Here is a 136,902-nt window from a genome sequence, read left to right on the forward strand (position 1 = left end):
CGTGGCCAGCACAGCCCAGGCGTTATGTTTGCTCTGCACTGTATTTTCAGCAATCGAGCAGTTTCGTTTCTGCTCCGAACTCCAGTGACCCCTGAGCGTATTCTGCAGGGACCCCCTTTCTGTCGCGGGGGGGGGAGGTTGGGACGACAGTGGAGGTGGGGGGACCCAGCGGAGGTGAGAAGCCATCGTTATGACACGCGCCAGACTCTGTGACGTCCTCTCAGATTCTGTTGCGTGTCTCACACCATGTTCATGCCACCGAGTTGGGGAAATCATTCTCCCAAGTTGGCATTTTTCCCCCGTTTTTACGTGAGGCCCCACCAGTGCCTCTGCCAGCATCGGCCTTCTTGCCCACGGTCTGCGTTTCGGTCAGTCACAGGCGTGACTTTCCCAGCCCCTCTGCCTGCAGAAGGCGGCCAGGGCCTCGGGGGTTCTCGTAGCCCCAGACTCGGGGACCAGGACAGCCCTGGGGTGGTGGGGGTGGGTCGTGACAGCTCTGCTGGTTGGGGGCCGGGTTAGGACTGGGCCACAGTGCCTCTGTCTGATCTGCTCCAGAAACTTAGTTTCTGACATTTTTTTAAGGACAAGCTTTCTCTCTCCCCTAAGTTTTTTCTCCTCCCTCCCCATTTTGTCTGGGAAAAGACGCCTGTGAGGAGGGTCCACCATGCCACCCTACCTGGGCTCCTCCGTGTGTCCCTGCTGGCACGTGTGTATTGTGCCCACGAAAGTCACGGTGAGGGGCACTGTCACCCGAGGTGACGGGTGGGGGTAGCCCTGGGCACTCCGCCATCTCCTGTCCGGGGACCCTCTGCCTGAAGGACAGGGCTTCCGGTCCTTTGGGTGGTGGTGGCGTTTCGTGAGCGCAGACGGGTCTCCTGATGGCCACTTGTCCGGCCGTCTCCGGACAGCGCCGCCCCGCTGTCCAGGGCCCTGTCCCCCGGCCGAGAAGCCACTCCCGGGTGGGGCCAGCGAGGTGTGGGAGGCGCGGGAAGCCCCGAATCTAAAATTCATTCCCATGTAACGAGGGTAAGATCAAAACTGTTAAAGATTTAAGGGTGACCGTGACACAGGGGAAGAAGAACGTGACACAAAAATGTGGGGAGAAAGATAAGCTGTTTCGGAGGCTCCTGGAAGGTGGCGATTCCTCGCTGGCCAAGGACAGGGGCCCGGCGGGACCGCGGGACCCGCTCTCCTGCGTGGAGACCTTCCTCCCCTGCCGGCCTTCCGCCTTCCGGAGGCGTCAGCGATGGGCTTGCGGGGAGCTCAGCGGTGGGGGCTGCGGGCTCTGCGTTCCCTCCAGCGTCTCCCGAGAAACGTCTCCGTGGGGAGATGCAGAGCTAAAGATTTCGGACGACGTTTTTCCGTTTGGAACTGGAGGCCTGCCCTTGGTTTTACGACCGGACGGGTAACTGGTTGTGATGTTAGGATTGCGACTGTTTCCTTGTGGCCCCCCAAGGTCTTTGAAGTCTCCATCTGGGGGTGGGGGCAGGAAATACCAGGCCGATGAGACACACGAAAGACTGGGAAATGATTGCCAAAGAGACTTGGGCAATCCAAAGGCAAATAAGGAACAGGGGGAAACATTTGCAGTCCAGGAAGAGCTGGGTTCTTTTTTAAAGAAAGAGAAGGACGGGAAATGATGATTGACAACGTAACAGAAAACGGGGCCCAGGGCGGACCAAGGGGCGAACAGACCTGAGTTATTACAGGCTTCACTTACAGAAACGCTTGATCTTCGTAATTAAAGAAATATTATTATTACTCATTTTGCATATCGGTTTGGCAAAACTTTGACAGAGATTCACTTAAAAGCTCACTAATGTCGGGTGTGATCGGGGTGACGATGGCTGGTTTAGCCGTCAGTGCGGGCATTTTTGTTGCATGAACCCAAACTAAAACCCCAAGTTAACAATCACGTCCTGTTTGACGCGGCCGTCCCCATCAGCAAGGCCACCCACAGACCCGCCTGCCCTGCGGCCGTCAGCCGGATGGGACAGTCGGGGTGGCCGCTGGGCGTGGGCAGGAAGCCTCGCAGGCTCCCGTGCCCCGGTGGCCGGTTCGCTGCATCTCCCGTGCGGCAGGTCGGTACTCGGTCCCCAAGAACAGGAGGCACAACTGTAGGTGCTGCCGTGGGAAACCGATCCAGCAACATTAGCTTTGTGAATTCGTGTGCTTTTAGAAAGGGATTCAGAAACCTGTTCAGATAGTTAATTTTGGGGGAAGTGATTGTACTTCTTCTGTTCTTTCTGTGTTTCCTAACCATCCACATATTACTTATTTAGAGTCCCTATTTTCTGTTTTCTGCATACCTCTTCATCTTAAAAGTAGTCATACTTCATTAAAGTCTAAAAAACAAAAGAAATGTATTGTTCTCCTTCACGGTATCAAGGCACAGTCACAATTCCTATTTTGCACGTTTATACTCACCAGAATTAATCCTGGAACCCTACCCTTCCCGCTCCGACTGCCGTGGCCCCCCGCAATGAGTCATTTGCTGCAGAAAATGACCAGAATGACTTAAATGAACTGGGATCTGAGTGAGGGGTCCCGGCCTTCCCTTCTGGTTTAATTACGGCCTTGGGCACCAGAGGGTGGCCTCGCGCAGGCGTCCCCTCGGTCACCAGGACCAACGGTACCCGATTCCAGCGCTCTCTCAGAGAACTGCTCCTAATGGTGCGCTCTGTGCACAAGAAATGACACCCTCACAAACAATTCACTGTGGGTGCTTTCTGCTTCCACGAGAACAGGAGCAAATATTCTTTTCTGTCTGTGTTCTGTCTTCATGGTCCCAGCCACGTGCCCTCCCCTGGCCACATTGGGTGGGTTTGCCAGACTTTTCCGGGAAGCACTGGGACGGGGGGACGCGGCAGGTCAGGAGCGAAGGGGCTGCAGCAGCTGGACCCCACCGGACCCCAGAGTGCTGCAGCAGGGAGCCGGGAGAGCGGGGCTCCCTCCTCCTCGCGGGACGAGCAGGCTTAACACCGCGCTGCGGCCCTCGGGCCTGTTTGTGCCTTGCTCGATGCTCACGTGTTTATAAAGTGACGGGGGCAGGAATCCGCGGGAGCAGGTTGTCTGCTCTAAAAACGTGGGACACAGACTCCGGGAGACAGACATGGGACACAGACTCGGGGGCACAGACGTGGGGCACAGGATGACAGGATCTCCCACAAATGCAGTTTTCGCCGGGCTGTTCCTGACAACAGTATTTCTCTCCCCAGTAGTTACATTTCATGTATCAATGGCAGTTCCCATTCTTTTGACTTTGAAAATTCAGAATTATGCAAACGATGACGATTTTTATGGGCTGCACTTTTGTGGTTTGTGTCAAGAGGTCTGACTCCAACAGTCCGAGTTTTAGGGGCTTGTTTCAATCTCAAGACAGTTCAGTGGGAACACTGTTTGCGTGTGAAATCCTCACCGGCAGAGCAGTGTGAAGTGGAAAGTCCGCCTGGTAGGAATGTCGTGTGGTGGGTAGGACGCCAGCCATGAGCCTACCGTGGCGATGTGAGAAATATCCGTAACACGCCAGTGACCGTCCTCCCCACCAGCTCGGGCAAAATGGCTGTTTGGATGGAAAAGTCAGGAATGTCTAAGAGATTAGAAAAATAAAAATAGTTCATTTGTTGGAATGAAGTCATTTATTTATCGAACGTTCAGTGTCATAAAGTCCACAATAAATAAATAAATAGACGGAGCAAGCGGCCCCGGGGCAGAAGGGCAAGGAGTGACCCGGTCCAGCAGCTGGGTGTGAAGACAGGTGACCTTCTCTGTGGGTGGAGACCCCCGGGAGGGGTGACAGTGGGCTCCCCGAGAGGAGGAGCGCCCCGGCCAGTGCGCCACATCCGGGAAATGGAGATACCCTAATGCTCCCCAATTTACTCAAGCACTGATTTCATTTTCTGGTAATGTCCCCAGGTCCTTTCCCTCGCCGAATTCTTCTGGCCGTGCATCCTGTTCCTGATCCTGATGGTGCTTCGGTTCCAGGAGCCTCCCCGGCACAGAGACAACTGTAAGTCCTGCTCCCGCTGCCGGTCTCCAGAGCAAAGCCGTGCGCCCTTTCCTCCGTCTTTACAGAATCTCTGAGTCCGAGTGGCGTGCATGGGTCGGGCTCCACTGGAGGGTCACCGTAGCTGTGCAGGGCCGGGGTGTGCGTGAGGGGGGAGGGACCCGAGCACTTTACTAAGGGGAGTGTCTCGTTGACCACATTTGACCTGAAAACCTAGGGTCCAGCCCAGTTTTTCTAAACTTCATTTTATATGACCTTTGGCAACTGCCCTTAAACATTGAAGAATCCAAGATATATTAGACTTCAAAATCTGGAGCACACTCAAAACCGCTACATTTTTATATGAGATGAGAAGAAGTACATCTTGTTCTCCTTCCTGCCCCCGGTTTGCGCACAGAGAGGACTGTGTCTGGGGTCACGGCCACTCTGGTCGCACAGCTGTGGCCTCGCAGAGCCTGGGGGAGGTGTCAGATGTAGGGAAAGGTCTTTCTTTCTTCCTTTTTCTTTCTTTCCCTCCCTCCCTCCCTCCTTTCTTTCTCTTTCTTTCTTTTTCTTTCCCTCCCTCCCTTTTCTTTCCTCTTTCTTTTTCTTTCTTTCTTTCTTTCTTTTTTCTTTCTTTCTTCTTTCTCTCTCTTCCTTCCTTCCTTCCTTCCTTCCTTCCTTTTCTTCTTTCCCTCCTTTCCTTTCCTTTCTTTCTTCCGTCCTTCTCTCTCTCTCTCTCTCCCCCCCCCCTTCTTTTCCCGTTCTTTTGTGTTCTTTCCCTGTTTGGTGTGTGTGCAGATCGCCACCATGGGGAGAGCAGGACTGACCACACAACAGCATGACACGAAGCGCTACTGCTCTTGCTCCGACTGGTGGGGATTCCGCCGCTGCCTCGTTAGTCGTCTGGACTCATCTGCCCCCTGTGCCCGCGCCCAGGTTACCTGCAGCCCCGGGATCTGCCCAGCCGGGGCGTCTTCCCCTTCCTGCGAAGCCTCCTCTGCAACACCGGGGCGACCTGCAGGAACCGAAGCTATGCCGAGTCCTCGGAGCACCAGTTCCGGTGAGAAATACAAGCATCCTTTTCAGAGGTCACGGGACGCCGGGGCGAGAAGCTTTTAGCAAAGCCTCAGTAATTTGGAACAGGTCAGAGGTCATGAAAAATGCAGGACGTAGAGTGAGGAGGGAAAAGAAAGCACACGAAACTCTTTCTGAGGAGGTTACAAGGGTTCAAGGCAGATCGGCCTTCCCACTTCAGGCCTCTCTGGTCCCCCTCCTTGTGCTGCTCCGGGGGGGGAAGTGGGGCTTCTCTGGTCCCCCCCCTTGTGCTGCTCCGGGGGGGGAAGTGGGGGCCTTTCTCGTCCCCCTCCTTGTGCTGCTCTGGTGGGGAAAGCGGGGCTTCGCACCCAAACGACACAGTTGTGAGTGCCACAGGCGACACCGACGGCATCCGGCCTGCGGCAGAGCACGCCGCCAATGGGTGCTAACGACAGCAAGTTCTTATTACTCTGGCCGCAGTGAAAATAGCTTTTGCACACCAGGGAGTAGCCGTCCCTTTTCACCCGGTGCCTCCACTTCAACACCCTCGCTTCGGTTTGCTGAAACACGGGGATCGTGACACCAGCCCGGTGACAGTGCTTCACCCCGCCCCCACTGCCGGGGGCCTGCTCTGTTTGACCGGGACGAGGAGGAGACAGCTCCTGCCTGGCCGTGCCCGAGGCCGGGGTGTGGGGAATGCGGGAGGAAGCGCAGAAATCCGGAGGGGCGAGGAGGAAGAGGGACCGTGAGAAAGGGCGCCAGGAAGGAGCCCCACACGGCCAGGCTCGCCTCTGGCTCCAGACCTGGCCACGTGACCGAGCCTGTCTCACTGGGCTCGCATTCAGGGGTCCCCAACGCCACAGGTACACGCCCCCTCTGACTCCTTTGTCTCAGCGTGCCAGTGTCTGAAAGCCAGTTTCCATTTCAAGTCCACTGACGCACTCGCATGGCTAATTGAGCCTGCGGATTTCCACGCCCTTTGTGACTGCCCTGGGAAACTTCACTCCGGGCCGAGATCCCAAACTTCATTGGACCAGGGTTACGGTTCTGGAAATCCAGTTCCCCTTCCTGGTGTGGGTACGGACCTTGCTGTTGCCTCTTACCAGAGGGCTTCCGAGCAAACACGCAGACCGTCACTGACCGCAGGTGAAGAGGGTGGTCTCACGCAGCACCGCGGAGCACGCCTGGTTCGTCCGAGGGGAAGCTGACGCGCACGCGCACACCGGAGACGCCTTACGGTGTGACTGCGCACGTCGGTGACCTGCAGGGGGCCGCAGGACCCCCGCCCGGAACTCCCCTTGTTCTCACGGCCGCTGCGCTCCCTCCAGCCTTGGCCGAGTCGTCTTCGCCCCACCCCCTCCAGATGTTCTCCTTATAACCACTCCCAGTTGTGCCCTACGATCACCACTCCACCGTCAGGAGTGCTTCTGCCCTGTTTTATTCTCGGTGCACTCAGGCCCCGAGTGCGTCCCGGTCTCCACCTCCTTGCCACGTCAACTCCTGCTTCCCCATCTCGTTCGCTCAGGGCCTGCGGCCGCCTCGCCTCTCGGTTTCTTGGTTGGCTTTTAACTTTGGACTCTATTTAGCGTGTCTTCCGAACCCTACAATCTGCGTCGAGCAAGCTCAAGAAGAGTCAGGCTGGAAGGAAACGATAAACACTCACTCAAGGGTCTCAGGGCTTGCACACCGGGAACACAGCGAGGCGGTGCCCAGAGTTTTCCGAACGAGAGAGAGAGTCTGAGGGCATCGTCCGGAAGGAGCTGGTGCTCGAGGTGCATCAGCTCTGCCTTCTTCGCCTCCAGGCTGGTTCCAGAGGGCACCTGGGTGGCCGGAGCTCTGGACACAGAAATGCTCTTTTCCTAGCCCTCCAGGGGCAGCCAGAGGGCTATCTGGAGGTCTGGCGGACATGCAGGCATCGGTCCAGGACTGCAGCGCTCTGATGTTCAAGTTCTGGGAGCAGAATGGTCTCCTCCCGCCCCAGCCCGCTCGATCTCAGTGATCTGGCAGCGTGACGGTGGTGTTGCGTTCTACTTCTCACTCTACTATTTCCCAGTGTCTGTAATTTTCCCTATTCCAGGGCCCTGCTTCTTTATAAGTAGCAGAATCCTCTTTCTCCACCCCAAGCAGCTAAGAAGTCGATCCTTGTGTGCTGCAAGGCTGCTCTGACACCGAGGAGGAGGATGGCACTTGAGGCAGAATGAAGGAGGACCGCAGGTGTGAGTGACGCACCACAGGTCGCCCAGACGTCCCCCCGCCGGCGCTCAGCTCCGCGGGGCTGGCCTCTCCCCGGGGCCCAGTCTGAGCTGCCTCCCTCTTTGTGCGTTATCGGGACGTGGGACATTGGGTGTGTTATTTTTTTTCTGTACATTTCTCCCCAACAAAATTTGTTTCATGTTTATACCAGTTTTGTTCAAAAATATGATTTGTACATTCCCAACCCTCCATTTTTGGGTTGTCTTTCTGCTTTTGGATCGTATCTTTTGATGCAAAATTTTTAATTTTGATGAAGTCTCACTTATTTTTTCTTTTGTTGCTTGTGTTTTAGCTGTCGTATTGAAAAGGCTCTGCCTACCTCATGACGGTGAAGATTTCCTCCTGTGTTTTCTTCCAAGAATTTTATCATTTTAGATCCTACGTTTGGGTCTGGGATCCCTTTGGGCTGACTTTTGTGTGTGGAGTGAGGAAGGGGTCCCTTCTTTTGTGCTTGGGTGTCCAGCTGTCCCAGGGGGTTACAGTTAGCTTGTAGATGAGCTGGGAAAGAACTGATATTTTAACAACATTGAATCTTTTAACGGGCATGATATAGTTCTCCCTTTAACTGTTTTTTAAAAAAATGTCAGGGTTTTTTTGTACTAATCTGTTCCTAAGTTCATGTTTTCTGGTATTGTTTTAAATTTTTAAAAATACGGGCAACCAGTTCTAGCACCTTTCTATCCTGTCCTTTGGGATCTTCTACGTACGCGACTGTGCGTTCCGCAGACACAGCTGCGCTTCCTGCTCTCCTGCCTGGACGCGCCGTCTCTCCGTCGTTCACAGTGCCGGCGCTCTTCTGTGTCTGGGCCCGGCCGTGTGGGAAAGTGGCTTCGTCACTAGTCTGAGGGCTGAGAGGGAAGTTCCGTCACCTGCCAAGTGGCCTTTTCTCGTTCCCGTCCGTCCTAATCTTCTTTGTTCCGCCTCCTCCTTACAAGTCCTCTTGTTACCCACACAAGGCCAAGGGGCGAGCCGGACTGGGGAGGAGGAAAGTGCTCCCCGCCCACACCCCGCTGTGTGCGCGAGCTCCCTGGGGCTCCGCAGGCCTGGCCGCGGTCTCTCTCTCCTCAATGTTTAGTCCAGGGTTTCCCGCGTATTTTTCTGCCGTGAACATCTTCACTTCAGCTCGGCTCTCAATCCTGCCTGGGGAGCACATGAAGGCACTTTGGAAGTACGAGAGAGAAAGGACACAACACCAATGCCTCTCACAGGGGATGTCACTGCGAGTGGCCTCAGACCTGTCACCCGACAATTCTGTGCCCCCGGCCCAGAGTCCCATGGAGACGGAGCCAGGAGAACTTGCATCCTGGTCCACCCCTTCCAGGGGTCCTTTACGAGATGGTCACTGTGGTTGTTCAACATGAGGTCGTGACAGGGCAATGACTGACTTTTTGTCGTGCTTTTGGAACTCTGACCCACTCAAGGTGAAGGCCAGGTGCCTGCAGAGGTGGGCGTTGGGTGCGGCGTGAGACAGGGGACGGGCCCAGTGCTCGGCCGGCTCGGCCTGGACCTGGCTGCGTCGTGCCTGTCTCGTTGGTTTTGGGAAACTCTTGGATTCTCTGGGGTTCATCGCGGCGTCTCTGAGTGGACTGTGCTCCGAGAGCCACTGAGCTGATTTTATTCGTCAGCAGTGTTTGTGGAGCCTGCGCCGGCTTCTTCCTTACAGGTGGCGCAAATTCACGTCCGTGGGAGGGGCGGTGCGGGCTTTGTTATTCCGTCTCATGGTGGAGTCTCCCGCTGACGGCTGGCGCTTCGTTTGCTCAGTGCTCTCTAGCCTGTGAGATAAAGGACTGGGATGTAAAAAACCCAATAGGTTCTATAACTTTCTAATCAAGAAAATTTCCCAATTTTTCCCTTTTTTCTTCCTGGTTATGCTAAATGTAATCGACCACCTACTTACTTTAACAAACTCACAGCGTCTTGCGAAAGGACTTTCTAGTTTACTTTGAATCCGTTGCTTCTTACTGGTTAAGCACAGATTCCCACCGCATTTGAGATTGGACGTAGACAGGGTGGGCAGCTGATTTCAGAGGCTGTGAGAACATTTTCTCTTGTTTACTAGTAAAAAAAGTATTTCCCCTTATCCTAGCAACGGTATCATCATTTTCCAATCAGAGTCACACGGGATACACTCTCCCTGCACCCTGAGGTTGGTTGGTCCACGGGGCCTCTGCCAGAACCACCGTGGGGCCAGGCTCAGGAGGAGACTGGCCCTGGGCCCCTCCCCCTGCAGGCCCAGTGGTCAGCACATCTCAGGGCTGCAGGAAATCAAAGACTGGCTCACACCCCTACGTCCAGGCCATTAAGGTCCTCTCTGTCCCCTTTCAGGGCAGGCCCGACCCCATCACTGGTCCCCCCTCCTACCCTGTTCTTCTGACTCAGCTCCCCCCTGCAGCCAGACCAGGTGGCCCCGTGGGACCCACCCCAGCTCCCCACCTCTGGGCAGGGTCTTCCCCACGACTGGGGCTGTGTCCGGTGGGCACTCCTCACACCCCTCTCCGTCCTCAGCCACCCCCACCTCTGGGCATTGGGACTGTCTCCCCCGACCAGCCCGCCACCCCCTTCTTCCCACTGGCCGCCCGGGTGGTGTTTTCGGGTTCCAGCCCGACGGCACCATCTCTGCAACGGGCTTTTCCACGCACGTCCCGTCCCATCGATCTCACCGATTTTCTTCCTGGCGTCCACTTCGGCCCACACTTGTCAGGCACATCTGCGTCCTCCTCTCCTGCCTCCCAAGCGGGCAGGGACAGAGGTGCCTGCTCTGGCTGCCGGGTGCTTCCTCCGGGCACCTGGCGCCGCAGGGCGGGCCGCGGCCGTGTGGGAGGGGAGCGAGGAAGCAGGGCGTGGCTGGCGAGCCTGTCAAGCGCTTAAACTTCACAGACGGCGATGAGGGCATGGAGAGCGACTCTCTCGTTCAAACAGGTCAAGGGTTGGAAGGGCGGCTTCCGTTCTGGACCATAGTGCAGCAAAACGGGCTCCTGAGGGCGGTCGGTGGGGATGAAATGGGGGCAAGTTTGGTTGGAAACGAATTGCTATTTGGTGTCAAGAATCTTAAAAACGCTGCGGACACCCCTTCCTGTGAAGAGTTACACTGGCAGCTTCTCTTCTCCTTGCTTTCAGTTCGCCTGCGTTCCAAGCCTCGGCCGGCCGTCACGAGGCGATCGATGACCTGGTCTTCCTACAAGACATGCAGGACCTGGCCACTGAAGTTTGCGAAGTGATGGATGAGGCCGCCAACTTAAAGAAGCTTTGGGTAGAAAGATCCGAGACACCAGGCAAGTAACTCTCTCCCGCTGTCAGCCCCGACCTGGACTCAGGCTTAGGCGGGGCCGGTGAGGCTGTGGGCACCCGCAATGCCCTTGAAGTCCAGTTCAGGTAACGGCCCCTCGCCCCACCTGGCTATCGTTGGAGGTCTTAGAAGAGGCACAGCCGCCAGGTGGGAGGCCCAGCGCCCACAGGGGCTTGTGGAGGGCGAAGCTCGGTTTCCACCCCTTCCCCCGGGACGGTGCCTTGGGCACAGCCCTGGGAGAGGCTGCAGCCCAGCCTCGTCTCCGCTCTGCATGCAGGTGCCCTCTCCCCATCCTCCCTTCTCCTCCTTCGGTGGTGAGCTTCCTTTCTCACCCCCTCTTCCGCTGTTCTTAGATCTGACCCCACCACACACACACACACACACACACACACAGACACACCCCTTGATCACTTGGTTCCTCCGTCTGGTAGGTATTTCTGTGTTAGTAACACTTTAATGCTGGTCTTGGATGTTCGGACCTCAAGGGTGTGGGGCCGGTAATTGCCCATCATTACATAGCTCAGTTATTGCCGACATGTTTCATCAATATGTTGGGGTCACAGTGATCCTGCCCCTCCCTTTTTAAACACAACCCCATCCAGAGTCGCCAAATAAAATGCAGGACATTCAATTAAATTTGAATTTCATGTAAACAACGAATAATTTTGTTAGTATTGTTTGTTTTTACTTGCTAAATCTGGCATCCCTAAGTGCTCACTTCCAATTTTTCTTTTTATATATATTTTTCTCTTTACGGAGTAATATGAGGAAGTGGAACAACAAGTTTGACAGCAGAATGAAGAAGGGGATATTATATATTATTCCTAAGACAGGAACCAACACCTCTGTCCAGGATGGAGCAAGGTGGGGCGGATTTCACAATGGATCAAAGGCCTTACCCAGAGACCAGGACAGCTGCAAAGACCAAATGATGGAGCTCTCACATTGGGTGCTGTCATGGGGTCATTCTGTAACAGATGGGGAGAGACAGACCTGAGTCCGGAGAACCCCCTGCCACCTGCCCCGCCCCTCCCAGTTCTTGTCTCGCTCACAAGAGAGCACTGCAAGTGAGAGACAAACACTGACAGTGGCAACGAGATGGCAAGTTTAGTTCTGATACACACATGAGCACAGAGCTGCCAGCAGGCGCCGGGCTAGTCCAAACGCCCCACACATAGAGGAAATAGCATTGCTCGCAAGCTCCTCAGGAAGTTTGTTCCACGGACCTGAGCCGAGGCTACGAGTGGGCACTCAGCTAACCCAAGCACACCGGCTACTGGGGTTCAGGGGTTCCATTCCTCAGTCAGCGTCTAGGTTCCCTCCTTCTCCCCCTTCGAAACCCCGGGGCAATGTGCAGCTGTGAAGGCTTGCTTTCTCAGCCGGCCAAGGCTCCTTGTCTCCGTGAGGTTGCTACAGAAGCCCCTGTCCTCAGCAGGGTCTCAAGGACCCGCCGCTCCTCCTGTGCTGTTTTGCTTGTGATGCCCGGGACACTGGCAACCGTGTGAGGCCGAGCTGGGGACTGCTGACCTGGTGGACGGGACAGGCGTCCCTTCTGCGTCTAGCCTCCTGTGTCACGTTCTTCCTTAGACTGGGACGCTGAGGGCCTGCCTCTGCTTCCCCTCTGGCCGCTCACTGCTGACCGCTGCCCAACAATCCCACTTTTATGACACGTTTTCCAAGTAAGATTTCAACAGGCTATTAAAGGAAAACTAACTGTTTTGGAGGAAATGGACCTTCAGTGGATTTTCAATTTCCTACGGCTGGAGCCACTCCCCACGATATCTGTGCACAAGGGAACCTCCTCCACTCACAACGGAGTGTGGTTTTCTCTGCCCACTGAGTTTCCAATTCTCCGTGGATGCCCACGGGGCCTGAGAGATCAGTTTCACTTTTCCTCTTCGACCTTATTTCTCCCCTTTTCTTCCTTCTCCCTTGGCTATCTCTGTCCCGACCTCAACGCTCCCGACGCCCGTGGAGCCAGACATTGGTAACAGTGTGCGTTTCCCGCAAACCGCTGGAATCCGGTGTGCCAGCCATTTTCCAGGCATTCATTCACTGTCGGTGTGCTCCGGAACGCGGCAGTGGCTGCTGACTCCCGAGTCCGGGGTGTGGGCCCGTTCGGGGCCCGGGGTCAGGGTCGAGCCGTCGGATCGGGGACCTAAAACAGGCGCCCGCCCAGCAGACGCGCCCCGATGGAACTAACGCGTCCGAAATCTTCTTTATCGCAGGTTCCCCTCACGGCTCCGGTTTTTTCACAGTAAGTACCGTGGCGCGAGCGTGACCCCCGGCCTCCAGGACACGACGGTGGGGCTGAAACATGGGTTTCACCTCCTCCGTTCGGGGACGCACTCCCCGAGCACGTGCGCGGAAAGAGGCCCTGGGTCCGGGGACGGGGGTGGGGGGGGGGGGTGGTGGTGCGGGGAGGCCGGGGGCGTGGCCCTGACGTCACGGACGTGAGGCCGACGCTGCATCCTGCGTCTGGCGGTCCCTGTGCCTCGCCCAGGACACTTGCGCAGCCGCAGACGGGTCTCTGCGGCGCCCGGGACGGGCCAGAACCCCAGAAAGGCCGGGAGGGGACCTCAGATGGGCTCAGAGAAGGGTCCCGCACGTTGAAAGGGTGGGGATGATAAGGGGTCGTCCATATCTGTTCATTCCGATGCGGTCCTGACTGGAAAGCGTTGGCTTTGAGTCATTTAAGTGAGGGAATCGGGACAGAAGCGGGAACCGGAAGGAAGTAGGAAACCGGAAGGAAGTGCCGTGGCCTGTCCCGGAGGGATCTGATTGGTTGAAGGCACACACTCCTTGTGCCCTTGGGTTTTCCTTCCGGCCGGCCAACACTTCCAGGCACTGCGACTTCTGGGAATGGGTCCCTGAGGACCAAGAGGACCGCGAGGTCCCCGTGTCAGCCTGGCCGCGCCGCCGCCTTTGGCTCCCTGGTGGGCAGTCCCAGAGCTGTGAGGGGACTGTGACTCCTGAAAGACACGGCAACACTGGAGGGAAGGCCGCCAGGGCCCGGTTCCCGTGAGTGGGCCGGTGGTCAGCAGCGGACATTTTGTCCCTGTGGGACGTGGGACGACGTGGGGACAGTTGGCAGTGTCCCCGCGAACACCCAGCGAGGCATGAACCGGGCCGCAGCGAGGCCGTCGGCGCCTGTCCCTCAGGCGGCTCACGTGGATGGTACACTCACGTGCGCGGCCGCGCGCTCGAGCGTGGCACTCGCGATGCCGGTGCCAAGAGGCTCAAGCACCAGGCGGCGTGACGACCGAGCGGGGTGCGCGGAAGCCTGGCCTCGCGGGGGTCGAGCCGGAGGCAGTGTCTGCGGGCCGGAAGTAGTGCCTGCGGGCCGGAAGTCCGGATCCTGCAGACGAGGCGGCACGTGGCCGCGGGTCGGAGATGCGCACGGGAGGCAGCTTGGGCGCCACGGCCCTGCGGGAACAAACGCAGCTGAAGAGACCCGGGGCCGAGAGCAGGAAGGCAGTGATGCGTGGGGCTGCACAGACACGCGGGGCCCGGGGTCACCCCCACCCAGCCTGGGGCGCGGGGGGCAAGATGCCCGGGCGCACAGGATGTCCTCCTCTTTGTCCCCCGGGCCGCACGCAGAGGGGTCCCCGGCCACGCCGTGCACGTTTCCCGAGAGCTGGGGCCACCGCTGCGCCCTTCGGCCCCGCCTGGCTGCCCCCTCCTGTCCCGTCCGGCGGCTGCCGGTAGAGCGGTGGCCCGCGGCCGCCCCTTCCCCACGCCGTGGCCTGGGACAAAGCGCTCTGCGTCCCACAGAATGACCGTCTTTACCTCCTTCCCCGAGAGTCGCCCCCCGGCCCCCAGGGAAAACATCTGGGCGTGTTGGCACCATGCTCTTTCAGCCGTGATCTTGTGTGTGCCTCTCTGCAGACTGGAATTCTGTTGGTTGGGCCGCCAAAGTCAGCCCTTCCGGGGGCGGGGCCGGGGGTCGGGGACGTCTGTGCGGGGGAGTGACCAGTTACTGACGCGCTGCAGCGAGGGCCGCTGGGTTCCGCTGGGAGCGGGGCAGCTTGTTCCAAAAACAGACCTCTCTGTTTCCCTGTTCACGCTTTCACAGCGTTTAAAAACCCACCCTCACCGAATCAGTTTTAGGTCTTACCTGTTCAAACTACTGACGTATCCAGCCTAGTCTCTGCTGCCTGAGGTTCTGGTTTCTTTTACACCTTTGCGGCCCCCTCCCCCACCCTCGGTCATTTAATTCATCCAAACTAAAGAGGCAAACTCTTGGTGTTTTTTTTTTTTTTTCTTTCTTCTGTTAGATAGATCTCAATAAGACAGAGGAGGTGATATCGAAATTGGAAAGCCTTCACCAGCAGCCCCAAATCTGGGATTTCCTACTTTCACTGCCCAGACTGTTCGCAAACACCGACCATGCTGACGACGGTCTCGGCGGTGGAGTGCCCCTTCTCCAGGCAGTCCTGAAGTAAGAGACAGAGAAATGACCAATTATAAGAGTGGGGGTTTCCTGCGTTTCTGGAGTCTCAGAACCTCTGTCGGTTGGGTCAGACTCACTGCACAGCGGCCTGAGTGTTACTGAGTCTGCGGACCCCACGCCGAGTCCACCCGCAGGTTTCGCCGTGGACCGGCGTGTCGGTGGGTTGAGAAGGGGCTGCCCCAGTGCCCGTGGGTGAGGGGGCACCGGCGCACATCTGAGAGATGCACCACGCTGTCTTCCTCAGGTCTGGACGCAGAGGGCCCAGGGGTGTCTGGGTGGACGTGCGGGCCCCAAGTCTTCCCCCGCTGGGGTCTCCTGTCACCAAGTGTGGGCTTGTCCCCGCCCGGAGTTCCTGCTGTGAGGACTCCTACTTTCAAGGCGTGTATTTTAAAAAACAAACACGCGGAGGGAAAGCGCGCCATCTGCAATAGTGAGTTTCTCACGGTGGGAGGCACAGGATTGTTCAAACGCACAGGAATCGCCTTCTGGCACAGGCACACCCAACAGGTCCCTAAACCATGTGGGCAGGTTCTCACGCACCCTGCTATTCGGGCAACCTCGGCAGCCAGGACGCTCTGAGATTTCATAGGGATCGAATCCTAAGGTGGCTCTGGCAGGAGTAGCAAATTTATTGTCAACAACCATACATATCAACTCGTGGAATAAAATAAAATGCATTGTTTTTGGTGCAGCAATCAAGTCTGAAGCTAACTATGGTAGTCCTAAAACACTCTCAAATGCTCACACTAATTCCTGTTGGGAAAACATGTTGTCCAAAAATATTTCATGTATCTTTTACTGTAAATAAGTCTTGAGTATTATCGTGAAAAAGTTGGTAAGTTGAATTTGTCTTTAACTTATTTTTTTCTGATATTAATATGGTTCTATTAACATTATAGGATCTTAAATTCTACCAAGGAGCTTCTAATGATGGATAAGAAGTTGCATACCCTTGAAGATGAGCAAATGAACTTTCTCTTGTCGTTTGTGGAATTTTTGGAGAAATTGTTATTGCCCAACCCTTTCAACTCACCCAGTGGGCCCACTGAGACTGTTCTGAATACGAGTCATTTTTTGGTGAATCATTTCAAGGGTTTAGAAAGAAAGCCATCTGGTATTGACACTCAGAAGAAACTTTGGGAATTTGGCCAAGAGATGATTGAAAAAACACAAACTGTTGAAAAGAAGGAATCAGGCTATATCTTGAGACTTATAGAAACAATACTTTTTGAGATTAATCCCAAGCTACTGGAATTGTGGATGTATGGCATTCCAGAAGGAGACAGAGCTAAGCTGGAAACCCTGTCTGCACTTTTAAATTTTTCTGTTCTAAGAAATGAGAGGATTCTTAGCAAAAGCTTTAACGTTTCCCAGTTGTTGTGGTTGGATTGGCCTAAGTCGGCAGCTGTGAAAGTGGATTTTGTTCATCTGAGCGAAACTATACTAGACATTCTCTGTGAGTTTGGGTTTCTGGGGCCGGAACAAGTTTCAGAAGCTCTGGGCACAGTGCGTGCTGTCAGGAACGCCTCTGACCTCCTCTCAGCCCTTTCTGAACCCCAGAAACAAGAAGTGGGTAAAATATTGACTCACTTGTATCTAAATGTCTTTAAGGATGAAGATACAGCTTTTCTTCTGCAGGTGTATTCTTCATTTCACCAGTATATTTATAAATTCTCGGGCATTCAGAGTAGAGAGTCTTTGCTATCTTCCCTTACACAAACCTCAAAACACATTTTGGAAATCATAAAACAATTTAATTTTCAAAACATCAGTGCAGCATTTGCATTTTTATATGAGACAACAGAATTTCTTGGAGGGATTTCTGAATTACCCTACTGTCAACAATTACTTTCTGTTTTCAACTTTCTGGAGCATCAAGTGCACTCCCTGGTGTCTACGGAGGGCCCAGCGTGGGAAGCGACCCACGCGACCTTGATGGGCCTCAAGCAGCTCTTCACGGAGGACGAAGATTTTCGTGTTTCTTTATTCCAGTATGTGAACCAGCTCTTCGAGGGTTCAGCAGCAGCCTCGCTGGGCAGCGAGTGCTTTGCGTGGGGTAACAAAAGCGCTCCTCCTGTGAGCCGTTCCGCAGACGGGGGGTCTCCCCAGGGGCAGGTCTTTTCACACCGCTCCACCCGCGATGGCGTGTTCGGCGAGCTGCAGGCTCTGCACTGCTTCGTCCCATGGCTGCGGATGTGGGCTGAGGTCTGGGCAGGCACGGCGGCGCAGGTGCTGCAGTGGGATGCGAGCGTCTTCGCCCCTCTGCATGCTGGCCTCTCTCAGCTTGCGGAGGAACTGGAAAGTGATGTGAAGATTTCCGAAAGCTGCCGGGGGCTGTTTCCTACCCATCGCCCTGCGAGGCTTCTGTTACGTCTACTTAAAAGCCTGCCTCCAGGGGGTGGCTCCTGTGACCGGGAGGGGCTTCTGGCTCTCCGGCATCTCTGGGCGGCGCTCCGTGGTGCGTTAGTCAGAGTCGAGTCGCTGCCCTGGGACCAAGTCGAGCGGTCCCTCTTCGCCGTGGAAACTGCCCTGCGTCGGCTGGGGGCGTTCCCGCTGAACACGAGTGCCGGCAGGGAGTTTTTCCGATCCCTGCTGGGTGTCTTCATGGAGCTAGGCGACGCCTCAGAACCCAGAGACAGACATGCCCGTTTGATAGGTCGCTTGCTTTCCAGTAACCTCACGGATTATGAGGCACAGCTTGAAAGTGTCATCGCTGACCTTAGAGAAACAATATTATTTCTTAGAAACGTGTCACATGACCGAGACTTACTGTCCTGTGCTGATATTTTCCAAAATATTACTGAGTTTATTTTGGAAGACGGCTTGTCACATGTAAACACTTCACGAAGGACATTGCATATCCTGGCCCTGTTAAACTCCTCGTTTGACTCTGAGGGCTCCATCAGCAGACTGAAAGGGTGCATCGAACGGGCGCACGGCATAAACCATCTCTGTGGGAGAGGCAACCCTAGTTCTTCACAAGACCATCTTCAGGGCGTTCTGAGGAGTTTCGGAGACGTGGAAAACAAAATTAACTCTACGTTGACCCTCATTACTTGGCTGTTGAATACAGTAGAACCTGGCTGTCCATTGAATATGTCAAATATAAATTGTGTGAATATTTACTTAAAAAACATAACTGACTTTCTACATGTTATTCTCACTACAGTCTTTGAAAAAGAAAAGGTACCCAAATTCGAGATGTTATTAACTCTTTTAAATGATTCCACAAACCAAGTAAGGATGATTGTCAGCAACCTAACCAGGGACTTTGAGTTTGCATCTCCACCCACCTGGAAACGGTTTACTGAGTTAATTCTACAACCCATAGAAGTGTCCGATGAAATTCCTAGCCAATTTCAAAATATTTGGCTGCATTTAGTAGCTCTGGGGAAAGAAATTCAAGAACTTGTGAGAGATATTTCCCCTACCATTCTGGAAAATAACCTCTCTTCCAAAGCTGAAATGTTTTTAAGTATATTTACTACCAGTCCAAAGGAAAAGTATATAAATCATCTAGGCCATTCACTTTTTCATTTAGCTAGTTACCTTGCATTCAACTTATCACATGAGCTCCGAAATTCACCCAAAATAATTCCACGTGAAGTAGTGAAAGCTGTGGGTCTTGGTATTCAGTTGATTAGGGATCTGTTCAACTCCCTGACGCCCTCTGTCCTTCACAATGTTCCGGAAGGTCCAGGCAATCATAAAGTTATGAAGAAGGTGGCTTCTCTTCTGCGTGCCCTGAGGAACACCGACATAGACCTTCTGGTGGACCAACTTGAACAAGTTGGCGAAAGCCTAATGGAATTTTTTAAGAACATAAGTAGGCCAGGCGCTGATAACGTGGGGGTCGACCTGCTTGTCGGCCTGATGGAAAAGCTGGTAGACAGCTCCCGTGCTTGGAACGCCAACCAGCTGCTGAGGCTGTCCCGCCTGTTCCCCCGACAGGACGTGGATGTCATGTTGGGCCTATACTACGCCCTCCCTCACGCCGCCAGGCTCCTGCAGAGAGCGGCGGGCCGCAACGTCACGGAGGTCCTTCGGGACCTCTACAACTTCACGGTCCTTCACGGCACAAGCATTTCCAGTGTCACCAAGGAAGACTTGGCTGATGCGATAAAAACCCTTCTGGACACCGTTGCGCTGGCATCAGACAAACCGAGCCTCCTTGGGGAGGCCTTAACTTGCCTCCCTGTGGTTTGGTGCCGGAACCGCACAAGTTCCGGATCTCAGCAGAATCCAAAGTTCGCAGCCTGCCACGGCCACATCCACAGCAGAGTGGCCAGTGTTCTGGACAGCCTCCACCTGTCTCCCCCGGGGGAAGCTTCGTGGTGTTCAGACGAGAGTGCACAGCTGGAGGTGACTGGGAGAGCGGTCTGCGCGATTCAGGGACTAGTGGACTGGGCCTCCCTCCTCCCGGTGCTGTCCGAAGTCCTCCACGTGAAGACTTCCACGTTAAAGCACGTGAGGGCGGTGCAGGGAGTTTGGCAGAAGGTGTTGCCGTTTGTCCCCTCTTTTGGAAATCAGAGCGACGGCAGCATCTCCGGACTTTGTCCCAGTGGCCCCATAAAGCAGGCTGCTTTACAGATCATAGAAACACTGAAAAACGTTAATTTTACAGAAGCCACACCGGATGAAGACATTCTGGGTAAGCTAGCTGCTTTAAACAAGGTCCTTAGCAACGAAGGCACGCAGGCGTCTCTTAGGAACATTTCCGTGTTCTTGGGAAGGATGATGAAGTCGCTTTCCGGCGACCAGAGCCTGGGGAATGGCACCCGCTCTCTCGCCTCTCTGTTCATGACGTTTCTGAACGCAAACCTAACGGGAAGGGGTTTCAAAGCGCTATCGAGTTTTCTTAAAAAACGTGAAGCAGCTTACAGTTTTGAGGATCTGTGGCTTAAGTCTGAGCAAATCGTGAAAGACCTAAACCGTGAGTTAAATAGCAGACCCCTGTTCTCTGACAGTAACAAAGAAATTCAAACCATTAACTCAGTGGCTCTTCTAAATGTAACCTTGCAACTTGCCCATTTTTTGGAAAACCTGACTTCATCGCAGGCATTAGAAATTACTGAAGATTTTCCATCGGTCATGAAAAACTGGCTTCATAAATATGCAAATGAGGAATACTCCAGAATGATACAAGCATTATCTCCTCTTACAGCCAATGGGAGTTCACCTGACCACACCGCTTTGCTGACTGCAGGCGTCACTACCTTTCTGGGTTACCTCAAGAGCGTTGCTAGAGAAGGTGATTTTGGTGCTGGCCTTCTCACTCAACCGGTGGACCGGGAGCAGCCATCGAATGTCTCCGTTGTCCGGTTGCTTTTGGAAAGCTTCCTGATTAACTCAGTCAGTAACTTGGCTGCGAGTCCTCCAGAAGCGGCCTGGAGTGTCGGTGGCCGCGACCTTCCCATCACGGATCTCTTGAACCTCACCTTGACCCCAGCACAGTCAGGAGAGGGTGAGAGGATGACTCCGCCTCCAGGAAGCGTAGTGGAGTTCGCGGGACAGCTTCTGGAAGCGTTCTTCCCCCTCCTGGACAAGGAAGGCCCCGAGAAGAGAGCGTCCGTCCTGCCGAGAGGTTTCCGCAGGGCCGCCGCCGCCGCGGAGGGGAGGTGAGTGTCCCGTGTGGGGCTCCCTGGGGTGCACGTGCACCGGCGGCGGCACGCAGCCCGGCACCTCGGGGCGCTCTCGGAGTGGCTGTGTCTCGGGGGCCCCTCTTGTGAAGAGGTCGAGGTGAGTCATGCTGACGATCGTCGTGGAACTAGGGAACTATGGAAACCCAGCCCCTGGCAAAGGTCAGCGCTTACCACACTTTGGAATGTTTTCCGGTGATGAAAGTAACTATGAAATTCTACTTTATAAAAAGTGCAGATTAGGTTTTAAAAATGTATGTGTATAGAATATCACCGCGTAATTCTTGACCGCCTAATCGTAACTAAGGGCTTTAAATATTTTCAATTTACCTACTGTGGTGTTTATTCATATTTGGAATTGATAAAATTCCAAAAACTTAAAGCTAAGAGTCACATTCTGTTTTTTCCCCCCGATACGCTTTTCACGCCCCTGAGCTCGCTGGAGAGAAGGCGGGAGGGGTCCAGGGGCCGTAGGACGCCGTTTCAGTGAGGGCCCGGCCCCGGGGGTGGGGCCGGGACAAGGGGCTGGCTCCACAGTTCGGCCGGCGAGGCAAGCCCCGCGTCAGTGGGGACGGCGGTCAGACGGGGTCCTCGCGGGCAGTTCCCCGTCCCGCTCGGGACAAGGTGTCCTGCGCGAGGGGGAGGCCGCCTGGGCGGCCGTGCGGGGGCTGAGGCGGTGGGCCGACGGCGACGCTGGCCCACCCGGGGTGCACAGTTGGAGCCCACAGCGCGCCAGAACGTGCTCTCCCAGACGGTGACCAAGGGACGGCCCTGCACACGACCCTGTCGTCCTCCCGGCCAGGGAAGGCTGGAGTGCGGGCGTGTGTCTGTCTGTCTGCGCTCTGAACCACGGGGCAGGGGCGACTGGACTCCGCCGGCGTGGTTCCGGGCCCAACGCCGTGTCTCCCCGCCGAGCACGGGCCTGCGCGCTCACCGTCCAGAGCAGTGCGCGGCCCTGCGTCTGGCTCCCGCACCATCCCCCGACCTTCAGAGGCGTCAGGTGACCGCAGAGTCCCCAGCCTGCCGGGAGCTCGTGGGAGCTGGTGGGAGCTCGTGGGACCGTGCGGGAGTGTCCCCTGCAGCTCGAGGACGTCAGCGCCCGTCCGCAGCGCGCGTCCCCGTCCCGCTCACTTCCGTGCGCGCGCGCGTGCGCCGCACCCTCGGGCTGAAGGGGGGCTCGGGTGCGCGGCGGGGGGGGCCCCCCGGCTCTGGAGGTTCGCTCCCTCACGCGTGCAGTGGGTGGTCGCGCAGGAGCCGGGAAGTGTGCCCACCCCCGCGGGGCTCACGGGAGACCTGGCCCTTCTCTCCGCGCAGCACTGCTGGACTGTGTGAGGACCCCCAGCCGCCCGCGCAGCCCCCGGCGGCCGCGGCCGCCCTGCGGAGGGTGAAGATGCTGCTCTTGCGTGCGCTCCTCAGGCTCGCAGGTGGGCTGCGCGTGCGGGTGGGCTGCGCGTGCGGGTGGGCTGCGCGTGGGGGTGGGCTGCTCGTGCAGGGTTGCAGGGTGCGCTCCGCCGCGGTGTTGCTGCTCCCTTCCCAGCTCCCGGAGAGCTGTTCGCGAGTGAAAACGGAGTGTGTGGGGCGGGCTGGCTTCGTCTTCCCCGGGCAGAGGGCCGCCGCCCCGGGACACGTGCTGCGTCAGTCGCCCCAGTGGCGTTTTCCTAAGAGAGGAACTAAGTTTGGCTCAACCAGGAGCTCGGCTTTCGAAGTCCGAGGGGCAGCGAGATTGACGAGAAGACCTGGGGCGTGTTTCAGGCGCTCCACGCCGTGCGGAGTTGTGTCGGCTTTGCAGAGTGCCCTTGAGAAGCGCGGTGTTTCAGATGCTGTGGGAGGCAGGCCCGAGTTTTCCCTCCGGTCGGGAAAATGGAGGGTTTTGTTACTCACAAAACCCAGTGAATCTCCCGTACCGAGCAACGGGAGAGTGTTTGCCAAGCCCCGAGCGGGCGCAGAGCCGTGTCCCGGGCTCTCGCAGTGACCTGGGACGGGGAGCGTGCGCAGCCCTTCCCCGCCCGGCCCAGCACGCGTGTGCTGCAGTGTCCACGTGGCTGGGGACGCAGGCGTCTGAGGCCGGGCCCTGACAGGCAGGTTGGAGGGGGGTGGCTGCAGGGCAGGAGGCGCAGGGGCTGTGGGGAGACAGGAGAACACGGGAGGAGGCGGCGGCCGGGGGCTGTGGTTGGCCCCCTAACGGCCGTCTGCCCTCAGGAGGAGCCAGGCTCAGAGAGGAAGGCTTCGGAGGCCGGGGCGGGGGGCGGGGGGGCGGGGCTGGGGAGAGGGATGGGGCTGTGAGGGGGCGCTGTCCCCCAGACCCAAGAGACAGGCCGGATGGGAGCCCTCCTCTCGCCCTGTGGGTCAGCACCTGCCTCTGCTCACAGGACGGCCCAGGGCAGGCCCAGGTGGGGGGGGCGGTGGTGGTGGGAGGCACCCGAGGTGCAGAAGGGGGGCCGATAGGGAACGTGCCGGAGGGAAACGAGCCCCTGCACACGCAGGGAGGCCCAGGAGAAAGGAGGTGGGGGGCTACAGTCGGGACGCACAGGCGCAGGCGCAGGTGCGGTGTTCCCCTCGCGTCCCGAAGGTTCGTTTGGGTGATTCAGGGAGTGTCTGCGGATCCCTGTCACTGTGCACCTGCACGACCGCCGCTGCGAGCGCAGCTGGCTGAGGAGCGAGTCGTCGCTGACGCTGACCCCCGTCTGCCCACTTCCTCCGGCAGAGCACCCCTCCACGGCCGAGGCCCTGCTGTGCGCCGCCCGGACCCGCGGGCCAGGCTGGGGGCGGCGGCTGGTCGCTGCTGCTCTGCAGGCGGCCGCTGTGCTGTGCGACCTCTACCAGGTAGGCCGCCTCTCGCGTGCTGACGGGGCCGTGCCAGCCCGGCTGGGGGCCGCAGGCGGTCAGGGCTGCAGAACGAGGGGCGCCCTCCCCTCTCGGGTTCTCCCCGGGGTGCGCCGGGGGCTGCCCAGACTCCGGGAGCGGGCTGCGCAGTTTTCAGGAAGTTTGCAAGCTGGCTGTTACACAGCCACTCCGTTACAATCAAGTCCTGTGACCGTGTGGTTGAGTGGTGCTCAAAAGGTGACCCAGACTCCGGACTCGCAGCCCTCGTCACTTCAGCCTGTTGCCCGCCGGGCTCCGCCCCGTGCCGGCTCACGCCCGCTGGGCGTGCACAGTGCCGTGGTGCGTGCTGCCGCACGCCCTTCCCAGGCCTGCGCTCAGGGGCTACCGGCGGGGCAGGAGCGAGGCCACCGGGGCAGCACTCACGCCAGCGACGCCTTGTGCACAGAAGACTCCTGTCCCCGGGGAGCCGCAGGCTCAGGGCCACGCTCAGTCTCCCAGTCTCTGCGTCCGCCGGGCTTTCCCACTGTCGGCACGGACTCCCCTCGGAGGGAGGGTCTCGGCTGATGGGATGGCCGTGAGGCAAGTTCGCTTCGAACCCCCCCCTCCCTGCCCAGGCAGCCGGGAGTCACAGTGCGGAGCTGCACGAGGACCAGACGCCGCTTGCGCAGCCGGCAGACGCCCGGCCAGGCCCCGCACTTCGGGGGGGGGGGGGCTGGTTGGAGCTCCTGGCCGGGCCTCCAGGCGCGCTGCCCGGGGGAGCAGCCGGGGGCCTCCTCCTGACCGCGGCGCTGCGGTGTCTTCCAGGAGCTGGAGGAGGGGTGGTCCTCGCCCCACGAGGTGCTCAGCTGCGAGGGTCTCAGCGGGAACCTCTCCCGCGCCTGGGAGCTCTTCAGGAGCCGCTTGCGGCACGCCAGCGCCCAGGGCTGTGCGCGCGCATCCGCGCCGGACTGGGCCCCGCAGCACCTGCTCAGGTACATCCGGGCCGCCGCTCCCGGGTCTCCCTCGGGGCGGGCTGGCTCGCACCCTTCAGGGACACACCGCAGACGGCTCTGTGCGCCGCCCCTGCAACACGCGTGTCGATGCGCACGGTTTCTGAGCCGCGCCCGCGTGCGGCAGGACCTCACGTTTTGGCTGTGAGGTGTGCGAGCAGCGTCAGCTCTGAGGCTGGCGGGCGTCGGGGCCTCAGATCAGGGCGTCGGACCGAGACGACGCAGCCGCATGCAGTGCGTCTGGGCTCACACAGGGTCTTCCAGTCGCTGCCTCGTGCGGGGCTGGCTCTGTCCCTGTTCCCCAAGCATGAGCCCCCCGGGGGCGGGGACGTCGGCACTCGGTGCTGTGCCGGCGGCCCGCTCACCGGGGTTCTGACTTCCTGGGGTCTGAGGCCCCGGGCGCCCGTGGTCTGCCCGGTCCACTCCGTCCACGCCTGCGGACAGCTGCTCCTGATGCTCCCGCCTTCCCCGGACTCCCCCGCCCGGCGGGCCCCAGGGGGCGGGGCTGGGGGCCGTGGTGTCTGGGGGTGCGCACACACGGCGCCGGGGACACGGTGCGGGGCTGCCCGCAGGCCTTGTGAGACGCCACCGGGTGGCCTCGCGCGCCCCTGGGCGCCAGGCGGTGCCACTCACCCGGCGCGGTGTCTGCCGTTCCGCCCGTGGAGACGCGCCTCCTTTTTGTGCCGTTCTAGGCTGGCCCGAAGACTCGGGGAGACTCTGTTCTCTGGGACGCCGGTCATGGCGCTTCTCGGCAACTTCTCGGTGACCCCGGGTGAGTGTGTGCTTCCTCCTCCACAGTCGCGCGATTCAAGATGAAATTCAGTCCCTCACGCAGAAGCACGACCACGAGTAAACCCGCGAAGGGAAAGCCGTGCCGTCGAGGTCGGTGACGATGTAGAGCGCGGCTCTCCTGACGCACGGGGGCTGAGCAGGCGAGCCCCGAGGCCGGGCACCACAGCCGGGGGAGGGGAGGGGCCTCCGGTGGTGTGGCCGCCCCTGACCCGGTCTCCGGCCTGGCGCCCGGGCCCTCCAGGCCTGGCGGCCTCGACAGGCTGCGTCCGAAGGCTGCTGCAAGTCCTGCCTGGCCCTCCTCTGGGGTGAGAAGGGACTCAAGTAGATGCAGGGGGAGGTGGGGGTCTGGTGGCCCGCGGTTGCTGCTCCCGGGGCAGACCGCTTCCTGGAGCAGATGCTAGATGCACGGGCGTGAGCAGGGGGGCAGCCCCACCCCGGAGAGGGGCGTCTCTGCCCCCGACGGTGCGCGGTGGAGCTCCTGCCTGGGGCAGGTCCCTGAGACCGGAGCTGGGGTCTGCAGGAAGTGGTCCCTGCGGGGTGACCATGGAAGTCTGCTTCCGCAGCAGCAGCCCGGGCACGGGCTGTCTCATTGTGTCTCTTGCTGTCTTCTAGGCGTGACGGTGAGAGAGCTGATGAGGAACGCCACCGAGGCCGCCGAGGCACTTCGAGCTGTCCCCCTCTCGGAGGGGACCGTCAGCAGTGTTCTGGAGGCGCACGTTCCCCACTCACAGGTGCGGGGTGGGGGCGGTGACGGCGCCCCGTGAGCCCTGCCGCTCTCTAGGCTCCTGGTCTCCGAGGGTCTCCCCCGGCAGCCACGCCCGTCAGGGTGGACGCGGGCAGGAAGCTCGTGGCTTGTCGCGTCACGAAGGTCGTTCGCCGACAGCATGCCCACCCGGGGGCGCAGCTCCGCCCCACGACGGGCGCAGAGACACGGACGAAGCACAGTGGACACGGCGTCCCCGGCCCCTCCTCGGGCTCCGGGCGCCTTCCCTCCCCAAGCAGTGGCAGCGAGTGCGGGGGGCGGCTCCAGTTTGGAAGCGGAGTGGGGCAGACAGTCTCACTCGGGCGACAGTGAGGACGGAGCGAAGGCTGAGACTCAGCGCGGAGCAGAGACAGGGTCCCCCCTCCTGGGGGCTGCCCCGGGGGAGGGGGGCGCCGGGGGTTGAGCTCCCAGTCGCCAGAAGGGCAGACGGCCTGAGCCCCGAGCCGCTTCTGAGACGGCTCCTTCCGAAGGCGGGAACCAGGGCAGGGGCCAGGCTGGGGCGGCTCCGGGAGGCCCTTGGCGTTCTGGGAGACCGGCGTCGGGGCTCCTCGGGGGTCGGGGAGTCGGGGAGTCGGGCCGCAGCGCTCCGTGTGTCCCTCTGACCCTCGTGCCCTGGGCAGGTCCTGCCGGGCGCCCTGGCGGCGGCTCTGTCCGGGAGGTGCGACGAGGCCGTGCTGCGCCTCCTGCTGGCCTTCCCGGGGGGCGAGCGGCCCGCGCCGGCCGCGAGGGAGCTGTGCAGCCTGCCCGGGGCCGCCACCTACTCCCTGCTGGTGTCCGTGGGTCGGCACCTGGACCCGCGCCGCTTCGTTTACAAGGTACGGGGGTGACGGCCGGGGGACGCCCCGTGGGTGTCTGTCGGGGCCTCGCTCCTGGTGCGGAGACGAGTAGACAGCAGCGAGGGCTGCGGGGCCCTCAGCCACCCTCGCCGTCTCCTGTGTGCAGACTCTGGGGTGGGGCCCGGGACCAAGGGGTGTCGGCCCCTCAGGACATCTGGCAGCAGTGGGGGCGGCCCACCCACCGATGGTCGTCAGTACAGAAGGTCAGCAGCGGAAAACACCCCCAGGCTCACTGCCAGGCCCCTTCTCTCCGAGGCCCAGCACCCTGAGGGTGCCAACACAGGGTGGGGGCCCGTCTCCCAGACACGGGAAACGACGCAGCCGTTCATCCGCAGCAGCTCCCGGGCACCATCAGGAAGCTTCCAGGCACAGGCCCTGGGTGGCTGGCTAGTTCTCTGCGCTGCTGGGTGCTGCTGGAGCTGCCCTCGGCCCTCGGTGGGAGGTGTCAGCCCAGCAGATGCCGGCGCGGCCCGGCCTGCCCCGAGACCGCACGGGTGCTGCTGAGCCCCTGCAGAGCGCCGTGGGCCACGTCGGTGGGTGCGCTCACCTGGGCTCCAGCGCGGTGACAGCCCCCGCCCGCCCACCAGGAATCGGGTTGCCGGGCACCACTTCTCCGGAGCCGCCGCCTTGGAAAGGCCAGTGGTGCGGGTGACCGGAGGGGGTCAGGGCGTCGCTCCTGCCGAGCCATCTCTGCCATCTCCCCGCTGCGGGAGCCCGGCATTGCTGGACGAGCTCGGCTGTGGGAGGTGGGCCGTGGCCTCTGCCGCAGGCGGGGCAGCAAAGGGCAGCAGGTGGGACAGCAAAGGGCAGCGGCCAGCCGTGGCCGCCGAGCTGAGGGGCCGGAGTGGAGCGGTGAGGGCGGGGCTGCGGCCGGTCCGAGGACTGGAAACGCCCGGGCGCCGCTGGCGCTGGGGGAGGGCGCGGGCTGTGCTGGGGGAGGGTGCGGGCTGGGGTTCCTGCTTCCCATGAGGAGGAGGAGGAGGAGGCTGCATGTCCTCGCCCGCCTGTCCACCCGTCCAGCGCACACTTAGTGAGCAGCTGGCACCGCCGGCCCTTCCCGTCTGTCCCTGTGGCCGCGGGAACAACCGCGGCGGGCAGGGAGACCCCCGCCTGCTGGGGGGGCTCGTTCTCCAGAGCAGCCGCAGACAATAAGTGACCCCAGGGGGCGGGGTGAGGGTGTCAGAGTGCACTGACGTCTGAGGTTAAGCCCCGCCCCCGCTCTGCCCTTTCGCGTGGCGAGGGGACCTCCCAGGCCTCAGTGTCCTCAGCCGACAGCCCGCATAATGAGCCCTGTCCCCAAGCCCGTGGGCCCGCCGGGACCCCGGGAAGCGGCAGGGCTGACCTTGTCTCACTCTCGGGGATTGTCCCGCCCTGGTCCTCTCCTGAGACGTGCCCTTCGGTGCCGCGGAGACGCGGGACGACGCTCTGAAACGATCTCAGCTGCAGCAGCGGGGCACGCGGGCCCCGGGTGACGCGTCACCGGTGAGCCGTCCCCGCTCAGAGGGGCGCGTGAGCGCTAGCCCTGTGGCCTGGGTCACTCCGTGGTGTTTTTCCTTCCAGACGCTGATACCGGCGGGAGCCAACCGCGTGCTCCGCTCCCTGCTGGACGTGGTCTCCCGGCTCAGCCGCCTGCTCCCCAGAGCCGGCCGCGTCCTGGAGCACCTCCCCGAGTTCCTCCGCGCGTCGGGGATCTCAGCCTTGCTGGACGTGTCCGGCTTCCACCAGGTGCGCCTGCGCTCTGGGCCTCGGGACACAGCCCGGCGTGCCAGGCCCGGTCCCTCCCGCCCACACGTCTCCTCCGACCCCCGCCTGCTGCCCGAGAGGAGACAGCGGCAGGCCGGGGCAGGAGCGCCTCGTGAGGGCTTGGAGGCAACGCCTGCCCGACAGAGAGCAAGGTCCGGCGGGTCCTGAGCGCCGGCGCGGGAGGCCTGTGGGCCCACTCGCCCCCCCCCGCCACGGGGCAGGTCCCGCGTGGTCGGGGAGGCTGGAGGTCCCTGGACCCATTGTCAGCACCGACGAGATTCCAGGGGCCACCGCAACTAATTCGGAGAGTAAACTGCCTTCAGAAACCTTGGAACATGTATTTGCACCCAAATGGTTGGCTTACAAATTGCAGCCCGCTTCTGCGAATACACACTCACTGGAGCGGGGTCGGTGGCGGGATACTCGCCTTTGCTTGAACGCTCTGCGGGCTCGGAACCGGCGGCGGGGGCGGTGTGGGAGCGTGCGGACTCGGGGTGCGGATGTGGCGGACAGTGGCGCCCTCGGGCTGCCTCGGGGGCGGGGGCTCCGTGTGCCCGTCCATGAGGGGCGGTTTGGGGAGGCGCCCCGGGTCCCGTGGTTCGGCAGCAGCGACACGCAGCCCGTGTCGTGGACGGTGCAGGACTGCCGTCCGAGTCAGTGCCCGTCTACGGGTCAGCGCCTCGCCGCCGGACAAGGCTTTGCTGGTGTGGGGTGACGCCTGCCTGCTCTCCGGGCAGCTGGGCCGGCGGGGACAGCAGGGCCCCTTGCAGCCGCGTCCCCCGGCCTGCCGGGCCCGAGTGTGTTTCCATGGGAGGGGGCACCGTGCTCTGGGAGGGGGCGTGGCCCGCGTCCCTGCGGCACTGAAGTGCGTCTCCCACTCGTCCCCCCCAGGCGCCGCCCGGGGAGCAGGCCCAGAGGTCCGCCTTCGGCTCCTTCCAGGAGCTGATGAAGACGGTTTGCAAGGAGGAAGCGTCCTTCCTCGGCGGCTCGCGCCCGCTCCTGCACTTGCCCAGAGTCGACGAGCTCCTGGGCGCGGACAAGGAGAAGTTCCACGTTCCTGAGGACGCCAGTAAGCGGGCAGCAAGCCACGCCCCTTCAGAGCGGTGCGCACGCCGGTGGCTCGCTCTGCTCTGCTCTGCGCGGGGCCCTCTGGGGGGAGGGGCCGGGGGCCCCTGCCGGGCCCTCTGCCCGTGTCCCGTGTGTCCGTGGGGTTTGCAGTCTCAGGCACGTCGACACTCGACGCCACGTTAGTTCCGGTGGGCAACACAGCGGGGGACGCTTGTGTGACGTGGGAGGTGGTCTCCCCCGGCCCTGGGAGCCTCGTGTGCCTCCGGCAGCGAAGGTGCGGATGTTAGCGCCCCCCAGCGGAGTGTTAACAGGCCGGACTCGGCGCTGCGCTGAAGAGAGCAGCGCCACGCTCGGTGGGATTCGCCCCCGGCGCGCACGGCTGGTCCAGCGCCTGCCAGACGACGGGCACGATACACCGCGTGAACCAGGGGAGAGGCGAGAGGCACACGGGCGCACCCACAGGCGCAGAAAGGGCGACTGACACAACGCAGCACCCTCGGGTGGCGGAGACTCTCGGCTGAGTGGCCTTCCTGGGCGGGAGGCTGCCGGGCGCCGGCACGCTGCCGGCGCACACGTGCGAGTGTGTCGTTTCTGCAGTCGGAGTCGTCACAGCCTGACGTGTACGTTGGTAAAATACCAGTGAGGGCGAGCTCCGGAGCTCATGCTTTAAAACTCATCGTGGAGTCATGCTCTTTAAATTTATATTTTGTGGGATTGCCTCTATCAATTTTACAGTGCTTTTTGAATAAAAAGAACTTGTCTTTCTTTTGAAATGGTGACTTTGGAAGGCGAAGTGAGTACTGGAAACATTCACAGCAGTACTCTTCACGTCCTGGACGCTGGGGGTCAGGACTTTAGAGCCAAGATAATATCTCTGCCCTGAACGTTCTCTGCGGGGGACAGGGGACTAGCGACCCGGAAGCTCCCACTGCCCCCTTACTCAGAGCCCGTACTGGGGGGTCCCGAGTCTCGGGGCGGCGGAGGCTCCGCCCTCACGAGGCCTCCGTGGGTGGAGTCAAGTCCGCTCCCACTGTGGGGCGGCCAAGGCCGGAGCCGCCGTGGGGGATCTGGGTGGACCGTGCATCAAAGCAGGAAGTTCGCCAGCCCTGTGCGGCGCAGCGAAGACCGTGCAGGGGCCACTGATGATAGAGCTAAGACTGTATTCCCTCGTTCTGGGCCCAGAGCCGTGTGGTTGTGCGGAGTGTCTCCTGGAGTGAAAGCCAGGGTGTCCCTTTTCCACCACAGCGTTCAGGGCCTGGCCGCTGCTCAGCGCTGCCACCGGTGACTGCGCCGTCACAGCCGCGCGGTGGGAACCGCGCAGGCCACGCTCCCCCTCCCTCCCTCCCGAGGGTGGGCGCGCACGGGGTCCTGACGTCTCTCAGGAGACAGAGCCCCGAGTGTGGCGTCGGGAACCGCACTGCCGAGGGCCTGCCCCAGTGAGAGCCGCGCTGGCCGCTCGCCGAGTGGGGGTGTGTGGATTCGGGGGTGAGGGTCCCCGCTCTCAGGGCTCCCTGTGTCTCCAATGACGCCTTTTGTATTTTCCTCTAACACTGCTCAGCTCCGTTCTGCCTGGAGCTCTACCAGGAGATCCTGCGGTCCCCGGACGGCGCCCTGGTGTGGTCCTTCCTGGAACCCGTGCTGCTCGGGCGGATCCTGTACGCCCCGAACACCCCGGAGGTCAGCAGGGTCATTCGGAAGGTAGGCTCCGGCCAGCGAGCGAGCTAGGGCGTGACGGCCGAGCGGCCCGCATGGCAGGGCGGGTCTTTTAACGCAGTCCCCGTGATCGTCCCGTGGGCTGGCTCCCCGCGGGGTCCCACAGGTTGAGTCCAGTCCGCTGTGGCCTGTGTCCCTGTCCCTGCCCTTGGTGCCAGGCTCCCAGAGCCCGGCTCCCCGAGGTGGACGTCCTGGCGGCGGGTGGCCTCGGAGCAGCCGCCCCGCGAGGACGGAGAGACAGGCAGGAGGGCCGGCGCGGGCAGGTGCAGGGGAGCTGGGGGCGCAGGCGCTGGGTGCGCCTGGGGGCTGACGGGGAGCCCCCTGCGGCACCTGCGGGCGGGTACCCGGGTGCCCGGAGTTACCTGGCAGGGGTGGGCCGCGCCCCGGGGCGGGTGAGCTCTGGAGGGGAGCCCCAGACGGTGTCTGCCGGGGGTTCAGCGTCGCTGTTGGACACTTGTGTCCCCGTCTCACATGGCTGAGTTCTCCCCGCCGCTCACGCCAGGACTCGCTCCTGTTCGCCCTCGCGCCGTCCTTAGGAATGGTCGCGCCGTCTTTCCCTGGGGTCTTGTTTCCCGTCTGACGGCGGGGAGTGAGCCCGTGGGCCTGCAGGTCCCCACAGAGGACCGGGGACGATGTGACCTCAGACCGGACCCAGAGGGCAGCGGCCATGTCCGTTCACGGTGGGCTCCCACACTGCAGAGGGGACGCGGCTCGGGGGCTGCGCTGGCCGCCGCTGCCCTGAGTGTGTCTGCAGCTCACAGTGAAGGGGCGTGGACCCGCGCGTGCGGGAGCAAGGAGCCCTCGGGGCCGCGGGGAGACCACCTCCCCACCCCCCCATCCAAGGAAATGGCTCCGTCTGCGCTTCCTTTTTAGGCGGATTTTAGAGCCAGGCCGTGAGCTTTGTGGTCGCTGACATCGCGAGTGACTGAGTGTCCCCACTGTCAAGAGCGCCCGCGGCCCCCGCGCAGGCGCTGGGCTCTGCCCCGTGTGTGCCGCGGTGGCCAGCAGGGCGGGGTCCGCCTCTGCCGAGACCCCTGACGCCCGGTGTGCGCCGGCAGGTGTCTCCTGGTCGTGCCGAGGCCTCTGGCGTGTTAGTTAGGTGTCAGCGTTTTTCAGCGGCTTGAATATTTAAGTTGGAGTTAGATACTGTGACTTAGATGCCGCCTCACGCTTGAGCAACCTGAAGTAACTTGGAAGGAGGCTCCGCAGAGGTGCATGCCTGCATCTGATCGGGCGGGCAGGTGCCGTCTCTCCCGCTCGCCCGTCGTTCGCCGCCGGCGTACCCGGTCCCTGCATCCGCTGGCCTCGGAGGCAGCTCCCGCGCTCTGTCGGCGTGGTCGGGGGACGCCTCGGTGGTCGGTTTCCATTTCCTAGTTTCATAACAAACGCATTGAGTCTGAATGCTGGTTACATTCAGTATCTTCTACAGCCGATATCTTTATTATTATAATTTCCCATATAACCATTTCGAAAGAATGTCCTTAAATGGGAGATGTTCACGATAATACCTAAAATGTTTTAACTTGTTCATTTTAAAAGTGCTTACACAAGTTTTTGCTAAGAATTTCTCATCTCACAATAAACACCTGAATCATGTACATGTTTTGGGTTTTATTAGCAGTTGCTCCGTATTAGCAGTTATTATATGAGCAGCTGCTCTGTGCCCGAGCACGACGCTGATTTCAGGGGTGCTTCCCGGGCCCGAGGAGAGGGAGGGTGCGCGGGCACGGGCTAGGCCGGGGCTCCCCACCTCGTCAAGGGGCAGTGACCGGCTGTGTGTGAACACGCTTACAAACGCAGAAACCGCATCGTACACACAGGTCGGGGCGCAGGGAGGTTTACAGTCGCAAGCACGTGAACCAGAACCCATCGGTGTGTTGTTATTTACTGGCTGTGCTGTTTTGCACACGAACAGCGGAGAGCCTGCTTTTGCCCCGCTGAGAAGGAAGTGTGGGCATTCTGTGTCTGCAGAAAAGAAGACAAACGTGTTTACCAACCTGCCGGCTGCGGTAACACGCTCCCTCCCCCTCCCCGTCTCTCTGCAGTTTGACCGCGCAGGCGGCCTCGCTGCACGGTCGCCCCGGGCGGGCCTGGCCCGGTGCTGGTGCGGGGGGAGGGGGAGCATCAGTGTTCTCAGCCCCCGCAGCAGCAGCCCCCCCCCGCCCATTTGGAAGCCGGGCTGAGGTTCTCAGTGACTGGGCTGCGACCGCACAGCCGCAGCGAGGGGGTAGTGGGGCCGGGACTCCAGCCGCAGACGGAGTCTTGCCCGCGGCTCGGGCTCGAGTCCTCCCCGGCAGGTCCTGCCGTTCGGCGCCTGTCAGGCCCTCCCCTGGTGGCAGCCGTGTCCTCGTCTTCCCGTGCGGGGGCGACGAGGGCCTGACGAGTGACCGTCGTGAACTGTGAGCTTTTTTCAGAACAAAACAGTGTTTGCATCGTGTACCCTTTTTGCTGGGGTTTGTTTGCCATTAACATTTCTAGCTTTTTTGTTTTTGCTTGACTCCTGAAGTCACTGTTTGGGTCTAATAAAGAGTGCAGCTGCCTTTGCTGGTTTCGCCTCTGCAGCAGGAGGGCGCGGTCGGTGAGAAGCGGCCTCGGCCCCCTCACAGTGAGGGGCCCTCCTGCTGTCCTGCTCTCGCGGAGTCCAGCCCCCAACCGCCTGGCGCCTGGTGTGCGGGCGGCGCCTCCTCGGGGCCGAGGGCCCTTCCTCGTGGCCTCCTCCCCCGTTTCACTTTGCTTGAAAACACGAAGGAAATATTTCCTCCGTTTCCCCCGTCTCCTTAAAGTCAGTCTCAGACGAGGACTTCGACTCCTGCGTCGGCCCCTCCTTTACAAGGGGGGCCTTTGCACAGGCCCACGGGTGTTCGCCCCTGGAAGTAGGCGCTGCGCTCCCCCAGGGGGGCCCGCATCTCAGGTCTGTGTGGGGGCAGACGCGTGGGGCCCGCTGGGCTTCAGCAGCGTGGGGACAGACGCAGGACCGGGGGGGTGGTGGCGGGGCCAGGGACGCGGGGCGCACAGCTCGGTGCCCAGCAGGAGTGCAGCCCTTAGGGTGGCGGCCGCCTCCCCCCCACCGACCGGGGGTGACCGGCGCCATTATCGGGGCTCCCCGGGGCCCCAGCCCTCCTCACCCTCCTCTCTTTGGCACTGACATAACGCTGCAATGGGCGCTTTGTGGGTGTGGCCGCACGTCTCACCTGCTTCCCGAGGACAGAGCTCTGCCTCGAGAGGGAGGCGTGGCCACTGTGCTGGGGGGTCGGGGCCTGTGTCCGTGGCGCCGAAGGCTGTGCCGGCCCCTGGTGCCTGGGCTCCGCTCTCCGCCCCACAAACATCGTTTCAGTCAGCCGGTGTGTGTTGGGGGCGTCCGTGTGGACAATGAGGGGAACGCTGGGGACACCATGAGGACACCGAGGGGAATGGGGGCGTCAGGACAGGGAGGAAGGGGGCTCTTTAGTGGACGGGGTGGCACCTGATGGGAGGAACGGGGACGAGAGGTCTCGGGGCCGCAGCTGGGCTGGGAGGGCGTCGGCACAGGCCACCTGGCCCGGGGAGTGTGGGCCGGCCTGCAGGTGGCCGCGGCAGACCACTCTGCCCTGCTGGCCGGGCCCTCCCACGGGGGTCTCCATGCCGCGGCACTGTGGGCGCTCCTCGCCGGCCTGCCGGTGTGACCAGTGGGCCTCGTTCTGCAGGCCAATCACACCTTCCTGTTTGTGGACAAGCTGCGGGCCGTCGCAGAAGCGTTGCTGAAGGCGTCCGGCGTTTTTCAGAGTGGCGGGGACAGCCAGCTGCTCGGCCAGCTGCAGGTGGGCAGGGGCCCTCGGTGTCCGTGGGCCGGGTTTCCGCGCCTCTGTTCGGGCGACTCACGCGCACACGAGGGAACCATGGACGCACCAGGCAGGGCTGCCGCGGGGCCGGGGGTGCCGCCGTCCCTCAGCCGCCCGGTCTCCCTGCAGGAGGCCCTGAGGAACAGGTTCGTGAGAAACTTTGTGGGCACCCAGCTGCGCATCGACATGGACCAGCTGATGGAACGGCTCCAGACGTACGGTGAGTGAGCGTGGGTGTGTGCTTGCACGTGTGTGTGTGTGTGTGAGTGTGCCAGTGGGGGCATGTCAGCGTGCCAGTGTGGGTGTGTGGGTCTGTAAGTGGGTGTGTGTGCTTGGGCACACAAGTGTGAGTGTGTAAGAGTGTGTCTGTGCCTACACATGTGTGAGCATTCGAGTCTGTGTGTATGGGAGTGTGGGTGTACATGTGTGACCAGGTGTGTGCACTTGTGTGTGCAAGTGTGAGCATGTGCACCTGTGCCTACACACGTGTGAGTGTAAGAGTCAGTGTGTGTGGGTGTGTGCACGTGTGTGGGTGTGTAAGCAGGTGTGTGTACTTGGCATGCAAGTGTGAGTAAGAGTGTGTCTGTCTACACGTGTGAGTGTAAGAGTCTGTGTGTGCATGTGTGTGGGTGTGTGAGTGGGTGCGTGTACTTGTGCATGCAAGTGTGTGTGTGTAAGAGCGTGTCTGTGCCTACACATGTGTGAGCATCCGAGTCTGTGTGTATGGGAGTGTGGGTGTACGTGTGTGACCAGGTGTGTGCACTTGTGCGTGCAAGTGTGAGTGTGTAAGAGTGTGCCTGTGCCCACACACGTGTGAGTGTAAGAGTCAGTGTGGGTGTGGTGTGTGCATGTGTGTGGGTGTGTGAGAGTAAAATGCGGGCGTAAGTGGGTGGCTCGCCCTTTGGCCACCGGGTGTCTGGGGCCGCTGACAAGCCACGTCCCGTGCGGTCCCGCCTGCCGTCTGCAGGCGACAGGCCCCGCCTCCCGCCCCGCACAGGCGCTCCCGCTTGGGCCTCTGACCGGCTGACTCCGGCTCGATTAGGAAGGAAGGTAGTCGGAAAGGAAGGCTTCTGATCTGAACGCGAGACTGGCGAGGTGTGAAGTCACTCTACAAAGCGAGTTAGTAGTTCGGAGTTGGCAGTCAACTGAGAGCAGTTACACTGATGTGAAAACTCGGAGTTCAGGTTTAGAAAGGGCCACGGGGCACACGGCTCTTCCGCGTGTGCAGGCCGTGAACCCGCGGGTCCGTCCGGGGCTCAGCTCTGCCTTCCGCACACCGGGGAGCCTGGGGCCGGCGGGCGCGTCTGCACAGGGTGTCGTCTGGCAGGCGCTCGGCCACCCCCCAGGGCTCCGTCTGTTTCTGTCCCGCTGTCTCCCGGTCGACGGTTCTGCTCCGTCTGACAGACCTGGGGCTGGGTGGGGGCACCCCTCTGTCCCGTGCGTGCTTTCTGAGAGGAAGCCGTGGCCGGGAGCTGACGCCCACCAGCCTCAGAAGCTAGGAAAGGCCAGTCCCCAGGCCGGAGAGGGGCCCGCGCGGGCTCTGTCTGCACAGCTTTGTGGTGTGTGTGTGTGTGTGTGTGTGTGAGTGTGTGAGTGTATGTGTGCATGTGTGTGGGTGTGAGCGTGTGTGTGAGTGTGGGTGTGGGTGTGTTTTCGTGCGTGGTCCCGTCTTGATGGACTCTCTCCCTTTCCCGTGAGGTCCTGAGCAAGAGTCTCCGCAGGTCTTGTCAGAGGTCGGGGCCTGGGGGAGGGGTGGCAGGAGTCCCGGGGCTGCGAGCCGTGTCCCGGCCGGGCGAGGGGCCCCCCGCCTCCGCTCACACACAATTTTGCTGATGCTGTGACGGGCCCGTGGGCGGCCCTGGCCGGAGCAAGCCTGGGGACGCGATTCCTCCACAGGCCCTGGCACCACGCTCTTGGTGACCTTTGGTCACTGCTCTCCTGCTCTGGGCGTCCGGGGGTTCTCCCCGCACCGACCTTCCGGGGATCGTTGGCTCCTCCGAGTCTCTGTCCCGGCTCCTCCGGACACCAGAGCCCTCCCTGGCGTCCCCTCCTGGGCGAGTTTTCACGTGGCCCCAGCTCCGCCCTGCTGCAAGCGCACGAGCCCGGTGGGAGGGGCTCCCTCCGTGGCGACACGCCTCCCAGCACGGCTGCCGGTGCGACGGACGTGCCACCGAGCCACCGGCCGTGGCGCAGGCCAGGCTCCCGGGAAGGGACGTTCCGGCCGGGAGAGGAACATGTTTGCCACGCTCCGGGTGCCAGCCCCTTCCTGCCGCCCAGGCCGCTCTCGGCTCCTCTCTGTCCCCGCCGACCAGCCCCGCGCACGTCAGCCGTCCCTTCCCGCCCGCGTGAGAGGGTCTGGTCAGGGGACGGCCGTGACGGGGCGGGCACCCTCCGCCGGGAGCAGCCAGGGTGCCCGTGGACAGAGTCAGCGTCTGGGGAGTGCGCTCCCCCCGGAGGGAGTGAGCCGCGCGTCCAGGGCGCTCGCACCATGTCCACCGTGGGGGCGGGAGCTGCTGTGCGGGGGTGTCGCCACGTCTGTGTGTTCACGTCCTCAGGGGGCACCCTGGGCAGGATGCTGAGCCACGCGGGCACTGCCCGCGTCCTCGCCCTGGGCCGCGTCCTGGTCAACCTGTCCTCCTGCGTGGCGCTGGACCGCTTCCGGGGGCTGGAGTCCGTCGCCGAGCTGGAGGCCGCAGCTCGGGAGCTCATGCGGGAGAACAGCTTCCTGGCCAGTAAGTGCCCGGGGCCAGGGCCAGCAGGCCGTGGCCCCCCCCCCCCCCGAGCGTGCCTCGCGTGGCGCGGAGAGGGAGGCGTCCTTTCCGCGCAGGGTGGAATCAGGCGGAGCCGTCCCGCTGGGCGGGGGGAAGAGGGCCTCGTACCGTGGGGACTCCGGTGCTGCCGCCGGCCTCGGCCCAGTGCGCTCACCGCGTCTGTGTCACCGCTGTGCCCGGCGGTGCCGCGGTTCAGTCTCCGGGGACAGCTTACGCGTTTCCTGGTTCAAGGCCCCCTCTGGCTCCCGCCGCCAGCCACTCTCATTGCACCACGGTGCCGTGCGTCCCGGGCTGAGCGGGAGGGAGGGCCGCGGCCGACCCACCCGCTGCTCCGGCTCGCCGGTCTCAGGGAACGACCCCGGGTCCTCACACCCTCTCTGCCACTCGGGTGCGCCCCACGCGGCGGGCTGCTTCCACTCGGCTCTGCTGCGGCGGGCGGCGGGGCGCAGCCCGCGGCGCTGGTCTCGTGGCCCAGAGCCCGGACCCGCTGTGCTGACGGCCTGCGCGGCTCCGGTGGTGACGGGCCTGCTCCCCTCCCCGTCAGGCGTCACCTTCAACACACCCGCGGCCGGCGGCAGCAGCTCCGGGGCGGGCCCCCGCCAGCTGCCGCCCCGCGTCTCCTACACCATCCGCACCAGCTTGCTGTACAGCCTGAGGACCGACCTGGCGAGGAACCCCTTCTGGAGGTTCCACCCGCAGAGCCTGCCGGCTGACGGGTTCCGGTACAACTACGTGTTCGCCCCGCTGCAAGACATGATCGAGAGGGCCCTGGTCCTGGAGCAGACTGGGCAGGGGGCCGCGGGCCCGGCCGTGCAGGCGCAGGCCATGCCCTACCCCTGCCACCACAGCGACCTGTGAGTCCCGCGTCCCCCCAGCCCCGCCCACTCACAGCGCGAGACTCTCGGGGGCGGGGGGGGGGCGTCTGCGGCTTCCCTGCACGCGGTCCAGGGGCGGGAGGACGCCGGTCCCCGCTGGGGTGTCCTAGGTGCACGTCTCCCCGCCTGAGCCACCCGCGGGGAGGGCGGGTGTGGAGACGCTGTGCCCCGGGGGCTGCGCACTGGACGGCAGGCGGCTTCAAAGGCCCTCCCGCCGCCTGGGGGCACGGTGTCCACCGGGGCTCTGCCGGTCTGACCCCAGCCCCGCCCCCGCCCGATGGACGCGGGGAGCGGAAAACGGCTGTGTCCTCTTCGGAGCAGACTCTCGGGGAATGGGGGTGCCGCCTGCAGGGGGCGGCAGGGAGGGCTGCAGATGGGTGAGGACCCGGTCGGGGAGACTGCGGGGAGGCGTCGGGCTGGCAACCAGCCGGAGAGCAGGGAGGGGCCGCAGAGCCGCTCCTCTGGGGACACAGGCCGGCCCCACGCGCCGGACCTCGTGCCTCTCCGTCCGAGCCTGCGTCTCCCTCCGCCGCCCCTTGCTCGCTCGGTGTGTGGGGCGGCCCCGGGGCTGCCGTCTGCAGGGCCCACACGGGGGAGTGCGCCTGAGGGGTGCGGGGCTGGGCGCAGCGGGACCGCGTGAAGCTCCCCGTTCACGTCCCTCCAGCCGCGGGGCGAATGGGCGGCTCTCGCAGGACCGCGCGGTGGTGGGGCGGCGCGTCCTTCCCGAAAGCAGAGACCTTCCAGGGCCCACACGTCGCTCAGGGGAGCAGGGCGGCGTCGAGGGGAGGGTTTCAGGCCGAGAAAGCAGCAGCAGCAGCGCCGCGGAAGGTTCCAGAGGGTGCTTCTCTGCAGGTCGCCTGGGGCTTCCCTCAGGGCGTCTGGGCGCCATCAGTCCGCCCGGGGGGGGGGGGGGGCTGTTGGGCGGGGCTGCGCGGGGGTGAGGGGCAGCTCTGAGCGCGTGGCGCCCGGGTCTGGTCGGCGCTGGGGGAGCCCAGAGCGGAGGGCCGACGGGAACTCACACTCAGGGGTCAGGCTCCCATCCCTGAAAACACCCCGGCAGGACGCACACCGGACGGCGAGGGGGCCTCCCCACATGCACATCTTCGTCGCTTCTTTTCCTGGACTGTCTCCGGGGTCGCACGGGACGCCCTGCCTCTCTGTGTGGCCACAGCCTTGTTCTCGGCTGAGGTTTCTGTTTACCCTCGGAGCTCCGAGCCCCGGGGTGCTCCTCCCTGCCCCCGCCCTGGCTCGCTGATGGGGGGGCCTGACATGCTTAATCCCGTGGCGACACGGCCTGGGGGTGGGTGGAGAAACCTCGTGTTGAAGGTCCCTGCCCTTCCTGTGCTCATGCGAGCGCGGCAGAGGCCGTGGGCGCCGTCCTGGCCGGGGAGCGGGTGCCGGTCGGTCAGGCCCCCCCGGTGTCAAAGGCAGGGAAGTGGTCCCTCTCCTGAGCTGCCCTGCCTGCCCCGGGCGCCTGGCCAGCCGCCCCGTGGGAAGCAGCATCCGTCCCCACCGCTGGCAAAGCCATTTCTGTGCGGGCCACGCTCTGTCTGTCTCTGTCGTTAGTGTCCCCCCCCCGCCCCCTCAGTGCAGGACCTTCCGGCGTGCTCCCTGCCTGCGTCGCACGCCCTGTGTGTGCAAGGGGCCATCCCCATGGGGGTGCTCTGCCGAGGGGGGTGCCGGAGACCACGGGGGCGGTGTGCCCAAGGGACCTGGGGCGTCTGCAGGGGCGGTGACCTGGGCCCAGAGAGCGTCCCGCCCTGCCCAGCCCCCGGCCTGCGGGGGCGGCCCCGTGCTGTGGCGGGGCCCTGGCAGCGCTCCCCGCCCGTGAGGGCCTCGCGAGGCTGACCGCGGCCGACTCGGAGCGGGGCCACCGGGGCGGCCCTCAGGCGTGCCCTGGCTTGTGCCCCAGGTTCCTGAGCAAGGTGGGCTTCTTCTTCCCGCTGATCCTGATGCTGGCCTGGGTGGTGTCCGTGGCCAGCACGGTCCGGCAGCTGGTGCGCGAGAGGGAGATCCAGCTGGACGGGGTGAGTAGCCCTGGAGCTCGCCCTGGACGGGGCCTCCTCTGCCGTCCCCTGCTGGGCTGTCCGGGGCGGGGGGAGTCGCTGGGGGGTGTGACACCCGCTGGGCCGAGAGCAGGCTCGTCCTCCCGCACGAGACGGTGATGGCGACGGGAGGAAGCCCCCAGAGACACACGGCGGCCGCCGTCACGACTTTCGGCTGGGGCTCTGCAAGCGCAGCCTGTGTGCTGTCGCCCTGACACCGTTAACGCGCAGACTGTCCACACTGCCGTTCAGAGAGAAAGTCTGCGGAAGCTTCTGGAAAAACCTGCCTCCCCCTTTAGCCTGCGGGAGAGTGAGGCCGGGAGGCGGCAGGCTCAGGTCATCCGCTCCCGTGGGGCTTGCTGCCCCGAGGAGTGCGGGGTGGGGGCCGGGAGCTTGTCCGCTTGTCCGGGAGCACAACCCCCCTGCCCCCCGGGCTAACAGGGCGCTCCCGCCCCTCCCCCACAGTACCTGAGCATGATGGGGGTGCACCCTGGCACCCACTTCCTGGCCTGGTTCCTGGAGAACGTGGCGGTGGCGGCGGTCGGCAGCGCCGTCCTGGCGGTCGCCCTGAAGGCCAGCGGCATCTTCGCGCACAGCGACGCCCTCCTGGTCTTCCTCTTCCTCCTGGACTTCGGGGTGTCGGTCACCGCGCTGAGCTACCTGCTGAGCGCGCTCTTCCGCCGGGCGAGCACGGCCGCCCTCTGCAGCAGCCTGCTCTACGTGACCAGCTTCCTGCCCTACGTCGTCCTGCTGGTGCTGCGTGGCCGGCTGGGCGCCGCGGCACAGGCCTGTCTGGTAGGCGGCCGCCGGGCGGGAGTCTCCAGGGCAGGGCAGGCAGAGCAGGCAGAGCTGCTGCCCGCCCCTGGCAGCGTGCGGCTCCCGTCACGCGGCGTGGGCTGCACGGCCCTCCCTGCCGCTGCCGCAGGAGCGGGCCGGCGGGTGGGCGGCCCAGGGCTCGGGCCGTGCTCGCGTGAGCGGTGCGTCTGGCGGGGGCTCTCAGGACAGTTGCTGGCGTCGACTGGAGGGCCTAGGACTTCCTTCTCTTGGCTTCACGCGTGGGGAGAAACGGGTTTCCGTGGCTATTCCAGGAGCAGACAGATAAGCACTTTGCTTGAAGTGCCATGAATCACGCCACCTTAAGTGGGAAAACCTGTCCGTGGGAGTCGCTCACCCATCGAAGGTGCAGCACCTCCCGAGACAGCGTCAGAGCGGCTCAGGTCCGCGCTCGACCCTGGGGGAGGACGGGGCTCCTGTTCGACCCTGGCCTGGCCGTGCATGCTGGCCGCGGAGCAGGAACGGCGCAGCGCCAGGGTGTTGGGGGCAGGATGCTGGCGAGAGGAGCCCGGCCGAGCCGCAGGCGCCGGCTCGCTGCTGCCCGGGGTCGGGCGAGCTTCTGGGGGGCGGGGGGGGGGGCTGCTGCGCCCTCCCTCGTTGGGACGGGCCCCCTCTCGGCTGGTCGGGAGCCATAGGGTGAAACAGCGCTGGGGGAGCCGGGTCCTTTCCTCCAGCGCCAGGACACCCTCGGCCCAGGCTTCCCACCGGCACTGTGGGCACGCTCAGGTCCACGGGGCTGGGGGGGGGCGGTCCTGGCCCATCAGCTGTTCGTCCAGCGATTCGTGCCCCTCGTGTGGCCAGCTTCTGGGCCAGAGCCCGTCCTGCATTTCAGGGAAAGTGGAGCCCCTGGCCGTCTGGGGCCGCAGACGGGCGTCCGCACAGGGAGAGGGGCGAGGACCGCCCTTGGGGCCTCACCCCGCAGGGTCTCCTCTCCTTTCTCGTGCGCCAGGGGGACAGCGGCCAGCTCCGGCACGCTGTGCGTTCAACAGGAGACGCGTCCCGTGACTTCTCCCTGAGGGGGGTGGGGGCCTCGACCCTGGAAGTGGAACAGGTTCCCTCGGGGCCCCTCAAGGAGAGAGAGTTCCTTTTAACCTGGGGCACTGCCAGCTGCTGCTGCCGCGCTCCCGTGCAGACGCTGCCACCGCCCCCTCCTCCGCGGGGAGGTTCGGAGGCGGCGCCGTGGGCCTGCGGCCCGTGGCACACTAACCGCTGTCTCTGCTGTTCCTCCCCCCAGTGCCTCTTCTCCACCACGGCCTTTGGGCAGGGCGTGTTCCTCATCACCTTCCTGGAAGGGCAGGAGGCAGGTGAGGGGGCGCGCCTTCCAGCAGCGACTCTCGGTGGCTCGGGCGTTTGGGAACGTGCCGCCCCGTGGCAGGTGGGGCAGTGGAGAGTCTTCCTCGCAGAGCCGAGCCTTTGGGTCGAGACCTGGTGTCGGGCGTGGCCGACGGGCCGCCACCCGCATCCGGTCGCCCTGGTTTTGGGCACAGTCAGGAATAGCCGTGCGCCCGTGGGTCAGCCGCCATCTGGGTCAGCCCGCCAGCTGGTCCTCGTGATACCACGGCGCCCGCGGTGACTTAGTGACCCTCCACACTCGTCCCACAACTGGTGTACACATGTGTCCTGTGTGCGGGGCATTGCCCACTGGAACATGTCTGTGGGTGCACACGTGTGTCCCGTGTGCGGGGCATTGCCCACTGGAACCTGTCTCCGGGTGCACATGTGTCCCATGTGCAGGGCATTGCCCACTGGAACCCGTCTCCGGGTGCACACGTGTGTCCCATGTGCAGGGCATTGCCCACTGGAACCCGTCTCCGGGTGCACACGTGTCCCGTGTGCGGGGCATTGCCCACTGGAACACGTCTGCAGCACCTCAGCCCACTTTCCCAGCTCCTCTTTCTTCCCAGCCTTCTTGTTTTTATAACACGGTTGTTTTCTCTACACCAAGTAAAGCACGCTCTAAACACTTGAGCATGAGATACTGCGGTGCTGACGGTCGCTCTGCCCGCCGCATCGAGTCCAGGGCCAGGCTGACGCGCGGACGCCCCTCCGAGGACCCGGGCCCGCGGCCTCGGCCTGCCTCTGGCTCTCGCTGCCGTCGGCTGACTGACCAGCCCCCCTGCCCCACTCGCTCTGACTCGGCCCCCTCCCCCCTCCCCCCTCCCTCCCTGCAGGGGTCCAGTGGGGCAATGTGGAGCAGTCCCCGGAGCCGGTGGGCATGGCCTTCGGCGCGGTGTGCTGGGTGCTGCTGCTGGACTCGGGCCTCTACCTGCTCTGTGGGTGGTACCTGAGCAGCCTGATTCCCGGTGAGAGTCCCACGGTTCGCGAGCTGGGAGGACAGGCTGGAAAACCGGTGCGCACACTCGCGTGCCGTCGCGCCACACCGCGGTGCCCGTGGGAGCGAGAGAGGCCCCGGCAGATGAGCCGGTCAGCGATGGTGTCCGACAGTCAGTGGACGTGACGGCAGCGGGTGGTGGCTGCTGCTGAGCCGGCGCCGTGCTGCGAGCGGGCTGGGGTTAGCACCCTGAGGGCCTCCTGCGGGGACGGGTGGGCCCCCTGGAGGACGGGCGGTGACCAGCCCCCCGTAGACGGGCGTTTCCTCGCGGTGCCGTGTGCACTTCTGGTCAGTGGGAGAGGGCGCACTCGTCCACCGTCTCTCAGGGAGAGCGGGTTAGACTTGCTCGTACGTTCGTCAGAAGTAGGTGTCACAGCAGGTAAGGAGTGAGGAGGGCAAGTGTAATTTTTAAAGACAGGGAATGCCTTCCTAGAACCAAAGACACGAATAACAGAAATCGGTAGTGTTTTCCAGTATAAGAGTTTAAGTCAAACTTATAAAAACTAAACAAAATGACAAAGTTCTCAAATCTAATTTTTAGAACACATCTCTTAATAGTTTAAAAAATTGTGTTTTTATGGATTTATGCAACGTTTTCCTCTGTTTCTCGTTTCTGCTTTAATCATGCACTTTTCCTGTAACTTAATGAAGCTGGAAGAATTGACTATATATTTTACATTTTTGTTTTTTTAAAATGCTAGCCCATGTAATGAAAGAAGAAGAGACATGTGTTTGGGGGGCACACAGCTACATAGCGGGGGAGGCGTGTTTGGGGAGCAGACTGGCCTGGTGTTGGTTGAAGAACCCAATCTGGGCAGTGCTGCTCCCGACCAGACGTGAGGGACCTGGGCTCTGTCCCGCTGGGGGGCAGAAGGAGCGGCAGGGAAGTCACTGCGGCTGCGCCCAGAGTGGCGGAGGTGGTGTCTGTGTGTCTGTGCGATAAAGGGGGCTGGACGCCGGCAGGAGGCGGACGAGGGGTCAGACCACCCTGCTCCATGGGCCTGCGGTCGGTCAAGTCCTTCCTGGCCACGGCCTGCGCCTGGTGGTCCCTGCGAACGTCAGGGACAGGGGCAGGGCGGGGGGCTGCGCTCGGGGAGTGCCCGGCGCCTGCCCAGGCTGCTCTCGGTGCCAGCCGACCCTGCCCGTCTCTGAGCGCTTGCTCGGAGGCCCCCTTGGGAGTGCGGTGGGGGGGCCCAGGTTGTCCCCGTCCGTCCTTGGGCCGTGGGCGGGGTGTGCGTGGAGCCCGCTGACGCGGCGGAGACTGCGTGCTCGTTGGCCGGCCGTCCCGCCCCAGGGTCCGCTGCTGCGCGGAGAAGAAGCTGGGCCGCCCTGGCCAGGCGGCTCGGGCGGCTGCAGTGTCCTCGTGTGCACCGAAAGGTCGTGGGTTCGATCCCGGCGCAGGGCGGGAGCCTAGGTCGTGGGCTCGGTCCCTGGTCGGGCGTGTATGGGAGGCGGCCCGTCAAGGCTCCTCCCTCGCATCGGTTCTCTCTCTCTCTTCCTCTCTCTTGAAAAGCAACGAAAAAATGTCCTCGGAGAGGCTGCAGAGAAGAGAAAGAAGAAGAGAAGAGGAGAGGAGAAGCTGGCCTGAGCTGGCCGCTGTCCTGTTTTCCAGGAACCTTCGGCGTCAGGAAGCCGTGGTACTTCCCGTTCACCGCGGCCCACTGGAGGAGCGCCTGCGGCGTGGCGGCCCAGGGGCTGCGTGGCCTGTGTTCTGGCCGGCCCCTGCCCTGCGCGGACTCGGACCCTGCAGGTTCGTGAGGAGCCGCAGCTGGGACAGGGCCTGCTCTCCGCCGGGCTCGGCCCCGGGTTTCCTCTGGCTGCGCCTTCGTGACCTTGTGCGTGTCTCCCGGCCCTGCACGGGCCACCGTGGGCTCGGGAGCAGGGCGACGGGCGGGGCCAAGTGGTGAGAGCCCCCTGGGGCGGTGCAGGCCGTGCACGCGGTGGGCGGGTCCGGCTCACACCCGGAACCTCGAGGCCGAGGGTCGTCCTGAGAGGAAGGGTGTGTGGAGCCCTGCGGCCAGAGGAGGGCCAGGCGCTGGGGCTCCCGCCCAGTCCTCAGCAGCAGGGCCCCTCCCAGGGCCGACGGGGCCGTCCCACGGTGAGCTCGGGGAGAAAGGGGGCAGGTCGTGGGGAAGAGTGTGTCTGGGCTCGGGGCTCGGGGGTGGGGGGTGGGGGGGGAGGGTGGGGGGTGAGGCAGGGAGGGTTCTGGGACAGGCGGCCTGCCTGCAGGAAGGGGCCCGCCACTTTTGCACTGTGCCGGATGGTGCCAGGAAGGCCTCGCTCAGGCGGGGCGCGGTGGCGTCTGGGGCCGGTGGTTCTCCTGGAGAGCCTGCACGCGCTGCCCGGGTGTGGGTGCAGCCGTCAGGTGCCATCCGAAGGGTGCGGCAGCTGCTGCAGTGTGGCCGCGACCGCTGACCCGCCGGCTCCTGCGTGTGCCATCTCGGGGCCGCTGTCCAGGGTAGGACGCCTGGGAGTTTGCTCTGGTCGCTGAGAGCCAGTCCGACCAGGCTCCTGCCCCGAGTGAGCCCCTGCAGACAAAGTCGGGCGGGGGGCCCGGTGCACCGCGGTCAGGGCCCTCCCCCGTCCTCCCGCCCGAGGACGACTCGGGGCGTGAGCACGTCCTCTCCCGGGCACTCGTGTCTCCCTCCAGGCTCGCCCCCGCCACCCGGAGAGGAGCGCGCCCCAGGCGTCACCCTGGTGTCGGTGACCAAGGAGTACCAGCCCCGCCAGGCGGCCGTGCGCGACCTGACCCTCACCTTCCACAGAGACCAGGTCACGGCCCTGCTGGGCACCAACGGCGCCGGGAAGACCACCGTGCTGTGCGTCCCCTTCCTGGGGCCCCGCCCTCAGCGCAGTTTCCCCCGGAGACCGGGGGTGGGGGTGGGGGGCCGTGGGGGGATCCCTTTCTGCTCCGGCGCCGGCCGCTCAGAGGCAGGAGGGAACCCAGGCTCAGGCCACGCTCTCGCGGCCTCAGTGGCCGTCCCCTGCGGGTCTGGAGCCGGCGTGGTGGGGGGCAGTCAGGTGGGTTTCAGAAACCTTCAGAACTCCTTTATCCCTACGAATAACTCACCTGCTGTCGCCTTAACCTTTGGAAGTCTTACGACCTTTCCCGTTTCCCCCCCACGTTTAGTTGTGCCCGCATTTCTGCGGGAGGATGAGATTCAGAACGACGTCTGTGCTGTTCTGAGCACTGACTCGGTTTTTCCTCGAGCCCCGGTGTTGTGGGGTTGCCTGTGCTTTAAGGTTTGAGTGTCTGGTTCAGGACCCAAAGGCTCCCAGTTCAGTGAGAGAGTCCAGTCCCGCGATGCCAGGGAACCAGGGAGCCCGGGCCCCCGGGGGGCAGCCCCCGCTGCCCCGGGAGACAGGCCTGTGAAGGCCGGCCCTCGGGTGGCCGTGGGGCTCACCTGTGGCAGCGCCTGCTGCCTTTGTTCTGCGGCGGCCCGGCTGAGCGGCCCCGCAGCGGGCTGCGCTGGAAAGCGAGAACGGCCCTCCCTTCTGTACGCACACGCAGCGCCGGGAGGCTCGCGGCGAGGACAGAAGGACAGACGGAGGGGGAAACGCGGCAGCCCCCCCCCCCCTCGGGCCTGGGTGGCTCCGGCGTCCGTGAGCGCGGCATTCTCGCGGTCTCAGACCGCGGTGCAGCCGCGCTGCCCTGCGGCCCCCGCGTGTCCCAGGGGTGGGAACGCGCCCCGAGCCCGCGTCGCTGAGGTTGGGCCAACGCCGCTGGGCTCCTGCCCCCCGCCGACCCCCCGCCCCGACCCCCGATGGAGAGCAGGGCGCTGTGTGGCGGCGCTGTCCCCGCTGACCCGCTGCCCCTGCTGCAGGTCCATGCTGACGGGGCTGCAGGCCCCCACCTCTGGCACCATCCTCGTCGATGGCCGGGACCTGCAGACGGACCTGCCCGCGGTCAGGAGGGAGCTGGGGGTGTGTCCTCAGCGGGACGTCCTGCTCGACCGCCTCACCGTCCGGGAGCACCTGCTGCTCTTCGCGTCCCTCAGGTCGCCGCAGTGGGCCGCGGCGGAGCGGCAGCGGCACGTGGACGCGTGAGTGCCAGTCCCCTCCCTCGGTGCCCTGTCCTGCCCGTCTGGACGAGGGGATGCCTGTCAGAGCCTTGACTGTGGGAAGGAAAGTGAGCGCATGGGTCTCTGCTGTGGACTCGCGACACTGCCTGCCACCCCGGGGTCGCCGGACAGGCCCCCGGGGGCTGGGCCCTCGACCTGCCCTTGAGGTGGGGGCAGGCGCGCTCTGGTGGGCAGGAGGCGGGGGCTGCTGGCAGAAGGGTGCCTGGGAATGCGGGTGCAGGTGGGAGCCCTGAAATGAGTCGTGTGGCGGGGGTTGGGGGGGCGGGGGCTGGGAGTGAGGAGCCGAGGGGTGGGGGCGCCGTCCTGCAGGAGGGGGACCTGGCCGGGACCAGGACGCGCGCCTGTGACCAGAGCAGAGACCGCTGCCAGGGCGGCTGCAGACCTGCCCCTGGGAGCGAGGGGCGGGGGGCGATGTCCGGGCTGGGGGTGTGTCCCAGAGGCAGGGGTGGGGGGGGCGTGGGCGGGAGGAGGAGCTGACTGGGGGGGGCGGGAGGGGATGCGAGTCTCCGTCTCACTGGGGACAGGAAGGAGCTTAGAGCAGGGGGACGAGGGGCAGCGGAGGTCGCCGGTGATGAGGCCAAGTGGCGTTTCCGGGAGACGAGCGGGGAGGGTGGGCCGGGGGGTGGGGGTGGCACAGAGGAGGCGGGGGTGGGGGTGGGGGTGGGGAGCCTGGGTCCTGTGCCAGCACTGCTGCTCTCCTCGCCCCAGGGCGGCGCGTGAGCGGTGTGCACACCCCTGGGGTGGGGGTGGGGGGCACAAGCCCTCCCGCTCCCGCTGTTTGCTGCGCTGGACCCTGCCCGTGGGTTTTGTCGTGGGGACGGGCCTGCCCTGAGCCCGGGGGGGGGGGGTGGTAGTGTGCGGGTGGTGGGCGCTCTGCCCTCAGTGGCGGAACTCCGCCTGTGCCGCCAGCCCCACGGTGAGGACGGGGACGAGTCTTCAAGGTGCCACTCCCTTCGCGCACCTGGGTCCTGTTCCCGGAGACCCAGCGACGCCTCTCAAACAGTGCTGCACCGCGAGACCCTGCCCTCCACGCAGCCGCTCCGCCCCCTCTGCTGTGCATTCCCGCCGCCGCCTGTCACCCCCCCACAGAGCTGCCCCTGCCCCCCCAGGCCCCCGGCCCCCGCCGCCTCGTCTCCCCCGTGCCCGTGGCGGCAGACATGCGGGTCGCCGGGCGGGTGCTGACTGTGCTCGGTGGCCGCGCCGTCGCTCTGAGAAGCGGCACCAGTCTCCAAGGGGCGACCGGCGGGGCACAGCCTGCGTCGCCCCCAGCAGACACGGTCCCGGCCCCGGCCCGCGTTCCGTCAGAGCCACTTCCATCTGGGGGCAGCGAGGTCCTCGTGGCGGGGCCTGACGCCGGGTCCCCGACCACCTGCCCAGGTGGGGTGTCGTCAGCAGTGGGGCGCCCGGGCCGAGACCTGCCCGGTGGCCGAGTGCCGGGGCGGGGCGGTGGGGGAAGCCCTCCCTGGGCCCGGGCGGGAGCCCGCTCGCCACGGGACAGACGTGGGGCCTCGACTCCGCACGCATGTGGCCAGTCTTTGAGTTTTGCCCAAGTCCTCGTCTGGGCTTCTGGAACTTTCTGGGGCGCGCATCCAGTTCCGGCCCGTTGAGTGCCGGCGGGCAAGCGGGAGCTCAGCGGGGGGCAGGGGGGGGCCCTCCAGGTCCCGTGCTCAGACGGCTTCAGGGAAGGCAGCACGGGAGTGCGTTCTCAGCCCTGCGGGAGGCCTGAGCTGGGGGGGGGGGGGGGAGCAGGGGCGGGGCGGGGCAGAGTGGACGGCCCCCCCATGGAGGGGGCGGGCCATCCTGTGTGAGAGAAGGGGGGGACCGCGGAGGAGTGGCGCTTGAGGTGGGGGCTTGCTCCCTGCTGGGCGCCTGGGGTGTGGGGCCCTCGGCGCCGGAGAGCCGGGCGGTCTCGGCAGCTGGCCGTTTGCACTGAGCACAGCTTTGCGGTCAGGGCGGGGCTGACGGGGTCCGGCTGCTGCAGCTGGGCCCCGCCTTCCCCTCCGGGCTTCCCGGGCCACCACCGCCTCCGCCGGGACGCCAGGGCTGGGGCAGCGGGGAGTCCGCGACAAGCGGGCTCCAGCGAGGGGCGCGCCTGTGGGCTTTCCGAACCCCAGCGTGTGGTGGCCCCGCCGGCAGGGTGCGCAGCGGTGGCCGGGTCCCCTCAGACCTCGAGGTGGGGGTGGCTGCAGGCCTCCCGCCTGCCCCCGGGCTCACAAAGCCCCTGGTCCCGGGCGGCCATCTCACGGAGGGGAGGCCCCCACCGCGCGGCACTCGGAGGGGCCCGGACGAGCACGGGCCGGCTCTCGTTCCAGAACCCTGCGGGACGTGGGCCTGGAGCAGCACCGGCACCAGCAGGCCCGCGCCCTCTCGGGGGGCCTGAGGCGGAAGCTCTCCATTGGCGCCGCTGTGCTCGGCGGGCCGAGGACCGTGGTTCTGGACGAGCCCACCAGCGGGGTGGACCCCTGCTCCCGGCGCGGCATCTGGGACTTCCTCCTCAGGCACCGGCAAGGTGGGCACGGCTCTGGCCCAGCGTCCTGCCGCGGGGGGCGGCGGGGGAAGCCCGAGTGGGAACGGACACATGACCTTGTCCGAGAGGGGTTCTCCCCGGGGCTGTGGCGGGGGTGTGTCGGGCGCGGCGTCTGCAGCGGGAGGACTCGCCGCTCGGGGCCCGTCTGCCCCGGTGCCGGCAGGGGCGGTGTCCACGCTTGTTGCACGTGGCCCGGTCGACAGTGACCGTCCACCCGGTCAGTCGCTGTGGAAGCCCAGGGTGTCCCAAGGGGCGTTCCGATGCCACCCTGGGCCAGGCCCTCCTCTCCTCCAGGGGCAGGCCGAGGTGCAGAGGGGGCGCCAGCCACGGGGGTTCATGCGCGGGGGGCCGGGGGCCGGGGGGCCGTCACTGCTCACTGCACTGCAGTGTCCTCCCGCCGGGCCTCGGGCGGCAGCGGCCAGCCGGCGGGATGCTGGCCGCGAGGTGCAGGTCTCACGCAGACACCCCGGTCTGGAAACACACGCCGGGCCTGGTGCGCAGCTCCGCACTGCTCCACCGGGGGGCACTGCAGAGCCGCGTAAGGCGGCGTGCGGTGCTCTCCTGCCTCTTGGGTCCAGAACCTCCTCCCCACTCGACCGGAAGCTGCCCTGGCTGGGGGATCGGGGTCGGCAAGAGAGAGGACCAGAAGGAAGCCCCTGCCCCCTGGTGGCTCCCAGAGGACTGGCTCCTCAGATTCCCTCCCGGGGCTGGGGGAGGCTGCCCGTCTGTCGCTGGAAGCCGCGCAGGAGCTGGGGCAGGAGGGGGAGGAGGACGCAGGAGGGACAGGAAGGGGCCACCCTCCTGTCCCCGGACTTCAGGGGTGGTGGGCGGGCGGCTTCGTGCGCGTCCTGCTGCTGCGGCGGGCGAGCCCTTCCCCGCCGTCCGGGCGGGTCGGCGCGGACGCTGGCCTGGAGGCGCCCTTGGAGACGCCCGGCGCGGCCGAGGTGCGGGGTCCCCGGTGGGAGCCCCTCGGAGAAGCAGCTCGCGGAGGGAGAGGGTCGTCGAGAGTGAGAGCACGTGGCGGTCCCGGGACCGGCGCCCGCACCTGCTCTGAGAAGTGGGGCCCACGTCCCCGCTGCGTGGGCGGGGCGTCTCCGTGGGGCCGCCTGTGCACGGCTCAGCCCGCCCGGAGACGTGGGTGTGCTTCTGCCGGTGCCGTGTGGGTGGAGCTTCCTCTCCCAGGCGGGCGGGCGCCTGAGGGCGCAGGCCGGGCGCAGGGAAACCAGCTCCTCCGGCTTCGGTCCCCCCTGCGGGTGGCACAGGCGCCCTGCCCGCTGCGGGTGGTTCCGGGAGAGGGCGCGGGCTGTGCGGAGGCGCAGGGCGGCGGGGCCCGCGGGGACCCGCGTCCTCCCACGCCCCCCACGTCTGGTGGAAGCCGTGCTGGACGAACCCGAGAGCAGTGTCCACGCTCCTCGGGGGTCGAGACCCCAGCTGGGGCCTCCCTTCTGGCGGCTCGTGCCTCTGGGCAGGTGTCGCCCGGACAGCGGGCAGCACGGTCGCAGTGCACACCCGCGGCCCCGGGGCCAGGGCGGGGCCGTGCCGCTCCAGCCCGGAAGGGCGTGTGCAGGAGAGGCGGCCGAGGTCTCCGGGGCGTCTGGGGCTGGGGGGTCCCCGGGCCCCGCCGGCTGCCCCCGGCCCCACCCGGGCTCTCGGTTTAGACGCGCCTGGTCTCCTCGCCTCTCTCTCCCTTAAACACACAAACTCGAGTGGGGTCACAGACGGGCTCCGCCCGCGGAGATTCCCGTTCCAGGTGAGGTCCCTTCTGTGTCTGAGGGCCCGGGCTCTCCGTCGGCTGGCCAGTGGGGATCACGGTGGCCGCCGTCACGAGGCCCTCTGCGTAGAGGCCCTGAGCTTCACGCAAACACCCTCCGGCGTCCGGCCTTGTCCTCCTGAGGCGGGTCCCGCCACCCCCCACAACCCCCCCCCCCCCCGCCAAGGCAGTGAGACCTGACGTGGTGGCGGAATTCCCAGAGGACCCTCGAGGGGGACGTGGCTTCTGCCAGGCCCAGGGGGCGTCTCCCTGGGGCGGCCCCGCCCTGGCCACCCCCCAGAGCGTGCTCTGCGCCCACGCCCACTGCCCCCCACCACGCGGGACGAGTGGGTCCTACAGCGGCACCCCCCCCCCCCGGTCCTCAAGGCCCTCCCATGTGCCACCGCCACCTCCTGCTGTCACGTAGCTCAGCACCGCCCCGTCTTCTTGTGTGACAGCCGCGCCCGGAGAAGACCCTCCTCGTGTGACCCCGAGGCTGTGGCCTGCAGGTGGCGAGGGCACCCAAGTGTCGGGGCACACAGGGCTGCCCCCGGGGCATCTGCTCCGTGGACTGGGTCCCAGAGAGCGGGTGGAGGACCCAGGGCTCGAGCCAGGTGCCTCGGTTTCACCCTCTGCGCGTGTCGGGGCACCCCGGGTCCGAGCGAGGTGGGGCGGCAGAAGCTGCGTCAGCCCCGAGGGCAGGGCTCCGGTGTCTGTGCTCTGAAGTCGGCGGCGACCTTTGCTTCGCCTCCCGGGCGCCCGCTGAAGGACCGCTGGAGGGTCCCCCGGGCCTTCCCCACGCCAGTGCTGACGCCCCCTTCTCGGGACACAGGCCGGACGATCATCTTCACGACCCACCACCTGGACGAGGCGGAGGCCCTCAGCGACCGCGTGGCCCTGCTGCAGCAGGGCCGGCTGCGGGGCTGCGGGCCCCCCCTCTGCCTGGCCCAGGCCTGCGGCAGGGGCCTGCGCCTGACGCTCACGAGACAGGTGATCCTCGGCGGGGGGTGTCTCCCTGTGGGGGCCGGGGAGATGGTGGCCTGGACTCACACCCGCTGCCGGTCTTGGGTTTGTTTGGACAGCCCTCCGTCCCGGAGGCGGACGAGCGGGAGCACACTGCGTGCGCCACGTCCCTGGTGCAGACCTACGTCCCGCGGGCGCGCCTCCGACACAGCCGTGGGCGCGAGCTGAGCTACGCCGTCCCCCCGGACGCCAACCACGCCGGCCTCACGGGGCTCTTCCAGGCCCTGGAGCAGCACCAGCACCGCCTGGGCCTCACGGGCTGCGGGCTCTCGGACCCCACGCTGGAGGAGGTACGGGGCTCCGGGGCTCCAGCGGCTTTGTCGCTGGTGCGTCGTCACCGTCCACTGGGGCCGGGCTGTGGGTGCGGCGTGGGGAGGGGTGCAGACTCCTGCGTTCCCATTCGTCTCCGGCCCTGACGGGTGTCAGGCACGGGCACCAGGCGGGACTCACGCACCTGGCAGGTGGCCGGGGCTCCTCAAGGGCGAGAACGGCGGTGTCCGATCCGGAATCGCCCAATGTGCCACCGCTGTCAGCAGCGGGTGCCGGCGGGTGGCCTGTCCTCACTGGGGCTGAGGGGCCGCGTGGGGACCGACCCGGTGCGGGCGGCAGAGCCGCGGTCTCGCCGGGGCTGGCCTGCTGGTGTCGCCGCGCCGTCCCCCCCGCGTGCGTTGTGGCGTCAGCCGCGAGGCCGCCCTGCACCGCTGACCCCCCGTGTTTTCACGTCTCGGGGGCCGCGTCGTCGTGGGGTGGTCTCTGAAACTCTTCCCGCTGCGCCCCGAGACCTCTCCTTTCCGGCGTGGTGTCCGTCACTGCTCTGCTTCCCCGTCCACGTGGCTTTCGGAGAGGCCTCCGTCCCCCGTGCCCTGCGCCCCGTGGGGGGCATTCGCTCGTGAGGCTGCGCGAGGCGGAATCCACTCCCGTCGGTGCCGACACGCGCGTGGGGCCAGGGAGCCACCCGCACGGAAGACACGGGGTCTGGCGCTCCTGCCGTCCACACTGTGGCCCTTCCGCGCAGCCGGCGTCTCCGCAGACGCTGGCCCCGGCGTGTGTCCCCGCGTGAGTCCCCCCGGGAGCCCCTCGCCCGCCGCGGCAGCGGCTGCCCGGCCGCCGTGGAGCTTCCTGCGCTGCTCCGGGGTCTCGCAGGGGTTCCCGGCGCCGTGTGGGCTCACGCTCTGCACGCACGCAGCGGGCGCTGAACAGACGCCCGCCGGTCGCGGTCCCCCGCGCCCTGTTCCCCGCAGGCGCACGGGCTGACGGAGAGGTCGGCCCGTGAAGGACAACCCCCAGGGGGGCCCTGAGCTGCGCAGAACGCAGCCTATTTGGGTCTGTTCGAGAAATCCTAAATTGGAAAGAGATTAAGTGCTTTAAAAAGCTTTCTTTTGTGTGGCGTGGTCTATAAAATAACTATCTCACCCAATTTTGTCCTTTCTACCCGGCGAGTATCGACTTTCCCACCGCCTGCCTGGTATCGACCACAGCCAGCGAGGCTGCAGTCGCTGCGCGCCGGCTCTGCCCTCGCCTCGCCGGGGCTCGCCGGGCCGGCGCGGGGAGTGGCTGTGAGGCGTGACCATGGGCGTCACCAGCCTCAGGACGCGATCTCCGCTGTCTCCTCCGGGGCAAGGGCCGGTGTTGACCTGGGGGGTGCTGGGTGTGTGTGTGTGTGGGGGGTGTGCCAGGAGCCCAGCCGCCTGGGGCGTGGGGGCGCTCGTGCACCGTGTCTGAGCCCCGGGTGGGGCTGCCAGTGGCGTGCGGCCGCGGTGGGCCTCACAGACCCTCCTAGGGCCGGGTCAGGTGCACAGCTCCCCCGAGCGGAGGCCCAGCGATCCCCACGGCCCGCCCCTCCCGTCCTCACCAGGGAGTGACTCTGGATCTCCTCCTGGTCGCCAGCCCCAGCGGCTGCCGCCTCTTCCCCGGTCACTGCCTGTTCGGTGGGCTCCCCTGTGTCTCTGTCAGGAGGGGCCTGGTGACAGCGGGGGGTGGTGGTGTGTGGGCTCGGGTGCCCCCCCGCCCCCGCATGCACTCGGGGGTCGAGGGCGGGTCTCGGACGGGAGAAGCTCGAGCCCAGGCCGGGGGCAGGGCCTGGCGGTCTCGCGAGAGGAGAGCCGGGTGCGAGGACGAGGAGCTGTGCGGACGGACCTCGCGGGCCCTTCAGGTGTCCGGGTCGCGCGCGTCCTTCCGGCCGGGGGGCTGTCGGCCCGCGGGAGCGCCTGTCTTCTGGGCGCGCGTGTCCCCGCCCGCAGCCCCGGCGGGGCCCCTGCCGCGTCCTCGCCGAGGCGCGCCGGCTGGCACGCGGCGGCCCGTCACAGGCGGGGGTGGGTCTCGCCGCCTCCTCCCCTGGGGCCTGAGCCTGTCTGTCCCGCCCCCAGTGGGCACGAGGTGCCTGCCAGGCTGCACCCCAACAGAAGCGGAGGCTCGGGCACCCGCCACCAAAAAGCCAACCTCGGGAGGCAGGGGCTGGCGCGAAAGGAGGCCCTCCCTGCTGTTCTGGCCCTTCCCGGTTCCTCGCGGTGGGACAGCCCCAGCCTCTCGCGGCCTCCGGGGCGCGTGCCTGCAGTGAGGGTCCGCCGCCACGGGGTGGCGCCCGCGGCACGCGGCCGGCTGAGCCTCGCCATCCCCCGGACCCGGGGACTTGGGGTGGGCGGGGGCCGAGACCGTGGGGAGCGCCGGCTCCCCGCACCCCGCGTCTCCCCCGCGCGCTCAGGGTCACGGTCGGGTCCACACGTCCTGTGAGCAGCCCCACGCCGCCCGCCAGGAACCGGCCTCGCAGCCCCGCGGAGCCCGCGGACGCCCAAGGGAAGGGCGCACCGCCCCGACCGCGGCAGCCAGGGCCCAGAAGGGCAGCGTGACAGGAGCGTCCTGGGCTGTGGAACCGTCTTCGCGTTTTGTTCTCCAACAGGTGTTCCTGGCGCTTTCGCAAGGCTCCGGACAGCAAGCCGAGGCTGCCGCCGGGGCGGAGGCCGAGTCGCGCAGCCGCGGGCCTCCGGGGCGGGGCCCCAGGCGCCACGGTGAGTGCAGGGGGCTGGCTGCGTGTCTGCGGGTGGGCGGGCGGGCGGGCGGGACGCGCCCGGTGAGGACACGCCCCCGGCGGGAAAGGGGCTGGGGGCGGGGCGGGGCGGTTCGAGGCCCTGAGTGTCGCCCTGCCGGGCCCAAACGACCGTGTGCGGGCGCGACCGCTCTGTCCTGGGCCCAGACTTGGCTTGTCACACGGGCCGCCTCCCGGTCTGCAACGCCAGGAGGCCGAAGACGGCCGCCCGGTCTTGCGCTTCTCGCACTGGGCTTCCGTCTCTGTGGTCACAGCCACGTACGCGCGTGTCGGGGTGGGTGGCCCTGTGGCTTCGGCGGACGCTCTCCTCGTAAGTGGTGACGTGGGCCGTCTTCTCAGGGGTCTGATGACCAGCTGTGCGCCGCCCAGCAGTGTCGGTTCAGTTCCCTTTCTGACCTTTGACAGCAGACGTGATTGTTTTCAAGCGCTTTCCCGCTCGCGGCTCAGCTGAGAAGCGCACAAGGGAACCTCCCTCCCGCACTCAGCCGCCCTCGTCTGTCACCGCCTCCAGACCCAGGCGGGGGCGGCGGTCACCACCCACGGGCCTGCTCGGCTGGCGGTGCCACCCCCTGGAGTCTACAGCACCCCTGGTGGTCAGCACAGGGGGCCGGGGGCCTCCAGGTGCATGGGGGCACTCCGCTCTGGGGTGTCCAGCGGGGCGGGCGCGTCGCTCTGCACGGCCCCTGTGCTGCGCCCCTTACCCCCGCCCCTGCACCTGGCCAGCCCGCCGGCCCGCAGCACCCGCTGGGCCCGCTGGTCTCCCTCACTCGGTCAGGTGGCCGAGAGCACAGAAGTTGCTGCGTAAAAGACACCTTTTCCCTGAAAGGACATACGCCAAAATGCGAGTTTTCCTAGTTTAACGCTAGTGCATTCAGTGAGTCACGCTCACTGCGCGTGTGCGGTTGTGCGGCACACTCCGCTCGTCTGGTGTGCGTGTGTCCCCGCACTCACACACTGCACGCGTCAACCCTGGAGTTTCTGTTCTGCTGAAACACAGTGTCCCTCCCCCACTCGGTGTGTCCAGTCCTGCAGACGCTCCTCGCTTCCTGTTACTGAGTGTCATCGTCTGCGCTGTGACAGTCGCCCCCGTTTCCCCCCCTGCCGGCCTCCACCCAGCCGCCCCAGCTGTCCCCACAGGCCGTCCGTGGCCTTGGTCGTCCAGGCGTGTTCTTCGGCCAGTCGCCCCTGCCCCGCCCTTAAAAAGATGACCCGCCCCGTCTCAAGCTGCTCTGTCCACCTGCGACGCGGTGCGAGGGTCCCCACGTCAGTGCGTGTGTAGCCGCACTGGTTCCCGGGGCAGGTCAACGCAGCTCCCCGCGGGCCGTGTTCGCTGGCTCCACGCGTCCCTGGTCGGGTCGGACGCCGCGGCGTCTCCGCCGCCTCCGCTGCCTCGCTGTGGCGTCCCGGGAGATGGGGCGGGCCGTCTCGTCGGACGTCCTCTCTGGCGGAGCCCGAGCTGGGCTGGGGTCTGCTGGTGGGCGGGGCTGCTGGCTGTTCTGTGGACGGTTTCCCGGGTGCGCGCTGTGCTCGCCGCTGGCTGGTCTCCCGCTCGGGCTGGTCTCCGCCTGGAAGGCGCCCGGGCTGGGGGGCTGTGGGGCTGTGGGGCTGGCGTGCGGCGGCTGGCGCTGGGCCCTCGCGTTCGGAGCCGCCTCCCGCCGGCGCTGAGTCACCCCGCACTGGTGTTTGACAGCGGGAGCCGCCCAGCCGACACGGGAACCTCTGCCCACGTTCCCTGAGCGGTCTCGCGGTCGGGGCACGCGGGGACGCCTCGTGGTGGCTGCGACCAGAATCCCTGAGTGTAATTGCACTCGTAAGTCAAACGAGACAATTCATAACAATTTGGTTCAGCATTTTAATTGTGTCTGTTAAATTATTCATGTGAATACGTTTATGAGTTTGGCCATGAATATTTGATTGGTGTTGATTCGTGGCTGTGCACTCTCTCAGCCCTTTGTTTTTCCCCTTCGTGCCCGACCAGCCCGGGTGGGGAGGCGGGGGGGGACTCATCTTCCCCCCGAGAGTGGGGCCGCCCCCCGCAGACTTGCCGAGCCCCCCTGACATGTGCTCCCCGCGGCCGCAGGGCCTCACTGCGCCTGGGCTCCGGGCCACCGCTGCGTGGGGGCGGGCGTGGGGCGGGCTCCTGTCGGCCGTGGAAGGGACACACGGCCGTGCCCTCGGAACCCGGGCGCCGGCCACCCTGGAAGTCGGTCTTGCCGCTGACGCCCCAGCGTGACCTGCTGTGCGGGGCTCTCCAGGGACCCCCCGCCCCCAGCGTGCAGAGCATCTCTGGGCTCGGAGCCGCCCCCGGGCCACCGACCGTGGGTGGGGGGTCGCGGGACCAGGGGTGCCGGCTCCTGCGTGACTCGGGCTCGGCCCTCTCGCCCGCAGACGGCGCCCCGGCCGGCACCCTCGCCCAGGCGGCCGCCCTGCTGGCCCAGCGGCTGCGCCACGCGCGCCGGGCCTGGGGCGGCACGCTCGCGGACCTGCTGCTGCCCGTGCTCTTCGTGGCCGTGGCCATGGGCTTGTTCATGGTGCGGCCTCTGGCCGTCGCGTTCCCGCCCCTCCGGCTGAGCCCTGGCCACCACGAGGGGGCCGAAGCGTCCTTTTTCAGGTAAGAGACTGTTTTGGGGAGGGGCCTTTGCTTTCTCTTTGAAATCGTGTCAGATGGAGGACGTGCCACCCCAGCATGGGTGCTTGTAAGAGCTCCCCGCACACGCGTGTTCTCGTCACCCGCACATCTGCGTGCACGGGGGCCCCTGGGGAGCTCGGGCTCCGCCAGGCCGGTGCTCAGGGCCAACGTGGCGGGCCTGGCCTCCACTCCCGCCCCCAGGGCCACCCGGTCCCTGGGGGAGGGAGAACGTGGTGACACTGGCTGAGGGGCAGTGGGCCCGGCCCCCACTGGCCCGCGGCTGGAGCGGCGGGGGGGAGGGGCCTGGGTCTGCTCCAGACTCTTGGGGTTTAGAGAAGCAGGTAGGCGGTGCATTCCACAGAGCCACCCACCCGCGGCTGCTCGGGGCCACAGCCTGCGCCTGCACGCCCCCTGCAGAGAGACGTCCGGCTTTCCTGTCCCCGCGCGAGGCCGGCCCCTGCGGGCTCCGGGCCAGAGCTCAGAGCAGTGCGAGTCCCGCCACCGGAGGGACCCGCACAGGACGCCCTCACGCTGCTGCTGGGGTCTCGCTCCTCTGACGTGGGAGCGGGGCGCTGGGGGAGGGCGCCACAGAACCCAGAGCCCGACCCGGCCGGAGCACGGGCGCCAGCAGGGTGTCCGCACAGAGCTCGGGGCGGCGGCTCGTTGCGACGCTGTGCGGCCTCTGAAGCCCACGGTCAGAGCCGCGCGGGAGCCCGAGGCCGGCGGCATCGGAGCGGGAAGCGGGAAGAGGAGGAGAGCAGCTCGCTGCGAAGGCGTGTGTGTGTGTGTGTGTGTGCGGGCGCATGTGCACGTGTGTGTGTACCCAGCACACGTCTGCGGGGCAGGACCGCGCCTCTGAGGGGCGTCTCGGCGTCCCTGCCAGTCCGGGTCCCCCACGCACACGGGCTGTGCTCTCGGCCGGTGCCTGCAGCCCCACGGCCTGTCCTTTGTCTCCTGGCAGCAGCGGTGGCAGCGGCGGCGGCGGCGGGAGCGAGGACGGGGAGCTGGCCCAGGTGCTGCTGCGGGCGTTCGGGGCCGAGGGGCTGCTCTGCGCCGGCGGAGACCCAGACCCGGACCCGTAAGTGCCGTCGCCCTTGCTGGGCGGGCGCCGCCGTCTGTGCTGGTTCAGGCTCCCGCAGGGGCCCTCCGCGTGGGGGCGGGCTCGCCGCGCGGGGTCCCCTCCCGCCCTCGGTGCACGCGGGGTCTGTGTCATCACCACGCACGGTAGTCAGTGGTCGGTGGTCGGCAGCGCCCAGGTGCTGAGATAGAGCCCAGAGCCGGACGCCGGGTGCAGTCGGACCCGGGGCGTGTGCGGGCCGCGGCCCACCTGCAGGGGGAGCTTGAGCGTGTGAGGAGCCGGCGGCAACGTCTGTTTTTAACTGAAGGGGCTCCAGTGGGCAGGTTGGGTTGGGCAGGTTCGGCCTGGGAGCGAGCTCCTCCGGATGTTTTCTCCCGGACGACCAGGATCGAGTAGAGACGACCTTTCAACGAAAACTCCACACGGCGCGTCTTCCTTCACGGACTCCCCCTCTCGCTCTGCTCGGCCGTGCTTTGCGGGGTCACGGGCGCTGCGGGGCTATTGGGGTGGGGGGCCGGCCAGAACGGGGGCCCGGCCTCAGGCCCGCCCGAGGGGGGGGGTGCCGCGCACCCGGGCGCGAGGAAGACGCGGCGGCGGTGCGGGAAGGGCAGCAGCAGCGCGCGTCTCCCGGTGACGGACGCAAACGCCCGGCCGCGCTGCGGTGTCGGGGCCTCTCCGATCCGTGGCTGCCGTTCCGCCCTGCGGCCGCGGGGCCCTCAGCCCCGGGCTGGACTGTGGCTGACGGTCTCGGGGCGGAAGAGTCGGCAGCAGATCGATTACGCCGTTTCCCTCTGGCGTCCTCCTGGAACGCAAAGTGGTTTCTGGAGCTGCGCGAGAGCTTCTCTGGCGGTGCTTTCCTCTCGCCCCGACTGGGGCGAGCGGGGCGAGGGCGTGGTGACGCTGGGAGACGGCACGGTGGTCCCGACCCCGAGCGGGGGGCCCGGCCCAGCGTGGGCGCAGCGACAGAGCCGCTGGCAGAAAGAGACGGGCCGTCCCCTGGTCTCCCGAGAGGAAAAGCAGGAGAGTGGATGCCCAGGACAGCAGAGCACACCCAGAGTTCTGTTTGCACAGCCGCCGCTGCTAACGCCCGGCCTCCGCATGAGGGTGGACAGGGTCCCCGAGGGTGTGAGCTGCGCCCGCGGGCTGTCCTCACGACCCTGCCGGGGTGCGGCCGCTCCTCGCGCAGGAGCGGAACCGTTGCCTCTCGTTGAAAGCTGGTCACCCTGGCGCTGTGTCTGGGGAGGAACGAGCAGTCCCCGAGCTCACTCGCGGCCGTGTCGCTGCGGAAGGTGCTCGGGTTGGGGACAGGCAGCCTCAGGGCCCCAGCGAGGTCCCGGGGGGCCCGGCCCCCCCTTCCCCGGCAGCAGAGCGCCACCCACCCAGCAGGGACTCCTGTCTCGTCGGGGACACGGCTGTCGGGCCGGCAGCCCGCCGGGAAGGCGCACATGGGAGCCGGGCGCTGCGGGGTGCCCGGTCGGTGCTCACCCGCGGGGCCCGCCCCGGCGGCCCTGTCGCCTGAGCCGTCTCCGCCCCTGTGTCCTCTCTGCAGGAAGGACCCTTCCTGTTGGCGCTCGGACCCGCCTCTCCGCCCCCACGCCCCGGCTTCCTGTGGCTGTCCGGTGGGTTCTGCGGCAGCCCGGCTGCGTGTGAGGCTGAGCCTCGAGGGGCGGCGATGCCGACACCACGTGCACTGCCGGAGCGGCGGGGTCCCAGCACGCGTGGTGGGGCGCGGCTGGAAGAGCTCCGCCGCCAGAGGGGGCGCCAGACGGCGCAGGCGGTCTGCGGGCCTGCAGCCCCCCGCCCCCCCGCCCTGACCTTCCCTTAGGGACGGGCACGCGGGACTCGCCCTCGGGGGGGGGGACTCCGCAGCGTTTCAGGGTTCAGGGCAGGCCCACGAGGCTCTTGTCACGTGACCTCCCGTGTGCGTCCCCAGAGCTGCAGCCTGAGCGCCAAGAGGCCACTGAGCTTTCTGGCGGTGCCGGGCCCCCAGGGAGCGCAGGTGAGGGCGGGCCCCTGTCGCCCGGCCGCTGGGCTGCCTGTCTGGGGGGCGCCCGCTGGGGTCTGGCTCTAAGACCCGCTTGGGAGGCACCTCCGAGGGGACTCCGAGGGCACCAGCCGGAGCCGCAGGCCCGTCCGTCCCCCATCAGCGGCCCGCGGGGCCGCCCCAGCCGACAGACGGGGGAGGTGTCACGGCCCCGGGGTCTCGGCTGTGCCCGGTGCAGCGCCTCCCCCGCACCTTCCGGGAGCGGGCGAGAGCGGGGCGGGCACAGGGCCCGTGTCCTGACGGGAGGAGCACACGGGACAGCACACGGGACAGTGCGCGCTCCCCTCCGCGGGGCTCCCCTGCTCACCGGCCTCTGCCTGAGTCGGCCCCTCCGCCGGCGCTGGTCGTCCCCGGACGTAGGACGGCCCCGCGGAGAGGGTTTCCCCCTGGGTCCTCACAGCTCCGCCCGCAGGTGCGGGCAGCCGGGCCCCTGAGGTCCCAGCGGGGTCCCCAGAGGGGTGCTGGGCGACTCCCAGGGGTCGGCGGCGCCCAGGGAGGTTTGAGACGTCGGGACGTGCGGTGCTTGGCTGTGATCAATGCACACCCACGCTTTGGCCCAAACTTGCAGGGAAAACATCATTTAATTTTTTAGTTCAGTCATTTGTTCACACTGAGATGCCTGTGTTTTGTATTGTAAAGGAATTTTAGCGTTCATTTGAGAACACACGGATATCGTTATTGCTTTCTAGAGTCACACTTCCAACGCATACGCGTGAAAGAATTTAAAACATGTATGTGGATGCAGAATTGTTACTACCCATGTATGATGTGCATCCTCGTTTTTGTCTCAAAAAATTCGGGCAAAAAAGCGTGCACTGTAGGTGGGAAAATAGGTGTGTAAGAGGCCCGGGCGACTCGGTGACGCTTGCACGCTGTGGAGAGTCACCCTCAGGTGTGGCAGCCCCGGGACCCTGCGTGTCGGCGGGCCCTGACCCAGCCCCCCCGGTCCCCTTGGACACGACCGCAGGCCTGCCCCAACGCCAGCACCGGCGCCGGCGCCCCCACGCTGACCAGCCGCCTGGGCCACTCGCTGCTGAACCTCTCGGCCGCCCGCCTGGAGGAGTTCCTGCTGCTGCCCAGCGACCAGCCCCGGTGGGTGCCAGGCCGCAGCGCCGTGGGGAGCCTCTCGTGGCAAATGCCACGTTTCAGGCCACGGAAGGTCTAGTTTGCTCCGGGAAATTCCAGCGAGTGCCCCGGGGGAGGGGAGACTGGGCCCTGACTGCCCAGGGCCTCAGGGCGGCGGAGCGCCGTCCCCCCTTCAGGCGCCCCCCCCGCCCCCCCCCACCGGAGCAGAGCGCTGACTGGGGTCGCCGTTCCCAGGCTGGGCGGCTGGTCCTTCGGCGTGCGAGCCCCAGGTCCCGGTCCAGAGGCCCACGCGGCGGCGGCGGCGGCCACGCCGAGGAGCCTGGCCAAGGTAGGAGTCTCCGGCTGCGCCCTGCTGCTGCTGCTGGTGCGGCGGCGTGCAGGGAGTCCCGGCACCCAGACTCGCCCGCGGGCTCGGGGGCGAGTGACGTCCCGGCCTGTCCCTGTGAGAGGAAGGGCTCCACGGGCCCCGGAGCGGGGAGAGAGAGCAGGCTTCCTTCCGACCGCGTGGCAGTTGGCCACTGGTCTCACCTCACGGGCCTGAAGCCAGGGGGACGGTAGCTTCCAGCGACACCCCAGCCAGGGCCTCGCCGGAGGCCCCGGGTCCCTGGGGGCAGAGCTCCTGCTTCCCTGTGGGCCTGACCGCTCCTCCTCGGGGAGGCCGCCGGGCCCCAGGAGGGTGGCACACGGGGCAGCAGCCCCTCACTGGGCCACCGTGGGTCTGCGGGCACTGCCGCCAGTGATGGGGGCGGGGCCTGGGGCTCCCCGGGGCTGGTGCATGCAGGGGCACGTGGACTGGGGTGGAGGAAGAGCCTCTGTGTCCGCCCAGCCTTCGGGTGGGACAGGTGGCAGAGTCCACGCCTCAGTCCAGCGTGGGAGATGGTCTGGTGGTGTCCCAGCCGAGGAAGAAATCGGGAAAGGGCAGGTCGTGGCACAGGTGTGGCCACTCGCCACAACGCACCTGTGAGCCCGGAGGGCGGGCACCCCGCCCCGCCTTTGTCGGGGCCTCCACCCCCCACCCCCCACCCCCCGGAGCCTGGAGAGCTGGCCGGGCGGGGACTGCGTGCCGGCGGCTTGCTCAGCGGAGCACAGGCTCTGCAGAGGATCCCGGCATCCCCACTGCGCCCGGAGGAGGGTCTCGGCAGGCGTGTCACAGGGTGGTCCCCGAGGGAACATCCGTGCAGGGGTGCAGACCCCCAGAGCCCCTCCTGAGCAGGCTGTGCCGGCGAGGAGGGTCACGGCTCTACATGGGAACACGGGGACGCAGAGCTCGACGCCAGAGCGGCCCGCAAGCCTGGGCTGGTGCTTGAACGCAGGCCGTGGCCGTGGTTAGAAGGCGCCTGGTCAGTGGGAGCGATCTGTGGTCTCCGGAGGGCCCGGGGCGTTTTCATCTGCACTCACCCTGCCCTCGCATGGACGGGGTGGGGGGGTGCTGCGTCTCCGCGGTAGGCCGTGCCAGGCCCACGCGCCCTCCCCCCCACCCCCTTCCCTCCGTGTGCTGATCCGTCTTCCGTGCGGACGGTGTCGCGGGGGCTCCCGCCGTTCCGACGTCGCTGACCTGAGGCCGTCCAAAGCCTCTCCCGGAGGGCTCTCTCCTGGTCTGCACGGCGTTTTCCTGGGCCCGGCTGCGCCACACCGACCACGTGCGGGACACAGGATCTCGACGAGCTCCACGCTCCACAGGCCGGCAGGCCCCGCGCGCACTCGGCGTGGCAGAGGGGCCGGGGGAGACCGGGTGGCGTGCCCACTCCTCCCAGGCCTCGGGAAAAGAGGCCTTTCGAGGGGGCGCTGGCCCGGATGCCAGAGGGACCGGCAGGGCTGGCCTGAGGCGCCCCACTCCTTTCAGTGGAGAGGCCACGTGCCCAGGGCGTGGCCGTCCACGATGACCTGCGTGGTCAGAGAATGTGACCGGATCCCCGTGAGGTCACTTCGGTCACACCGATTCCGGCGCCCATGTCCCGTCCTCGGGGCTGCCTGGCATGCACTTTGCCGGGTGCAGGGGTGCACGGAGACCGGAGCGGCTGGTGGCCGGGCTTCCCCTCCCGGAGCCTGGGCCCGTGCGTCCTGGCGGGGGCTGTGGCGGCACACCGGGTTGCCCCACTGCCGCTCGCCCCCGACCGGCCTTGCACTTGGCCTTCAGGGCTCGTTCACAAGGCGTGGTACCACTTTGTGGGCCGTGGGTGCGGCCGCGGGTGCGCAGGGACCCGGGAACGTGCCGCGGGCGCTGCTCCCGCGCTCGCTGCCTGCGCAGGGCTGCGCTCCGGGCCGGTCGCCCCTCTCGGGAGGGAGAGGTGCGCGGGCTCTGGGACCCGGTGCGAGCGCTGCGCACACGGGGGCGACCCCTGCGGGGCTGCTCTGCCCTGGATGCGCCTGTCAATCACGACGAGACTTTGCCAGTTGATTCATTAACGTCTTCAAGACACTCGTCAGCCTTCCACGCTGAGAATACGTTTAAAAGTTCTCCTTAGAACGGTAGAGTTTTGAAATACGGTGCTGTCGGTTCACGGTCCTCTTCGTGCAGCTTACCGTCCCGCCTCCCAGGGCCCCTCCGTCTCCCGTCCCCTCCTCCGCCCGACCTGCTCCCTGGCGGCCGCGACCTTACCCCCTCCCGGCCCGTGTCCAGTCTGTGTAGTCGGAGAAGTGCTGCCCACACCCAGCCATGATTTGGGAGTAGTTCCTCCCTCTCCCTCCCTCTCTCCCTCTCTCTCTCTCTCTCTCTCCCCCCCTCTCTCTCTCTCCCCCTCTCTCCCTCCCTCTCTCTCTCCCCCTCTCTCTCTCTCCCCTCTCTCCCTCCCTCCCTCTCTCTCTCTCCCTCTCTCCCTCCCTCTCTCTCCCTCTCCCTCTCTCTCCCTCCCTCTCTCTCCTTCCCCTCTCTCTCCCTCTCTCTCTCTCCCCCTCTCTCCCTCTCTCTCTCTCTCCCTCTCTCTCCCTCTCCCTCTCTCTCTCGCTCTCCCCACTGTCACCGCACAGGTCAAGTGTCGTCTCTCGTCGTCACTCACCGGCCGAGAGAGGAAGCAGCGGTGGGCTCGGTCCCTTTCGCTGGCGGGGGCGGTGGGGGGGTGGTAATTGCAGAGAACATCCGGCTCGCTCTGGGAGCACCGGTCTATTTTTAGCTGTAAATTACACGCTGTGGTGTGCAGGAAGTCCGAGGCTGGGGCGATGCTCCGGTTAGCCTGGCGGGGGCATCACCCCGGGTGGGCAGGCCCGGCCTCAGGTGCCCCTGCAGCTCCTGGCCCCGGGGCCCGTGTCTGCGAGGGGCGGGCGGGCCGGCGGGCTCAGCGGGGCTCCTCTCCGCCAGGTGTGGTACAACCAGAAGGGCATCCACGCCCTGCCCTCCTACCTGAACCGTCTCAACAACCTGCTCCTGTGGAGGCTCCTGCCCCCCGCCGAGGACTGGCGGCGATATGGTGAGGCCCCGCGTGCCCGTGCGCCGCTGCTTTCGGGGGCCGTGCTCTCCAAGCAGAGAGGGGGAAGGCTCATGGGGCAGCGACGCAGGCCCCTTGGTGTGGTCCGTGTCCTGAAACGGACCCCCGAACGGCGGCTTGTCTGCGTGGCGAAGGAGGGGGTGGGTGGCCTGAGAGCCCCCTGCACCCCGAAGTGCCCGGGCTGCACCAGAGCCGGCGAGTGTCCCGCGCAGAGGGTGTCTGTGACAGGCGCGGCCGCCCTCAAGCGCCAGGACCATGAGCGCCGTGGGCGGCTCACGCGGGTGGCTGCTCCAGGAGGATGCACCAGCCCGGCCCGGGCGGCGGTCAGCGCTTTCGGTCACGGCTCGTGCCCAGCCCCGTGTGGTGGCGAGGACGTGAGCACCTCGTGGACACGGCGTCTCTGCTCTCGGGGCTCCTGTGTCTGGAAGCCCTGGCCCACGGGGTCGTGCAGTGAAGGTGGGCGTGTCCGGCAGAGGCGGACTTGCACATTCTCACGTGGCCCCGCGGCCCCGCGGAGAGCCGGACCGCCCCGGGTGGGGTTTGGGGACACCGGCAGCCTTCGTGGGAGGAGCGCGCCCGGAAGAGACGGGCGGAATGCCCGGGGGTGGCACGCTGCAGGAGCTCTCGGGGCGCATGGGCTGACAGTAGCTGCCCGAGGCCACAGGCGTGCGTCTGAGGGTCAGACAGTCGAACGTGGTCCCGTGTCAGCGTGGGGCCGTGGCGATGCACGCTGGCACATGCCGGTTCTGGGGGGTGTCCCGCTCCCGGACACCAGTGCAGCCCCCGGGCAAAGCCAGCAGGAGAGCCCCCTGGGCGCAGGGGGCTGACCTTGAGAGAGAGGGCGTGCGGGCCACCCCCGGGTTGTCTCCCGCAGGAATAACACTGCACAGCCACCCGCACGGAGGGGCCCTGCTGAACGAGGACAGGATGTGAGTTGAGGGGGGGGCGGGGTGGGGGGGGCGGCCCGCCGGGGAGCGCAGTCTCTGGGTTACTCGGGGGGGTTGGTGCTGTCCCTGCGCTCGCCCCGAGTGGCTCCGGCACTTGGGGTTAGTGGTGCCGGCCGGCCGTGTTCACCGAGCGCGGGGACCGCGACCTTCAGGGAGGCGGTGCTCTGCCGAGGTGGCGCCAGTGGGTGTGACACCCAGAGGGCGTCTCCGCGGGGAGGCTGCTCTGAGGGCGCGATGTCCCTGACGTTGGTGACGTGTGGAGCCGTGGCCAATGCCAGCCCCCCGCCCCTGGTGGGACCGCTGTGGGGTGGGGTGGGGCACCCAACCTGGGCAAGGGCCGCGCCCCTGCAGTGCACCCCGGGCGTCTTTCCCTGTGACTGGGGGCCGGGCGCAGCAGCGGCCGGAGGAGACGTGGACACCGGCAGACTCGGCCATGCCCCTCAGCTCTGCGCCCCTCGGCTCTGTCCCTGCCAGTGGGGACCAGTCGTCCATGCTGTCGGGGTCACCCAGGGGATGCAGGGCGGGGTCCCGCCCCCAGCCAGCTGGTCCCCCCGCCGGCCCGTCACCGGCTGTCCCCAGCAGGAAGGGGCCCAGCCCTGTCTCCGGCTGACAGCCGCGCTTGCCCGCAGCCTGGAGAGCGTCCGCCAGTGCGGCGTGGCCCTCTGCATCGCGCTGGGCTTCTCCGTCCTGACGGCCTCCAGGGGCAGCGCCGTGGTCAGGGACCGCGTGACCGGGGCCAAGAGGCTGCAGCACATCAGCGGCCTGGGCCACGGGACCTACTGGTTCGCCAACTTCCTGTACGACATGGTAGGACTGGGGGCTGTCCCTGGGGGGTACCCTGCTGCGGTGGCCTGTCGAAGTGTGTGTGTGGTGCGTGTGCACGTGTGAGTCGGTTTGTGTGTGTTTGTGTGTGGTGCGTGCACGTATGGTGTGTGTGCACGTGTGAGTCACTTTGTGTGTGTTTGTGTGCGGTGTGCATGCACACGTGTGGTGGGTGCGTGTGCAGCACGTGGCGTGCGCAGGTGTGTGGCACGTGTATGTACCTAGCACAGATGTGCACACGTGTGCATGCAGTTTGCTTGTGTTTGTGCATGTGGTATGTGCACGTGTGTGGTGTGTGCACGGGTGTGGTGTGTGGGTGACGTTCCAGGGCTGAGCCCCCTGCTACGAAACTCGCCGTGTGTGGAACCGGCACGCTTACCCAGAGGCCGGCCCCGCCCCCGAGGTCACAGGGCCCCTCTCCTCGCCCCCCCTCCCCGCCCCCAGCTCGTCTACACGGCCTCCGTCTGCCTGTGCGTCGCCGTCGTCCTGGCCTTCGGGCTGCCGGCCTTCACCTTCCGCCAGAACCTGGCCGCCACGGCCCTCCTGCTGCTGCTGTTCGGGTGCGTGAGGGGCCGCGCGGCCGGGGGTCAGGGCTCGTTGTTGGAGACGGCGCGCCCCGGGGTGGCTCCGAGCCGGCAGCTACGTTGCCTTCGAGAGGGTCGCTCCGGCCGACTCGGGAGGGGGGACGTAGATCGGGGCCGAGTGCGGCGGCAGGGCGCTCCGGGGTGGCCGCCCAGGGGTCCCCGGCCCCTGGTCTGGCCCGCGTCCCCCCCACCCCCTCGGGGTTAGTCGTTGGGAGACGGTCCCTCTGACCTGGACCTCTGTTGGTCTCGGAGGCAACGCAAGAGCAGAGAAGCCGTCCCACGTGTGTCTCCGTGGTGGGCACCAACCGGGCTCACCCCCAGGGCCCCGAACCGGCTTCTCCCGTGAGCTGCACGCGCCGCCCCGTCGTTCCGGGGATTTGCTCGTGGCGAGGACGGAATTAACCTGCCCGTCTGTCATAATCTGAGGCTTTTTAAAGCAAAGCTGTCCCCTTTTGTCTAAGCCACAGGTGAAAAATAAAAAGAGTTTCACATAAACTGCAGCCATGCCAGTGGCCCAGGCCCACTCCAGACAGTCAGGGACAGAGTTTAGGTGAACCTGGCACCCCCGGTCGTCGCCGGGTGACTGGATGCGGCGGCGGGTGGGTGGGGAGGGAGGACGAGACCCACAGACCGTTTTCGGGAACGTGGGCGCAGCCCTCTGCCGCTCCATGGCCTCGGGACACGAGAGGGCCGGGCATGCGGGGAGGCCCAGGGCGTGCTGCCTGCCGGCGCGGGCTGCGGGGCGGAGGTGAGCCCCCGGGTCCGTCCTCGCGCCTGGTGTGCGCACGGAGCCCCAGCTTCCCGCGCGCTCGCCGCTCGGTGCCCACCGCCACCAGCAGGCGTCATTGCTGCTTTCCCGGCGGCGGGCCTGTTCCGGGGGGACTCGGGGGACCCCGCGGCCTTCCTTGGGGTGGCGGGGTTGCGGGTCCAGGCCCACAGGCCTCCGGGCTCGGGCCTGCTCCGTGCTGTCGGGCCTCCGCAGCCCCGCAGACCGCTCGCCGCATGAGGAGGCCTGGCCGGGCGGGGAGAGTGCACCCCTCGGTCCGCCGCCGCCAGGGAGACGACCGAGAACAAGCAGGCCTCTCCCGGGCCCCGCACGCAGGTACGCCACCCTCCCGTGGATGTACCTGGCCTCCAGGGTCTTCCCCAGCGCCGACGTGGCCTTCATCGCCTACGTCTCGCTGAACTTCGTCTTCGGCCTCTGCACCCTGCTGATGACCACCATGCCGCGGCTGCTGGCCATCGTCTCCGGGGCCCAGGTCGGTGAGCGCCGCGGGCCCTGGGCCTGCACCGGCACGGGAGGCCGGCCCGAGCCGGCCCGGCTGCTTTTCCCACCAGAACTGAGTGTGTGTGAGCCGGTACCTGCGCCTGCAGCCCCCCGGGGGGGGGGGAGGGTGGCTCGGGCCCTGCCCGAAGGTGTGGCCCGGCCAGTGGCAGCCGTGTGTGTGTGTGTGTGTGTGTGTGTGTGTGTGTGTGTGTGTCTCTCCCTCAGGGAGGCCGCCCTGGCACTGTGGAGCCAGCTGGGCAGTCCCTGTGGCTCGCCGGCCGCCTGGGACTCGGGGCCGACGCGGAGAACTGGACGCCGTGACGGGCTCGTGAGCTGACTCCCCTTCTCCTCCTGTCCCCGCGCAGAACTTACAGGACATCTCGGACGCGCTCCGGTGGGCCTTCGCGCTGTTCCCGCAGTTCTGCCTGGGCCAGGGGCTGGTGGAGCTCTGCTACAACCAGATCAAGTACGACCTGGCGCGCGGCTTCGGCCTCGACTCCTACGCCAGCCCCTTCGCGATGAGCTTCCTGGGCTGGACCTTCCTGCAGCTGGCCTGCCAGGGCTCGGCCCTGCTGCTGCTGAGGCTGCTGCTGCACGGGGACCTCCTGCAGTGGCCCAGGTGTGGGCTGCGGCCGCCTGCGTCCGGGGGTGGGGGGCGGGACGTCCCCTGCAGCCCGCAGCCCGCGGGCGAGTGCGCTGGGCGCCACGTGCAGCCCTTGGGAGCGGGCGCTGGGTTCCTCCCGCTGGGGCGGCGGGAGTCCTGGGCTCCAGGGAGGCTGGCGTCAGCGCCCCCCCGCCCGGGGCCGCCCTGTGGGGGAGCGCGTGGCTGTCTCACGGTCTTGGGGAGCGTTCCTGCTGCGGTTGTGCTGGGCCCATGCCCGGCTGCAGCACCTCCCGGGTGCGCGGGCGGCGGCCGGACGGACCTCCGGGGCGAGGCGGCTCGCTCCCGGGAGCAGGGAGGGCGGGGACTCGGGGCTGACGCCCGCGGGCCCTCTGCCCCGCCAGCTCCTGTCACCTCGCACGCCGTCTCTTCTCCTTGTCCGGCGGGGGGGCGGTGCATCGGCGTGGGGGGGACAGTGTCAGTGGCCCACGGCACGGGGGAGCCCCCACCAGCCTGGAGGGTGGTCCCCCACGTGGGGGGGTGTGTGCCTGTGTGTGCAGGTGCACGCCCACACGTCCCTGCCACACGCGTAGGTTCCGTGAGGCTCTGCCAGGGCGTCCGAGTGTTCGCCGCCGGCTGGCGCGCTGCGGTGGGCACGGCAGGAGTGTGTGGCTGCGCCCCCTCGCTCCAGGGCACGCGGCCTGTGCCCCGGCCTCATTCTCTCCCAGCGAGGTCCCAGGGGGCAGGTCCTCGCCGGGGCCACGTCCCGGGGACCTTGCTGAGGGGCCACAGGCTCCGAACCCTCGAGGGAGGGCCCCTCCGGCACTTCCCGGCACGTTCGCTGCGGTGCTGGGCCCCCGGGGGGGGGGGCGCCCAAGGCTCCTCGGCCCGCGGACGGGCGGCCGCCAGAGAGGGGCCGGGAAGGGGGCACGTGCCTTCCTGCCAGGTGAAAAGCAGGTCAGGGCACACGAAGCTGCCAGGTGAGCACAGAGTCCCCGCGGACGCCTCCCCCGGCGTCTCCCCGGGACCGCGGACAGCCAGGCGATGGGTCCAGAGCCTGGGTGCTGCTGCTGGGGCCGCGCCGCCCTGCGTGTGGTCTGCGCCCGCGCAGTGTGGGGTGTGGGGTTAGGGTGGGGGCCTGTGCCGTGGCTGTGACGTGGGTGCTCCTGCCCGAGGACCACTCGCTCACTGGCCCGTTTGCTGGAGTCGCTCAGGCGGAGCGATTGCTTGTGATGCCCGCGTGGTCAGCCCTCTCTCCGTTGAGCATGCGTCCGGCACAGTCTGACTCTGCGCAGGGCTGAAGGCGGGACGGGGACCCGGGACGCCAGGGGGACGGGGCGTGGAGCCGGCCCCGCAGCGTCTGCAGACCCGGCCCCCATCTGGCCTCCGACCCCGCCCGCTGTCTGGAGGCCTCCAGCCCCCCTACTCCTGGCAGTGAACCGACCCTGTCCAACCCCAGGAGCCGCGCCGCCAGCGTTCAGGGCACGGTGACGCCCTGCGAGGACCCGGACGTGCAGAAGGAGCAGACGCGGGTGCTGAAGGGCGGCACCGCCGGGGACCTGCTGGTGCTGTGCAACCTCGGCAAGACCTACCGCGGCCTCTCCGGGCGGCGCACGGCCGTGCACGACGTGAGCCTGGGCCTGCGGCGCGGAGAGGTGAGGGGGCGTCCCCGCCGCAGGCCCTCGTGGCTGTCCTCCTCGCCCGCTCAGGCCCCGATGGTCCCTGCTGCTCCCGAGCACTCAGGGTGGTCCGCGCAGCTGCCCTGTGTGGGGGCGGGGTGCAGGCGTCGCGGAGGGGGGCGCTTGGAGGTGCAGGGTGGCCGGGCTCTGCCGGCGGAGCAGGCACCGTCCCGTGACCCGGGGTCCACCCCAGGCTGGGGGCTGAGCTGTCCAGGGTGCAGGCCTGGGACCCTCGCAGGGAGCGCTTCCAGTGGGCGGGGCGGCTGGGGCGACGCTGCCTGTGCTGCCGGCCCTCAGAGCCCTGGCCCCCGGGGGGCGTGCTGGGAGCTGGTCGGCGGCCCCGAGGGGTGGGCGCGGGCGGGTTTGTCTCAACGGCCCTCACGCGCCCCCCCTGAGCTCTGCACACGCGAGTGCACGCGTGTGTCGGGCACTCCTGGCGCTGGGTCCCGTCCAGAAGCCACGAGTGTCTTGGACGTGCTCCGGAGTCCACAGGCTGCCACGCACGAGCGCCCGAGGTCGGGGGTCTGAGGATCCCCCCCTCCCGGGGCCGGCCGCCAGCAGGGGCCGCTCCTGGTGCGGTCGGGCCTCACCGCGGCCCTCTTCCCTCTCCCAGTGCTTCGGGCTCCTGGGGGTGAACGGAGCTGGGAAGACCACCACCTTCGAAATGCTGAGCGGGGACGTCGCCCCGACCTCGGGGCACGCCGTCGTCAGGACGCCCGCCGGGTGAGCCGCCTTTCCCCGTTTTCTGCCCGTGGAGCTCGTCCGTGGTGGAGCCTGGGGCCCCCCTGGGCCCCCGCGGGACTGGCGCCTGAGGACGCCGTCCCTTCCCAGTGCACCTGTGCCGAGAGCCGCCCCCCCCCCCCGAGTGTGGAAGGGCGGGCTGGGCACTGTGGCCGGGGCTCCGGGTCCGGCAGCACGGCTGTGTTCTGGCCGCCCCGCCCCACGCCTCGCGTGCGTCGGTGTGGACAGTCCCGGAGCCCCGTCTGTCCGCGCTTCTCGTGTCCAGTGCAGGGGCCGAGGGCCCAGTGCAGACCCCTGTCCTGCTGGGCCAGCTCCTGGGACCTGCTAGTGGGCGTCCGGCGTCTGCTGCCGGGCGGGCGCCTGCTGCCCTCCCTCCAGGGCCGTGGTGTAAGCGGGCGCCACGTTCTCGGCGCTGTCCAAGCTCCTCCTCCCCCCGCTGGGGCTGCGGAGCCCCTCCCCCAGGGGCCGGGGAGGGCTGCGCTCCGGAGGCTCGCGTGTGGGTTCGGACGCAGCAGTCGGCAGAGGTTGTCTGGGCGGTCACCATCACCCGCTAGCTGGCCAGCGCTTTGCACCCACGACTCCCGGGTGACTCCCGGGTGACCCTGTGATGTGCAGACCGAGGACGGCGTGTTCTCTGTGATCCTGAGGTTCAGTTCACACGGACGTCTCCTCCTCGCCTGACTTCCGTGTGCATGCGTGTCTGCACGTGTGTCTAGTTGCGTCTGTCACCTTCACGTGTGGGTGAGGAGCGGGCGACCCAGCGCGGTGCTGGGCAGAGAGGCGTGCCTTGAACACCAGCCGGGGCCGTGAGGGCGGCCCGCGCCCCTCGCGGGCCGAGTGCTCCGCAGCCCCCCTCCGCAGCAGCCGGTGTGGGCGGGCGGGCACGGGGCCCCGCTGCCCCCCTGGTCCGCACCTCCGACCCCCCGCTGGACTCGGCTGCTCCCCCGGGGCCGCTCGCCATGCAGCTTCGTCTGCCCCTGGCTGGGGCGCCCGCTGTCTTCTGTCCCACGGGCTGGCCGGACGCTGGCCGCGTGTCCCGCGGGGGCGCTTGGCACGGCCCCCCGGGAAGCTGGCGCCGGCCCCGCGCCAGCTGAGCACGGCCTCCCGCCGGCACCGTTGCTGCGGCTTCGCTGTGGGAGCGTCTGCGCCCGGAGTTCTTGCTTCCGATTCGGGCCGTGTGTCGTTTTTCCTTTGTTCTTCTTGGGTTTTGAATCTCAAATTCTCTCTCTGCGTCACAAAGATACTTTCCACATTTTCCTTTCAAAAACTGATTTTTTACATGCATGTGTTTATGTGGAGTTTATATGTAGGTACATGGTATAGTAGAAATATAGTTTTAATTTTATTTTTTTCTATCCAGAATCCCAATTTGCCTACGGTCGTGTTCTGGTTGACTGATTGATTGATGAGAGAGAGGGAAAAAACCCCACTCAATTCCTTGCCCCACTTACCTTTGGGTTCATCGCCGACCCTTGTGCCGGCCCTGACTGGGGACCGAGCCCGCGGCTGTGGTGAGGGGTGGGAGGCGGCGCGCTGGCCCGCTGAGCCCCCCGAGCGGGCCCTGGTGCCGCTGTCGGACGCGACGCCTCCCCTCCGCGGGCTGGAAGCACTGCCTCTGCCCGCCCCGGGCTTGGCCGGGCTGTCCGTCTCCCCGGGTCTTCCTCTGCGGAATTGCTTGGATGACTCTGGGACCCTTACACTTTTGGAGTAACTCTATCAACCTCTAAAAAATGTCCCAGCACTGGAGTTTTGGTTGGAATTGCAGCGAATTTGCATGGCAACCAGAAGGGGTTTATGTCTCGATGGGACTGCATCTTCCTTCCTTCCCCCGAGGGGGTCCCGCCGAATGTGCCAAACTCACTCCAGGGCCGAGCGCCCACCTGCCTGCAGCCGGGGCTCGAGGAGGGGTTTCTGCCGACAGAGCGGTGGGCTCTCCCTCTTCTGGAACCTCTCTACTGACAAGTACAAAGGGACAAAACAATCGGAACTCAGAAGGAAGTGAACACACATGGCCTATTTTCCTGTCCCTGGGAGGCTGGCCGGCTCCTTAGAATTTCATTCTATGGTTTCCAGAATAATTGGAAAATGAAATTCAAATGGCTGTTCTCAAAAGCACGAATGGATTTACATTTTCCTGATGGTCTGCAAGTCCCTTATGAGGCTCCGTGTCTGTGCAATTAGTTTAATTATAACTAAATCACAGCTGCATTAATTATATTTTAAACCTTGATTATTGGTAACGCTAATTGTGCATTGGCATTCAAGGAATTCAATGCGCAGCGAGGGCGCAGCGGTCCCCAGCCGCTGGGAGCGCTGCTGTGCGCCGTCTCCCCGCCCCCGAGGCCCAGCCGTCTCCCCGCCTGGAGCAGGTCGCCCAGGCCTTGGCCGGGAGGCAGCCGCCCGCCTCCGTGTGCGGCCGGCCGCGCCGTGAGGACCGGGGCCCTGTCCTCGGCTGACTCACTCGTGCTGGCGCACGCGCAGGCGTGTGCTCAGGCTCGACACTAGGGCACGCCTGGAGAACGGGTTTCAAGCCGACCCCTGGTCCCACTCACGGCCCGTGAGCCCCTCCCTCATCGAGACAGCGCCGCGTCCTGAGAGGCGACGGGCGAGGGCCTCTCACAGTGTGGCCGCGCGGGGTTCAAACCCCACGCAGTGCTGCTGTGCTTTGTCGGGGCGCAGCGCCTGGTGGTCACAACCCCCCCCCTCGCTGCCCCACTGCTGCCACCTCTGCGCGCTCAGGCTGGGCCCTCACCCCAGAGTAAACCTGACCGATGGCAGCAGTCGTGGTTGCCGGGACCGCGCTCACACGCACGCTGCCAGGAGCTGAGCGTGCGGGCCTCCCCCACCACTGTCCCGACCTCGGGCTCGGGAGGAGGGGCCTCAGGTTGGGAGGACGGGGCGTCACCAGACCGACCCCCCGGAGACAGTGGAGGGAGGAGGGAGGGGGGACCAGCTCTGGGCTGGCGGCAGGCTCGCCCGCCCCAGGCCTCTGAGAGCAGAAGACCAGGAGCCTGCCGGTCACAGCCCACAGCGCCGGGGCGGCGAGAGAGCCGGTCTGGGGGACGGGCCGATGCCGGAGGAGGCCTGTGCTTCCCGCTGCAGCCTGTGGGGCTGCCTCTCCTTGAACGGTCAGCCACCCGGCAGCGGCTGCTCTGAAACGCGCAGTTCTGCATGGCACGCTAAACGAAGTTACAGGCAACGTTGACAATGAGAGTGGCAATTGGACAAATAAAGACAAACTAAAATGTGTACATATATCAATATCACGTTGACAGAATTTAAGGAAAAGGCGTATTTGCATCAAAAGTGTTATACATTTCAATAAAACATACCCTCCTGTGTGAAGTCAGTAAGTGAAGAATTTCTGTGTGTGAGATACAAAATAAGAAAACCTGAGAAACAAGCTCTGCTAGAAAACCAGGGAGAGCTCAGGGTCTTTCCTTCTGCTTCCGTGAAAAACGCCGCTGGCGTTGCCGCCCCCCCCCCCATGACAGTGCACAGCTTCCCCGCCCCGGGGGGGGGGGAGCCCCCTTCTGAGTCGCGTCCTCTCCCTGGCGCGGTGTCAGGGGGGCCGGTTGCCTCCGCGGCGGCAGCTCGGGGTCCGTCTGCGGACGGCCGCCGGCTCGGGCGGGTGGGCGTGCCTCCTGCAGCGTCGCGGAGCCCGCCTGCCCCTTCCGGCCGGCGGGGGGTGAGCGCACCAGGGCAGGCCCTCGCGCGCGCTGTCTCCGCCGTGGCTCCTGCTCGCCTGCGTCCCGTCGGGGACCGCCCTGTGACCCGGCGCGGGGGCTCGCCACGCCGCGGGGTCCCCAGAAATCGCGGAGGGCTCGACCGTGGGTCTCTCCCTGCTTCCCGCCCGCTCGGTGACAGATCAGACACAGCCGTTACGCCGCCCGTTTGCTTGAAACCAGGTCCCCAAGGGCACGGCAGTCATCGACTCTCGGGGGTTCACGTGGACCGTCTTGGGGGGGCAGCGGTTCCGACAGCCGCTTCCCGAGCTCGCCTGCGCGCCGGCGACAACGCGGGGTGCTTCTCGCCGGCCCGGCCTCCTGGGCCCCTGGGTGCCTCCGCCGTCACTGAGCCCCTCTGTGCCAGTTCCTGAGCCGCATTCACTCCACGGACCCCGTGAGCTCCTCCGGGGCCGGCGGGGCCCCGAGACGGGTGCCGGGAGTGGGGTGTTCTGGACGGCGCTCTGTCTGCTTCTCCGCAGGGAGGACGTGGCCCTGTGTGCGGCCCAGGCGGCGGGCATCCGCGTCGGCTACTGTCCGCAGCAGGACGCCCTGGACGAGCACCTGACTGGCTGGGAGCACCTGCGCTACTACTGCCGCCTGCGCGGGATCCCGACGTCACGGGTCCCGGAGGTGAGCCCCCAGGGCTTCCGGGGGGGGGACGCCCACGCAGCCCCCTCAGCCCGGGAGCTGGAAGCACGGGGTTGGGCCAGTGCGCCCGGGGGTGCTCCCCGGGCTGGTGCGGAGGAGCCCCCGGGAAGGGCTCCTGCTGCGTCTGTGTTACCTGTCACTGAGGCCCGTGCGGAGGGCGGGGGAGCGGTCGGCGCACCGTGTCCTCCACACCTGTGCGCCGTCCACCCCTGTGCGCCGTCCACCCCTGTGCGCCCCCCCTCCTGTCTCCTCTCCTGTGCCCTTCACGTTGCCTGACTGCTCCTGTGTCTTCAGGGACACACGTCACAGAGGTGGCCTTTGCTGGGACACTGAGCAGGGTGCAGACTAGGAGCGACTTTGCTGGTGGGTGGGACAGGGAGGTCAACCCTGTCTCCCTGCCCACGAGGGGAGCGCCGCAGCCCGGGGAGGCCCAGGGGCGGCCCCCACCTGTTGTGAGCGGTGACTTCCCGGGTGGGCAGCAGGGGGCTCCCGTCCGCCCCCTGGCATTTGGGGCCCCGGGGTCTGCTCCCCGGGCCTGCTCGGTGGGGCGGCGGGACCAGAGTCCATAGGAGGGAGCCGCGGAGGACGCACCGGCATGAGCCCGTTTCCCCGGTGTCCCCTTCCGCCCCCACGTTGTCGGGGGAGGCTGGGACCGGGCCAGCGAGACCGCACGGTGGCACTCGCAGGCGGCCGGGGGACTCGGGCGGGTCAGGGGCGGAAGCGGAGAGCAGCGGGGCTGGAGACCAGCCGACTGGCCCCCCAGGCGGCAGCCAGCCCAGGACCTGCACGCAGACCACGGGGCCTGGAGGGTTAGGGTTAGGGCCGTGCAGGGCGTGAGGTCGGAGGGCATGCGGACCCTGCCCGCGTGGGGACAGCTGCCTGGGCTGCGGAGCGAGGAGCGGCTGAGCCGGTCTCCCAGGCTGGCTGAGAAGGGCCGGCGGACAGGTGCTGCAGGGGCGGGGGTTGTGGGCGAGCCCACGTGCCTGTGGGGGGGGCGGGCACAGCTCCCCGGGCCGAGGGTGCCCTGAGCCCCCCCGACGCCACGGGCTGGCCCCCCACCACTGCCCGCGGGCAGCTCTGCCCCCGCCTGCCCCACCCCGGGGCCACCGTGGACCCGCCTCCCAGTGGGGGTCTCGGAGCGGGTTTCGGGGGGGGCCTTTCTTCCCTCCTCCTGCCTCCGCTGGTTGAGACGCTCCCTCGGGTTTCGCCCCAGCCTGCTCCCTCCCCATGTCCACTCAGCCCCCGGTCTGCTGCCCCCCGGGGTCCGCTCCCTCCCCGTGTCCACTCAGCCCCCGGTCTGCTGCCCCCCGGGGTCCGCTCCCTCCCCGTGTCCACTCAGCCCCTGGTCTGCTGCCCCCCGGGGCTCCCCAGGCCCAGACCTCACGCTCGGGCGCCGCCTGCTCACCCCGCAGGCCCGGAGATCCCAGCGCGCCCCGGGGCACCGTCCGTCCACCCTCAGTGATTCCCGGGTCCCGCGGGGCCAGTGTGTCTGGGGCAGGGGCAGGGAGGAGGGAGGGGCAGCAGGAGGGGCCCTAGTGGGTGAGGGGGGCCCACGGAGAGCTCCTGTCTCCCAGGTCGCCGGGGACCTGGTGCGGCGCTTAGGCCTGGAAGCCCACGTGGACCGGCCCGTGGCCACCTACAGCGGGGGCACCAAGCGGAAGCTGTCCACGGCCCTGGCCCTGCTGGGGAAGCCTGACCTCCTGCTGCTGGTGAGGATCCCAGGGGCGTTGGCGCTGTGACCTGGGGGCGCCCTCCCGGGAGCTGGGGCCGCACGGCCCCTCTGCGGTGACCCGCTACTCCTGCCGGGTCAGCCCCCCCTCCCCCACGACCTGCCGCAGCCCCGGGGTTTTACGGAAGTAAGGTGTGTTTCTGGGTGAGTCCCCTGTATTTACCAAACGGCATGCCAGTGAGACGGTGACATTAGAAACAGCGTTTTGAAGGACGCCAGAGCTCACCTGCAGTCGGGAAACCCGCAGACAGTTGTCCCCCGGCCCGGCGACCTCCGCCTCTGACGCCCCCGGCACCCACGCGCCGATCGGTGGCCAGCCTGCTGGCCGCGCCCACAGGCGTGCGCGTCCCTGGCCAGAGGAGAGCGCGCAGGCGTGGTCCCACTCCCTCACGCCGGGCGCTGCTGGCTGCTGCCGCTGTGTTTGAACTTGACTGTGAGGGGGCAGCGGCCGCGCCCCTGAGCGAACAGGCAGGTGCCGCGCGGCGCGGGCGTTCTGGTGGCCCGGTGGCTGGAGCCCGGCACCCGGAGCCCGTAAGAGACGCGCATGCAGAGCCGGCCGGCGGGCCCCAGAGAGCTCAGAAGCAGAGGCGCCCCCCCCCCCTGCCCCGGCTGAGCCCGTCACCGTTGCCGGGGCCCTCTCCCCCGCAGGACGAGCCCAGCTCGGGGATGGACCCCTGCTCGAAGCGGCTGCTGTGGGAAGCGGTGGGGACGGAGGTTCTGGAAGGCTGTGCGGTGGTGCTGACCTCGCACAGGTGAGCCGCGGAGCGAGGCGGGGGCCGCGGGGTCTGCCTGTCCGAGGGTGCCACACTGCGCTGCTGTGGCGTCACTCACGCCGTCACGGGGGTCGGGACACGGGGACCAGAACACGGGGGCCAGGGAGTCACGTCAGCATGGCCACGCAGCCAGCGCGGCTGAGCTGGCGTCCGAACCTCACATCTGCCGCAGGCCCCCCCCCACCCCGTGGCCTGCCTGCCTGCCTCACAGAGCTGGGCCCCGGTGCGGGGGGGCCCCCGGGGACCCACCCGGTGCGGCCCTTCCCCCGGCAGGTTTTCCCCCGCAGCCCCGTCCGGCCCTTTCTGTCCGGGGCTGCCCACCCGTCCCGGCAGGAGAAGAGGCCGCAGGAAAACCACAGGTTTCGGGGTTTGGTCTCGGGTTCCTTCCTCCCAGAGTCAGTCCTGTAGTTGGACTCCGGAACGGTCTCGGCCGCAGGGCAGTGCGACTTCAGGTTCCGGGAGGCCGGTTCCTGGAGGGGCCGTGCGAGTCGCCGAGACCCAGCCCGGCCTGCTCCGAGGTGGAGCGGAGGCCGGACCCGGAGTTCAGACCGATCCCGGAGTGGGGGGCGCACCGCGGGGGGAGCGTCGCGGGCTGTGGGGGCGCACCCGGTTTGTGGGTGCTGGCGGGGGTCGCAGACTCCAGGTCGCAGGTGGAGGAGGTCGCCGCTCCCCGCAAGGGCAGCGCCAGCGTGTCCTCAGGGTCGCCCTCTCCCCGAGCCCGGCCCCCACACCAAGCGGGGGGTGGGGATGGGGGTGTGAGCAGACCCCACTGCTTCACGGCGGCTGAGGGGCGAGCCGGCCTCTGCCTGTGGGGGGCGCCCTCGCCCCCCGAAGGCCCTGGAGCGGGTCCTGTGTCGCTCCTCCCTGGGCTCGGTGGCTTCTGCCGCGCACGCAGGGTGCAGGGGGCACCCGGGTCTCTGTCCCGGGGCTGACGGTGTCGGTGGGCGCTGCACGGGGTCGTCGTGATTGATTACGTAGTTGTAACGGTGTAGTTAAAGTTACAAACCTCCACTAAGTGCTTCCTGTTAAAATGTGAGTGTACACCACAGATAAGTTACAGGTCGCTAATTCCATTGCGTTTTATGTTGTAGCACGTGAAAGGATCGTGTGCGTTTACTCGTATGCAGTAAATATGTAACTTACTTCCTCATCACAGTTAAGGTCTCTGCTTACATCTTACGCTTACAGACGCCAGGGTTATTTTATATTACATCGTTTTCTATAACACCTTTTACGTTACAATAATCTTCCGTGTTCAAAGTGTTCATTTTTCCTCTTTTCGACACACTTCGCCGTAGACTCCAGATTTCCTTGAACTCCGCTGGGAAACCCTGTTTCCTTCCATGAAGCTGCCGCACGTCTGTGGGGGGCGCCCCTCCCTGCGGGCCGGGTCTGCAGCCCCGCGCTCCCTCCCCTTTGTGGCTGCTCCCCCACCCTGGGCGTGCGGAAACGCCGGGGCAGCTGCGTCCTTGGCCGTGTCCTTGGCCGTGTCCTTGGCCGCCCGCGTGCCGCCTGCCCTGGACGGTGTCCCTGTGGCTGGGGCGCCGTGTCCGCACAGACGCCCGGCTGGCGTGCGGCCCTGGCGCTGCGCCGTCGTTACTCGCGAGGCGTGGGGCCGAGCCGGGCTGCGCGCTCACCCCTGTGCCCCCCGGCCCCCCCCCCCCGCAGCATGGAGGAGTGCGAGGCCCTGTGCACCAGGCTCGCCATCATGGTCGACGGCCGCTTCCGGTGCCTCGGGTCCCCCCAGCACCTCAGACACAGGTGCGTGCCTCTCTCCCCGCTCAGGCGGCGGTGCGGGGCGGGTGCTGTGCCTGCAGCCTTGTGGGGAGCAGGGGGTGTGGGGCGTCCCTGGGAAACGGACTCGGGTCCCCCGAGAGCAGCTGGGCTCTAAGGCCGACCCGCCCTCAGGTTCGGGGACGGGTACACCGTCAGGGTGTGGGTCTGCGAGGAAGGCGGCCCGCACGCCGCCGTCTCCGCCTGCCTGCAGCGGCACTTCCCGGGAGCCCAGTTCAAGGTAGGGCGGGGGCCCGCGTGGGGGGTCCCGCGTGGGGGTCCCGAGTGGGGGGGTCCTGCGTGCGTCCGGGTTCGGTGGAAGGTGTTCACAGACGCTCGTGGTCAGCCCCGTGCTGGTGGGAGGGCCTGCTCGTGGTCGGGGCCTCGGGGCAATGGAGGGGCAGGGCCCTGCAGGCACAGCGCTCCAGGCTGACCACTGGGGACGGTGCCCTGCTGGTCCCGGGCGTCACACCCTCCGCACCTGCGGGCCCAGCTGCACTGCGAGGCCTGGCCTTCAGGACGGGCCACGCCCCCGGGAGTGTGGGGGTCTCAGGCCTGGTGACGCCAGCGTCATCTCACAAGCAGCAGCTGCGCTGGCAGCCACACCCCCTCCTCCAGGTGGGTGCACCCCCTCCTCCAGGCGGGTGCACCCCCTCCTCCAGGCGGGTGCAGTGCCCCCGAGCCACCGGCTTAGACCCGCGGGTTCTCGGGTGCCGGCCCTCGGAATCCAAACCTCGCCCTGCGGGTTAGCCTGTGAGGGCCCCACCTCCGGTGCCCTGGGGCCCGAGTGCGGGCTGGTCCTCACTGCGGGGGGTGGGGTGGCGTCCCACGGCAGTGGCGGCCTCCCTGTTTCCATGGTGACCAGGGCAGGCAGGCCGTGCGGGGCTCACAGGCTCCCGTGGAGCGCCCCTCGGGGACCCCACGGAACAGCCCCTGTTGCTCCCCCCGCCCCTGGCACATCTGAGAGGGGCACTGGGAACAGTCATGTCCTGGGAGGTGTGACAGTGAGGACAGTGGGGACCGAGCCGCTGGACGGCCGGCCGTGCACCCTGCGGGGTGACTGACCACCGTGCAGGGCGCCCTCGTGGGGCGGTGTCGCTCCCGGCTGCACTGGAGACTTGCGGAACTGGCGTGGGGCGGTGACACCCAGCGGGACGAGCTCCTTCAGTGACAGCGTGTCACGAGACCCTGCCCGTGGGGCTTCCAGGGCCGGCGCCTGAACCTGCTGGAGTACCACGTGCCGCGGGCGCGGGCCGGCCTGGCCGCCCTGTTCCGGGTGCTGGAGAGCAGCAGGGCCGCGCTGCGCATTGAGCGCTACGCCATCAGCCAGGCCACGCTGGAGCAGGTAGGGCCTGGCGGGCGCCCGGGCGGGTCGGGGCCGCGGAGTGGAGGTCCCGTCTCCCGGAGTGAGTTGCTGTCGGGTTCACAGAAGCCGAGGAGGAGGGGGAGGGTGGGTGTCGGTGGTCCGCTGATCGGGTGCTCTCCGCCCAGGGTGCCTGTGGGGCCTGCTTCCACTCGTCCACCATGACACTGGCCTGTGGGGGGGCTCCGTCTGCAGGGCCGGATGAGAATAAGTCCACCAAGACGTGATCTGCTGGGGGAGGAAAGGTGGCCTGTCTCTCCAAGGAGAAGGGCCAGGAGCCTGTTCCTCAGTGGGGTTTCGTGGGGTTCAGTTTGCACAGGAGCGCAGGTGAAGCTCGTCAGCCATTGTCAGGCAGTGAGGGTCAAACAATGGATAGCATACAAAGAACTAGGAGGGCTTATTCTGAGTCAGGGTCAGATAGCTAAAGAGCTACGAAACTTTGGGAAACAAACTCATTTCCTGCTTGGACCCTTATCATTTAAATTGAGGGTATTCTTAGCAAAGCAGGTTTCACAGGATCTTACATATTCTTTCCCTGATCACCCAGGGATCCCGCCCTTTCCAGCACAGGGCTGCACCGCCCTCTGTCGTTGTTTCAGGCTTAAGTCAGACACGGGAAGTAAGGCAACCAGGGGATTAGGGGATTTCTCGCAGACAGTGAGGACTTAGGCTTTGTCAAATCCGAGGGGCAAGGGTTCACCACCCCCTTTTGCTATAGTCCCCCAAAGTCCTTCCCTGGGGGCCTCCTACGTGACCGTGCCTGTCTTAGGTCGTTCCCCCCCGAGGGAATGTTACCCGTCATTGGCTAACCGACCAAGCACTGGGGGCCAGGCAGGGTGAAGTAAAAGGGGCAGAGGCGGTGCTCCTGCCAGGGAGACAAGCTTTGTCTCCTTAGTGGCTTATGGTCTGAAGGTCACTCACTGAGCCTTAGCCTTGGGGGGTTACAGCTCCTGAAACGAGGCAGGGCGGCTCCCAACACTGGCCGTCCTGTGGGTGACCCGCGCCGCCCCTGTCCCACCCCCAGGGACCGAGGGGCACCTTGGAAGAAGGGGCTTGGTTCCCCAGGAGAGTCCGCATGCACAGTTAAATCACAGCTTCGTCCCCAGGGCGGCCTGGGGCAGCAGGTTTCCGGGCGATTTACTGTTGTCCGGACATACCTGCCGTTCCTGGGGTCTGGTTTCTCCGGACATACCTGCCGTTCCTGGGGTCCGGTTTCTCCGGACATACCTGCCGTTCCTGGGGTCCGGTTTCTCCGGACATACCTGCCGTTCCTGGGGTCCAGTTTCAGGGTTCGCCCGTTAAAGGTGGTGCGGGGAGTGCGGGGAGTCGGGGGGCGGGTGCGAGGGGCCGACCCGCGGTTTTGGAGGAAAGCTGGGCAGTGCTTTGGGAGGGTGTCCCTTCTCACGGCGCTGGAGGGCGGACGGACGGTCAGCGGTCACCCTCCCGCCCTTCAGGTGTTTATCAACTTTGCCGCGGAGCAGCAGCCGGCCCCAGCAGCCGCTCCCGACCTCTGCGCCGACGGCGGCCAGCCCCACCCCCTGCCGGTGTGAGTCCCGGGACGGGCGCCGGGGGGACTGCCGGTCTTTGTCCAGGCCCTCGTGGAGAAGCCGGCGCGGAGCGGATGGCAGCGCCCCCCGCGCTCGGACCGCTCTCTCTGCTTCCTCTCCCGCTCTGGCGCCCCGCGAGCTCACAGCCAGCGGTCGGGCGGTCGTTCTCTCCCGCGGACGCCGGGGGGTCCTCCTCCGTGGGGGTCCTGCGGCTCTCGGCCGAGGAGCCCCGGGGTGGGGGCCGGCCTCCCTGCGACCGGGCCTGGGCGGGGTCCGAGCCCAGACCCCCACGGCTTGGAGCTGGGCATCACCGGTCTCCAGTGTTTGCGCTTCCTTTCGAGGAACTCGAGGCCCCCGGGGTCGCACACCCCCCACGCTCTGGGGGAGGTGGCACCCCAGACTTCCCGTCACCCCGTCGTCTCTGTGCTACAGGTGCTCGCCAGTGTTGCGACACAAGCTGAGTGAGTTGGATGCAAACCGCTCCTCACACTGGGTGGCATTGTGTGATAGGACGTGAAAAATAAAGTTGCCATTTTTTTCTTCTAAAAGATGCTTTTTAAAAGAAGTAGGGACTAGAGACCTTTTTAGTCAACACTGTAGCAAAATAAAATAAATTGTACTTGGCATTCTAGCATTTATACAACTTTTACCAGAATTTCACAGAGTATAGTTTTAGGGGAGTATAAAAGAAATATGATGTGAATGTATTTTCTGTTCCTTAATTTGTGTTAATAAAATTACCTTCTAAAAATTATGTCAAGTGCCCAGTTTTCTGCTGCATCAGCAGCACCGGGGGCTGGTTGGGGCGGAGCACCCCCGGGCCCCCTGGGTCGGAGCTGCTGGGGGGCATCTGCTGGCGGCCCCTCACCGGGAGGGCCCTGCTCGGAGCTTCGGGGGGCCAGCCTTCCCCGCCGCGAGGGGCTTCGAGCTGCTGAGGACCCCGGGGCATTTTTCCTTCACGATTTGCCACGCTTGTCGCGGCAAAGGCGACATCCCACCACCGTGTCAGCGAGCGCACCCCGTCTCTTCGACGTGTTTTAGGGGGAAACGGGGTCCCCTGAGCTCAGGGCACGTCTCAGCGCAGCGGGAGTCGCCGGGTGGAGAGCAGCACGCCTGGGAGTCCCGCTAGCGTCTCTCTCAGGCGGCGGCGGCGGGGGTGGGGATCCCGTCTTCCCGGACAGGCGCGTCCGTGGGTGCAGCTCTGCACGTCACCGAGTTTCCGCTGTCACCAGATCACGTGGCAGGTTGGCTTCCCCGTTCTGGTCACGGGGACCGGGGTCACGGCTTCAGACACACCTGTGGGGTGTCGCGCTGGTGATGGGACACGGGCCCCACTTCCTCCCTTACCGTGTCGTAGGGGCGTGTCCCGCCGAGAGGGGTCGCAGGGAAACCGCGTTGGCACCTGGGTTCGAGGGCACTGGGCTGTGTCGGGGCGCGCGCCCGGGTGGGGCAGCAGGGCAGCCTGTCTGGGCGCCCCCCCCGCCAGCTGGGCATCGGCGGGCCTGGCTCCGTGTCCAGCTGGAGAGTGACCTCCTCTCTTCGTTTCCTTCCGCTTCTGTGTCTGTTGAGAACTCGGCCGACAGTTCTACGGGAGCTCCCTTGCAGGCCGGGCAAGATGTTTGTGTGGTTTTTCCGCAAAATAAAAGACACATTTTTCATTTTCACCAATAGCTTTATTGTTTGGATATTTGGCGTAGGTTGGCTCTCTCCCCTGTGTGCTATAATGTTGATTGTTCCCAATTAATGTCCCAGTGGGTCGCTGTCCACTTCCGCTGGCCTGCCCGACCGGGGAGTGCTGTCCCGCCAGGCGTCTCCGGCACGGAACTCCGCAAACGGTCTGTGCCGCGTCCGAGCGGTCCCGGCACCGGGTCCGTGGGCCGGGCCAGCCCTGGCGTTTCGGCCGTGTCTTTAACTTCCGTGATGTGATGCGCATGACATGCTGAGAAGGCTGCGTGTTTCCCCCGTCCTCAGTGTCAAAGTGGCTGCACAGAAACCCACCGGTTTTGGTGAGTTTGTTTAAATGCGCGCTGAGAGGACAGCCGTCAGGACAGGCTCCGACAGGGCGGTTTCCAGCGGGGGCACAGGCCGCTCAGCGCTGCTGGGTGACCGCGTGGAAGGGAAGACGGTGAGCTCTCTGGCCAACCCGAAGCTGCCTGTCTCCACCGCTTCTCGGAGTCGGGGTCTCCCCCGTCCTTTCCCTTGGCCCTTGATTCCCTGTCCGGAGGGGCTCCTCGGGCCCAGCCTGTGGGGCGCTCCGTGCGGCCTGGATTCGTGGGCGCTCCCCCCGCCGGGGGAGGGGCGTTTTCAGCCGTTACCTCGTCACCTGGGTTCTCGTCCCCCGCCCGCCCTCTCCGCCTCCGGCGGCTCCCGTGCGGAGAACGCTGTTGCGCTGGCGCTGTCCCCGAGGTCCCCGAGGTCCCCACACGGCACTCACCTCTCTGATTTTTTTTTCCTTCTGCCGCCCCGAGTGGGTGTTCCCTGCCACCTTGCCTTTTTTTCCCCATCGAGGATTCGGTCCTCGGCCTCCCCCGAGCGGCCGGCCTTTCCTCCCGGTGGGTTCTCCACATCACAGACGGCCGTCTTCCCTCTGACCGGTCCTCTCCCTTCGCCCTCCTGTCCTTCCTGACCCTGTGGTCCCTGTTGGCGCTCCGACAGAGCTCACCCGCTCCTCCCCAGGGTCACCGAGCGTCCTCAGAACCAGCGTTTTGAACTTCATTTGATTCTTTGTCTGGAGTTTTGTCCTTTTCTTTCATCCGGGGCCTGCCTCTTGGCCACCCATTCCGGCTGCCTCCCTGTGCTCGTTTCTGTGTTGGGTGCAGCTGCTACGTCCCCTGGCCTGGCGGGGGCCCCGCGGTGCAGGCTCCCGGTTGCCTGAGCCGGGCGCCCCAGGAGTGTCCCGTGGGTGGGTTGTGTGTCCTCTCCTGTTGTAGTTGGGCCTTGGCTGCTGCTGGCAGGTCAGTGGGTGGGCCTGACCCACGGGCTGACCGGCTGGGAGGAGTGGTCACGACTCCAGCGGACTGGCGGTTTGGCAGGTGCCAACCCCGCTGACCTGCTTTAACGGGGCCCAGGTGCCTCGTTTTGGAGCTGACCAGGTGGGACTCTGGTGGGGTTTGAGGCCGCCGCCTGGCGTGTTGGGTCTTAGGCCTCTGGGGAGGGGGCTCTGCTGCAGCCCCAGGTCAGCTGCTGCCTGTGTCTGGCCTGGGGCCCTCTGGCGGGAGGTGCAGAGTGATCTCCGGCCCGCAGCTGCCTGTGCTGGGCGAGGAGGCGCCTGGGAGTGGTGGTGCTGTGACCCTCGGCTGGTGGCCAAGCGTGCTAGGGCCACCGAGCAGGGGGTGCGGACGCACCGGGGCCAGCGGCTGCTCGTCCGGGGTTTGCGGGCCTCGGAGACGTCTCAGGACAGGTGCACGCACGGCCCGGCTGGCCGCTGGTGGGGGTTTGCCTCGGAAGGAGGTCCGGCAGAGCTTGTGAGCTGGACGGAGCGGGTCTCAGAGGACCCCCGGGGCGGGGGGGGGCGAGAGAGCAGGGTGAGCAGGTCCGGGGAGACTCGGGCTGCACCTGCACCTGCCAGGTGGGGGGGAGGGGTCGGCAGAGGACCACTGGCACCTCCGGCCCCACCCTACGTGTCCCCTCGCTGAGTTTGGGTTGAGTGTCTGTGGCCGCGTCCGTGCCTGGGCCCCTGCAAAGACTCCTGGGCCCCCGGCAGCCCTCCCTCCATCTCACTCGGGGGGAGTCCCCCCCGAGTGTCACAGCCAGCTGCTGTGGGGGCGCCTCTTCCCGGCCCTGGTGCTCCGGGCGGGGGACCTGGTGTGGGGCCTCTGCAGCCGAGAGCCCGCCCAGTTCTTAACCGTCACAGTGCGGGGTGGGGGGGGGGGTTCTCACGTGGGCTGCGGCTCCGCGGTGGCCATGGCCGGAGGCAGGCCCAGCATTCACCTCCGCGTGGTCACCGAGGGCGAGGGCAACCCTTGTGGGGTCGTCCCCACGATGTCCCGATCGGGCAGTTTGGGGAGTCGGAGTCACTGGCGACTCAGCCGAAGAGGATCATTTTTTTAGCCTGTTGTGTGTTGTCGGTGCCGTGTTCGCAAGCCTTACAACTCGGGAAGGCAGACTAACCCAGAGAAATGAAGCAAGAGCAACCCAAGAGCAAGATGAGTCTCCAATCAGATGCAGATCGCAGCGCAGGGACATCTCAATTCCTCCCCGTGCTCAGCCACAAGACAAAGGGGGCACCGGCCGCCTGGACGGGTTGAAGAAAAGGTTCGGAGCAGGTTTGCTGCTCAGAAAGACGTTCTGCTGAGTGGCCGCGGTGCACACAGCTCCTCGGGGCCCCTGCTCCGGCTCGGCCGCAGGTGCGTGGGCGGCGGCCTCCCCGTGGGCCACACTGACTCGGGCCCGTGGCCTCCCTGACTCGGGCCCGTGGCCGTGGCTTCTGCCCCTGACAACCCTAGCCCTAACCCTTCCTCACACGGCCGAGGCCGGGGGAGCACGCCTCCCAGCCGCCCGGGGCCCCCCCAGAGGACAGCTGCGGGGGCCTGGGCTGGGGCGGGGAGCTGGTTAGGGCAGAGTGGGACCCGAGCCGTCAGTGTGAGGGGGTGGTGGGCGGGGCCGTGGCCGTGGCCGTGGGAGGGAAGGACCCCGCAGGACAGGCTGCGGCCCGTGAGGCCGGCGTCCTCAGCAGTGGTGCCCTGTCCCTGCTGTGGCGCTGCCAGGCGGCCGCGGCCCCCCCAGACCCGCGGGGGCTCCCGGGAGCCAGTGTTTCCTGACGGCCGCAGAGGGTCAGCGGGGAGGACGCTGCGTGGCTGGCCGTGGGGGTCTCACCGTGTCCCCCTGGGGAGGGGCGCTGGCGTTCAGGGCGCAGCACGGACCGGGGCACAGAGCCGAGGGGGGCCGCCCCCCAGCAGCGCCCCCGGACGCTGCCAGCCTCCTGCAGTGAACCCCAGAAGTCTCCACGGGGACTCCCGTGGGCGCGGGGGCCTTTCTGATCAGGACCTTCCCCCAGGCCCCTCGCGGCCCTGGGCCTCGGGGCGGGGGGCAGGTGAGGACCCCGCAGACCTCCCGTCTCCCCGCCCCACCCCACGTTCGGGCTGGCTCCCGGACCACCGGCCCTTCCCGGGCGCTGGTAGCGCCCCCCCTCGAGTCTCCCCTCCTGGCCCCGCCTGTGCTCAGTGCCGTCGGCTCTGCTGCCCTGCCTGGCGGCCCACCAGGTGCTTCCGTGCTGTGTGTGTGTGTGTGTGTGTGCGTGTGAGCGCACGCACATGCGTGTGTGCTGGCGATGGGGTTCTGTTAACGAGGGCCGTAGAGGGGAGTCCTGGGAGACTTGGGAGGGGGAGGGGAGTTTTCAGGAGCAGCCCGGGGAAATGCTTGCGGGGGTGGGGGGGGAAGAAACCGCCTGCCAGGGCCCCCGTCGGGGGCTTGCACCTGGGGACAGGGAGACGCGGGGACAGCGTTGGGCAGCGGCCCCAGAAAGACCCAGAAGTGGTTCCCCGAGGGGCACGGTGCGGAGGGCTGTGAGTCACCCAAGGGTGCCTCTGCAAACAGGGCCCCTGCAGTTTCCCTCGCCCTTTGCCGTTTTCTCCCTTTTCTGAACTGAGTCCTGGGGCACTGGGGGGCGGCCAGGGGGGCAGCCCCGCACCCTGCGGGGAGGAGCGCAGGCCGCGGGCTGCCCTGACACGTCGCGGTGCAGACGGTGACAACCATCCGCCGTCAACCACACCGTGAAGTAGAGAACATTTCGCTCCGGCCAGTCTCTGCTCCCGGCGGTCCTGTCTGCCCCCCCCGCCGCGACAGAGAGGGGCGTTCGCCCCCAGGGCCCCCGTAGGAGGGGCTGTAACGAGATGGGAAGGCGCCCCGAGGGGAGGCATGCGGAGAGACAAGGACCCGGAGGTGAGCAGCAGCAGGAGGTGTTAGGGTTCCTGCGCCGGGGGCGGGGGCGGGGGCGGGCTGGGGGCACGGGCAGCCCGCCCAGGGCGGTGGGGGTCGGGGTGGCTGTGTGTCCCTCATCCCCCACCCCCCACCTCCGTGGTCGGTGAGCAGAGTGTCTCCAACTCAGAGGGTCTCCGGTGTCTGGGACCTTCATTTCCGGCGCGATTTCCCGTCGTTTCCAGCGGTGCAAGACGGGAGGGCCAGCCCGGCTCCTGCTCGCCCCGTCTTACCAGAAACGAGTTGGTGGTGGACACTGTTGTCGTCGCGGACACTGCAAACCAGCCAGGGTGGACAGCAGAGGCGGGTCTCGCCGTGCGGTGGCAATGGGCCATTTGAGAGAGAATGAGCAAGACCCCCGGAAGAGGACTCAGGACCGTCTGAATCCCACCTCGCCAGGTGCAGGGTTCGCATCTCGGTGCCCGGCACGGAGCTCGAGCCGGATTAAAGGGTCCCATGCTGGGGAGGGGCGGCGGGTGCTCTGCACCCTACTGGTCCGGTCCACGAAGTCCTTCTCGTTCATCTGAGACCGAGGGTCTGGGACCCGACCTCGCCGCCAGGGAGGTGTCAGGGGGGGCGTTTCGAACGCTGAGCTGTTCTGCTCGGCCCAGCGGAGGAGTCCGACCCGTGGCCTGCAGGCCGCACACGGCCCAGGATGGCTGTGCATGCGGCCCGGCCCAGAATTGCAAACCCACTCAGAACCCTTCCTTTGCTCGTCAGTCTCCACCAGTGTTCGTGTGTTCAGCGTGTGGCCCGAGACAGCTGGTCGTCTCCCAGCGTGGCCCAGAGCCGGGCAAAGGTCTGTACCCCCCTATCCCTACCGCGGCGGAAACACGCTTGAGACTGGGCTTCTGCTATAAAGTGCCGCGTGCGTACGGCCAGCTCTAGTGCAGCTTTTGTGCATCCGAAGTCAGTGCCGAAGCCCAGGTCATCTGCAGCGTGCAGGTGTTTCCGAAATACGGGGGCCGGCAGGAGTACGGCCGGCTGGCGTGCGGTTGGTCGGGCAACTGCACAGGTGTGACGATTTACAGTTTTAATTTGCGCATCGCCCCTACGGTGTCAAAGGGTGTGCTGGAGCGCGGTGGTGGTGGTGTGTTACACAGTCACACGCTTGCGCGTTCGTCATGAAAGCATTTGCAGTAAGAAAGGGGGCGCTGCCGGTGCCTGACCCCGCGCAGTTCCGAGACCTGAAGGGTTAAGCCGTGCTTCTCGTGGGCACTCTCAGAGGAGCGTCCCCAGGCAGATCCCGGCGCATCCCGATCTCCGTTCTGCTTTAAGTGATGAAGCAATGCAAATTGTTTTTCATGCATATGGATTAGAACATTCAATTAGTTTTCAATTATGTACCCGACTGCTTTTAAGAAACTCCCAATTTGTACTGTGCTAACACCAGATCCTACTCCTTTTTCTTTTTTTTTTGAACCTTAACCAATTTTAAGAAGCCAGCTAGCAACTGGGCAGCATCCCGTGAAGGGAGGGAGAAAGGGCTCACGGGGCCGGGAGCGGGGAGAAGCCCAGCAGAGCTCAGACATTGTGGCTCAGGCTGCCTGTCCTGCTCCCTGGGCTAGATTTGACCGATGACATCGCTTACTGGGGAGTGGGAGGGACGCCTTGAGGTGTTCACAGTCTGGTACATAGGAGACAGGCCATCGGGGAAGTCGGTGGGAATTGCTGGAGGAGCACAGAGGAAGGACGTCCTAGCAGACTGGAGACCAGGGACACATCCAGAGATTCGTCCACCCACCCACCCATCCACCCACCATCCATCCACTTTTCATTCTGTCCATCCACCCATCCATCCACCCACCCACCCATCCATCCAATGAAATGATCATTGTTGACCATTCTACAATCTGTTAAAATGGAGAAAATGGCAAACAAATATTATTCTCAGATAAAAAGAGATTGTTATGACAAAGGAAATCCACCACATTTATGCACAGTGTATACACCACAGTTATCTCCGTTTTGTAGTTTTACCCGTTTCTTGCTTATATTTCTTTTCTATTAATCTAAAAGGGAATGTTAAGCCCCTTCACACTACACCTGCAGGCCCGGGAGAGAGAAGGTCGGCGACAAGCACGAAAACATCAGCGCAGGTCACGACATGGCGTGATGCATCGAAAAGGCACGATGCGTAGTTTCCTGTTCTGAGAGTCGACGGCGGGTGGTGGACGCCCACGAACATCGCCCCACGTGCGTCACAACAGCGCACTCACGCCCCTCGTTCAGGGGCCGCCCCACACCCGCTCGGCTCGCAGACGACACGCAGACGCCTCTGGGACCCGCACAGGAGCAAACAGCACTGCCCTTCCGGCTTCAAAACATCATGGTCGAGGGGGTGCGACACAGAGACCGCACCTGACGCGTTTCTCCTCCGGCTCTGACCCGTCTGGTCTTCGGGGCCTGCTGAGCGTCTGTCTTGCGTCAGATGCCTGGTGGTCCCCAGGCCCACGCCGCTCACGGAGCAGACGCAGCACCAGGCTGCCCCCGGCTCCGGCCAGGGCAGTGACGGACGCAGGAGGGGCCTGCCCCCAAACGCGAGGACCCACATGTCCATGCTGCACTCTCACTCCGGGGGGCGGGGGGGGGGCTGTGGCCCTGCCCACGGCGCTCTGCGTCTGCTCCACGCAGCGTGGCCTGCCTCCCGGCGGTCTGCACGCACCTGCACCACGAGTGACAAGGAAATCAGACGTTTCGTTCGTCTCGTTTTCGGCCGAGTGACGGACGCACGCCGGGCGGTTGGCGCACTGCCCCAAGCAGCAGGCCACTGGACACTCACCGCGGGCCTGAAGAGCGGGGGCCCCCCGCGCGGGCGAGCGGCTCAGGCCCGACTCTCTCTGGCCCTGCTGCAGGCGGGCTCCGGCTCGCGCTGTGGGGGGGTCAGGGGGTGATGGGGGCAGAGCGGAGGCCCAGCGTGGGCCCCTGCGTCGGCAGCCACGGGCGAGCAGCTCCCGTCCCCGATGCACAGACTCAGGGACGCCGCACGCAGCCGGGGGGGCGGAGGGGTGGTTGCCTCCCACCATCCCGGGTGACCGAGCCCTCGCCCCGCTCCGACAAGTGGCAGCGACGAGACCGCGGTCCCCGGTCTGTCTGCCGGCCCACCCCAAGCAAGAGAGGTGTGGCGTTCCCTCCCACAGCCGGGGGCCTGCGAGGTACACAGGCGCAGGGGAGTCCTCGGGGCCACCTGCTGGTCAGCCCCCTGTTTGGGGGGGCAGGGGCGCGGTCGGGCAGCGTGTCCCGCTGTGTGGCCCGGCCCCGTGTGGGGGGCTGTGCAGGGTGCCTTGTGTGGCCTCTCCCCGAAGACCCCTGAAGACCCAGGACAGGGACCCTGAGGCGGGGTCTTGGGTGACACTAGGAAGCTGGTGGAAGAGTGGTGGTGGGGGGCGGGGGTGGGGACCAGGGAGGAAGGGACGCCGGGGAGGGAGAGGGCGCAGTGGGGACGTGTGGCCCCGGGGCCCCTGCGGCTCATCCCCTGGGGACCCCTGGATGTGCTCCGGCCAACAGCCTCGGCCGCCTTCGCTGTGTCTCCCCCGGGTCCGGTGCCGGCCCGGTGAGGCCGGCCACGGTCCTCCGCGGTTGAGAGGGAGAAAGGCTCAGAGAGACCCAGTGACGCCTCGGGTCCGTCAGTGTGAGGACAGACCCAGCACAGACTCTGCCCCGGCGAGCAGGACTGGGGCTCCCGCCTCCGGCCGAGCCGTTTGGACACTCGGGGCTTCCCTGGAGGGGGGGGCTGGGGGCCTTCCCAGAGCCCAGTCCCCCACCCCAGCCTGCAACGTGGGAGGAGCTCTCTTTCTCTGCACGGTGGCAGCGCCCACGTCCCGCGAGCGGCTGGCGCCTTCCTCCACAGGACGGTGATTAATAACCTCGCCTGTGATGGGTGGAGGAGAGGCATCGGACTCCGACGTTAACAGACCAGTTGGAAGGAGACAGATGAGGAAACGTTAGTCAGGAGAATCTGAGTTCGTACGAAAAGTGATTTGTAAGAATGGATGTCAATTCATCAGGTGCCTGACAGTATTTTCGTAATTTTTCTCCGCTGCTTTCCTAAGAAATTCGGGCCTCTTTATTGTTTTTGGAAGTTTGCAGCAGAATCTGTTGCAAAGTGAACTTTCTTTTCTTAAGATTTTACTCATTTTTAGGGAGAGGGGAAGAGACAGAGAGAAACATCCATGTGTGGTTGCCTCTCATGCGCCCCCTACTGGGGACCTGGCCCACAACCCAGGCCTGTGCCCTGACTGGGAATCGAACCGGTGACCCTTTGGTTCGCAGCCTGTGCTCAGTCCACTGAGCCACACCAGCCGGGGCCCAGGCCTCTTTGAAATAAGTGCGCTCTCTGGTCCCAAGCAATTCCCTGACGGTAGTGGTAAGGGACGTTCACCTGCCTGGAGATACCTGTTACGCTGCCTTGTTGCTACGAGGGCGGGTGCGTCTGTCCGGGTGCAGACGGTGACGAGGAAAGGGATTGGTCCTCGTCTCACATGGGAGCAGCGCCCTGGGCACCGAGGGGCGGGGCGGGCACACTGTGGCGTAGACGTGGGGACTGGTTTGTTGAGGACGTTGGGTGGGGTTTTGGTGACAGTGAAAGCCGCGCCCTGGGGTGCTCTGGGCTGGGGGACTTTGCGGACACCGCGTGGGACACCCGAGTTCCGCCTCCGACAGGCGCCGGGCAGGGCCTCGCGGCTTCATTGTACGGCGCGTCCTTCCCCGGCGTGAAACTCAGTTTCCCACCTTCGTTGCTTCTTTCTGCGGTTTTTGATACCGTGTGAACTTCTTGTATAAACTCCTTCGTGGATTCATGCAAGAAAATTTATTCATAGATTAATTTAGGGTATAAATCAGCCCGTCACCGGCATTTTAATGGAAATAGCCAGCTGATGAAACAGACTAGAGCGTGAGCTACGGCATAAAAATTTTGTGTTATTTTTAACTCTTTATTTCCAATAAGGCTACGACATCAAGGCTATAGGGGTTCCCTCTTAAGATCCGTCTTCACTTAGTGACGCTTGGGTGTGTTTATGCATGAATACGAGAGGTCGCACTCGTTCCAGGAAGCGTCTGTTCCAGGCAAACAGGTGGCGATTTTCCCCCACACGGTTCTTTGTCCTCTGTTTCCACACACACGCGAGACCCAACCCAGAGACGGCGTCTAGGCCTCGGTGGGGCTTCCGCTCCAGACCCCCTGGCCACGCCCTTTCCAAACCGGACTGGGGACCCGCGGCCGACGTCAGGACCAGACGCAGTGACCACCCGCCCGCCCCACCCGAGTGCACACGGCCAGTGGGGACCCCGGCTGCGACCCCGCCGAGACTGGGGGCTCTTCCCTGAGCACCTGGTCCCCCCGGGAGCCAGCCGGGAGCTGGGTCTTGGCGGGGGGCGCAGCTCGCCTGTGACTCCGGGCTTGGCCCCACGTCCTCAACCAGCGACAGACCCTCACTCTCTCGGGGGCGGACGCCTCTTCGGGTCGGCGTGGGCTCTGAGGCGCAGGGGCAGGCGGATGCCTTCGGTCCGGCGACCACAGCAAACATGGAAGGAAGCGGACCGCCCGCCGCGCCCAGCCGGGCTGCCGTGTGGGGAACCACCTGCAGACCCGTGGTCGGCCCGAGGCACGGGCGGCCCTCGCCGGCCACCCCCGCCCGCCGCAGCCGGGTCGGGCCGCTCGGGTCCGGTCCCACCGGCTCTGCCCTGCGGCTCCCGTCCTCCGGTGGGAGGGACCCGACCGCGGCCTGCACCCCCGTCCCCCCAGACTCAGTCACACACCACACCCCGCCCGCAGCGGCCGGCGAGGAGCTCAGTTTTTGATGTGTTTGTTTTTCCCCCTCAGCTTCAGTGGGGATTTAAGCCGTTGACCACCTCCCCCGTTTTCTCACCGCGCGCTTCCCAGCACCCACAAGTGCCGGCCTCGGCCGCACGGAAGCTCCCGCGCAGCTTCCTGTCCTGGCGCATCGGGGGAGGCCCCCCCCCCGCCGCATCCTCTTGGGGTAATTGAGCCTGAAGTGGCGGCTGCACCTGCTCTGCGCAGCCGGCGGCCGGCAGGATGGCGCGGCCCCTCTCAGCAGGCGCGGGGCCGGCCGGGGCGCAGCGCACGGGCGTGCACAGATGTTCCGTGAACAGCGCTCCCCGCGAGGACGGGGCTGCGGGCTGATGCGCGTCTCGGAGAGGACGCACAGCCCGACTCTTGAGATGAGAAGGGAGCGAGCTATTCATCGGGTTTGCCAGCATCTGTTACTCGTGCGTTTCCTTCGGAGTCGTCCTGCGCGCTCGCCGTGTGTCTGTTCCGAGGGGCCCCCGTGGCTCCCAAGGCTCCGGCCGATTGTGTGCCTTCAAACCCCAAATCACCACGTTTGTCTCCGAAGGGGAACCGGGCCCGACAGGTGTGCCGCAGGTGTGTCCACTCCCCCTCTCCCCACCCCGGGGACTGGGACGGGGTCCGCTGGGTGTGCGTCTCCCGGGCCGGAGCTCGACCGCCTGCCGCCGCTGCCGAGAGGGCCGGATCGCTGGGCTAAGGGGGGGGCCTGCTGCTCCCAAGGGCGCCCTAAGGTTGGTTTCCTCCCACAGCAGAGCCCCCGGGGGCCCCTGGGGGCGGTGCTCTCCAGGCAGACACTCCCCGAGTCTCGACCTGGGGTTGCGGTGGTTGTGGGTGCCAAACGGACCTGGGGTCGCGGTGGTTGTGGGTGCCAACAGCCGACCCCAGGGGAGGGGGCTGACGGCGAGGGAGGGAGGAAGTCAGCGGTGGGCCGCCGACCCCGCCGCAGGGCTGGGCTCCATGGCCCGGGGCGGCGTCCTGCTCGGGCCCAGCCCGAGCAGGTCAGATTCTAGAACCGGACTCAGTGGGCCGGCGGCCCCTGCAGCGGCTCCCCGACCCTGAGACACCCCTCGTGCCAGGTGCAGATGGCAGGTCACCCCTCCCCCACCCCCGAAGACGGGCCAGCGATGGGACAGGTGACCGGAGCCCCAGCAAAGGGATCTCTGCTCACTGCTCGGGGGCCAGCAAGGCCCAGTGAAGGGGAAGAGTCAGACGCAGGTGTCTGTGGGGCATTTTGATAGAGTCTTAGTTAGATTGCCTCATGCGATCTTTAAACACTTTAAACATTTATTGATTTTAGAGGGGGGAGGCAGGGATGAGAAACACTGATGACAGAGAGAAACACGGGTTGGTTGCCTTCTGCACACCCTGGCCGGGAATCGAACCCCCAACCCAGGGATGTGCCCTGGCCGGGAATCGAACCCCCAACCCAGGGATGTGCCCTGGCCGGGAATCGAACCCCCAACCTTTTGGTGCACAGGAAGATGCTCCAACCAACTGAGCTGCCTGCCAGGGCACCTCGTGCCGGCCCTGACCCCCCCACCCCAAGAGGAGCTGTCACACCGTATTACGTAGGGACCTCTGTCATGGCGAAGCGACCTGCCCGGAGGCCCGTGCCTGGAGAACAGTGGGACCGCAGGGCGTCTCGGGCACGCACCCGCAGAGTTCCCACCCTTGTGCCCCACCCCACGCCAGGCTGAGGGGGGGCAACAGGGTGAGTCCTCAGTACGGGGCCTGGGGTCCCCCCGCCAGGCGATCTGGGTACTGAGGACACATCCACATACCTCAGAACCCACAACCACTGTGAGTGGGGTGCAGACCAGGGCGGAGCCCCAGGTGCAGCCTGCAATCCCAGTGACAGCGGGCAGGGGGCAGGCCTGGGCTTCTTGCAGGCGGGCCCGCCAATGAGAGGCCATCTTTAGCCGACTGGTCGACCAGGCAGAGCCCCTGAGCAGCCTGAACCCCGGCTGGGAGCAGCGCCGCGAGCCCAGGGGTGCGGTTTCTCCAGTGTGACCCCGGACAGGGCCTTGAGGGGGACTTGGGGTTCTGCCCGGCCCCTTTGCCGTGGCGTCCAGCATCCAGCAGGTGATCACACGCCCCTGTGGTTGCCCTTGGGTTGCGGAAATCAGCACGTGGCAGACACACTCGTCAGGGGCCGTCCCGCGTCCGGGAGCCGACTTCTGAATCCGTCCCGCAGACGGGGAGTGCGGGCACTCACTGCTCGGGGGGAGGGGGCTGAGAGCGAGGGGCCGGGAGCCCTCCGGGAGGACGACCTCACCGCTCAGCGTGCTGGGCCTGTGGGTGGCGCTCACCCAGCCCGTCTCCGGAGCGGGCGCCGGAGAGGAAAGAATAGTGACCCCCTGTGGGTGAGCCAGGCTGGGAAGTCCTTCCACGGGACCCTACAGTCCTGAGTGTAGAAGAAAATCCCAGGGTTCCGTTCCTCGTCCCACAGACACTGGCCTCTCTGTCACCCACCTGCAGAGACGTGGTGACGGGAAGAAACGGGAGGGTGAGGCCGGAGGTGCTGCCGGGTTCTCGGGGGGTGTGGAGGCCGCTTCTTCCAGGGGCGCTGCCCCTGGGGACCCGCCGCCCGACAAATCTCCCAACGGACTCGAACTCTGGCCCGGGTGCATCCATCCAAGGTCTGGAAGCAGGTGGTGCAAGAACTGCAGGGTTCTCAGTAATGCCCCGCGGATTCCGGGGGCATTAGCGGGTTCAGGCAGAGAGAGCGCGAGTTCCTCTGCTCTCAGCCTTCAGGATAATCACTGATCAACTGGGATTATTCTGACTCTGACCTAGTTTTCTGCACGTGTTGATACAACGGAAACGCACCGCTCCGGGACGGCTGGGGGGGGATGCTTTGTTTTCCTCGTTTTGGGGGCCGGGCCGTTGAGTGATGAACTAATTCAGTAGTTTCACATGGGCGCCTTGTCGCCGATACTCCAATAAAATATCGCTGACCCAGACCACACCCAGGGCCGGGGACAGAAGTTTTTTTTCACCTGCACTAAGTGGTGGGGGAGGCCTTTCCAGGGTCCTCAGCCTGGTGCCTCAGGTCACACCCGGCCTGCACACACCCATGCGCGCACACACCCAGGTACACCCGTGGACAGACTCAGGTGCACACATGCAAACACACCCTCGAGTGTGCACACGCCCATGCACGTGTAGACACACCCTCCTGCGTACACACCAGGCCCACAGCATGCCCACACACCCGTGCACACACCCCCCAGCACGAGGGGGCTCAGAGGGGGTCCCCAGCGGGACCACGGACTCCCACCCCAGGGAGACACCTGGGTGTTGGCGCACGGACTGGCCTCCCAGTGGCTTGTCCGCGAGACGCGGTGACTATCGAGGTGACCGTGTCCTCGGCTCAGTGCCCGCACTGAGGTGCCGACAGTGATCTCCCAACCAGGTGCTGTGAGGGAGGGCCGCTGGGAATGGGGCCCCCACCCGCCGAGGCCCCGTGTCCTCGGGCTGTTTGAGGGGCCGGGGGAGGGGCGGGGCCGGCTCCGAAGGCTCCGCTGGAGCGCTCTCCAGGTCAGTAAACGCTCGGGAGCTGGGGTGGGCGCGGTGTCTTTCCTGCAGCTCTGGGCATGGGCGTGACTGTGTGCGTGTACTGACTGTGCGTGTGAGTGTGCGTGGCTGTGTGTGAGCTGGTGCGTCCCTCTGCGTGTGTGTGTGTGTGTGTGTGTGTGTGTGTGTGTGTGACTGCAGCCCCTCCCTGTGGCGGGCTGTGTCACTGGGGGCAGCGTGGACATGGGACCGGGGCGCAGGGCCGCCGGCCTGCCATTCAATAACAGCGCGGACGCTGACAAGCGGCCCGGAGAGCCGGGCTTTGTGCTGGAAATAATAGCGGTGACCTTTGCCTCAGGCTGTTTGAGGTTCGGATGAAATGCTGCCTGTGCAGGCGGAGCCGACGCCGAGAAAAGCAACCGCTTGACGCGGCTTCCTTCCGGGGCGAGGACGCCGCACACCCGGGCCCGCCGCGGGGACGGGGCCGTTAACTGGCCACCTCAGATGGGTCCGTCCGCCCGGCGAGGCCGCCCTGTCAACCTCCGGCAGCGCCCCCGGCCGTGCGGCCCGGCTCCATCCCGTCCCCGCTCTGGCCAGGGCCCAGCCCCAGCCGAGCTGAAGTGCGCAGCCTTGGGGGCGAGGCCACCCCAGGTTAAGGGCTGGCCCCTGCGGAGGGCCCAGCTGTCCCAGGAAGTGACCGGTTGCACCGACCGCTCTCAGAAACCACGGGACACAGCCCTGCACGCGGCAGGCAGCTCCAGGGCCCAGGACGCAGGCCGAGGGTCCCACGTTGTCCAGAGAGCCCAGCGTCCGGTTCCGCTGTCCTGAGGGGCCTCCCTCGTGGCCCCGTCGAAGGTGCCTGTCTCCCCACGTCCTGCCTGCAGGAGCCGGACAAGGAGAGTGTGGCTGTCCCCCTGCGTGGACACCGCACACCACACCGCTCGGATGCTCAGATGCTCGGCTCGCGTCCGAGGCCGTGCAGGTGGGAGCAGGCGGCCGGGGGCCTGGGTAAGGGACCCCTGGGGTGGCAGCTCCACCGGTCACTCATCTGCTCCTTGTCCTCCGGCCACTCAGTCCCCGCGGGTGCCCTGCGGCCCGCGTCCGCCAGCTGGCGTTTGCGGGGGGGCCCAGGGAGGAGGGAGACGGAGGCGGGTGACGCCCGGTGCTCGTCCTCTGCCTCCAGGGGCCAGGCGGTGCTGGACAGGCCGTCCCATGGCCCTCACTCACCCGCGTGGGTCGCTAGCCTCCCGCCAACCGGTTGACCAGATAGCTGGGCTCAGCCTCCGGGACGCTGTGTTTCCCAAGTTCACATTCAACAGGAGCAAATCTGTTAATGCGCGTCTGACGTTAATGTCACACGAGGCTGCACTTCATTTCCTGCAGTAAGCCCCGGCCTTTCCTGGAGGGGACGAGACAGAGATTGCAGCCGGCGGGGATAAGCCGGCGAGGAAGGGGGTACCGGAGGGGGAGGGGGCCTTTCGGGGGGACTGTGGGCCCCGAGGCCCCCACCGCTCTTCTCTGGTCAGCACTCGCACTGGGAACTTTGGGTGGGGCCGGAGGAAATGGGCTGCCGTGAAGTGAGGGGGTGAGTCTGTGGCCAGTATTCCCGGCTCCCGGCCCCCCCCCCACCCCTCCTGGTCCCACCGGCCGGTAGGCAGGAGTGAGCTGGGACGCAGGCGCCGGCGGGTGAGAGGCGGCGGCCGCGGGGCTCCCAGTGGCCGGGACGAGACTTCCGGCCGGGTCTGCGCCCTCACGAGACGGCGAGGCGGCCTGGCGTGGTCCTCGCGCTCCCTTTCCCACAGAGCGGCCTGGCACGAGGCCGGGGGTCCGTGCGGTGCTCTGGCCGAGGGCCGCCCCGGCCGGGAGGGAGGCAGGGCTCTGGGCGGGGCCCCCGGAACCCCCTCTGTCCCCCAGGCCTGTCCTGTGGTCCCCGCTCCCGTCTCTCCATGAGTCGCCCTGAGCCTTCTGCTGGGCCTGTCCCATTGCCGGCTGACTCTCTCCTGGCATGTGTTTCATCCGGTATGAAACCCATCCGATGACCTTGACTTTGGTTTTTAGGTCCATACGCTTTGTTTGGTTCCTTCATATTATTTCCAGTTCTGAAAAAATAGTACTTTCTTTGGTCCCAATCAAATTTACAGAATGGTTATTTTAAGGCTTTTACCTAGAATCTCTCATTTATGATTCTTACTGAACTGGCCCCAAAGGTCGCTTGGTGGTTCCCGCACGACGGCTCTGGCAGCGCTTACTGGCCTGTGACTTCACGTGAAACAGTTTTGTGAGATTGTCCTGTGACAGCTCTCGTATCAGCGTGCGTTGGAAAAACTTGTCAGGATTGGTGAAGTTTCGTGTAGCCATTTTAACGTTGAAGCTGGAAGCAAATGAGCAGCATTTTCAGTACATTAGGCTTGACTACTTCAGGAAAGGTGAAAACGCAACGGAAACACAGAAGAGAAATGTGTGCAGTGGGTGGAGAAGGCGCCGTGACTGATCGCGGGCGTCCGAGGTGGTTTGCGACGGTTCGTGCCGGAGATTCCTCGCCGGGCGGTGCTCCAGGCTCCAGGGTCGGGCAGAGCAGGCGAAGGCGACATTGACTGAGAACGACCGATGTCTTACCAAGCAGGAGAGAGCCGGCATCCTCAAAACACCCATGTCAACAAAGTTACTGGAGGAAATGAAAAGCGTGTCTGTTATTTTACAGAAAAACGCGCAGCGGGCTGTTTGGGGCCCCGGATGTGTCCGCCCGTCTGTCCGCGGCTCCCCTCGGGGGGTGCCCGGGCCGTGTGGCTGTCTGTGCCTCTGCACCGTGAGTGGAGCCTCTGGAAGACGGTGGAAATGACTTCCAGCCAGAACGTGCTGTCGTTCCCCGGGCGGCAGACACAGACACCTGTCCCTCTCCTCGCGCCCGTCTTGGGGCTGCTCTCCAGTCCTCCCAGCCGACGCGGCTGCCGACCCAGGGCCCGAGGGTCCTCCCCGGGCTGCGACGAGTCCCACGCGGAGAGGGAGAGCCTCGTGCCCCAGAGCGCCTTGCGTTCTCCCGCAGCTCTGCGCCGGGAAGACGGGGCGGCACGTTTCACGGGTGTTTCTGGCCAGAGCGTCGCACGGCTGGGCCACGGGCCGTGACAGCTATGCGCTCGCCCTTCAGGAGCCTGTGCTGCGGGAGCACAGAGCGTGTGGCTTCTTGTGCCCACTGAAGAGTCACGGTTTCCCTGCTTCTTGTTTAGCGTCTGTTGCACGTTTTTCTCGCACCGAGTCTCTTGATTTACCGCTCCTGTCCCGTTCTGTCGCCTCCCCGTCAAGACTCAGCAGCGTCCTTGCACCCGGCGGCCGGGGGAGGGCCACTCAGTCAGTGAGCGACGGCCGTGGAGAACGTGCAGTCTGAGTCTCCGAAGCAGGGCCTGGCTCCGCGTTCTGACCGATGCCGCGGCGCGGGCAGCGCGGTGAGGTCTGCGGCGTTCCCGACTTAATCAGCGCGTTCAGATGGTTTCGCTCTCCTGAGGCCGTAATTCAGAAGACACCCCCGGGTCTTTGCGGCTTCTGCGGCGTGGAGCTCATAAACTCTCCATTTTCCGGAATGCAGAGGAGCCTGCAGCGCGCCGTGACGGATAGGTTTCTGCGTTCCAAGTGCCCATTTGGCGCCGAACGCCCTCCCGGCCATCGGGCGCCGGCCATAACTCTGCCGGGCCCCGTGAGACCTGGAGCCTCGCGGCCCAGCGGGGAGCCGGGGAGTTAACTGTTTCCTGGCTCTGCGTTACGGGGGAGGGGGGTGGGTGGTGAGGGTGGGGGAAGGCCCAGCCCAGGGCCGGAGGGTGCAGCGACGAAGGGGGGCCCCCTGCGCCCCCGCACTGGTTTGACAGGCGTGTGCTGTCTGACTGCTCTGCGCTTGCGGGAGAGTGGACCCTCGTCTGCGGGGGTGACCGTGGAGCTCGGACCTGGAGGTTCAAGGCGGCCGCAGGAGAGCTGGGGGACGGAGACGCAGCTGGGTCTCAGCAGTGAGGGGACAGGAAGCAGGACGCGGTGGCCAAACCACGGCAAGGAAGGGGGGGAGGAGCCATGTTGGGGGGGCGACCCTGGAGACTGGGGCCGAGAAGTTGAGACTTGACTCTGAGGGCGGTGGGAAGCTGAAGGAGTTTGAGAACCGGGGGCCCAGCCTCCACTGTTACAAGTCCCTGTGCTGGGGGAGGGGGGGAGGTGCTGCAGGATGTGGGTGGGGGCGCAGCAGCGGCCCAGTGGGGGGGGCACGGGCTAGGCTGGGCTGCAGTGATGGGGGTTCACCTCAGCTTGGCTGCGCGGCAGAGCCAGGGTGGGGGCGCGGGGACAGCTCCGGGCAGGGTCTCTGACTCGGCTGGTTCTCGTGAACCGCACGGTCGACTGATGAAATGTCGATCGCGAGAGTCACCCCGGGGAAGACTCGAGGAAAACGCCGCTAGAGATGAGGACGGGCTCGCCCGCCCGGCGCTGGCCTTGCCCGGGTCTCCACGCGGGGTCGCAGGGGAGGAAGACTGGCCGCTTTGTCTTCATCTTAAACGGCTCCATGGGGAGCGGGAGGCTCACGCTCAGGAGCCCGGACTCTTCTCTTTTTTCTTCCTGACACCACTCTGATACTTAAGAAGCAATAGCTATTTCTATTTTAATAGATTAAAGGATGATGTGTGTTTCTAAAACGTTATTCCTTGACTTCGGAAGAGACACACGCGTGAGAAGACAATTTCTTTTGACACAAATTCCTGGTTTGCTTGAGTGTGAGCTGGTCATCTCTGAACCGAGGTCCTGGGCGCAGGACTAAGGAACCAGAGCCACCCGCCCCGCCGGAGCCCGAAGAGTGAACTCCTTTAGGGGGGGCCTGGCAGAGTCCCCGAGCGCCTCGAAGTGCGTCTCAGAGGGATCGGCGAAGCCTGGAGTCGCACCCGAGTGCTCCGACTCTGGGTCGTCCCAGAGGTCGTAGCCGTGAGTGTGGATGACTGACCGCCGGTGTGCAGGCCCCGCCCGGGCGTGTCGGAGGGATGGGGGGTCCGGTGTTGGGGGGACAGAGACAGGCGCTGGGGGCGGAGGTGGCGGGGCGCTCCAGCCTCGGGGACTTGATTGACGTTGCAGGGAGCGTGGCTTTGGGTCTTGGGAGACGGAGCCTTGGAGAGGGGGCTCTGGGAAGACGGTGACCCCCCCTACCGCCCCGGGCAGGGAGGAAGCAGGAGCTGGTTGTCGTCCCCTTGAGCTTGTCCCTGGTCATCGGTCCGGTCAGACGAAAGCGGCGGGAGCCTCCCCTGCCCAGGTCCTGGGATTCTCTCCGGCACCGAGTCCAGGAGCCCCGCCACCCGCTGCGTCATGGAAAGGAGACCAAGTCTCAGTCTTGGCTTTCTCCTTCCTTCCCTGTCGAGAAACAGCAAAGGGTCTGAGGGGGAAGCTTCGGCGCATTCCGTGTCCATGACTCTGACTGTGAGTGGCCAGTCCTTGACCGTGTCCACATGGAAGGGGGCGGTGACATTGGAGACCTCCACCCAGGGGGCTGGGGCATCCCCCAAAGCTGTCAGACCCTGGTTCTCTCTACAGGAGCCGTTTCCTTCCCCCTGCCCCCGCCCCGCTCCAGGACCCCTCTCCACCCCCCAGCACCGCCCCCGTGTTCTACACCTGTGCCGGCGTCCTGCGGCTGCCCCTTCCCGCCCCTGCTCCACCCCGAGCGCCCTGGGGAGACGGACGGGTGTCCTACTAACCTTCCTTGGGGGCCTCCCCTTAGTTACCTGTTTCTGGTGCAACACGAGTGCTTCTCCTCCTCTGTGTGGCTGTTCTCCATGGAAAGAAGTTCCCAAATACACTCTCTGAGTTGCCTTGTTATTAATTTTTATTAGAACAGACTTTTTAAAGTCTAACTGAATGCATTTCCTCCTATTAAAATCTATATTTATTTTACTTGGGTTCAGTCCCCGAGGGAGCGAGGAATTTCTCTCTGACTTCTGCCGGATTGTGAATCACACACGTGCGTTTCCCGTATCGGCATTCACGGAGCTGCTTCCGCGGTCCGCACGCCGCCGAGTCTGCTCTGGGCTGATCTGGACTTTTCAGGCCGGCGGGGGTCCCGCGACGAGGCCGTGCCTCCGACCGCCTCGTCCGAAAAATATTGATCTTCGCTTAGGTGCAATTTCCTGCCTCGCCACAGGTTCTCTGGACCCAGGCAAAGGTCATCAGTCTCCGGCGCCGACGTTTCCATTTAATGCCTGAAGTCCCGCCGGGACGTGGCCGCATCGTGTCTGCGTCTTTAATCGTTTTGAACGTTTCCAGTGACTGGAGGAAAAGATCGTTTTTGTGTGTGTGTGTCTCCTTCCCGTCTTTGGGTGTCCTCCATATCAAGTTCTTCCTGAACTAAGCCCAGTAGCCGCTTAGCCTAATTTGTCACAGACTTTTGGGGAAAAAACAACGAACTCATCCGAGTGACAACCTGAGAGTCATTTCCGCACGACTCCGTACGTGGTCACGGGAGGAGCCTGGTGTGCGGCAGGCACGCTGACCGTGGGTGTCTCAGGGTTGGGGTTCCCGACGGGAGGCCAGCCCAAGGCCCGCGGGTCTCCGAGGGGCGGCCCTGCGGCCAGCGGCCTGTGAGATGCCCCGGGCGTACGCCCAGACACTCTGGGCGTACAAGGGGAGGTGTTTCCGAGTGTGACCCCCGCTGCTGGGTGAGGCGGCCGCGCCCGAGGGAGGAGAGGCCCGAGGCCATGCAGGCCGTGCCGCGAGCTCCCTGCTCCCCCTAAACGGCTGGATCACACCCTGGGAGTCTTTCATCATCGCCTCCGCCCTGGGCAAGGCCGCGGACTCCTCCGTGGGACTTCTTCGTCGGACACGCTGTGCTGGGTCACTCGGTCCCCATGGGCTCTCTCGGCCGGCCCGACGGGTGGGGGCCCCTCGCCACAGCCCACGTCCCATGCTACAGGCTGATGAGTGAGGCCTGGGGACCCTGCAGACGGACCCACTGCCGTTCCGGAAGCTTCCCGAATCAGCCTGAGGAAGCCGTCCGCACGCTTGTAGGGACTGGGCCTGCTGCTCCCGCAGAACTGTTCCTCGTAGGAAAAGGAGCCGAAGTGACGGTGTTGGCCCCCCTGAGCGTACAATGAAAATCCCAAATCAGGTGTTGGGTGGCACGGAACGCTTGTTCGTTCGCTCTGGCGCTGCAGCGCTCAGTGGTCTGTGGCGTCACCCGAAACCCTTTGTTGGGTCGTGTTGTGACGGCTGCCATGTCGGCGTGCATCAGGACAACGTACCAAAACCAGGGAATTTTTGGTTTTTGGGTGGCCGTCTTAATATTGAAGAAGGGAGACATTTTCGGCATATCATGCCGTATTATGAACTGAAAGGCAGAAAGAGGTTGTGCAGTGGACAGAGCAGGCGCTCTGACGGGTCGAACGTGTCCGAGGAGGTTTGTGAAGTTTCGTGCTGGACGTTGGTCGCTGGACGATGCCCTGCAGTCAGGTGGACCGGCCAACGTTGACAGCGACCAAATACACTAATTGAAAACAATCAAACTACCTCGTGGGACACAACTGACACACTCAAAAAATCCAAATCAGTAATGTTATTGGTGAAGATGAAAAAATGTGCCTTTCATTTTACAGAAGAAAACTAAATGGACCTATTGGCCAACACAATATTTTGAATGTTTTCACTACCAAAATGTTACACTTGCTGCAAAAAAAGAGAAAAATTGGCAGGTCTTTTCCAGCGTAGTCTTGGACACAAACTAGATGCTCCAAAAATTTGTTGGCTAAATAAGGATTGCTTTAGCCTTGCACATAAAAGAAACACTCCAAAAAAGTGTTGGGTAAATAAGGATTGCCTTATCAACTGCCTCACGGATGCTGTGCCTCAGATGTCGTGCTCCACGGGCCTGGAACCCACCGGAGATGCGCCTCCGTGCTGCCCACTTCCCCAGGCGCACAGCGAGGCGTCCTCCCGAGAGACGCTGAGCACACCCACGACCACCCACGGCTCACGCTCCATCCCCTGCTGATTACGGGGGCAGCTGTGTTAGCCAACTACCCTGCTCCAGAAGGAAGACAGAACTGATCCGGTTACTCTGACAAGCAGGCACCTGAGCCGCACCTGAGCCACACCTGAGTCGCACCTGAGTCGCACCTGAGCTGCATCTGAGCCGCACCTGGGTCACACCTGGGTCGCACCAGAGCCGCACCTGGGTCACACCTGGGTCGCACCTGAGCCACGCCTGAGTCACACCGAAGCAGAGCACAAAGCTAAGCGCAGCCCTCCTGCTCCCCCGGACCGGGGAAGCGGGGAGAGGGCACCGACTTCCTCGGTGCTTGCGTTTCAGGGAGCTGCCCCCCGGGCCCTACAGGAACACAGCCCCCCGCCGTAACTCTGGGGAGAAGCTTATTTAAGTCGTTTAGAAGGTTCACAGACCTCTCCCAGGGACGGGGACGGATCTGCAATGACATTTTCTGTTTGGAAACATCCTGAGAAGCAAACAGTCAGGTCTCCTTCCCACCAGCCCCCCCCCCCCAGGGATTTTTTTACAATTTCTTTTAAGATTTGTATTTGCTCTTAGAGTAGCATAAGCCTTCTAGCCAAAATGAGATTTCGCTGGAATTTAGAATAACGCAGACGCTCCTCAGACGAGGTTGTGACTGATGTAACGTTCCCTCGCCCTTCATTCACTCCCCCCGGCCCCCCCACCCCAGTTTCCGTTTCACGAGGCTTATTAGTGAGTCCGGCCCCGCGAGTGTGTCAGCCTCGGCCCGGCAGTGTATTGGTCACAGAACACGCACGCGCATCTTTTTGGGAGACTGCAGACGCCCGCTCTCCCCTTCTGCTGAGACGGTTCAGAGGTCGGAGTGTCAGGGCCGCAGGCCAGGGGTGGGGGGCGTGTCACAGGCACGGTTTCTGGTAGGAGGTCACCCACTTGGAGGGCGGTGCGTCCCCCGGACGCAGGTGGCAGGGGGAGTGAGCGGGCTGCTTCCGACGTGGGCGAGCAAACACTCCGCCCTCTGGCCAGGGGTGAGGGGGACAAGGCCACGAGCAGCGCCGCCCGGCTCCATCTCCCACGGCTCCGGTGGGGGGGCGGTGCCCCGAGCTGGGCGGAGCCCCACACGCCTGAAGCGGTTGTCCCGGAGCCTGGGGTCCAGGGACGCGGTCGCAGCCCCGGAGCAGCGGGCAGTGCTGCGTCTGCCGTCTCGTCTCGTCTGGTGGAGGACACGGAGGGCGGGGAGGTCACCCGTCTCGGCCACACTGGCCGAGTGTGTGCCCAGCGGGGGCTCAAGCCCAGATCTCCAGCTTTCCTCCAGTGCCCCGTCTGGGCCGCCGCCGCCACCGCCACCGCCACCGGGGGCGCCGTTGTCACCGTGGTTTTCATAGGGTTTCCCCTCTGCCCCACGTGCTCTGCCCTCTGACCTCGGGACCCTGGGGGCTTAGCCACGGAGCCCAAGCCCTTTCGGAGACCTGTAGCGCGCCCAGTGCGGCGCTGCCAGCTGCAGGAGGAGCCCAGCGGTGAGGGCGCTGGCTGCGGTTGGCTGGAGAGAGAGCCCCCCCTCCCCTGCTCTGGTCACACCCTAGTCCCCCGAGAAGTCTCCCACACGCCCCCAGAAGCAGCAGCGTCTGCCTGTCCCTCCTGCCCCCTGGTGGCCCCGCTCTGGCTCTTATCGGAGCCACCCTTCGATTGTAGCTGCTTTTCACCCGTGCTGTCCGCCAGAGTCTGAATTCCCAGGGACGAAAAGCCGCCGCTCTCGCCCCGTCTGCCGGAGCCCCTTGCACAGGACTCGGCTCGGGAAACGGCGGGAGTGCCCCCAGAGACGGAGTGGGGTGGGGGAGGAGAGGCCTCGTGGATGGGGGACCGCCCGAGATGGCTCAGCAAGGCCAAACGGCCTCGGGGGAGGCACGGCTCACCCTTGGGCGCAGTCACGCCGCCGTGTTCTGCCCCCCCCCCCGCGGGTCTCCCTTCCAGGCAAAGGTTTCACAGAAGCAGCTCCGCACGCAGCTCAGGTGCCCTGGGCTGTCATCCCGTGGCTGTGATAATTGTCATGCTAATCACCCACGTCTTGCCCTGAGCAGAGGCGAGCAGGGGGGGCGGGGGGGGGGGGGGGGGGGGAGGAGGTGGGCTGGCTCCCAGCAGCCTTTGCAGGGCGCCCCAGAGGGCTGCCGGGCCCAGGCAGGTGGGGGAGGGGTGAACAGAACATTCCGGGCACGGCTCGGGGCGGTGTGTGCGCGTGAGTGACTGGGCCCCATCGCCCTGCAGTAGTGACTCAAGAGAGGTGACTTAGGACGTGCTTTTACCAAAAATGAAGGAAAGTAGAGGAGAAACAAGGGTCCAGCCCCCAGCTGGTTTGGGGTCCCCGGGAGTAGACACGGCGGCTGTGGCTGCGTCAGCTGAGGACTCGGCAGAGCCTCGGGGCCCAGGGGCAGGCGTGAGTCCCCCGGCGCCGGAGCAGAGGCCGGGCGGTGCCCGGGGCTGACTCACGATCGAATTCTTGTCTCCGCCCGCCCTGGAGCCCCGAACCTCCGTTCCATGAGATGGGTGTTTGCAGAAGCAGAATTTAGGGAAAAGGCAGGTGCTGACCCTCAGCATCAGGGGGCTCCAGGCACATCTCCTCGTTCAACCGCCTAAATCGGTGGCAGAGAGAGAGAGGGGAGAGAGGGAGAGAGGGAGGGAGAGGGAGAGAGAGAGAGAGAGAGGGAGAGAGGGAGGGAGAGGGAGAGAGAGAGAGGGAGGGGGGGGGGAGACAGGAGAGGGAAAGAGTGCTCTCTCCTCTGCCCAGATGTGAGGACGAGCGTTCCGGGGGCTTCCGGGCCTCTCCGGCGCAGCGGGGCTGTGTGCGGACTCGAGCCTGGCTGATCGCACCCCCAGCGGGACGGGGCAGGGACAGGGACGCCCCCCGCCCCAGCGTGGGCGAGGCGGTCTGTGAGGAGCCGAGGGGCCAGGGGCCGGGGGCGGGCAGGAGCCGCGTGGGGACGGGGGCCGTGGGCGTGGGGCGGGGTGTGGGAGACGGCGGGGCGTGCTCCCTGAGTGCGCGCCACAGTGAAACGGGCGAGACCACGTCGGAGAGCGGGCGGCAGGCCCGGGAAACAGGGGTGCCAGGCCAGGCGGCTGCCTCCCCGTCGGTGCCCGGAGGGGCTGTGTGTGCGGAGGACACGCAGCAAGTGGCGGGGAGCCCGCACCCCACCCCAGGGAGCGGGCGGCCCCGCGGGAGCTGCAGGTGTGTGTCCAGGACCCAGTGGTGAAGCAGAGAAACCGCCTGCCCTGGAGGCCTGGACTCCAGAGGGCTGACTACTGTTCACTCACCACCTGGTGGGGAAGGGGCCTGTCTCTCGACCCCTGTCCCCTCTCAGCCTGAGCGGGAGGACCGGCCTCGGACGCCCCCGGCCCCCCCCCCCAACCCCGCTGGGCGGAAGGGCCGCACCTGTGGGCTGACATCCCACGGCGGGAGGCCGGAGTTAGGTCTGGGTTAAACCCTGGGCCGAGGCCCCTGCCCGGCCGCCTGCTAACAACTCCTTGGGGGTGCGACGCGGCGGGGGCCAGGGCGCGGCCGGCGGTGGTGCTGCCCGAGTCCAGACCCCCCAGAGCCGTCAGGTGGGCCGGGAGGGCCACACGCGCCCGGGTTTAGGGTCGGCCAGGTCAAAGACACGGGAGACAGGTCCGGTGTTTCCAGGGATGAAGTAAAGGTGCTTCCCGTCCCCTTGTCCAGGGGGCGCCGTGGAAAGTCCAGATGGGAACCCCGCACAGCGATCTGGGGGCCGTGTGTTCCTGGTGCGTGCGCGCGCGTGTGAGGTGGGTGTGCCGGGTGAGTGTGTGGTGTGTGTGTGTGTGTGTGCAGGCATGTGTGTGCGGGGCCGTGTCCGTGGCGTGTGTATGTGCGTGCGGGGTGAGTGTGCGGGGTGAGTGTGTGTTTTCGCTCCCAGGGTTTTGGGTGAGGCTCAGCCCGCCCGGACCCCCGGCTGGTCAGTGGGCGGGCCGGGAGAGCCCGGAGCTGGAGACACTCCGTCTGCCCCGGGGACCCGAGGGCGAGGGGACCCTTCTCTTGGCCTGTCCGTCCCGTGTCGCCGTCCTCCCCCCGCCCGCCCCGCCCCTCAGCCGGTCTCAGCCCCAGCCCCCAGCCCCAGGAGGGATGCCCGGGTTCGCCGGGGTTCGATCGACCACACGATGTGTGTTGTCTACACGCCGTCCTCTGTTCGTGGGTGGGCCTCGGCGAAGCCGTCAGCATGCAGCGTTTGAACCCGAGAGCTGCGCTCCGGCGACCATGAACTAAACCCAGAAACGGGTCTGGACCCCACGAGGAGGAAGGGGGCAGGGCCTTCCTGCTGCCCGAAGGTTCGCGGGTTTCCCTCCCGGCTTCCTCCTGCGGCACTGGCACCGGCTAGACCGGTGAGACGGGTGCGGCCGGTCCCCCGCCCTCCGACTCCCCGGGGGGGGCGCAGGCAGGGCCCTGGAGACTATGGAGCGTGTGAAAGGGAGACGGCAGGACCCCCGGAAGCCGACCCCCGGCCGTGGGCGAGCGCGGGGCTGGGCAGCGGGAGGAAAGGGGCCGGGGGACTCGCTGCAGGCGTGTCACTGCCGTTTGCACTGGCAGACGCTTCGCCTTTTCACGCCCACACGCCCCACCCCCGGCGGGCCGTGCAGCACCCGCCGCAGCCCTGGGACGGCCCCCTCCGTCCTGTCTGCGAGGAGGGGGCCCGAACCCCTTCCTCTGCGAGGAGGACCCTCCTTTCCACGGCGCCCGGGGCTCCTCCTGGATGACGCGAGCACGTCACTCACTCACCCTCCGTCCCACGTGCGGAGGGGCGGACGTCTTGCACACGCGGTGCCGCCGGATCCGGTAGGCGTTGAGCCGCACGCTTTGCGGGACAGAAGTTAATTAACTGCCTCTGCAGTCTGTGTGCTGGCTGTTGCCCTCACAACTCCTCCCGATTAGGGGGCATCCCCGTGTAATTATGTTTTACAATGACTTACTCATTTGATCTGCCCAAACAGCAATAGGTAATTTTAAAACTGATTAAATATACTCCAGGCATGAGCTTATGAACCTCAGTCTGAAAAATAAATCATCGTTTCCGCGAGAGAGCCTGGTGTCATTCATTGAGTTGAACCCAAACCGCAGTCGTGGTCTCTCTGCCGCCCGGACGCACTCGCTGGGGCCGTCGGGGCGGGTGCTGGTGTCCGCGACCCCGAGTGAGTCCGTCAGACCCATCTCACGCTCGCTGGCATGGTTTCCGTTTGCCGTGTTTTGCTGTGTGGAGTGTGCTCCCGTGTATGATGCGTGGCCACAGTCTCTGCACGTCACACGCAGGACCATGCGGCCAGGGTGTGTCATCATCACGCCCGTGTATGATGCGTGTCCTTGCTTCTCCCTCAAAAGTCTGGGCGGAAAAGTGTGCATTACACACGCAAAACACGGTCTCCTCGCGATCATTACCAAGCCAAATGTCGCTGTGATGGGCACCCTTCAGGCAGCGATATTCATTTAAGTGCCACGAGTGACGAGTTAATTCAGTAGTTATACTCACTTAAACAGAACAGATTTAAAAGACCACAGGGAAGTGAGTTGTGACCGACCACGGCTGGAATAACGTGAGGTCAGTACTAATTATTTAACTTCGAATGACCACCCGGGATCCGCATTGCCTCCAGCTGGCCACTTGTGTGTTAGGCCACTCGACCTCGGGCAGCGCAGTGCCCTCCAGGCCTCAGTGTCCGTGTTTGTGACTCGGACACGCTGCCCCCGTGGAGCGGCGGCCGGCTTGGGGGCCGTCGTGGAGATCCCGTGAGTGAGGTGTGGGCACCGCGCCCCGGCAACGACGCCGTGCCCGGCACACGCCGGCCCCACGGTGCTGTCGCGGCTTTGGCACAGCACTGTCACTGTCACTGCTCGCACGCCCGGGGGGTGGGGGGGCTCCGTCCCGCGGGGGAGGGGCCGGCACCTGGGTGTCCTCAGCACACAGGTGTCGTCTCCTGACACGGAGGCCACGGCGGGGCCGGGCCTGGTGCCAGAAATCCCCAGCCGGGCCCGCGGGAGTCTGGTAGAAAACCCACACGAAAAACGAGACATGCGAGTTTGACGGAGCCCTGTCCTCCGGGCTCCGGTGGGGACATGGACTGGTCACTCCATGGGGGGTTGCCACATAAAGACTGACCAGCTGGTGGCGTTGCCCCTGGGCAGCGGCCGGCCCTGTGGCATGGGGCTGCCCCGCCTGCCCGCGGAGGCCTCCAGCCTGCCCCGCACGGTGTGGGGGGAGTGAAAGAAGGCTCCGGGAAGGACCCTGGGGCCGGAGGGAGACCCGCAGGAGGGAGCCCAGGGCCGGGGCTCACCCCCACCCCACCGAGGTCCAGACGGTGCTGGGGGGCGCGGCTGCAGCCCAGCGGAGGTGAGGCCGGCGGGTCGCTGTGGCCGACCCGTCCCCGGGCTGAGAGACCAGGCTGGACAGCAGGGGGACCAGCTGGAACTGGGGGGCACAGAACCTCCTGTAGGGGGCCGGCGAGCCCCCGCCACGGGGGACCAGGAGCTGCAGGCTGGCCGGAGAGTCTGGGAGCCCCCCGGGGTGACGGAGCGTGTGCTGAAGGGGACACCCCTGGGTGTCCCACATTCGTGCCCTGGTGCCGGCGTGGGCCGGCCGCCGCAGACAGAACACAGGTCAGCCCCAGGGTTGGGGCAGGCAGGGCAGTGACGGTGGAACTTGGGGTTCAGAGAAAACGCGTGGACAACTGCCCGGTGGTGACTTGGAAGGCGTTACAACTCACGCTGTCCCAGGCAGACCAGCTGTCGGGATCAGAGACCCGCGCGCTCCCCTAACGGAAGACGGGAGGGACCCGCCCGGGCCGCACGGGTTCAGGTGAACCTCGGCTCCCGCAGAAGAGGAGGAGCTTCTCCGCAAGAAACGGGGTGTCCCCAGTGAGGGCGGGCGAGGGTCGGAGGCCAGACGGCCTGGCGGCGGGGGGCCGATCCCCCGAGAGGGGCGGGCACCCCTGCTCTCGGACGCGCGGCCCATCAGCCCTCCGACGGCGGCGGCGGCGGCGTCCGACCCGCGGGGCCGCGAGCCAGTTTCCTCTTCCAGCCTCCCGCTCCGTCTGGGCTGGGGAGCCACGTGGCACGGTCGTCTGCTCGGAAAGTCGTGGTGCCGGTTGCAGGCTGTGCTTCCTCTCGGCTCTCCGCGCGCCCACGGCCCCGCGGGCTGCAGCCGGGCAACGGGAGGGGGGGCGGGGGGGGGACAACGGACTGCGAGGGCACCTGGAATTACTGCCTGGGGGTCGCTGCGCCAGAGGCCGGGGGTGGGGGCGGGGGCGTGGAGAGTTCGCCCTGTTTCAGGTGCTGAGCCTCCTGATCTCTGCTGTTAGATTAACAGAAAAATAAACACACAAGTGCAAAGATAAACAACATTTAAAAACGTCGCTATTAAATTGAGAGAAAAATAACATTAAGAAGCAAAACTAAATGAATAGATACATTTCCTGTCACATTAGCAGAAACTAACAGCGGAAAAACAAAAATATGAACGAAGGTCACACTCCGTGTCTTGAGAGTGAAACTGCGTGACCTGCATGTGCAGGTGAAGTTGGCTGTGTGCGTGGGCAAGAGTTTCCGTTCCCTTTTCCCCGGAATACCCCCCTTTCTTTTGTTTACGGCGCGTGAAAAATCGTCCTGGGCGTAGCACTCCTTTTCCCCCGACAACAGAAGTTTACGCTGAAGTGTCTTGATTTAAGGAGACAGGATTTGATTTAATCTGATTATTTTATCTTCCCGTCCGGAGACGCCATCTCGCCGCCGGCTGGAACGTTCTGCTGAATGCCAACAAACGCTGCCCCCGTCGGCGTTGCCATGAGAACGAGCTCGGGTGGGTTGTGGGGGGCTCCCCGATTTATGGTGGGAAGGGAGAGCGGCGACCGGAGTGAGTTTGTTTAAATTTCCACTGATGGAAACCGAGTCTCCCGCAAGTCTTTGCTGAAAACGGCTCGTCTGACAGGGAAATATGGACGGCGCGCATTAGAGATCGTGTGAAACTTTAATTCCCTCTCAGTGCCTTTGCTGTCAGGGTGATGCATTGAAGTCGAGAAAATTTGTCACCCGCTGTTGAACACGTGTGATGACCGGAAGAAACAGAGGCGGCCCGGCCGGTGCACGCGGCCGCCCCTCCCGCCCGGACCGGTCAGCCGTGGTTGGAGCCCGCGGGTCAGGGCCAGGGTGTGGCCCAGAGTTACGGGATCTCGGGGACGTGCCCCGTGGGCCCCAGCGCTGGCCAGCCCCGTCCTGCGTCTGTGGGAGTGAGTGGCGGCCGTGTCGAAGCGAGCGCGACAGAGCTCAGAGGGGAGGATCCTGATGACAACCGGGACTGTCCCCGCGTGTGGGCGCCGTGCGGGGGGCAGGGAGGCCCCCTCCGCACTTGTGGGCGCTTCCTGCCCACTGGGAAGTCGGGGTGACGGGGGTGAAGGGGAGGGGCTCACTCTGCGTGGGGAGCTCTGTATTCGGGGCTTGGGGAGGGGAGGACGACGGTCTGGGACTGGACACAGATCGCGGTTTCTGGAAGGAGAGGCGTCTGCACGGCAGTCAGCTCGCTGCCCTGTGAGGAGAGAAGCCATCACGTGGGATCCACAGACCACGTGGCCCGGGCGTGGCGTGGCGTGGGCCGGGGGAACGGGCCCCGAGGTCTCCCAGGAAGAGTGGCAGGTGCTCTGGCAGCGGCCCTGACCTGACCCGGACGCTGGTGCAGGCTGCAAGTGGCCACAGGTGAGACGGAGTCGGGTGTCAGCCGCCAGAAACGGCGGGGTAGCCCTCAATTCCAGGGGCGGGGTCAGACGCGGCCCCACTGGGCCCCGAGTTGGAGCGCGGGGTCCCGCGAGCCGCAGGCGAGGCGCTGCCGGGGTCTCCCGGCCAAGTGGGGGGCCACCCACCACCACGTTCGCCCCCGCGCGCTCAGGGCTGTGAGGCCGCTGCTGAGGGGACGGTGGGGCTAGGTGGGTGACGTGTTTCGGCAGAAGCCTGTGACTCTGTGAACCGGCTGAGTTAATGCGCTGGAAACCGAGTAAGCAGGGGCCCTTGTCGCCCCAAACCGCTGTGATTTCGCTGTGATTTCGCCCAGCCATCCACGTCACAGCGGAGTCTCAGGCGCCCGCCCCCCGCCCCCCCCCCCAGGGAGGACACTCCCTCCGCCCACCGGGACGCAGGGCCCGGTCACCCTTCACCTTGCGCTGGTCACTGGCCCTCGGGGGAGAGTGGGGGCCAGGGAAACGGGGGCAGAGCTGGGTGCGAGCCAGCCGCCCGGCGACGGGCTGCTGGGGAGCTCACTTTGGAGGTTCATCTTTCTTGGGGTGATTCCCCGAGGACTCCGCTTGTTTCTCTTGCTCATTTTATTCATTCATGACGGCTTCTGAGGAAATGTCACAAGCGCCCTTCAGCATATTAAATCCCCGGGTTAGACACCCAGGCGCAGCGCAGAGGGGGTGGGGTGGCCCTGACTGGGGACGGTGGGTCTCCAGGGGGGCCTGAGGGGCGGCCAAAGCCGGGGTCGGGATGGCAGAGGGGGGCTGGGTGTGGACCCGGCACAGGGCTCCCCCGTGGGCGGAACCTTCCAGAAACGCAGACCTGGACAGCGGCCCGCTGGGCTGGCCAGGCTGACTCTCTGAAGAGCAGCAGTGGTCCCCCTCTCCAGGGCTGCGTCACTGGGCGCCCGTCACCCCACCGCCCGCCCCTCCGCCTGTCCCCCACCTCCCGTGCCCTCCCCGGGGGCTCTCAGGGCAGCATCGCCCGGGCTCGGTCGCCCCCTTTCTTTCTGGAAGTCTCCTTTGCAACGCGGAGACACCAGCAGGAGGGGCAGAGGATTCAGTGTCTGTGCCCCACCCCCTCTTTCTTCAGGTGGTTCTGGGCCAGGGCTCTGTCCCCACCTCCCGCCAGGCGCTCCACCTGGCTCCGCCCACACCCGTCGATTTTGCTGTCGCTGGAGTGCCGGCTCCGATCCCGCCCCGCAGGTCTGGGGGTGCAAAGATGGCTAGTCCTTGGGGTCTTCTTCTTCTCATTCTAGGTTCCCTCAGCCTCTCCTCCACCCCTGCCGATCAAGGCTTTCTTGCAATTCCTGTCGGGAATCCTTCGAATACGCCGTTTCCTTCGAGGGTGCTGAGCAGCACAGCTGTTTTTTAAGCTTTTCCTCGTCTGAAACTCACTTTTGTGGTCACGCAATTCAGTAAAACTGTCAGATGACCCTTCGGGTTTCCTGTGGATTAAGTGGGTTCTCAAAGTGGCTTTGTAATGGGGTGCAGCCAGGGCCCCTCCTTCAGAATGGGGGAATTTGTACCGGGGCCCAGAACTCGGGGTGTCCGGGAAAGATGGGCCTGGCTGGGGGATGGGACTCGGAGCAGAGCCACTGAGAATTGTTTTGCACAGCTGGTGGGAGCTTCACACCTGACATGCAAAAACGGTTAGTTTGCACATCAACAGCGGGCTGGCTAGGGAGCCGGGCGTGACTTGGACCTGGGGTGTGGCCGGGAGGCAGCTCCCCCGATTACGGCGCCTGCGTGAGCCCGGAGAGGGTTCGCTCCCCGCCTGCCCAGACTGACTGTGGCAGCCAAGGAAGGGGAGAACACGGGAGTGCGGGCAGGTGTAGCCACTGTGGGAGGAGTTGGAAATGGGCGTACGAGGAAGATTCTTGTGCAGGGACTTAAACGCAGGCGTGGCAGCCACGTGGGGCTCCAACCTTGAGGTTTTGGGGGCGGACAGGGGCCCCCTGGACCAGGCCTGGGCAGCAGGAGAGCAAGGTGGAGCAGCCCGGCCACGCTCTCTCTCAGCGGTTCGGGAGAGTGCAGGAGAGACGGTGGGGTGGGGGGAAGGGGGGGAGGGGACTCTGGCGGGGGGGCCAGGAGGAGGTGCCAGGTGGGTCTGGAGTAAGAACTGGAGATCCGGGCGCCGACACGGCCGGTGGTGCTGGGAGCCGCGGGAGGCCTGCCCGGGGAGCACGGACGACCGGGAGGAACCGGGGGTCCAGCCGAGCCGCGGCTCCTGCTTCTTCCCCTGAGACGCGGGCCCCTGGCGGGCAAAGGGGGGGAAGGACTGTGTGTGCTTGTGGGCGCTTTAAGGGACTCGGGGATTCTGATGGCGACCTTCTGCCGTGACCCTAAACCTGTGTAACTTTTGAGTAAATGTCCCTTTTCCCTTTTGACCAAACTCCGGCCTGGAGCGCCACAGTTCCTAACACCTGGCGGCCGGCAAAGACCCCGGGGGCGGGGCTGGTTTCCCCAGCAGTTTTGGGGCCCGCCCCTCCCCCACGGTCCTAACACCTTCGATGAGGACGTGGTAGGACAAATCGATGTCCCGTCCACCTGCAGGGTCGACGAACCGCACGAACGCGCAGACCGTCCGAAGGTGTATCGGGGGTGGAGGCCACGCGTCGCCCAGCCTCAGTCGCTGCGTTCCCCGACGCGCCAGGGTGCAGTAAATGCCTCTTCAGTTCTAGGAAAACAAAGCCCGCCTTTTGCGAAGCCACTCGTCGAAGGGCTAGAAGAGCAGGGCCAGGACCAGAACGACGTGTGCTCTCTCTCCCCTTACGATTCCACGGTGCCGAGTCCCCCGGCGGCTCCCGCCCTGGCCATTTCCACAGCTGGCCGCAGAGGGCCGGGTGTGCCGTCCACGGGCCCCCCCGGCTAGGAGTAGCTGGTCACGCGGCCTCCCTGGCTCCTAAAAGGGCAGGTGCTGCCCTTGACCCAGGCCAGCCGGGAGGCCGTCAGCCTGGCTGACAAGGCACGCTGTGGCCCCCTCTTCTTCGACCCCCTCTGTGGCTCCCCCCAACGCCGTGAGCCCCCACAGCACTGGCCGGGGCACCCTTTCCGGAACAACCAGGTTCCCTCTGCCTCTTGTCGGAAGAACTCCTCTTCTGACCGGGGCGTCCAGCCTCCTGGCGTCTCCGGGCCACGCTGGAAGAAGAAGAGCTGTCTTGGTCCGCACATTCAATACACTGCGATGCGTGCGTCACGAAAGAATCTCATGTTTTAAGTGAGTTTACGATTCCGTGTTGGGCCCCGTGCACAGCCTCCAGACACGCGTGTGGCCCGAGAGCTGCGGGTCGGACGCCCCGTAAGACCCCCATCACCCCCTCGTCAGCCAGAGCCACCTGGTGCTCACAAAGTCACAGCAGAAGCAGGTGCCTGAGTCCCCCAGACATTTTCATCGTCTCTGAGCTCCTGCACTGGGCTCCGGTCATTAGTGACCCCGGCTCCTACCAGATCGCCCGTCACGGGGCGCCCGGTGACCGCCCCCAGGCCTGCGTGGCTGCGGCGGCGTGACTCTTCCAGGAGGGGACTGAGCACGTTTGTCCCGTGAGTCCCGAGGCCAGCGCACTGCCGGGCACACGGGGCGCGCGGACGGCACCGCCGAGCGCGGGGTTGGGAGAGGCACCGAGGGGCGCGGCTCAGCCGGTGGCGAGCGGCAGAGCCCACGCCGAGTCGGCTCCTCCTCCCTGCGCTCCGACCCGGGTCGGCAGCCTCGGTCCGGCGGGCTCGGAATCGCCCGGGGCGTGTGCGCAGGGGGTGCTCCCGCAGGGGGTGCCCCCGGAGCCTTGCTGCTCCCTGTCTGGCGGCCGTCGGCGGCTGACGGAACCTCAGACAAGGGCCCCGCGACAGCACCGGACAAGAGGAATGGATGCGGCCGGGGGAAGTTTAATGGCATATTTCTTTCTGTGAAGACCTTCTGTGTTTCTTCACGCCGGGGTAATTTGCTCGTACTCTCGGTAATAACTCAGAGCAACAGGAAAACCCAGCTAGGTTAGTTTTCTCCTGATGTTGAACAAAGAGGTAGCATGAGCCGTTCCCATTTGTTCAGCTGCGACGTACGTAATCCAGTGGTTCTGGCGAGACGAAGTTATGTAATGACTTAATTGAAAGTAAGTTCAACAAGGGTTGGTCTCAGTCCCGTTACACTGAGTGAGATTTTGAATTTCTCCGGGAAATAAATATTTCATTTCTGACGTGAGGACTTTAAACCGGGTGCTGTTGGATTTTCGGTGCAATCCATCAGAGTTTCACAAACACTGGGAGCCATCTTGTATTGATTTTATACAGAATTATATCAGACTCCGCTTTATGTCCAGATGGGCACGGCAAAGGAAGAAACCGCAAGGCCAAGTTCAGCTCTGTGAAGCGTTTTAGGAAACGCTTTGAGCAGGAGTGCGGAGTGGACCCCCACCCCCACCCCGCCTCGCTTCCCGTCGCCAGGAGAGGCGAGTGCCGCTGGCACAGGCACTTAATTACTTCACCAATTAGGTATTTGCAGAGGAAGCCTGCTCCATAATCCCCCCCCGTCTGCCCTCCTGTCTCCGCATACTCGTGTCTTATTGGACAATATATCTTAAGGATTTGTATTTTATAGCCCATTCCACAAAGGATTTGAGGAACACCATAAAGTGAAATACACAGGCATTGGGCCAATTAAAATCGGAAGGCAAGTAAAAAACCAATTAGGAACAAGATAAAGGCAGATGAAACAGTTTCTCCGAATGACTGGTGGACGCCCTCCCAGCCCTCCCGGGGCCCGTGGGTCAGCGGCACCGGCGGGGGGAAGCCGGGGTGGGGGGGGCCGGGAGGGTGCAGGGCACTCACGGCTTCTCCTTACGGAACTTTTCTTGGCTCAGCCGCAGGGTCCAGGGTGCTGGGTGCCGTGGGGGCTGTGGGGAGGGTCTCCCAAAGCCAAGGCCGTTGCCCGTTCCCTGTGAATTCCCGTCGGAAGACCGTCAAGGAAGGTCTCTGGAGATGCAAGGGGATGCCGTGCGAGTCCCATGCAGTGAAGGCCTTTCATCGACGGAGTTCTGGGTTTCTTTGTTCTCACTGCGCCTCCTCCTGATCGCCGCAGGTCGGGCGGGCCCGGCCCCCGCTCCAGCTCGCGTCGCCCGCTGAAAGTGAAAGTGAAGGGCGGGTTCCCGAGCCTGACCTGGGTGGCACGTGCCCCCAGCGTGTCCTCTGGCGAGCTGCTCTGCAGCCTCAGCCGCGAGCTGCCTGGGGGCCGGCCGTCGCCACCCGTGTGCCATCGGCTCGGAAGAGACCAGTGTGCCCGTCCTCGGCCGGCTGTGCTACACGTGCGTAAGACTCGTGCGGAAAAGAGCGGCGGTGCCCATGAACCCGAAGACCACCTCCCTCCGAACACCCCTCCTGCCCCTGGAGGAGCGCCGCTGTCTGGCCGCTGTCCGCCTCGGCACCTGTTGAACGGGAGCTCTGAGCCGACTTCCGTTCGAACCTGGTGCTCCCCGAGCTCGTGACCTTCCGTGAGCTAGTTTAACCTCCGCGGGTCCGCCCTCGCGAGGGGGGGGGGGTAATTCCCGCCCAGCGACTGGCCCCGAGGACTGGACGTGTCCTCAGCCCCAGGGCTCCGGTGACGGTGCCTGGCGTCAGTGAGCGAGTGCTGGTTCTTCCCATCTCCCTCCGGCTCGGGCTCCGGCCTTGCGTCACCAGGGCCTGACGGAGAAGCGCTCTCTGGTTACTGCCGCCCCGTCAGCCCTGAAGACTCAATCGGCTGCCCCCCAAGTCTCATCACTGGGGGGTCCCCGCTCTTCTTGCAGGTGTCCCCTCGGTCTGATCAGGTCTGTGGAGGCGGGGTTTGAGTCACCAGTGCTCTGGTAAGCTGGGTGATGCCTTACTGTCACCAGTTTCCTTCCCACAGGCCCGGGGGCCCGGGAAGAGCAGCCTGGATTCTCAGCACCGCTCCTGAGCCGGTCGGTGTCCCCACGTTAGGTCACACGGGCTTGGTGTCGAACCCTGACTCACTTCCCTTGGGGTAACTACATCTTCTCTGAACTCGTCTCGTTGGCCTCTTGGGAAATCAGGCCACACGTGTCCCCCGTGGTAACGTGATGGCGGCTGGTGGCTGAGGCATCCTTCCTGGGCCTCCGACACACCATCCCCTGTCATCCATCGCGTCCGTCCGTCCGTCAACCCCACGGGGCCTCTGGGCTGCCTGGCACCTGGAAGTCCAGTCTAGTGTGTCCCGTGGGGCGCGCCACCCACCACAGGCCTCCTGACAAGGGGGGCGCCTGTGGACTCGGCGTTTGGTGTGGCCCCTGACAGGGGGCGCAGGCTCAGTCCAAGCAGCAGCCTGGCTGAAAGGACTGGAATTAAGTCATTAGAACAGGGGAGCAGGAAATTAGTCTCCCTCATGGAATACGTTGAGAAAAACCCACTGGTTCACTCATCTGAATGCAACTGTGCACGCAGGTTATAATTACAACGGAGGCGATCATACGCATGTGGAAGGGATTTTTTATTTTTCTTTAATGTGAAACAATTATAGAAAACCTTTTAAAAATGTTGCCAACATGTCAAAATACATTTAAAATGCTAAAAAGGAAGAAATATTAGGAGAACATTTGGCTTTGCATAAGTCATAAGTGTAAGAAACCTCTGATTTGTGTGTCATTGTTCAGAAATAAGACTGCATAGCAATTAGTGTCTTTCTGGAGCCAGAGCTGTTGGCCATCACTGGTTTTCGGGTCTGGAAAGTGGGGTGCGTGGGCGCCTCGGGGAGGCGCTGGGTCCCCACACGGGCCGGCACACGCCCGACACCGCCCGGGACGGAGGCTCCCGCCCGCAGGACGGGTCCCGGGTCCGGTTTCCCACCAAACTGGGCAGAACCGGACCGAGGTGGCTTCCCGGAACCGAGTTCAGTGTCGCCCTGGCGAGAAGCTCCTTCTGAAACGAGAGTGTCCCATGCGTCGCCTGTCCCCGTGGGTGCCCGTGGGTCCCCGTGGGGCTCCGCGTTCCGAACCGTCTCCTGACCTCTCCGTGAGCAGCTCGCCTCCCCGTGGGTGTGGACACCAGTGGCCGAGGTATCCCTGCGGCCCACGGTGGAGTGACACGGACCCCAAACCCCACGGGGCATCGTAAACATCATGCGGATTGTTTCCTACAAAACTGTGACGCGCTTGGAATGGGGAGAGGAAGACCTCGGTTCGCTCTGTGAGGTGCGGGCGGGCGCCCTGGTGAGCGAGGGTGACTGTGTACAGGGGAGCAGCCCCGGGCGTCACCCGGACGGCAGCCTAACGCCGCGTCGGAGTTACGTCCCCCAGCCAGCCCATCGGTTCATGCGTTTTTAACGGCATCGGAGAGACCCCCCGTCGTTCCAGCCGTGAAACCCTGGGGACCCGCGGCAGCCGGGAGAAGAGACGGTCTAGTCCTCCGGGCAGACGGCTGCTGTTCTCACCAACCCTACGGCGGCCTGTGCGTCCCGTCCCACCAGGAGAAAAAACAGGGCACCAGGCTGTCCACAGCAGAATTCAGAAAGGGGCGTGCTGAGCCGCCCGGTCACTAAGGAAAGTAGAAAGCTGTTTTCCTCGGGTGCTGTTGTCCCTTGTTCACCCCGGACCGGAGGAGGGAGCTCGCCACCGCCTCCCCCTTTCTCATCGGACGAGCTCTCTGCGGGCGGGCGGGCTGCGTCCTGTTGTCTTTTCTGCTGACGTTCCGGGGACCGGAACGGGGACCTTCAGGGCCACTCCTGGACACACGGGGTCTCCTCTTCAACCGGTGTCCGAGGGCCAGGGAAGCACACGCACACGCCGACAGGGGCTCACACGTTAAAAGGATGGTGTGGGCCCTGGCTGGCGTAGCTCAGTGGATTGAGCGCGGGCTGCGAACCAAAGCATCGCAGGTTCAATTCCCAGACAGGGCACATGCCTGGGTTGCAGGCCACGGCCCCCAGCAACCGCACATTGATGTTTCTCTCTCTCTCTCTATCTCCCTCCCTTCCCTCTCTAAAAATAAATAAAATCTTAAAAAAAAAGAAAAAAACCATTACCTTAAAAAAAACACAGGACGGCACAGGATTGCCCGGGCGCTCAGTGCAAGGAAGCCTGACCACCGTTTCCACCTGCGACCCCCGCTAATAAACCCACGGGGGCCGCGAGCCCTCGACTCTGAGCACCTGACTCTGCCCACTCGCATTTCCCGTGATTGAGTAACTGTGCCGTTTCCAACCCGCGTTCTCGGGGCTCCCTCTCCGTCCTCACCGGGTGAGGCGCAGGCGGCGGCGAGGGGTCCTCCTGCCTCGACCCCCCCCCCACCCCGGGCTCTCGCTGGACTCCGCTCGTTGGGGCCCGGGCCCCCTTTCCAGCCACCGACTTCTTTAGCAGACATGACGATCGACGATCGGGACGTTTTGTTCTGTGCCACTCTGCCGGAGCACTCGACACAAAGCCCAAAGCGGTTCCAGGAGACGGCGGGTGGCGAAGGGGGAGGTGGGTCGGTTTGTCTCCTCTCGGGCCGTGAGCGGAGGGGGTGTGTCTCTCCAGGTCTCCCCTCCCCCCGCCCCGCCGAAGGGCCAGCCTGAAGGGTGGTTCTGGGAACGGGGGGTGGACTCCCCGATTCCACCCGAAGCCGGGAGCCTGGGACCGCCGTCTGTGAGCCGGGCCGAGGCCCCGCTGGCCGCTGTGTGTAGGGAAGCTGCCGGTGGCCTCGATCTACCGGCGAGGGGCTGGGGCGAAGGCCCGCTCTGGCTGGGGCCGGTCCGGGACACGAGAGACCACGGGCATCGGACTGACCCGCCGAGGTCCCGAGTCTGTCTCCTCCTCACCCGTCGGCAGCTGTCGCAGCGGCCCTGCCCCCTGGTGACCCTGGGACCAGCGCTGTGACCCGGCCGGGCGGCCGGGAGCCAGCTTTGTGGGCCATCCCCTCCCTCCTATGGGACCCCGAAACCCTGCGATGTCGGCATGGCACCAGGAAGAGACGAGCGGGGGTGCCTGACGGGCGGGGGGGGGGGGGAAGAATCCAGGGAGAAGGAGGCTGTGAGTCGGACAGTGACCGGGGTGATGACACTGAGTGTGAGCCCGGCGTTATCACAGCAGAGTCAGTCGGAGTGCACACGCGAGCGGACGAAATGAAGTTCTCAGCTGTTAGCGGAATGGCCGCCCTGGAGCTCGCGTGACCCTGGGTGTCCGAAGGACCATTGTTACTATTATCGGAATTCCTGGGTCTGCAGGGGGGGCTCCTTGGGCACGTTCAGATTCACACACACCTGAGGGAGCTGGCGGGGAAATCGCCATCATTCCCCCTCTGAGAGGAAGGGGCCGGCTGCAGACAGACGGGGGGCTGCTTGCCTCTGGAGGCTCGGGCTCCTCCCTCCACGCCCAGCGCTCTGCCCGCTCCGTCGCTGGGCCCACCCCCCCGGCCTCTGCAGCACACTGTGATTGATCGTGCCCCAGAACGCCGCCCCACCTCTCTGGCATCGACAAAACACCTTTTATAATTAATTGCTAGGCGGTTGCACTTACAATGAACTTTGCAAATCGAGCTGGCTGTGGCACCCAACCCAGACACCTCGTCCCCTAGAGGAACACAGGTCGATGAGGGAAAGGCCACCAGAGAGCCCCGAGTCGGGGGCGAATGATTCGGGGCGTGGCGGATGGGTTCCCCAGGGTGTCTGAGAGGGCGCGGGTCCCCTCAGAACCCAGCGGGACCCCGGGGGGGCAGCGTCTGCTCGGGCCGCCTCACTGTCACGATGCAGCAGCAGCAGCAGCAGCAGCAGCAGCAGCAGGTGCCGGGTGGGATGCAGGACCGCCGAAGGGTGGGGGGCGTCCCTGGCACTGGAGGAAGGAAGGGGTGGGGGCACAGCGTGGCTCACGGCCGGTTTACCTTCGCTGGGGTGTGCACCCGACCTGCGAGTGACTGTTGAAGCTGGCGTGTCGGCGAGATCCCATCCCGAACCAGTGGGGGTGTGGGGCATTGAGATTCTAGAAAACAATGAGTGAAAAAAATTTTTTTAAAAAGTTTTTGCATAAAATGCATGAAATAGAAACGGCTTAAAAATCTCCTAGAACACAGTCACTTACAAAATCACGCCGGTTTTGGCACTTCCTCCAGCGGCCGTGGCAGGAACGCGAGCCCTGCGCACTCCCCGGGAGCGGCAGGCCGGCCACGCCCGCCCCCTCCGCGGGCTCCCCGCCCGCGCGCCCGCCGTGAGCTCTCGCGCACGGGTCGCAGGGGCCAGGGGCTCGCGTGTTTGCGGAAATGTACAGCAAGGCGGGCTTCGCTCCCCCGTCTGTTCCCATGGTGACGTGCCGGCTCCTGCAGCACGACAGTCGGGCCGGAGCCCGGGGAGGGGGACGTGACGGAAGTTCTCAGCGCCAGCCCCGGGGCGGGGGGGTTGTGGGGGGCAGGGCCGCCTGCTGCGGCCGCGAGCCTCGCGGGGAGTCGGGAGTCGTGGGCTGTGCGCCGGTCCCCCTTGGTCCTCGGCCTCTGAGCGCGGCCCCGGCCGGCCTGGGCCCTGCGTGGGGACCCCGCAGGTGGCCCCGGCAGCCTGCCCGGCCCGCCGGCTGCGCGGGGAGCTGGTCGGTAGAGGGCGCTGCAGGGGCAGCGCCGGGAGGGCGACCCTGCGGGTTCGCGGGCGCCTCCTCGCGGGTCCCCGGTGTGGACTTGAACCCAGCGCCCCCCGCCGCCGGCCGCGCGGTCGTGCTGGGTGTGCCTCTCCGTCCCCGAGTCTCCCGTCCCCGTGAGGGCGCTCTGCGGGCCTCGCAGGGTGGAACTCGAGGGTTTTTTTGTTTTTTTCCACGCAAGGGCGCGGTTCCAGGCAGTGCTGTGATGCCGGGCAGCCAGACGTGGGCTGGTTTCTCCCGAAGGCCGGCTCTGGAAAGAGGGTCAGTGGGGCAGGGGAGGGGGCTTGTGCGTGGAGAGGAAGCTGACTGTGGGTTACCGCCACGCCGTGCTGAAACGGCAGACGTGTGTGTCCCCGTCATCTCCACGCTTCCACTCTGCGTGAGGAGCCGCGTGGGTTCCCCCAAACAAGCCCAGACCCGGCGGTGCTGGGAAACCGCCCTTCACAGAAGGGCAGGAGCGGTCTGGTGTTGATCCTGGAAAAAAACTCCTGTAGCGCCTTGGTTCTTATGTTCTAAGAGTTCCTACAGCCTCTTGGAAATCACGGCACATGGCATTATTCTGAATGAACACGTTATTGGATCAAAAGAGAAAATATTAGTAAGACAGAAGTAAAACTCTGACAGGTTGAGTAACAACAGTGGTAGCTAAATGTTCTGAAGTGTAATAAAAATTTAAAGATTCACCTTAACGATGCAGACATAGCATTCTTGGGAAACGTCTTGTGAATATCTATATAGCTCTGAAAGTAGAGCTTTGTGTCTAGTCCATAATCCATGACACAGAGAAGACTTTATTGCCACGGGAAAAATAAGAATTTTAAATAGAGCACAGCTATGAACGGTGTTATTCTTTTTGAAAAATAAAACAGTATTGACAAATAATCAAATCTAACCTTATGGTGACAAAGGCAGGTTTTTGATTTAACTTTACAAATGATGCTAAATCAAAATCTTGATATATATTTTTAAGTCATTTTTAATATTTATATATTTTATATCCTTAGGAATTATAATAGCCAAAATATCTCTTTAAAATTTTTATTCTTTGTAGGGAACCTGTTTAACACATTTGATTTTATGTCCTTAGTAATGTAAGTTTTTTAAAATATATTTTATTGATTATGTTATTACAGTTACAAGTTGCCTATTTTTCCCCCTTTATTCCCCTCCACTCTGCACCCCCTCCCACCTACATTCCCCCCCTTTAGTTCAGGTCCATGGATCGTACATTAAGTTCTTTGGCTTCTACATTTCCTATACTATTCTTAACCTCCCCCCATTTTGTACCTACCATTTATGCTACTTATTCCCTGTACCTTTTCCCCATCTTCCCCCACCCCCTCCACCTCCCTGCTGATAACCCTCCATGTGATCTCCATTTCTGTGATTCTGTTCCTGTTCTAGTTGTTTGCTTAGTGTGTTTTTGTTTTTATTTTTTTAGGTTCGAATGTTGATAGTTGTGAATTTGTTGTCATTTTACTGTTTATAGTTTTTGATCTTCTTTTCCTTAGATAAGTCCCTTCGACATTTCATATAATAAGGGCTCAGTGATGATGAACTCCTTTAACTTGGCCTTATCTGGGAAGCACTTGATCTGCCCTTCCATTCTAAATGAGAGCTTTGCTGGATAGAGCAATCTTGGATGTAGGTCTTTGCCTTTCATGACTTGGAATACTTCTTTCCAGCCCCTTCTTGCCTGTAAGGTCTCTTTTGAGAAATCAGCTGAAAGTCTTATGGGAACTCCTTTGTAGGTAACTGTCTCCTTTTCTCTTGCCGCTTTTAAAGAAAGATTCCTTATCTTTCATCTTGGCTAATGTAATGATGATGTGCCTTGGTGTGTGCTTCCTTGGGTCCAACTTCTTTGGGACTCTGAGCTTCCTGGACTTCCTGGAAGTCCATTTCCTTTGCCAGATTGGGGAAGTTCTCCTTCATTATGTTTTCAAATAAGTTTTCATTTTCTTGCTCTTCCTCTTCTCCTTTTGGCACCCCTGTGATTAGGATGTTGGAACATTTCAAGGTGTCCTAGAGGTCCCTGAGCCTCTCCTCATTTTCTTGAATTCTTGTTTCTTCATCCTGTTCCTTCTGGTCCAAACCGTTGATCTGAGTCCCGGTTTCCTTTCCTTCACTGTTGGTTCCCTGTGCCTTTTCCTTTACTTCACTTTTCATAGTCTTCACTTCTTCCTCTGTTTTGAAGCCACACTCAACCAGTTCTGTGAGCATCCTGATCACCAGTGTTTCGAACTGTGCATCTGATAGGTTGGCTATCTCTTCATCACTCAGTTGTACTTTTTCTGGAGCTTTGATCTGTTCTTTCATTTGGGCCATATATATATATATCTTCTTTTTTGGTCTCAGCATGCCTATTACATAATGAGGGGCAGAGCCTTAGGTGTTCACCAGGGTGAGGCAACCCACCTCGTTGTATTTTGGTGCTGTCTGTGGGGGAGGGGTCTGAGAGGGAACAGTGCAGCTTGCTCAGCTCTCTGCCCACTTTCGGTCACTTCCCCCACTTCCCACAAGCAAACTGGGCCCTTCTGGGGCTGACTCCCGGGGGGGTAAGTTTGTGTACATTCTAAGACCCTGTGGGTCTCTCCAATAAACTCTCCTGTGAGGCTGGGAGTTTCTCCCACTGCCGCAACCCCCATAGGTTTTTTTCAATCAGGGATTTTGAGGCTTTATTTCCCTGCACTGGATCCCTGGGTTTCGAGGTCTGTCTTGCTCCCCAGTTGTTCCTCCCAGTTGATCTGCACGCGAATGTGGGGCCATTTGCTCCTCCAGCCGCCGCCTTGCCCAGTCCTCTCCGCCCGGCTGCCCATCCTGCCCCTCCTGCCCCTCCTGCCGGTCTGGGTGAGTGCGTCATCTTTAACTCCTTGGTTGTCGGACTTCCATACAGTTTGATTTTCTGGCAGTTCTGGTTGTTTTCTGTTTTTAAATTTGTTGTTGTCCTTCTTGTGGTTGTGTGAGGAGGCAGAGTGTGTCAACCTACGCCTCCATCTTGGCCGGAACTTTCCCCTTTAAATAATCTTATCCACATTATTAAGATTTTAAAATTTTAATCTGTATAATCAGGCTTCCTGGCAATGTATGCAACAAAAAAAATGAATAATGCTCAATGTGAGATTAACTAACACACAGACTGACTCGTGAACCTGAGTACTTGTACAGGAAACGGCCTAAGTAACTTTTGGACCTCGGGCGTGCTGCTGTCTTGCGTGGCATTTTCCCACGTGCCACCTACACAGTAACACGCATCCACGGCTAACTGTGAGGGATCACGTGCGTGGCCACCTGCTTTCTTACCCAAACCGACCTTCTGGTCTTTTGTCTCACAACGGCCTTCAGGGGCTGCGTTACATTCTGGGGTGTGGCTCGGTCCTGGCCACGCTGAGCGCCGTCTCTGGAACCGGGATGCCCCTTCTGTCACCCGGTTTTCCGAGTTCCTACTGACGAAGTTTTTTGCTTGTTTTTAATGTCAAGTCCTGTCTAGTTTTCTGGACTTGCGACTCGTGCCTTGTGTTGTGGGACACGGTGAGGCACGTCCGTCACACGTCCAGGACGCCAGCCTGTCACCGGCACTCACACACGCACTGTTAAAGAGAGCTTTCCGAAGCACGAACGCACGAGATGACGGGGACGTCGTTACCGGCGGGAACGCGTCCGGGGAGAGCGGGCGAGAGGAGAAGCGCCCTGGGGTGACGGGCGTGGCGACGGTGCGTGAGGCGCCCCCGTGCGGCCCAGCGGAGGACAGCGGCCACGGCAGCGTCTTTGGTCGGCACCTCCTGCCGGCGGACGCCACAGTCGTCTAGGGAGGGGATTCGGCGGGCGGCCCAGCGCCCCACGGGAGGGAGGCTCGCAGAGACTCGGGGTGTGCTCCGGGGGGAGAGACGGGTGTCGTGTCGGGGGCTGTGCAGGGACAGTTGGAGGAGAGAAGGAGGCGGCCTCTCTCGGGGGGATTGTCCTGTTGGGCGGAGGGGGGTGGGTAATCAGACCCCTGCCTTTGCCCGCCCCGTGGCAGGGTGGGACGAGGGCGCGCTGCCCCCTAGCGGTTCCCCTGTGAACGGGCTCTCCTGTGCGGTGTGCAAAGCCCCGGCTTCCACGGTCACGCCGGCGAGAAAGCCGCTCAGACGGATGGCCTTGGTGGTCGGCCCGGCCCAGCCCGCCCTTCCGACGCGACGAGAGGCCGCCGGGCCCCAGCGCGGCACGTGAGCGACGCCCGGGCGTTCTTGCTCAGTGAGGCAAACGCGTGTGTGTGAGTCTGTCCCGTTTCTTCCCGTGGGAGGACGTCCGGCAAGCGCAGCGTTGAGCGTTGCCCTCGTGGGGAAATCTGTCTGCAGCTCGCAGTCCTGGGGTGGAGTGCGTGTAGGGCGGTCACGAGCCTCTGCTCCGTGGGAGGTGGCGGGCGCCCCGGTCGGTCGTGGGGCGGATGGGGGGGCGTCACCGGTCGCAGGGGCAGCTGCTCGGGGTGTCGGCCGGCCGGCACGGCCCAGCCCGCGTCAGAGACCACCCTCGGGGGCGCGGGCTGGAGCCCGGAGGGCCAGGCGGTGGGCTCACAGCCCGGGGCCGATTTCGCCGTCACGCACCAGGGTTCCCTCGGCCTCTGACCTCCCCCAGGTAAACCCGGTGAGCGGCCTGGTCCGGGTGGGCGTTCGTGTCTCCGTTTTTAAGGGAGGAGATAAAGTTTATGGGCCCGTCGGGGCGCGTATAGGAGACTGAGGGTGGTCTGCGTGCGGCTCGGCCACAGCGGCGGCTCGGCAGACAGGCTCTCCTCCCTTCCCGGAGGGGCCGCCAGCGCGTCCCAGAAAGCAGGACCCTCGGGCCGGCCGGGCTGAGGTGCTTGGCCACGGCACAGGGTCCCGGGGCGACGGAGCCCCGCGTGGGCAAAGCGCCTCCCTCTCCGTCGGCCCGTTCACTTGTATACTCCGGCCAGGGGTCCAGCCTCCTTTCCCTCCGGGGGAAGCCAGGGTTTAACTGACTCGCTAAACAGCGACCATTAGCGAGTGACGGTGCCACGGGGAAGATTTACGCTCCGGGTCACGCCGCCCAGCCCACCGTAAAACGCGGTGTGTCCGTCCCTCCCGCACGTTGCAGGTTTGCCGCGGGGTGCAGCGCTCAGCCTTCTCCGGCACGAGGAGGAGCGAGCTCCTCGCCGATGAAAATCGCTCTGGTTTGCTCTTCGCCCAGCCCTTCGCGTAACCCATCCACCAAGCGGCGGCCCCCCTCCTCAGCGAGCGGGGGCTGGGGGACTTGCGGCGATACACGCTTTCCTTCACGAGACGGCCGATGTTTCTGGAGGAGCCATCCAGCAGACGGGGCCGGCGGGGGGGCGCTGAGGCTGGACGCTGGGCCCCGCGTCCGCCCCGTGGACGAGGCCGAGGCCCGGCCTGGACAGTGGCCAGGCCCACGTGCTCGTCTGGAGGGCACCGCACGCCGCTGTTACTCATAATTAGACTCTCCTTCCTGCCACGGGAGACGCGGCCCTCCCCCGCAGTAACTCACCCGCAAGTCTCGGTGGCTAACTAGATAGGTAGGCCTAATCATTAAACCGCTTTTATTGGTTTGTAAATAAACTTTATCGACTTGTTTAGGGCTTTATTTCTGGAACAGCTCAGGATTCCTTCCCCTTACCTCCCTGGTGGGTTCATTAAGGTGGGTCTGCAGGCTTTTCTCCCGCCGCGCGGACGGGGCAGCACAGGTTCCTGGAGATAAATCTCGGTTTTAACCCCCCTTGGTCTGTCCCGGGGAAAACCTGCGTGGGTGTGGACGCCATGCTCCTGGAACCCGGAGTCGGGCTGCCCCGCCAGCCCCACACAGGCCTGGCGGGGGGGGGCGGCCTGCCCGTGAGTGGGAGGAGCCAAGGGGGCGGGAAGGACCCGACGGGGGTGGGGGGGGCATTGGGTGGGGCCGGCCGCCCAGACGAGTCTGGGCAAGCAGAGCTCACACCTGGCCAGGTAGACGGGGCCCACCTTGCTTTTGGCTCCCGGTCTGTTTGCCCCTGGGGAAACCGCTGAACCCCCCCGCCACAGAGCCAGTGGCGTCTGCACGCGAAACGGGAGCAGAGCAGGGGCTGCGGGTGCAGTTGCTCCGATGCCGCGCTGCAAACCGCACGTGAGAGCCGCAGACCTCGGGCTGGCACGTGGGCGCCGTGCCGGGTCTGGCGGCCGCAGCCCCCAGACAGGCTGGCCCGCGGGGGTCCCCCGGCCCCCAGGCGTTCCAGCCCACACCCCCGCTGCTCTGCTCTGCTGGTTCTCACTTTCCTCCTGCGTTCTGTGTCCGCCTCTGCATGGGCTCCGTGCTGCGTCCACCCCGCCCGCCTGCCTGCCCGCACAGACACCTCCGCTCGGGGCACGTGGCCGTCGCTCAGCGGGGAGCTGGGTCCGGTCATCCCCGAGTCCCTCAGGACGGATGCCGCTGTCTCCCGCACTGACACCTGGCCCCCGTGTCGTCACCTCCGCGTGTGTCTGGGCACCTGTTCGTCTGCAGCGGCCTCAGAGGCCAGCGTGGCCGTGGGTCACCTTGGCTCGGTCCTCTCAGGCGCTCGCCCGGTGCCGGACTCTCGGTGCTTCCCGACCGCGTTCCGGGGGCCTGGGCACCAGCGCTCTGCTGCCTCGCGTCCGACCAGGGGCGGGTGTTACGCAGCGTCTGTCCTGCACGCGAGAGTCGGTGAAGTGGCCGGCACGTCGGGGGCTCTCCCTGCAACCTGTCAGACGGAAGGGCCGCTCCGATCCGGGGAGAGGGCAGGCGTGAGTGGGTCAGACGGGTAACGAGCTTAGAGCGTCTCTGGCAATCACGGGGCCCTGGGAAAGTGCTCGCGAGACGCTCGTTGAAGTGATTGGCGATGAGAAGGTACATCTCAAATCGCTTCTGGTTTAGACAGAGTGGAGACGGAATGATTGCTACCCTCGAACCGTAACTCCAGGAAGCACAGGGTTCGGGACAGAACGTCTCAGCCGTGCAGCTGCTCTGTGACCACGGCCTCCGCTGGCACGGCTGAGTCCAGTCACTCTATTGTGTTTTAGTTTTAATTAAAACACACGTGTTTACGGTGTTCGACAGATGGCTCACTACGCAGCTGCGCAGTGAAGTGGCTGCCACAGGGACAGTAATTAGCGTGTCGCCCCCTCGGGTAGTTGCCATTTCGGGGGGGACGTGAGCCCCTGAAATCTACTCTCTTCGAGTATTTCCCTATCATTACCCACGGTCCTCCTGCTGCCTCACTCTTCTAGAACGCTCCATCCCCCCCACCTGCGCCGGGGGGCCTTGGGCCGCCCTCCCCCGCTGCTTCCCCCCCACCCCCGCGCCCCCGGGAACCGCTGTTCCTCTCGGCTTCTGTGTGTGTGGCGTTCTTAGGTGTCACCTACACGTGAGATCACGCGGGTTCTCGCAGGAATCCTCCTGCGTCTGCCCTGTCTCCCTTCGCAGGACGCCCTCCAGCTCGTGCCTGCGGGACCTGCTTCTGTCTCGGGCCGAGGGACACCCCCTCACGCACGCACCCCGCGGCAGCGGCGGCGGCGGCGGCGTCTCCAGCCCCGCGTCTGTCCGCAGATGCCGGTGGTTCCCGGGCGGCGGGTCTCATCACGCACGCCTTGCGAGTGCCCGCCGCTCGAGTGCCCGCGTCTCTTCGAGGGCACGGTTTCATTTCCTCTGTGCATGCTCGCCCGCGAGAGGCGTCTCAGGACCACACGGTGGTTCTGTTTTCCGTTCCTGGGAGCGTGCCCACGGGGTTCGTGACGGCTGAGTCACGGTGAGTGAGGGCGGGACGGCGAGTGGGTGTACATTTGGAGGATGAGACACAGCTCGATGTCACTCGGGTGGAGGTGACGGGGTTTGGGGCTGCGGCCTCGGAAGCACGTTTCCCCGGGTGTGCACACGCGTGTGCATGCACACACACACACACACACACACCCCGGCTGTCCCAGGCGTGGGTCCCCCTGTGGAGGAGGGGCTCTCGGGTTTTCTGGACACGCACCCGACACGGCTAACAGTGGACGGTGACTTTTAGCAATCCCGGCTCCGGCACACGTCAGGACAACGTCAGCCCAGGCCTGGGCCGTGATGGAGGGTCATCGCCCAGATTTTGATGAAAAAGTGGGTGGGGGCCTTCAGCACCCGCGTGAGGGGCAGTAAGAGGGCAGGGTGCTCAGGTGGGTCCTGAGGGGGAAGACACACAGAGGGCGCGGGGACCCCGAGCCCAGGAGAGTCCTCCCGTCTCTGGGTCCTTGGTCGTGCCGACAAAGTCCACTTTGTCACTCGAGAGGACATACCCACCCTCAGGTCGCAGGGACTGGGGCTCGGAGACCCTGGGGAGGCTCTGTCCCTCCCCCCCCACCCCCTCCCGCTCTGCGCAGCACCCGCCCAGGGCGCCTGCCGTCAGCGGCCAGAAGGGTGGCGCCGGTCCGCTCCGTGCAGAGAAGGGCCCACTGCGCAGGAGACGCCCGCCCACGTGGCCGTGGTCCCGCGGGTCTGTGGCGCCGGCCCCGGGCGCACCTGAGCTCCGAGGAGAAGGCCAGGCCCCTGCGGCGGCGAGGCGCCGTCTCGGCGGGAAGACAAGTCTGCGTCGTCGTCGGCGGCGGCGGCAGAAGCACAGAAGGAAGAGCCAGCCAGCTGGTCAGTGCCGGCGGGGGGGTGGGGGGGGGCCGTCTGCTTCCCTGAAGAGCGCGCCGCCCCCGGTGGGGAAGGAGCCCAGGCAGCGCCCAGCCGGTTCTCGGGGAAAAGGAAACGCCGTCGTCGGTGAGCTCGTTCTCCTGGTGCGAACTGGCTCACGCTCATTTCCGAGTGCGGGCGACGCCGGGCTCACAGCCGGAGTTTCCCGGTGCCAGCTCCCGCCGGCGGACGGCATCCAGCTGGGCTGCCTTACTGCACTCGGAGAGAGTGTCGCTGTCGCTGTGCCTGCTGGGGTCCCGGAGCGCAGACGGGGCCGGTGCTGAAGCTGGTTTCCTCCGCCCCACGGGGCTGAATCTCGTTGTGGAGGCAGTGCCGGGGGGTGGGGGTGGGGGGCAGCAGTGTCCACGGCCGCGGGTCGCCCCGGTGCCGGCTCGGAAGCGCTTGCGGACCAGTGCGGAGAACGCTCCGGCCCTGGGATTCCGCGTCGTCCGAAAGCCTGCCGGGGGTTCCCTTCGGGTCACACTCGGCACTCAGCGACGGCGACCGTCAGGCCCGCGCGGGCGAGACGAGGAGCCTTCGGAAAGGACTCACAGAGGCTTTCAGACATTTTGTGAATCGAAAAGCAGTCAATCACGGCCTTGGTGTCTACTTAGGTGCCCTTTTGTTCCAGCCTTTAGGAGAGAAGACAGGTTTCCTTCCTCTCACCCCTCCCACATTTCCGAAGCCCGTCGGCCGGCCACGCCCGCAGCCCTGTCTCGGCGAGCGGAGAGAGGCGTGAGCCCCCAGTGCGTCTCTCGTGGGTCAGGAGT

General features: G+C 65.0%; 1 protein-coding gene across 1 annotated transcript; it reads left to right on the plus strand.

Annotated features, from left to right (window-relative positions):
• The first annotated feature begins 664 nt into the window (after positions 1 to 664).
• Positions 665 to 85,696, plus strand: ABCA13 (ATP binding cassette subfamily A member 13). Its single transcript, XM_045828858.1, has 50 exons — positions 665 to 733; positions 4,888 to 5,048; positions 10,394 to 10,548; positions 12,791 to 12,819; positions 14,840 to 15,003; positions 15,915 to 20,633; positions 21,969 to 22,078; positions 23,359 to 23,477; positions 24,282 to 24,448; positions 25,159 to 25,238; positions 25,871 to 25,989; positions 26,642 to 26,836; positions 28,418 to 28,582; positions 29,492 to 29,669; positions 31,227 to 31,366; positions 35,065 to 35,178; positions 35,329 to 35,419; positions 37,755 to 37,931; positions 38,515 to 38,824; positions 40,758 to 40,872; positions 41,356 to 41,685; positions 42,959 to 43,028; positions 43,896 to 44,027; positions 45,669 to 45,806; positions 46,707 to 46,875; positions 47,881 to 48,099; positions 50,451 to 50,647; positions 53,248 to 53,405; positions 53,498 to 53,728; positions 56,335 to 56,443; positions 58,870 to 59,092; positions 60,072 to 60,188; positions 61,738 to 61,807; positions 63,200 to 63,324; positions 63,553 to 63,646; positions 66,614 to 66,722; positions 67,615 to 67,669; positions 68,317 to 68,494; positions 68,954 to 69,069; positions 70,196 to 70,352; positions 70,726 to 70,979; positions 72,421 to 72,616; positions 73,254 to 73,363; positions 77,589 to 77,739; positions 79,332 to 79,466; positions 80,135 to 80,238; positions 81,928 to 82,020; positions 82,168 to 82,273; positions 83,240 to 83,377; positions 84,850 to 85,696. The coding sequence occupies exons 1-50, from the start codon at positions 665 to 667 to the stop codon at positions 84,943 to 84,945; spliced, it is 11,757 nt and encodes a 3,918-aa protein (XP_045684814.1). The 3' UTR covers positions 84,946 to 85,696.
• Positions 85,697 to 136,902: the final 51,206 nt, after the last annotated feature.

Source organism: Phyllostomus hastatus, unplaced genomic scaffold, assembly GCF_019186645.2.
Source record: "Phyllostomus hastatus isolate PE091 unplaced genomic scaffold, TTU_PhHast_1.1 phas_scaffold_78, whole genome shotgun sequence".
NCBI lineage: Eukaryota > Metazoa > Chordata > Mammalia > Chiroptera > Phyllostomidae > Phyllostomus > Phyllostomus hastatus.

Bases quoted from the DNA above. Each gene is read 5' to 3' on its own strand.
- ABCA13 (XM_045828858.1), top strand. From the start codon at position 665: ATGCCACCCTACCTGGGCTCCTCCGTGTGTCCCTGCTGGCACGTGTGT. The intron at 43,029-43,895 runs GTGAGGGGGCGC...CCCTCCCTGCAG, and splicing joins CCTGGAAGGGCAGGAGGCAG to GGGTCCAGTGGGGCAATGTG. The intron at 68,495-68,953 runs GTAGGACTGGGG...CCCCGCCCCCAG, and splicing joins CCAACTTCCTGTACGACATG to CTCGTCTACACGGCCTCCGT.